Raw genomic sequence first — 135,856 nt, 5'->3', positions numbered from 1 at the left:
AGCCATAGCCCACAGCCCCACAAAAGGTCAGCGCTGTGCTTTGCTTTGGGCTTTGGCCGGCCGCGACGGCCACCGTTATATATACACGCCTACGCCTCACCCCCTTGGACCCTTGTCCTCAAGCCGCCACCACACCACCACCACCACACCGCCGAGTACCCATCTACCAACACGCGCGCGCTGGCTTCTTCTAGCTCGGTTGCTAGCAACAAGACACGGATCATCAGAGATAGAGAGAGAGAGCTCTGCTGATCTGACGGTCCCGCTCTTGTTCTTGTACGGCGCCGGTGGCTAGCAGCTGTAGCCTTTTTGTGTGTTGTTGTTGCCTACCACCACCACCACCACCACCCCGCAGCTCACTAACATCAATCACACACGAGCAAGCTAGCAATAACCTTGCCGCAAGCTAAGGGGAAGGTGAAAAAAGGGCCAGTTGTTTTTGCTCACGGAGATCGATCGAAAGAGGTCCTTGATCGACACCACCATGGTGAGGCCGCCGTGCTGCGACAAGGAGGGCGTCAAGAAGGGCCCCTGGACGCCGGAGGAGGACCTCGTCCTCGTCTCCTACATCCAGGAGCACGGCCCCGGCAACTGGCGCGCCGTCCCGGCCAAAACTGGTATGTTGTGCTAGATCGATGATCTGATCCATCACACACACTTCATTCCATTATTAGTAAAGATTATTAGAGCTAGCTAGAGATCGAGAGCTGATCGGTGGCGGCCGGATCGATTCTTGCGCGCATGCAGGGCTGATGCGGTGCAGCAAGAGCTGCCGGCTGCGGTGGACCAACTACCTCCGGCCGGGCATCAAGCGCGGCAACTTCACGGAGCAGGAGGAGAAGCTCATCATCCACCTCCAGGCCCTCCTTGGCAACAGGTACGGACGGAGATTTATTCATCCGCACATGGTGTTACAGCTGACGACGAGTGTGGCACATGGATGGATGGTGTTATTGACGGCAACCCATGGTGTTGTGTGGTGTAGGTGGGCGGCCATCGCGTCGTACCTGCCGGAGCGGACGGACAACGACATCAAGAACTACTGGAACACGCACCTCAAGCGCAAGCTGCAGAGCGGCGGCGGCGACGGGGCGGCCAAGCCGCCGGCGCACAGGCCGCCGTCGTCGTCCAAGGGCCAGTGGGAGAGGAGGCTGCAGACGGACATCAACCTGGCGCGCCGCGCGCTTCGCGAGGCCCTCACCCCGCTCGACGACCTCAAGCCGCCACAGCTGCAGCGCGACGCCACCGCCGTCGACGCGCCGGGCGCTGGCCTGGGCGTGGGCGGGGGCGACAGCCCGGCGTCGAGCTCGTCGGGCGCGTCGCAGTGCTCCCCGTCGTCGGCGCCTGCCGCTGCCGCCACCGCCGCGGGGCCGTACGTACTGACCACGGAGAACATCTCGCGGATGCTGGACGGCTGGGCTGGCCGGAAGGCCGCCCGCGGCGGCAGTCCGGGCACGCCCGGCGGCGCCGAGAGCGCGTCCACCGGATCCTCGGACGCGTCGGAGGTGTCGTACGGTGGCGGCGCCGCCGTCACGCTGGCGGCAGCTGGCGGGCCGGTTTTCGAGTTCGAGACGAAGCCGACCGTGCCGCCGGCCCAGCAGATGCCGCTGTCGGCGATCGAGTCGTGGCTGTTCGACGACGACAGCCACTTCCACCATGTCCAGAGCGCCGGCGTGCTCGATGCGGCCCCCATGGATTACCCGTTCTAGGCTTCTAGCTAGTGTGTCCAAGTGATCCAGATCAAGCTAATCCCCCGTCAAGCAAGGAGTGTGGTGTGATTACAGCGCGCGCTGTCTCCTAAAGAAAACTACATAGATCCTGCAGTACGTCAGTGACTAATCAATAGTCGGCTAGCTAGCTGTTGTAAATCGGTCACTTGATCAAGTCGTTTACGTAGGATCTGCGTAGTTTTCATTTAGATTCCAAACAACATATACAGAACCACTCCATGCTGCTATGACGGAGTATGTTCTTGGGACTTTCTTCTATTTTTTAGCCTTTTGTCTAAGAAGTAAAACTTGAGTACGTAGATCCCCTTGTGCAAGTTGCATGTTGTGTGGGAAAATAACCAGTAATGAGTAATCCTATGTCAAATACTTATCATAAATTGTCTTCTTGTTCTACAACAACTACTCTTCAGCTAAGAAACCGTATTTTCCTCTCATACCCTTTCAGCATCAACATGAGCCAAAATTCAACGAAACGTATATATAGCTGTCACTAATATAGCAGATATTTTTGAGTTTTCATGTCTCTTGAGTTTTGCATGTATCAATTTCATTTCATCGTATTGAATTTTGTCTTCTTTGCCAGAGTCGACAACTCCTGAAAAGATGCTTATATATATAGCGTTCAAACAAAAAAAAATCAAGAGTATGATTTCACGCGTATTTCATTAAAAAAATACCGAAAGAACAATTTACACAACACAGTTAGGAGAACCTTCAGCATTTTTTTCCCCGAGGAGGTCCTGCGCATATAGTTTTACATACTCTATGCAATACTAGGGAAATATCTAGTGTACTTTAATCACTCGTCGCTCCTTCGTAGTTTTACATTTACAGCAATGTTGGAGAAACATATATTGTGCTTAAATCAAATGTACAAAGCTCTCGAGATCATTTTAGGTATGGGTAGCCTCTGGTAGGCTTGTAGCTAAGAGCTTATGCGCTATGAAGAATGAACATGTAAAAAAAAATGTCATGTCTGGTCTTTAGAATATATAATGTACTCCGTTCGGTATGGAATTGCCGTTTCGGACGCCGTATCGTTTTGGAACATTCCTAGCTAGCCATTTTTCATATGCAAAGTAAACTTTAAACTTCACTATATGGACGCGACGGAATTAGGAATTTTAAGCAGTGACGACGTAACTCTTTAAACTTAAGTACTTAACTATATGGATTACTACAACCGAAACTCAAGTCTTTTTTTTGAAAGTCAGGTTTATTGTGGGAACAACAGAACTAGAACAAAAATCTCGTGTTAGTTGCGCCGTAGCACATTTAGCACACCATATGTTGGCTCAAAAACCACTAATATCTCGTCATTTCGCAGATACTAAAAAAAAGAGCACATGCAGGCATCTTTAAAACATTTTAGATAACAGTACCTGTTGACTGTTACTATAACTGCGCGACCCAATAATCATACTAACTATCCGAAGCAGTACTACCTAGCTGGTACACAGTTTCTTCTCGCTCTAAAAACTGAGCTGTACAAGTGCTACTAAGTCAATGCCATCAATGTCTGTATAGGTATAACATCTTTAAATTTTACATTTGTTTCTTTTTAAACAATCAGAAACTTTGGCAGTCCTTAAATACACGACATGTGTGATGGGCTTGACTCCGAGTCCCAGCGACGACGACGACACCGGCACGCAGCCTCGTCGCCAGCCCATCCATATGCACCCAACGACCACTCACTCAATCATGCACTAGTGCACGCATAATTTCTTTTTCGTCACATTCCCGAGCTGTAAAAATGGTGAAAGGGACTAAAGTGGCATGGCATCCATATCCGTGGGCACCCTGCACTGCATGCACACCCTTGCCAAATGGCCATGTTGCAATGCATGCCATGCCATGCATTCACAGCTCTTTGCATCGCACACAGAAACACAGGCTCTCTTTTCTTGCTGAAACCTGCATGAGCGCCCAGGCAAGAAGCTTTTGCATCAGAGGCCTTGAATTGAATGCTCTGATGAGGATTTGTGAGAAGATGGAGCACATATTCAAGCCAGATGGCCCCCAGTGCGGCCGGCCTTTGAATCTAGACTACAAGGACACTTTCGACGTGAGATTTTTTTTCTCGTACCACCGGCAAAATAAACACAAAATGAGAGTGGTTTCAGCGCCTGGAGATGTGTACGCTAGTACATTACATACTAGTAACAGCATTGTTTTTCCTCTGTTGACAGTGACGCTTGCGGCAAATATAATGCACCGTGCCCTGCGCGTTCATGACAACTAATCCATCTTCAGTTTCTAGCCAATCCATCTTCAGATTCTAGTGGAGGGCGGACGACGCTGCAATTTCCCTTGAGGCCCCATGCTGTTCGAGGCTCGTCAAATAGTGCAACTGATCATAACCATATCAACGGGCATAGACAAATTGGAACCCACCTAATACGGTACCTGAGATGCTAATTACTCCGTGTAATGAACACGATCCTTCGCTCCGTGGTGACATGGTCATATTCGCCCGATCCGATCCTGTCTGTTTATATTTCCTCCAACAGGGAGGACAAGACGTGCATGTCATCATTGTATCAGGGAGAAGAAAAATGCGTCGTGTTACAGCTCATGCCAGTTTAGAGAACGGAGCACACCATATGCTGCAGTTTAGCTTCCCATCTTGTCCCAGCGCTGTAATCGTGCTTGCATTTGTGATCGATTGCAGATCATCAATGCTTTAGCTGACCTAAACAGTGGCTTAACACCTTGGTCGACTCTGGACGTCTGCTATTGTCACACACGCTTTACAGACAGGACAGAGAGACGACTGAGAGCATGCATCCATCCATCCATCCATGTTACCATGTCACAGGTTACGTGCTACTGACAACCCCAACTGCATTTTGCGTCTGTGATCACACGGGTTTAACATAACTGCCCGTGATGGCACAAAATGCCGGTGAGGCAGCCAACGGAAACGGAACCCGATTGCGCGTCACAACACCCGTGGGCCAACGTGGAAAAAGATACTACGACGTGTACGTAGAGAGCGAACAAAAGAAAAGGGAAAAAAAAAGTAGAGTAAAAAAGAAAACCAGGCAGCAAAAGCCGATGGTTGTCGTGAGGCTGAGGCCCACGCGCGTGTATCCTGACCTCCCTGGCTCCCATGGGCGGGCCGCGGGACATGGCAGTTCGGCGAGCTTTTGCTTGGCTTGCCCAGGCTGGCCGACACGGCATGTTTCTCCATTAACTGCTCGCCGAGACCCCCAGCGCGCGAGGATATGCATGCATGCATGCATGCAGTGCAGCACCGGGAGCACGCACGCACTGCGCGTAATGTCTTCCGAGTACCGGCGGTGGTACATCGCATACCGACCGACCAACTTGCTGTCCAGCTTCCGTCCCGAACGTGTGGTACTAGACCGCAGCGCACGTTGCTTCTCTGCTGTGTGTCAGTGCAGGCAGCGAGCGTACCAGGCAGGAGCAGCGCGATGCATGGCTTTGCCGTAGCACCACGCCAACAGCCCCCGGGGATTAGCAGTCGATCCTCCATGCCTATGCAGCGCTCCTGTACTGCTGCTGTTCAGCAACGGAGCAAGAGCAATCATGCACTCGCCCGAGCGTCGGACCAATGAGGCCCGACGGCAGTACGTGTCGACGTACGCGCCAGGTCAAATGGCATTATATATTTATATTAGTCCGAGGCGATGGCGACCCGGCACGCGCGCGACGCGACGCGACGGCCGGCCGGAGGGCCGAACCAAGCCAGCTAGCCTGCCAGGGAGGGACCAGCAGAGTGTCGGGGCGGTCCGTTCCCTCCCGAAGAGGCAAATGCCGTGGACGAGGCGTTTCCTCGGTCGATCGACGCGGTCACGCTGATCGGCGGCCCTCCTGGCGCGCCACCGAACGAACGCGACGAGCCGAACTGGTTGTCGGCACGCGTTCCCATCGGCGAAGGCGATCGCACGAGCTGCCGCGGCGAACTCGCTGGGGGCAGCTGCGGCGTGCTTGCCTGCCACCGCAGCCGCCGCCACCCCAGCCCTGCCGCGCGCGGAAGGCACGCGTGGGGTTGCTACATCTGGCGGGCGGCGCGCGGGCTCCACGACGGCTCCTGCGGTGCCATCCGGTCCGCTCCTCGTCGTGCGTCCGTGATGAGATACCCCGCCCAACGGGGCTTCCAGGTGCAAATGGTTGGTTGAATTCGCGCAGCGGCGGCAGGCAGCAACGACGGTGCGCCGTACCGTACTAGGTGCCTGGCTGGCTCAGCTGTTACTCGTGGGCTCGTGGCCCAGGCAGCCGGCCGGCCGCGGGCCATCGATGCGTGTCGTGGCGTCGCAGGAGTCGGTAAATGGCGCGTGCGTGCGTGCGCGCCAGGGTAAACACGCACGTCCGACGCCAATCCTTTGGTACGGCGCATCTTTCCTGTCAAATCTTAAGGCGGATCTCTTTCCGTGGCCGGACGGTGCTCGGGGGTCCCCGTCAAACCGGTGCACGCCGTTCAGCCGTTGGCTCTAGTTACGGTGAGCTCGGTTGGTTTGCCACCGGGGCACTGCCAGACTCTCGCCAGTGCTAGTAGGCATGCAAGGTGTTCGAAATACGTTTTTCGTAGACGATATGTGCATTTCTGCGAAGGCAACGTGACCTCTCGTCTCGTATGTGCACACACTTGAAACACGCGACTCTTGAAACACAGTCCAATTGTTTAAATTTCTCGATATGTTGGCAAATCATTCTAAAATCTAAGAGTGGTGTGGACGCATCAATCCAAAAAATGAAGATACATAGTAGTAGTATCAACAAGCTATATGCAGTTTCACTAAACTTAACCGTGATGTGTGTGGCATGCCCTAATTTTAAACTAACCATGCACCTCGTCCCTTGAAAGGCATGACATGATTGTGTGAATTTCTAAAATCATTAAAAATTAGTCTAACATTGAAGTGACCAATAATCCAAATAACAAAGTATTCTCTACGTACTTACAAAGAAAGTCGTTTAAGACAGCAACATCGTCTTCAAAGCCTAACTTTGACTCTCTTTTTTTACAAAAATTATTTATCAAAAAGTGGTAGTTTTAAGAGACAAGTCTTTTAACCCTAATTAGTTCATGACTGGAGACTAATTACTATAGCTACAAATGTGTTACAGTATCCAAAAACTTTTCTTTCCACAAATTAAACAAGACCTTATATAAGTAATAGTGAAAAGTTAAAACCACACCATATTTGTTCCCACGTATCAATGAATAGCCAAAAACCCAACTCTATACTCTCCTGGTTCCTAAAACAAGTTTGTTTTGAGGTTATTTTAAGTCAAACATTTTAAACTTTAGCTATAATAAATTATTCCTTCCATAATAGAAAATAAATTCGTTTTAGACAAGGTTTGGATCAAAATATTGAGAATATAAATTATGAATAACTTTTAAGTTATTCAGTTTGGAAATACAAAAACTATATGAATAGATTTGTGTTAAAAATACTTTCATAAATATATAAATAGATCACTTTTTTGATAAATATTTTTAGAAGAATAAAAAGTCAAAGTTATATTTTGAAGACTGTGTCGTTGTTCAAAATGACTTCATTTTTAAGTATGGATGGAGTATTTTGGATTGATTTTGGAAATATAAAAGTGATGTAAGTAGATTCATCTCAAAATATAGTTGCATAAAAATATATATTGACCGTATTTTTTATAAATATCTTATAGAAATAAACAGGGGTCCAAGTCGTTTCTTATAGACCGTGTAGCGGTGTAGGCGTTCAAAACGACTTGCTTTAGTGAACTGGAGGGATTGTGTTATAAGAATCGCTGTAGAGAAGATTTATTTTTCATTCTACCTTTTTTTTACCGATTCAATTCATGTTTGAACTTTTTTTAGGACAACTTTGAACTATATATAAATAATAATCACCTAGAAAAAAATAAACTAGTATGAACTATACAATGCTCTGGGGCTTGTTTAGTTCCAAAAAATATTGCAAAATCGATAATGTTGCATTTTCGTTTGTATTTGACAAAAATTGTCCAATTATAGACTAACTAGGCTCAAAAGATTCGTCTCGTCAATTTCGACTAAACTGTATAATTAGTTTTTATTTTCATCTATATTTAATACTCCATGCATGCATCTAAAGATTCGATGTGATGGAAATCTGAAAAATTTTGCAAAATTTTTTGGAACTAAACAAGGCCCTGATAAGAACAAAGCAGGGCCCAATGGTTCAGCAGTTCAGCACTTCAGCCCATCACATCACGCAACCCCACCCTCCTCTGCAGAGGAAAAATAGAGACCGCACGACATGCTAGGCGCGAAACAATACGATTCCCTCCTCCCGCCATTTCCTCGCCCGCCAAAACGATCCCGAAACCGCCCAAATCGCCACTATTTGTCCGCGCCAAAATGCCCCAATCCACCTCTTTCTCCCCGTCCCCATTCCCAGCACCGATCCGCGCCCCTCTGACGCGCCGGCGGTCATGGACATGTCGGCGATCGCCGCGCGCCTCGGCCTCTCGGGGTCCCGCCCCGTCATCCGCAAGGCCGGCGAGCTCCGCCGCCTCTGCGACGTCAACTTCAACTCCTCTGTCCTCGGCATCGTAAGCGGCCCGGACTGCCCACCCTCTTCCCCGATTTCCCGTTCTTCTTCCGCCGCGCGGACGTGCCTCTGACCTGAGACCTGTGTGCTTTTGCAGGGCGAGGTCTGCAAAGCCATCATCTGCCTGGAGATCGCAGCGTCCAAGTGAGTCCGGGTTTGCTGGTCAACTGTTCGATGAATTGCCCGTGCAGGGAACCTTCTAGGCCCTATATTGACCCGTGTCATTTCGTTTGCTGATTGAGCAGGTTACAGGTGATATTTGACCGGGCGGAGGCTGTGCGTATGAGCGGGATGTCTGAGAAGGCGTACATCAGATCATTCAATGCGCTCCAAAATGGTCTTGGTGTCAAGTATGCTTCTTTTTCCTTTCTGTTTCGCCCGTTCAGAGTATCAAATTCCTACCTTGTGATTATTTAGGTGAAATATGGTCTTGTAGGACGACTTTGGATGTGCGTGAATTGGGCATCCAGTTTGGTTGTGTCAGGCTGATACCTTTTGTTCAGAAGGGTTTGTCACTGTAAGTCTTCTCTCATGGCAGTCCGATTGCACTTGCATCAATATTTGAGGGCCTATTATTGTGAATTTTATCTCGAGACCATGAATTGTATCTCGGGACCATGAATTGTAGACTATGTCACTATGAGGTTCATTGAAAGCATGCTCAAGTTTGCAAGTTGCAACCTGATGTTTCAATGTTATATTGAGGGTAGATTTCAACATTTCAGCTATAAGGAGCGCTTCCTTGCTGCATTGCCACCTTCACGCCGGGCAAGCACTGACTTTGGTCGACCAGTGTTTACTGCAGCAGCATTCTACTTATGTGCGAAGAGGCACAAGGTGCTTGCCTGTTTCAGTAACAGTGTACTTTGTTCTTCTGCAATGCATAGGATTCTTTAGTGCTCAAGCTTTCCTTTTTCTTTCTTGTAGCTCAAGGTTGACAAACTAAAGCTGATAGATCTATGTGGCACATCCAGCTCCGAGTTTACAACGGTACAGTTTATTCATATCCTCTTTGTATGTTTGCGCATAGCTGCACTGTGCACTTGTGCTGTGTGCTCACTTGAATTGTTTACTGTACATATGCTATTTTCTTACTTTCAGTTCTGATTTCAGGTTTCAACATCAATGACAGATCTCTGCTTTGATGTTTTTGGGATAGCCAAGGAGAAGAAGGATCCAAAGTCCATCAAAGGGAACAGAGGTACCTACATACTTATTGTTGATCCATTCCTTACATCATAGAGTTACTCATCCACTTACATAGCAAAAATACATTCTACAAATAAAAATTTGTGTTGCTAACTATCCATTGAACTCCTATGTTTTGTCCTTGTTGCAGAATTGCTGGATGTTTTGCCAAGCAAAAGGAAACATGAAGATGACAGTGATTCATCTGGATCTGATGAATCGTCAGACGACGATCAAGATGAACTAGATGTATGTACCTGAATACTTCTGGTTGCTTTTGGATTACTGATCTCACTTTTTTTTGAATTGCATCTAATAAATATCTTAGTAAGTACTGAGTTTAATTTACATTTTGAATTGCATGTCATGGAACACAACTACTCTGATATGCTTTTCCCTATGAAAAATGGTTTTATATTTAATTTTTATTCCTGTTTGAAATTTTCCTGCATCGTAAAAGTTGCTAGTAGTTCAGTTTCTTGTATATGGCTTTCACCTGCATGAAACCCTGTCCACATCCTTTATTACCAGGAGTATATATAATCCTGGTTTAATGAACTAAATTTTATGAGTAATCAGTCAATATCTTAATCAACTAAGTTTTTTGAGTAATCAATCAGTATCCCCGTGGTTGAATTGAATGTTATCAAATATAGTCTATGTACATGCTAGATGGCTGAAGTCTGAATGAACTAAAAGACACATAAAAGTCAGTACTGAAAGAAGTCATTTCTTCTGCAGCAGTGCAATTTTGATGGTTCTTATTACTATCTAACAGTGAGCAATAGTAGCTGCATCCAATGATCTAATCCTTTCTTCTGTGCCGTGATGTGCTAAAACATGGTCTTGCTGCATGCCTGCATCCACACATTTTTCCCGTTCAGGTTACTTCTGCAATGTCTATACCTTGTTTAGTTCGCAAAAATTTTCATTTTTGGCTACTGTAGTACTTTCGTTTTTATTTGACAAACATTGTCCAAACAAGAAGTAACTAGGCTCAAAAGATTCATCTCACAAATTACAAGTAAACTGTGCAATTAGTTTTTATTTTTATCTATATTTAATGCTCCATGCATACGACCAAAGATTCGATGTGACGGAGAATCTTGAAATTTTTTGCGAACCATTTGAGCTAGCTTTTTACCTGTATTCTTTCGGGTGACTGCCTGACTGCTGTCTGCTTGTTCTGATGTCAGTTACCAACTCACAAGAGGCGCAAGAAGATGGAGAAAGAAGCATACAATGATTGGAAGTCATCTGTTCTCTCCTCGAACAAGAAAACCAAAACAGGTTTGTGGTTTGCCCTGTTCTGCATCCCGACTAATTATTATTTTCCCTAAAAAAAGGGCTATTTATTATTTTTTTCTCAATCCAACCTCATGTCTGACGAGATTAGTTTCCTTCTGTTTCCAGACCCTGCCAAGCCTAGGAGGCAAGCTCAACTTAACTTTAAGAAGCCGGCAGAAGTACCTTCTGCAGCCAACTAGATAAACCTGAGCCCTATTCGCAACAAATGGAATTGCTGGGACTGAAAATGGTCTATGCTTTATCCTGATCGATGTTGCTTATGAACCGCAAAAAAGGGGGAAAAATCAGACGCCTTTGTTCCTTGTTTTTATTTATCTTTGTGACATAACTTATTCATGAAAAATGCTCCTGGGCAACACCCTGGTGTAAATGGCATGTTCATATTCTAGTATTACATGTGAAATGTGTTGATTCTTGAATGACTCGTTGGTTTGTCATTTCATCTGTAGTCTCCTTGAGTCCTTGGTGCCGTCAGTCCAATTGGTGCCAGCTACACCCTGACGCTCTGGCGTTAGGCGTAGCCAGTGTCAACTGTCCGCGTGGGCATCTGGACTCATGGTTCTAAAAAATACGAGATAATACCGAAAATATCTCTTCAAGTGATCAAATCGTCAAGGAACTGAGTCACCCAGATTGAAAAGTACGAGTGAAAGTGCTTCTGACGTCCGTTGCGCTTAACCTAATGCAGGCCTTGTCCTTTAGTCCAAGTTGCGGTACTTTTTAGTAGAGTATATTTCGTAATCGCGAGCTCGTCGTGTTCGTTCGTGATGCGCTGGCCGCTGGGCATGGAAAAACATGGCTCTTGGTGTCGTGCGTGGTCGTGTGGCCGTGTGGGCGTTTCTGTCTGGAGCCCGGAGACCCCAGAGCCCTCGAGTCGAGTCCGCAGGCGCGGGCGAAGGGGCAGAGCGGCACGCGGCCGAGAGCCGCGGGGCACGAGCAATCCTGTGTAAAGATGGCAACGGGGAATTCCCCGTCGGAGAATAAGCCACCATCCCCGTCCCCGCAGAGGGGAATTTTTCCCATCCCCGTCCCCGTGAACAACCACGGGGAGCACTCTGGCACCATCCCCGATCCCCGACGGGGATCCCATCCCCGCATACAAGGTTCACATATTCATCTAGACATATAAATCTAGTAGCAAGGTTCAAAATTCCTAAAAGATATGTTCGCGGCAGTCACGGACACGACCACCACGGCGATGGAATGGGCCATGGCGGAGCTCGTCACGCACCCGCGCGCCATGCAGAGAGCGCAGAACGAGGTCCGCGCGGCAGCGGCCGGCTCCACCAGCGTCAACGAGGACCACATCGCGCAGCTGGACTACCTAAAGGCCGTGGTGAAGGAGACGCTCCGGCTGCACGCGCCGCTGCCGCTGCTGGTGCCCCGGGAGCCGGCGGCGGACACCGAGATCCTGGGGTTCCACGTCCCGGCGCGCATGCACGTGCTGGTCAACGCCTGGGCCATCGGCCAGGACCCCGCGGCATAGGAGCGCGCCAAGGAGTTCGTGCCGGAGAGGTTCTTGGGCGGCACCGCCGCCGCATCGTCGACTTCAGGGGGCAGCACTTCGAGCTGCTGCCGTTCTGCACCGGCAGGAGGATGTGCCTCGGGCTCCGGTTCGTAGAGGCAAGCGGTCGCGCCGACGTCGCTGGGGGTCGACCGGTCGAGCAGTCTCGAGCTCAAGCACTCGGGCTGGGGAACGGGGATGAGCGCGACTCGCACAGCCGTAGAGCCGTCGCGCCGGCGCCGCTGCCACTCACTTCGCTGGGGATGGGGAATGGATTGGAGACTCTCGTGTGGAGTATTGGACTGCGCTGCGGCTGCGGGGGTGGGGAGTGGCCGGGTGGGGGCTGGGATTTAGGGTTAGCAGTTAGCAGCGCATATATATATATTTCGGTGATAATGGGCCTCTTTACATGGGTCTGGCACCCTCGATGGCTCTTCACGGGGCGGGGATGCGGGGATCGGGGTCGGGGACCTGGGAACCATCCCCGTCCCCGCCATCCCCGACGGGGACAACTATTCTACCAGTTTTATCTCCGTGGGGATCAAATCTTCTCCATCCCCATCCTCTAATGGAAGAATTCTCCGCGGAGAAACGGGGATAGGGTCCCCGTTGCCATCTTTAATCCTGTGGATGCTGGGCAAACTACGTCCGGGGCCAGCGGCGCCGCCTGGGCGCGTGTGCCTGCCACGCGCCCCGCACTACCCAGTACCCACCTCCCCGCCCGATGCGATCCCTTGATCCCTTCCCTTCAGCTCTTTTGCTACACTACACTTCACCAACCCCGCGGAAAACGCCAAAACGGTGCCGTGACCTGAGACGGATGGGTTACATGGGTAGTTTGTTTCTATTGTTGACTGCTCGAATTCTTCTGAACGTAACGTGAGCATGCATGGCTGAAATTTATCTCGAGGTTGCCATGACTAAAATGCGCCGTTACTTGCACGGTGCGTGTGCGTATATTCTGCGAATTGTTTAAAACAAAGTATATTACTAGCACTGGCACGGTGAGTATATATTAGCAGAAAAACACTACTCACTCCATCCCAAATTATAAGTCATTTCAAAAATCTTAGATAGTCAAAACATTTCAAGTTTTACCAAATTTATATGATAGCATAATAATATTTATGATACCATCTAAGTATTATTAGGTTCCTCATTAGTTATATTTTCATCATAATATCTACTTGATGTCATAAACCTTTCTATTTTTTCTATAATATTGATCGAATTTGAGATACTTTAATTTTCAAAATTTTTAAAATAACTTATAAACTGAGGTCCTGTTTGGTTCCACCAACTAAATTTTAGCTAGATAAACTTTAGTCACTTTAGTAGCTAAAGTTCCAAACATATTGACTAAAAAGAGCTAAAATAGTTTAGCTCCATTAGTCACCCAAGAATAGCTAAAATAATTTTAGATAGCTAAAATTTAGCAAGGGGAACCAAACTAAGCCCTGAGATAGAGGGAGTACTTGGGTGATAATGTAACCATTTCTTTGGGCCTGGAAAGAAGGGCGGTGCGGCGTGCGGCATTGGCACATGTAGGGCGCTGGTGGTGGCGGTGGCGTGGTGGCGATGTCATGGTCATCCCATCCCATCCGGAGAACGCGCCAGGGCGGAGCAGCGGTGGGTGCCTCCCACACGCCCCGCGCGTGTCGCCGTCTAGCCCACCGGACCTGGCAACTACCCTTTCCTCCGTCACGCGGGCCACGCCACGCCCTGGCCCCAGGGATCAGCGAGACAGGGATCGCAGCTCCTCCCTCCGCTCCGGTTCTTCTTCCTGCCCCGCCGTGGGACCCGCCCTCGTCCCCTTTCTTCTCCCTCTCCTCCTCCTCCTCCTCCCTGCCTATCCATCCTCGTCCTCGGTCCTCCCCAGCAATCGAAGACAAGGGCAGAGCTGAACCGAGCCAGGTCAAATCTGGCCGCACCGCGTAGCTTCTCTCTCATCCTGGCCTCGATTCGTGGTTGTTTTGGGAAGGTGAGGGTCGTTCTACCCTAGTCCTTGCTCTCTCTCTTTTTTTTCTTCGCCCTCGGCGTCGATGACGAACGCGTGGCTGCTTTGTGGTTAGGGTGTTGGGAACTGACGCGGAGCTCTTGATTTGTTGTTGCAGGAGAGGTATCGGATCAGGTCCCTTGATCACTCATGGTGCCCAGGGACAGGGCGCATAGCGCCACAACTGCCACCGCGGCCCCGGCGGAGAACCTCGTTCAAGGGTGAGTCTTCGGTCGCGACTCGTGAATAGTCAAGGAAAAACTAAAAACAGCAGACACATCTGTTGTTTTTCTTTCGCGTTTGATCGCCGTTGGTCTTTGGGCTTTGTAAGGGAAGAGCACTAGCTACACAGCAATCTGTACACCTACTCTTTTATGATCAGTAGTGTTTCTTGTCCATGTCCGCTAGCGTAGTTTAGAATCATGTCTAACGAATCGGTCTAAAGCTCTATTTAATACAAAATGGTCTATAGCTGTTGGAGGGAAAAATTTTATATGAACCACTTGGCTCTGTATGATTTGCACCCTGTATCTGCAAAACTGGTGTAAGCAAATGTGGATGTTTGTCACTGAATAATTGACTAGTGAATTATCAAGCTTTTCTACTACAAGTGCATGACACGATTTATGCTGATGCTGAATACCTGACAGGCCTATCCTGAACAACAAGTGCGAAAAGAAGGCTCCAAAGAAAGTACATAAATCTGAGAGGGAGAAGCGTAAGCGCGACAAGCAGAATGATCTCTTTGGCGAGCTGGGAAACATGCTAGGTATAGTATGTGGTCTGTTACAAATTTAACCTACTTACATGATCTATGGCTGGACAGCATTAGTGTGTTTCTTTCTTAACTCGAAGAATCCATTGTGTTTTGTTTTATAGAGTGCCATACTGTTAATTCCATATCATTTTGTCCAGGTCAATGTAGTTTGCGAATCACCTGTGTGCCTGCTGTTTGTTGATTCTATTTAGTTTTGGATTTCCATGTCCTAACTTTAAGAGTTTAGCATGTTTATGTAGTTATGTGGAATAATATTGAACACACACTTGACATTGTTATACAGACATCTTGCAACAAGTGCTCCATGCATACATGGTTATTGATTATTTGCCTCAACTCTACTTTTGCTCAAAGTTACATTTATATTTTTCCTAAGCAATGTCATCTCTTTTCAGAACCTGATAGGCAGAACAATGGGAAGGCATGCATATTAAGTGACACTACACGGATACTTAAAGATCTACTTTCACAAGTAGAATCTCTTCGAAAGGAGAACAATACGCTGAAGAATGAATCTCATTATGTAAGTGTGCTCCTCCCATTTCTGAAAACCGACCATATCATGACTTGGGGAATTTTAATTAAATTGTCCTTGAATTTGATTAATTTGATGTTCTGTAGACTGTAGGTAGTAATTTATGAACGAGAAAACTCTGTGGGTAGTAAATTTTTGTCCTAAGAAAATATTTTGCAAGTATTAGCAAATAAGTCTTATAGTACCACTTGAAAAGATTTGCTATATCCTAGTCAGTAATTCAATATGTGCTTCCTTCATTTTTCAAAACAGGTTGCCTTGGAGAGAAATGAACTACTGGATGAAACCAATGTGATCCGTGGTGAAATCTCAGAACTTCAAAATGAGCTGAGGATGCGGCTAGAAGGCAACCCTATCTGGAGTCATGACACTTCTAGATCAAATATTACAGCACCTCATCCTGCGACCACAGTATTTACATTGCAACATTCAGCACATCCACAAGTCATTGCAACAATGGCACTTCCTCTGCAACAGCCAGCAGTCGTTGAGCAATCTTATGCTGCCCCACGGCGGGAGCTACAGCTATTCCCTGAAGCTGCACCTACTGAAGATACTGAGCCACCACAAAACCAGGGGATCTCTAATAATGTGATGCGGCCCCAGGCAAGATACCCACCAGTAGTGACAACTTTGCCTGTACATGTATATCCAGTCCTTCCAAGAATGGAAGATGAGCAATGCAGCAGCGGCACTACTAGTAGCAGAGAGGAAGGCGGGGTCGGCAACCGCTAACAGCTCAATTAGAAAACGAGATCTGGTTCACAGCTTGAAAAGTTTTCGTAGTTTCAAGTTTAATGTTTCCGTTATAGCTGATGTGCTAAAGAAACCTTAAAACCTATGCGGCTATGTGCCTCCATGTGTAAATATCATTCCACCCTGTATTACCTTTACCTGAACTTAAATCTTCAACAGTTCGATGGGAGCAATCTATCTTTGTTCGTTCACTTTGAAGTTTATCTGTAGTACTTGTACGGTACTAATATATTCTCTCCGAACAAAAAAACATGTAATTCTAGCACAGTATCATGGTTTAGTTTCTCAAGTTTGATTAGTTATAGATAAAAGAATATCAATATTTATGATATCAAATAAGGGTGTGTTTGGTACTACTTCACAAACTCTCCTCCACGTACTCCATAGTGGAGCAGCTCTATAAAAAACTAGAGTTCATGGAGTACACAACTCTGCCATTTTTCCTCGAACTGAATGCGTTGAGCTAAAACTGTTTGGCTACGCACCGTTTGGCTAAAAACGTGGAGTGAAGAGCAGTCCCACACATCCCCTAAATACCTTACGAAATATATTTCTTGATAAATTAATTTGGAGTGATAAATGTGAATAGCATTAACTAAAAATTTAATTGATTCCTTACGAAATATATTTTCTTGGTAAATTAATTTGGAGTTGTAATATTTTCTTGGTAAATTAATTTGGAGTTGTAAATGTGAATAGTATGCACTAAAAATTTAGTCAAAAGTAAGCTACTTTTGTTAGCACGCAACCTGTAGTTGCATGTTTGTTTTTTTGACAGAGGGAATACTTATTTGGCATACCCGATTCTAACTATATTAAGTCAAAGTATCTTAAGCTTAACTAACTATATATATAAAAAACATTCAATATTTACGATATAAAATAAGTACGTTAGAGATATATATTTATACTAATATACTTATTTGGCATAAAAACATTAATATTTTTACTTGTAGATTTGGTTAAACTTTAAGACACTTCAAAAAAAAAGTATTGAATTGTATTCTTTTCTGGACAAAGGCAGTACTATACTTTTAGAGCTTTGCTACTAGTTGAAGATATAATAATAAAATAAAAAAAATGATCAAAAGTTATGTTTTAGAAACTTCATCCTTACTATCTAAAATAAAATGTCTTATGTGCTATTTGTGTGAGCATCTTTCGTGCTTTTTTGAATGAGGGAATAATTATGAGCATTTAAAAAAACAGGGCGGGGTGTGTATCTTGTGTTGGAAACAGTCTTAGAGAAGCCATCGCAATCGCTAGTAATGTTGTTTTGGTCCTTACTGGCGATGCATGTGGGGCCATGTGCCTCAGCAACATTTTCATGTAGTGATCCACATGGGGGCATATGCCCTTGATGGAATTCTTTTTATTACTCATCGTCAACACTGAAGATCTCACCTGGACGCAATGAAAGTTGTTCAATAACATGGCAAGGAAGCGAGAGCCTCTTTTTATCCCTACTTAGTCCTCGCCATTCACGGTTCTCCCGTGCGGTGAGAGCCTCATTTTAACCCATCAAGTCATTGTCTTTTGCCCACATCCCTTAGCAGCGGGCTACACAGAGGATAACTGTAACACCAAAAGTTACTCCAACAACACGTATAGATATGTCACGTGGAGGCGATCAAGTCCTCACCTCTAAAGCATTCACTTTTGCCGACCAGGAAAAGCAGGTCTCCGTGAGCTTCGGCTGCAGCGCGCTCACCGATGGCAACATTCTTGGTGCCTTCGACATCATGGGGCTGAGTCTAGTGGTTCTATCCATGGTGTCGTTGTTGGCGATACCGAAATTCTCGTATTGTCTTATGCGTTACGCGGACCACAAGAGTAGCCCCGTCTTCTTCTGTGCAATAATGGATCTACAAAGGTACAAGACCACATAAAACAAGAGCAGCCCCTCTTCTTCGGTGCAATGACAGATTTGCAGAGGTACAAGACCAAAGGACCAATCCAAAATGTGTCTTGAGGAACCTAGTAATAGGGAGGACATATTTCTACGACGTCGCACTAGTCAGCCTATCTCCTGAAACTAGAAGCCATGTTGATGTCTACTTTTAAGGTGAAAGATGTCGTAGGTGGCACCATTGTGGACTCCAGGTCTACCATCGCCTACCTCGTGAGCTAAAGTTCAAGTCCCTAAAGGGGCCTATTTGGTTTTCCCCTTACTTTAGCTACTAAACTGCCAAACAAATTGACTAAAATGGGACTAAAGTAGTTTAGTCATATTAGTACCTCAGGAATGACTAAAGTGGGCTAAAGTGCCAAGTGGACAGGGGTTGCCCCTCATTATTGCTAGTCCCCCACCATAGTTTGGTCTTTGTTGAACCGCTTTCTTGGCCTTAAGTAAATTTTAGTCACTAGAACGAAATAGGGGTGACTAAAGTTTAGTCATTGATTTTAATAATTAAGGCCTTGTTTAGTTGGCAAAAATTTTACATTTTGGGAACTGTAGCACTTTCGTTTGTTTGTGGCAAATATTGTCCAATCATAGACTAATTAGCGTTAAAAGATTCATCTCGCGGTTTACAGGTAAACTGTGTAATTAGTTTTTGTTTTCGTCTAAATTTAATACTCCATGTATATGCTGTAAGATTCGATGTGACGGGGAATCTTGAAATTTTTTGGGAACTAAACAAGGCCTAAATTTTAGTCATGGAAAACCAAACATGCCCCAGATGTGCTTTGCGCTTACCAATGATGCATATGGGGCATGTGCCCTTAGCAAAGTGTTTGTGTTGGACATATGTCCTTAAGGATAAAATTTCTGCGTTCGTACACACTCATCATTGACACCAACGACCTCACTTGGACACAATGCAATCTATCCAACAATAGGGCAAAGCAGTGAGAGTCACTTTGACCACGCCTTGTCATCGTTATTCGTCTTCCTCATCTCTTGTACTAGCTCGCAAGAAACTCGTTGCTCCTTATTACATTTTCAAGTTCAATTATTTATAAACCCGATAAGATGTTTAAGTTCAACTAATGGTAGAACTAAATCGACCTACATGCCAAAAATATTCGTATTTTGTTTTGTGGGAATAAAGAGGAAGATAGCTACCTTTCCACTTTCTCCTCTTCAATTGCTCACCAGTTCCACTGTTGTGCCAAATCATCCACACAAAAAAATTATTTTCAGAGGTAACCTAGTGTCCCAAATGTCTTTCATTTTTTGATCAACCACCACTCCAAGGTCATCAACATATATAGAGAGATTTTATGGAGAACTTGCCAGAGGATTCAAGCTTCCATATAACCCAAGCTATTCTCCTCACTAGTCACCTCCACATTTCCAAAGACGCCATTAGTTTCTCCCATTCCTCTACATCTTCATCTCCAAGCTTTTTCATAAACTCCAAGTTCCACTCTTCCTAATACATATCAGCTACTGAACAACTTTGTTGTCTGTTTATCCTAAACAGGCTTTGGGTACACAATCCTTATGGACATTCTATCTCACCCTTTATCTATTTCCAACCTTCGGTCTCTTTTCTTACTACTAGTTGTCAATCTGCAGGTTGCAGGCACAGTTGGACGCCATTGGCTACATATACAAGTTGAACCAAGCAGGAGTTCAAAGTTTACCTGATTCTAGAAAACATTTTAATCACTCTTCTATTTATATTTAGTTCTGTACAAGTTTGGATAACCCCGATCAAAAGCTAGTCTGCCTGGGAATCCCACCTTGAGTTCAGTTGTTAGTTGCTTAAATTCAGCAAGTCTGAATACATCAGCAAGACACAATAATGGAGCTGCAGCCTGTTTCCTTCTCCACAGATATTTTCTGTGCTTCTGAATCCCTCAGCTGAGCTATCTCATCCCACCGGCCTTCCAATGCGTATGCGTTTGACAGCAGAATGGCATCTGAAGGATGGTAGTGGCCAATGGCGTCCAACTGTTCCTGCACCATCCTCCCCAGCTTCACATTGCCATACACTCTGCAGGCGGCAAGCAACGCTCTCCATGCAGTAGCATCACCCTGGGATGACACGCTTTCTATGAGCTCATAGGCTTCGTATAGGCGCCCTGCTCTTCCCAGGAGATCAATGACGCAGCTGTAGTGCTCAGGGCTTGGAGACAATCTGTATCGCCGTGCCATTGTCTCAAGGAATTCTTTCGCTTCCTGCACCAACCCGCCATGGTTACAAGCAGTTAGCAGGGCTAGGAATGTGACGCCATTAGGAAACACACAGTCTTCCTCCATCCTGTAGAACAAGGTGATGGCAGAGCCTGGCTGCCCATTAACTCCGAATCCCATGATCATCGCTGTCCATGCCTTCACGTCCCTATCTCGTATTGCATCGAAGACCGCAGCTGCCTCGCTGGGGCACCCACACTTGAAGTACATGTCCATGAGCGCTGTCCCAAGCGTGCTGTCAATCTCAAGCCGTGCATCTTCAGCAAGCTCATGGACAGAACGACCGGCTGCCAATGCCCCAGATGTTCCACACGCAGAGAGAACACCCACAAGCGTCCCTGAACTAGGTCTCATCCCGTGCTGTCTCATTCCATCAATCAAGTCTATCGCCTCCCGAATCTGCCCTGCCTTTGCATAGCCATCCACCATACAATTACACAGCACCAAGTCTCGTCTAGTGGTCTCATGAAACACCTTGTTTGCACACTCAACGCTGCCCTCCCTCACATACATCCCCACCATTGCTGCTGCAATCTTCACATCGTCACAGAGCCCTGTCTTAACACATAAGCCATGCACTGACTCCCCTTGCCAGCCACACCCAATCAAGGTGATCATCGCTGTCACGTTGGCATCCACTCCAGACCACCTCATCGCAGTGAACATCTGCAAAGCTGTGCCCACATCCCGCACCCTGACATAGCCCCCAATCACCGTGTTCCACGACACAGCGTCCTTCTCAGGCATTTCCTCGAACATCCTCCGCGAGTCCGCCATGTTCCCACTGCTGCAGTAAAAGTGGCACAGCACATTCCGCAGGCTCACAACGTCCAGGAACCCGTACCGCAGCACGAGCGCGTGCACCTGCTTGCCAACCGAAGCTGCCTCGGCGTCACTGGGCATTTTCGCGCAGAGCGCGAGCAGCGGCTGGAACGCGAACTCGTCGAGCTCGGGGAGGCGCGCCCGCGCGGAGGCAAGGACCGAGAGGGACGCGGAAAGGGAGGCCACGGAGGGGCACGAGGAAAGCGCGCGGAGAACAGCGGTGTGGTGGAAAAGCGTGGGCCGCGGGACGGCGGCGAAGAGGGAGAGCGCGTAGGGGAGCGGCGCGAGCGGGGAGGCGAGGAGCCTGGCTGTGGGGAACGCGTGGTGCGGGAAGTGGGAGCATTTCAGCATCAGGGCGTGGAGCTGGAGCAGGTGCCCCGGCCGCGTCGCCGACTTCAGCAGCGCCGTCAGTGGCTTCCGCGGCGGCATCGCTCTCGGTTGGGTTGGGCGGGCGGGAGGGCACGACGTCGGGCTCGCCGGCTCGGTCGCATGAGTTCGTCGAGGAGACGTCGACTGTTCGGCAGGCGGCAGGCGCGCGTGCGCGTGTCGCCAGCGCAAAAAAAAAAAAAAAGTGGGCTGTGAGCCGCGTTCGGGGTGCCCATCTAGCGAAAAAAGCCCATAGCAACACAGACCGGGCCGATGACACCTAAATAAGTGAACAGACAGAATTTATTGAAATCCGGCCCATCTAATCAAAGCTAGGGTTTACATCCCTTATAAGATCTCGTCTTCCATCCACGCCTCCGTCCCTCGCACTTCCTCCGGCGGCGGCAACCCGACGACCAACCGCGCCACCCTGCCGCGGCAGCCATGGTGCATGTTAGCTTCTACCGCAACTGTAAGATCCCCCTCTTCTACTGCATTGTATGCATGTTGCCTTGTGACTTCCATAGACGTACAGTAGATATCTAGGTCGATCCAGCTCGTGCTGTTAGTTCCTTGCGGTTCTCTAGATTGTTCCACCAGTAGTGTTGGGAATGCAGTATATAGAGTGATGAATTTTCCTTTGGGATACACTTAATAGTAGCAATTCGGATGGTCGAACAATACCTTTCGGCTTTGCTTTGATCCGTCAAGTCTAAAGTTTGGTGGATTGCCCTTAAGGTGAGCTGATTGCGCGGATATGCATGTAGGTTGAAATCTGTATATCAGGGTGAAATGGTGCTGGATCATAATTCTAAACGCCAAGCTTTGTACTGGCTTAGTACTCCTTAAAATCAAATAGTATCAGACAATGTCCTTAAAGTATTCTTGCAATTTTTGTTGTTGCTCAACCAGTCAAACGGTTAGCACCATCTAGTATAGGCTCTAGCTGCGTTATCAATACTAGGAAGTAACTGATTGTGACAGTTTAGTTGTTACAGATACCCCTCTCAGTTATTTCCCAAAGCTAATTTTTGTAGTGCAATCAGTAGCTTATGATGTTGTTGCATGTTGCAGATGGGAAGACTTTCAAGAAGCCAAGGCGTCCGTATGAGAAGGAGCGACTAGATGCTGAGCTGAAGCTGGTTGGTGAGTATGGCCTGCGCTGCAAGCGTGAGCTGTGGCGCGTGCAGTATGCCCTGAGCCGTATCAGAAATGCAGCCAGGGAGCTTCTCACTCTGGATGAGAAGAACCCACGCCGTATCTTTGAGGGTGAGGCGCTCCTCCGCCGCATGAACCGATATGGTCTCCTTGGTGAGGGACAGAACAAGCTCGATTACGTGCTTGCCCTTACTGTTGAGAACTTCCTCCAGCGCCGCCTCCAGACCATTGTCTTCAAGAATGGCATGGCCAAGTCCATCCACCATGCTCGTGTCCTGATCAGGCAGCGCCACATCAGGTACGTTTATATGCTCCTGATCCCTCAAATGTGCATCAATTTCAGTTGTATCATAAAATGCTCGCATATAGAGAGTTGGTAATTGCGGGTCTGAGCAGTTCCTACGTTTTCTTTGTATATGTAGATGTCTTCTGTTCCTTAGACTTGTGGCATTCCAGCATTTCCTATGATAGTTATGGGTTTGCAATATATTGTTCCAGTTTGTGCTCAGTTTTCTTTATATTTTGTGGCTGCTGGTTGTATGTTAGTTGTAAAGGCACATTTGATCTTGGATGGGGCATATGATGAAAAACCATGTGCAATTCTCACGACGGTCGTCTGAGACACTTTGTGTGTAATGTTGCAGTCATGTTTCTCTGATGCCCTTGGTTACATTTGATTCCTATACATTTTACCATAATGAATAGTTTTGTATGACCCTTGCCTTTCTCTGTAGTTTTTGTTTACTGTAGTGAGGTACTTGCTCTGTCTTCTCCAGTGTAAAAATGTGTAATCCTGGTGGCACTGCACATTTGGGATGTGTGGTTCAGTATATTGTTTTAACAGCCTCCTTCATTCTGATATCCTAGAAATTTTATTATGTTGACAACTCAGTTCAAGTCCATTAGCTCCCTGTAGTTTTGCAAATCTGGTTTTTTTGTTGCAAATTGCTTTATACCTGCACATCATGCCATGTTCCTTTGAATGTCTGCATATATTTCTATGTTTTGTTGGGCACAATGAGGAGTTAATTTTGCTAATGTATCTCCGAGGCCAGAAGGTCAATGATTCTTATGTCCTTTTCATTCTGAGTGCCCTATTGGAAGTACAAATAACATGTTTCTGTTTTCCTTTTTTCCTTTCAATGTGTGTTTATGTTGTCATATTTCCTTCAGATCCTTTAGTTTCTAATCAATATATGGAATGCCTTGTTCTGGCCATTCTCAAACCTGTCAGACTCAGTCCTGGTTTATGTTGTCAGTGTCGTAACTCTGCCTCATGTTGTTACTTTCAAATTCATTGCTTTACTTGTGTTCTAGTAAAATAGAGTGCTTTGCATGTACCGTCTTAGCACAATGTGATATTTTGTAACATGTATCACTGAATTAATTCTGTGTGCCACATAGATAACAAGCTGGGGTGAAAGAGACCAAATTATTCATGGAGATGCTTATACTTTTAAATCTAAATCCTTGCCATAGTTTGGTAGATTGACAGACAAGTTCAGTTTAGCAACTTGGATTTCTGAGACTTTTGTCTCCTTTATGATTTATGATCTAACATTGTACTTTCACAGGGTGGGAAGGCAGCTCGTCAACATCCCCTCGTTCATGGTCAGGGTCGAATCAGAGAAGCACATTGACTTCTCCCTCACCAGCCCTCTGGGTGGCGGTCCAGCTGGAAGGGTGAAGCGGAAGAACCAGAAGAAGGCCTCAGGCGGTGGCGATGATGGTGAGGACGACGATGAGTAATGCCATGTAGGATCCTGCGACAGCAATTGGTTGAAATGTGAGATGGACACTTTAGGTGTCGTGGCTAAATTTTTGTGGTCTTGAATTCAGAAATCCTACTATGGTAGACAATTTTGCACCGCACTACTGACACTCTTAATTTCAAGCATTGGCATCGTATCTGGACACCATGAATTGTGTATTCTAGTTTCGGTGGCTATTTGCTCGTTTGGCATCCTATGTTTAAAACTGAATGTCTGAATCAAATTGGTATTCCAACTTTTCGTTCTCAGGTGCTGTTCGGTTCATAAATGATACTGTAGACATAAATGGTACTCCATCCGTCTCAAATTATAAGATGTTTGACTTTTTTATCCCAAGACATGACAAAAGAAATGATATTTTGCATACATTTTTGAATAATACAGGTGATTAAACTTGGTGTCAAAAGTTAAACTTCTTATAATTTAGGATGGATTGAGTAAGGATAACCAGTTTTGCATTTACGCCAGATCGTAGATAATCAGTTTGCATGTTGTGTATTTCGTTCAGGTTCGCCTATGGCCCTTGGTCCGTGGAGCTGTGGTAACCGTTAGCGCTGGATTTGCACTAACCTCAGACCTGATTACACGGGGCCTGATTACGCAAGTGCCCAACTGAGCCAAACAAAACTCAGATTACTCTGTGAATGGGTAACATCTCAAAATTACGAAACCAAACGCTACATTATACGACTATATGCTGATTGGATGGCCATGTAGAGCCTCAAAAAATGTTCTCTGTGTACTGCTCCTCTAGGCCTGTTCACGGGTTGGGCTGAAACCAGCTAATGAACCCAATCCGCTCAGGTCTTTGAAACGGGTTGGCCTGATGGCCTCAAAACGGTTTAGAACCAACTACCAAGTAAACGACGGCAAACCGGTCCCAAATCTCTTCTCTGTCCTCGACGCTCGACGGCGATGCAGGCGCCGCCGCGTCGGCAGAGGCTGAATGGAATATCTCAACTCGCTCCGCCACGCCCGCGCGTTCCGTCAGAGGCGCGTGGCGCTCCGCGCTCCCGTCGCCGTTCTCGCGGCTCCGCGCTGTCCTCCCGCGCGACGAGCCTGCTCTGCTCCCTCCACGCGCGGCGGGCGGTGGCGCTAGCCAGGCTCCCTCACGGCGGTCTGCACTCCGTTCCACTAGGATCAGCGCCACAGGTCACCAGTGCGTCGGCGCCTCGCGAGATGGGTGGCTCGCCCTCGTCGTGGGCGACGCCCACACGCGCCGCGGGGCCCCTGCTGTTCAACCCCTTCACCGGTGAGATCCTGCTAGATCCCGAGCTTTACGACATGAGCTCAGCTCGATGGACGGCCAAGTGTCCTGTGCACGTGCTCCACCTCAACCGCCACCGTGCCGCCTGCCGTCGAGTCGGGTGCCACTGCCAAAACTGCCTTGCTGCTGGACTCAGTGGACTGTATCAGTGGCCTGACCATCGTCAGCCATCAGGGCAGTCGGCATGTCGCTCTGGCCTTCTCCGAGGATGGATGCCCCTTGCCTTGCGGCTGCATGCGCTTAGGGCTGTTGCTCGTTCTGACGCGCGCACAAGAATTACAAAGCACCTGTATCAACTCGTCGGAATCGAAACAACCAGCCGTATGTTGGGTTTGGAATCTGAATTGCTGAGCTGAACCCCCAATTGTACAAGGACATGGCAGCACCCCCAATTGCATTTTACTGAATTTTGTGCAAAGGAAAGATAAAAGCGGAACCAGTTCATAGAGCGGCTGGTTGACGGGCCTATACAGTTCCAGAAACCTGGACAGTAATGCATACGAAACTACAGCAATTGCTTGCATTATGCAGCAATTGTTGATAGTATGCAGTATGTAGATACTGAGTGCCTCTGTTTCGGTCTTCAAGTCACTGAAGCCTTGATGGTAGTCATGGTACACAAGCCATTCAACATCAGGATGCCTCTTGCGGTCTTCAGGTCATTGACCAAAGAAAACCATTCCATCGCTTAATTAAAAAAAACACATTCTGATCACATCAGGGCAGGAACCATACCAAATTGGGCCCATGAACATCAAAACATGAATACCTCGGGCTGGCCCTTGCATCGTCTCAGTTCAGGCCGCCTCGGCCTCTCTCCAGGGAAAGACGGTTTGGCAAACAAAAGCCGGAGCCCTGACAGAACGCCAACCCCTGTTTTTCCCTCCCTCGCGACCTCTCAAACCTCACGGGAAAACCCGAAGAAACCCTCCGAAGCCTTCTTCCTCTCCAGCGACCCGAAGCTCTCTTCTCCGGTGAAGATGGCTCGCCCACCTCCGGCCGGTGCCATTTCGGCGCGTGCGCGTCCCGTCATACTCTCTGGCCTGTGGCATTCCAGACAGGTGCTTTCCCCTACCTCCGGTCTTCTTGTTTGCCGTTCTTGCTCTTCTTTTCTCCTGTTGTTTCCTTGCCGGTCGTGTAATCGTGTTCATTGCTCTTTTGGCCGTCGTGTTCTTGCCCGGTGGGAGAGGAATTCGCGATTCCGCGTCGAATTTGTGCCCGTCGTGTTCTTGCCTCGCAAATTGCGGGTGGCGTCCGGTTGTTCTTGCCCTGCTCGCGGAGCAAGAAAGAGAGGGGAGTTCGCACGAATTGCTGTTTCTTCATTCTGTATCAGGCCGTCATGTTCTTGACCCGCAATTGCTGTTGGCTTCCGGAGTTGTTTGTGCACCTGCTCGGTGAGAAAGAAGGGAGGTCAATTCGCGGTGAACTGATGTTCGTTCCATTCTTTTTTGCGCGTCGTGTTCTTGCCTCGCGAATCGCTGTTGCCATCCGGTTGTTCTTGCCCTCCTCGCCGAGAAAGAAAGGGCAAAGGATTCGCGCGGATTGCTGTTTGTTCATTGTGTTTTGCCCGTCGTGTTCTTGACTCGCGAATTGCTGTCGCCTTCCGGTGTTGTCCTTACATTACACATGCTCGGAGCTCGGTGAGAAAGAAGGGAGGTGATGAATTCGCAGTAAACTGGTCTTCGTTCCATTCTGCTTTGCACGTCGTGTTCTTGCCACGCGAATCGCTGTTGCCTTACGGTTGTTCTTTCGTCAGAGGAAGGGAGGAATTTGTCACGGATTGCTGTTCGTTCCATTCTGTCTTGCTCCTCGGTTTTTGCCCCTGTTCGGAGAGAAAAAGAAAGGGAGGTGAATTCGCGGTGAACTCGCTGTTGGCTTTCGGTGATAGGGACAGGAATTTGCGGCGAATTGCTTTTGTTCTGTTTTGCTCCTCGTGTCCTTGCGCGCGGATTAGTGTTGCTCCCGGTGTTGTTGTTGCCCCTGCAAGGCGAGAAAGAATGGAACATGAATTCGCGGCGAATTGTTGTTTGCTATCTTTTCTCCCCGTGTTCTTGGCTTCTTGCCCTGCAAACTGCTGTTGCAGTGTTGTTCTTGCTCCGTGAATTACTTTCTTTTAGCCGACCGAACGACCGTCACTGCAGTTTCGTTCATTCAGTTTTGCTCTACTGACGTTTGTTCACGCGATTGCATTGCAGAGGAAGGGTCGGGCTTTCAGCTACATGAGGAATTTGATCGCGGTCCTGAATACCGTGGCACCACATGTACTGGAGGACCCCCACTTTCTTGAGAGATGTCTACTGCTTGACGGCGTTCCAGCCAGTGTCAGTCCGTGCGACTTGATTCAGAGCATACTGGGTGTGCAGACGGCAGTTTTAGTACGGGACAGCCAGACTGGCTTCAGGATTGGGCTTCTAGTCTTCTTTGATGCTATTGACAGTGCTGCAGCTACGATTCAGACACCACGCGAAGGTCTCTATGCCACCTGCACTCCGGTGAGTCCTCACTGTCATCTTCCCGTGACCCTTTTGTGTGTCTGTCTATCAATTCTGAACGTCACAGTAATGCTGATGCTTAATCCATTCGAAAACTGAAATACTGTCTAATGCACAATCCATTCAAACTGAAATATTGTCTCTGACTCTCACTGAATAGGCTACCTGGCACGACGAGGAGGTCTCACGCTCATACATCCTCGACGGTGTTGCCGACGAGTTCGTGAGGAGATGCACAGCCAGAATGCTCCGGTCGCTTCTACCGTCCCAGTACATTCTTGCTGATGAAGATGGGGAGTTCCACCTGAGATGCGTTCTTATTGGAGCTGGCAGATCCCCGATCAGCGAAGGAGCCTATGGATTATGTGACTTGGCATGGAAGGTGCTTTTTGCTCGGGGGTATGTGGTTGCCGCAATCGTCCACAGGGATCGACAAGCCGGCGTCCTGGTGTACGATGACACCGAGAGCACGGCGCTGGTGGCCCGGAGGGCACCTCATTTGCTGAAAAAGAGGGGACTTCAGCTGTTTGATTCGTCACTCTTTCCATTACTTGCTGATCCTGCTGACCGAGATGCCACCTTGCTCCGGCGGCTGCTGCCACAATGTGTCATAGACGACGACGAGAGTTACAGGCGCCGCGTCCTCCTGTTCACTGGGCTGGATACGCAGAAGCTCGATGCAGCAGACCTTGCACACTTCCTGCGGTTTGAAACCGATCTTGTTCACACAGTTGAGGCCGTGATAATCCACCGGTCAGAGGGACTCATTGTTGTGGTGCTTGGAAGCTCAGAGGACACAATGTGTTTGCTACAAACACCTGAGGAGACATGGATACGTTTCTTTGGACAGAAACCTAGCTTCGCAAGTGCCTTTGGATTTGAGTCAGCATCTTCTGATATCTCTCCTGAGCAGCAGTCCGACAGGATGGAGGCGAGGTACTGGATGGAAACTGCAGCGTTTCAACGCGTGAGAGACTGGATGTCTGATCAAGAGGCGAGACTTAGCGATGGTGACACTATTGGGATCCTCCACTGTCTTATCAGGTCTTGCACTCTGGTATCCCCTGATTCTGTTCTCAGAGGTGACTTTCCGGAGAGATCCTTGCTTCTATCAGGTGTTGTTGAGGGCACTTCATGTTTTGATCTCTCAGTTAGACTTTCTGTGTTTGGTGACCTATACAATGTGGCACTAGACAAGAGTGGATTGGCGTTGGCTGTCTTCAGATGTTGGCACAGTGCAGCCAGGCTATTAAGGGAGCCTCAGAATACCTGGGCAGGTCTTGGGTTCGTGGAGTGTAGTCGAGTGCCTGATGCTCACCACGCTGGGGTCATCGCTCAAGATGTCATGGCCCAGTTGCTGCAGTGAACTGAAGCTCAGCCATCTTTTCCTTTTGTAGTTTTCATACACGTGTATGATAAATGATCTCGTGCGTACTGCCGTACCGTATATTACATTTGAGCTGCCTTTTCTGTCCCTGACAAGATATTGTAGTTTCCCTTGTATGCCTTTGCTAGAATATAGAGAAAATTCTTCTGTTCGATGTGCGTTTGCTAGAATTTATAGTCCTAGTTCACTTCATACACGGGTCCGGGACGTTGGTCGCATTGAAGAGCTTGTAGATGTATGAAGGCGGTTTTTTTTTCTCAATGCATGTTTCATGGGAGTATCATGCACATTAAATAGGGTGCCACATAAGCAAAATTACTGACTTGACAGAGTCATTAAATGAAGGAGTTTCATCAGATGAGAGAGGAGTTTCATCCCCATGAAACTTCTGTGGCACGGTTACCTAGTTTATAGTCTTGGTAACTGTGCCATGAAACTATGCATTGAGCCTAATGGTACATGTCCTCACTCTCTCATCTATTAAATTTGCTTTGAGAAGTGTGCAAACACACATCTTAAAACAGTTTCGCATTGAGATGTGCGTTTGCACACTTCTCAAAGCGAATTCAATGGGTGGGAGAGTGAGGGCACATGTCCGTAAGGCCAGTCTCACTGCATAGTTTCATGGCACAGTTACCAAAACTACAAACTAGGTAATCGAGCCATATGAGTTTTATGCGGATGAAACTCTTCTCTCATCTGATGAAACTTCTTCATTTAATGACCGTGCCAAGTCAGTAATTTTGCTTATGTGGCATCCTATTTAATGTGCATGACACTCTTATAAAACATGCATTGAGACTGGTCTAAGGGCAAAATAAACTTTACCGTAGGCGCTAGACTATGCGCCAAGCGCCATGGGTGCGTCGGGCTTGTTTTAAATTTTGAAACTAGAAAATTTATAAAGATTGTTGTAGTACTATGGTTTTTTAGGATGTTTTATTTTAGAAGAATGACTAAATCATGGATTTTAGAATCTTTATGTAGTATCTTGGATTTTCTAAGACAACTTTAGGGATGGATTTGGATGTCTAAATGTCCAAAAGATCTTATATACATATCAGTCTGAATGTTGATATGGTTATCTGTATTTGTATCCGATTTCAATATGGATACTAGATGGATATATTCAAATATATGTTTTTCATGATTCTTCTCTATCTAGTTCCACATCCATATTTGAAAAATGTAAAATATCCAATGTTATCTATACCATGAAGAACAATGTACCGTGTGAAATTATATTTATGACTAATTCACAATCTAAATGATACTTTTTTTAATATAACTCATTTAAACCTTTTAAAAGTTAGCTATATTGCTAATATGACTAATCATAAATGTTAAGTTTATTTTTTTATAATTTAAAACTTATATTTATGATAATGCAAAACTATTAAAAATAACATCATAGTTTATGATATATAAAGGACAAGTTTAGTTAACTTTAATATGTATAGTCATACTAATTTTAAGTACTTTACTATATTTACATATTCATTATGCATTATTTTTATATATTCAAATTTATTAATTGATTTAAATATTTGTACATGTTGAAATACTTATCCACACTTTTATTGATGTTTTAAATGTTTTGCTATTGAAATATAAACTATATCTTGTTACACCCACCGTATGTAGTCCGTTAGCATGCGAAGTCTATCTGGTTCGGAGTCTGTTTCCGTGTCCGATCCGATGCCATGCCCTCCGCATATACTAGTAGTACTTTTGTATATATACACGCATGCACGCGCGTAACAAAGATCCAGGAACACACAAGGCAACCAGAGTAAGGGCACCCAGCAGAGATCCATCCAAGAAACAAACATGGTGACCCTAGAAAACCTACGGCGCATGTACGGTCACGTCGTGGAGAGGGCGACCCTGGCGCGCGACCTCCTGGCCCCCGCAGCCGCAGCCGCAGGGAGCCAACTCTCCGGGGACCCGGCCAGTTTCCATAGCCGCAGCATCCTCGCCCAGCGTCTCGACTTGTTCTTCCCCGACAATGGCGACGACGACCTGCGCGCCGATCTGGCGCGGTTCGGCGCCATCGAGGCGATCGCCTTGTGCCGACACCTGGGCATGGCGGTGATCGTCTTCAGGGACGAAGCGACCGTCCCGATCGCTTTCTCGAGGCAGGAGGAGGCATCGCACGGGGTGTATAGCGCAGTTCCGCCTCCCCACCTAGCGCTCCCCACTATTTTCATCCATCCGAGCAGTATCAAGGTAGGTACTCGATCGTGCTCTTTTGTTTAATTTGCTTGCCCCCCTCTCACAATGTGTGTACTACTCTGAAAAAAACAATTCAGTATTCTGTGTTATCAATTTGTTATGTTAATTTTTTTTAACAATTATTATAGGTTAATTTGTACCCCTCAGCTGCGTCGACTACGGGAGATTCGGTGTCAGTATCCGCAGAAGGTAGCACAGAGCCAACTGTGGAGGCAACAAGGATCGAAGGTAGCACACAATCAACAACACCACTGTAGATGGAATCTAGGCCAGCGATTGTGTTCCAAAACTACCTCAACGAGGGTCCAGTCACCAGTTCGTTCGTGCCATCAAGAAGGTCACAGATTTACGGGCCAACAATGGATGCAGATGGTCACTTGTGGATGGATGGCACCAGCATCACCAAGTATGGAAAAGCCATAGAAATAAACCGACGAGCATCAGTACGAGTTGTTCAAGTGCCTCAGCTACTGTACCAGTCAGAGGCGGATTTAGCGGCCGGGCACAAACCCCCACCATCACCTCGGATCACAACACTTTGGTCGTCATTTGGCTCCAACTTCATTAGTTAAAAAAAACGTTTGGTAAACACGTTCTACTTTTAAGGTGAAAGATGTCGTAGGTGGCACCATCGTGGACTTCAGTTCTACCATCGCCTACCTCGTGAGCTAAAGTTCAAGTCCCTAAAGTAGGCATTTGTTTAGACTTCGGACCTTCCTCTAGCTAATAGGATCGTAAGGGGCCTATTTGGTTTTCCCCTCACTTCAGCTACTAAACTGCCAAACAAATTGACTAAAATGGGACTAAAGTAGTTTAGTCATATTAGTACATCAGGAATGACTAAAGTGGGCTAAAGTGCCAAGTGGACAGGGGTTGCCCCTCATTATTTCTAGTCCCCCACCATAGTTTGGTCTTTGTTGAACTGATTTCATGGCCTTCAGTAACTTTTAGTCACTGGAACGAAATAGGGGCGACTAAAGTTTTAGTAATTGATTTTAATAGTTAAATTTTAGTCATGAGAAACTAAACATACCCAGATGTGCTTCGTGCTTACCAATGATGCATATGGGGCATGTGCCCTTAGCAAAGTGTTTGTGTTGGTAATGCACATGGGACATATGTCCTTTAAGGATAATTTTTCTGTGTTCGTACACACTCATCATTGACACCAACGACCTCACTTCGACACAATGCAATCTATCCAACAATAGGGTAAAGTAGTGAGAGTCACTTTGACCACACCTTGTCCTCGTTATTCGTCTTCCTCATCTCTTGTAGTAGCACGCAAGAAACTCGTTGCTCCTTATTACATTTTCAAATTCAATTATTTATAAACCCGATAACATTTTTAAGTTTAACTAATGGTAGAACTAAATCGACCTACATGCCAAAAATATTCATATTTTGTTTTGTGGGAATAAAGAGGAAGATAGCTGCCTTTCCACTTTCTCCTCTTCAAATGCTCACCAGTTCCACTTTTATGCCTAAATCATACACACACAAAAAATTTATTTTTAGAGGTAACCTAGTGTCCCAAATGTCTTTCATTTTTTGATCAACCACCACTCCAAGGTCATCAACCTATATAGAGAGATTTTATGGAGAACTTGCCAGTGGATTCAAGCTTATATAACCCCAGCTATTCTCCTCACTAGTCACCTCCACATTTCCAAAGACGCCATTAGTTTCTCCCATTCCTCTACATCATCGTCTCCAAGTTTTTTCATAAACTCCAAGTTCCACTCTTCCTAATACATATCAGCTACTGAACAACTTTGTTGTCTGTTTATCCTAAACAGGCTTTGGGTACACAATCCTTATGGACATTCTATCTCACCTTTTATCTATTTCCAACCTTCGGTCTCTTTTCTTACTACTAGTTGTCAATCTGCAGGTTGCAGGCACAGTTGGACGCCATTGGCTACATATACAAGTTGAACCAAGCAGTTCAAAGTTGACCCGATTCTAGAAAACATTTTAATCACTCTTCTATTTATATTTAGTTCTGTACAAGTTTGGATAACCCCGATCAAAAGCTAGTCTGCCTGGGAATCCCACCTTGAGTTCAGTTGTTAGTTGCTTAAATTCAGCAAGTCTGAATACATCAGCAAGACACAATAATGGAGCTGCAGCCTGTTTCCTTCTCCACAGATATTTTCTGTGCTTCTGAATCCCTCAGCTGAGCTATCTCATCCCACCGGCCTTCCAATGCGTACGCGTTTGACAGCAGAATGGCATCTGAAGGATGGTAGTGGCCAATGGCGTCCAACTATTCCTGCACCATCCTCCCCAGCTTCACATTGCCATACACTCTGCAGGCTGCAAGCAACGCTCTCCATGCAGTAGCATCACCCTGGGATGACACGCTTTGTATGAGCTCATAGGCTTCGTATAGGCGCCCTGCTCTTCCCAGGAGATCAATGACGCAGCTGTAGTGCTCGGGGCTTGGAGACAATCTGTATCGCCGTGCCATTGTCTCAAGGAATTCTTTCGCTTCCTGCACCAACCCGCCATGGTTACAAGCAGTTAGCAGGGCTAGGAAGGTGACGTCATTAGGAAACACACCGTCTTCCTCCATCCTGTAGAACAAGGTGATGGTTGAGCCTGGCTGCCCATTAACTCCGAATCCCATGATCATCGCTGTCCATGCCTTCACGTCCCTATTTCGTATTGCATCGAAGACTGCAGCTGCCTCGCTGGGGCACCCACACTTGAAGTACATGTCCATGAGCGCTGTCCCAAGCGTGCTGTCAATCTCAAGCCGTGCATCTTCAGCAAGCTCATGGACAGAATGACCGGCTGCCAATGCCCCAGATGTTCCACACGCAGAGAGAACACCCACAAGCGTCCCTGAACTAGGTCTCATCCCGTGCTGTCTCATTCCATCAATCAAGTCCATCGCCTCACGAATCTGCCCTGCCTTTGCATAGCCATCCACCATACAATTACACAGCACCAAGTCTCGTCTAGTGGTCTCATGAAACACCTTATTTGCACACTCAACGCTGCCCTCCCTCACATACATCCCCATCATTGCTGCTGCAATCTTCACATCGTCGCAGAGCCCTGTCTTAACACATAAGCCATGCACTGACTCCCCTTGCCAGCCACACCCAATCAAGGTGATCACTGCCGTCACGTTGACATCCACTCCAGACCACCTCATCGCGGTGAACATCTGCAAAGCTGTGCCCACATCCTCTACCCTGACATAGCCCCCAATCACCGTGTTCCACGACACAGCGTCCTTCTCAGGCATTTCCTCGAACATCCTCCGCGAGTCCGCCATGTTCCCACTGCTGCAGTAAAAGTGGCACAGCACATTCCGCAGGCTCACAACGTCCAGGAACCCGTACCGCAGCACGAGCGCGTGCACCTGCTTGCCAACCGAAGCTGCCTCGGCGTCACTGGGCATTTTCGCGCAGAGCGCGAGCAGCGGCTGGAACGCAACTCGTCGAGCTCGGGGAGGCGCGCCCGCGCGGAGGCGAGGACTGAGAGGGACGCGGAAAGGGAGGCCACGGAGGGGCACGAGGAAAGCGCGCGGAGGACGGCAGTGTGGTGGAAGAGCGTGGGCCGCGGGACGGCGGCGAAGAGGGAGAGCGCGTAGGGGAGCGGCGCGAGCGGGGAGGCGAGAAGCCTGGCTGTGGGGAACGCGTGGTGCGGGAAGTGGGAGCATTTCAGCATCAGGGCGTGGAGCTGGAGCAGGTGCACCGGCCGCGTCGCCGACTTCAGCAGCGCCGTCAGTGGCTTCCGCGGCGGCATCGCTCTCGGTTGGGTTGGGCAGGCGGGCGCCGCGGCTCGGTCGCATGAGTTCGTCGAGGAGACGTCGACGACTGTTCGGCAGGCGGCAGGCGCGCGTGCGCGTGTCGCCAGAGCAAAAAAGAACGTGGGCTGTGAGCCGCGTTCGGGGTGCCCATCTAGCGAAAAAAGCCCATAGCAACACAGACCGGGCCGATGACACTTAAATAAGTGAACAGACAGAATTTATTGAAGCCCGGCCCATCTAATCAAAGCTAGGGTTTACATCCCTTATAAGATCTCGTCTTCCATCCCCGCCTCCCGTCTCTCGCACTTCCTCCGGCGGCGGCAACTCGACGACCAACCGCGCCACCCTGCCGCGGCAGCCATGGTGCATGTTAGCTTCTACCGCAACTGTAAGATCCCCTCTTCTACTGCATTATATGCATGTTGCCTTGTGACTTCCATAGACGTACAGTAGATATCTAGGTCGATCCAGCTCGTGCTGTTAGTTCCTTGCGGTTCTCTAGATTGTTCCACCAGTAGTGTTGGGAATGCAGTATATATAGTGATGAATTTTCCTTTGGGATACACTTAATAGTAGCAATTCGGATGGTCGAACAATACCTTTCGGCTTTGCTTTGATCCGTCAAGTCTAAAGTTTGGTGGATTGCCCTTAAGGTGAGCTGATTGCGCGGATATGCATGTAGGTTGAAATCCGTATATCAGGGTGAAATGGTGCTGGATCATAATTCTAAACGCCAAGCTTTGTACTGGCTTAGTACTCCTTAAAATCAAATAGTATCAGACAATGTCCTTAAAGTATTCTTGCAATTTTTGTTGTTGCTCAACCAGTCAAACGGTTAGCACCATCTAGTATAGGCTCTAGCTGCGTTATCAATACTAGGAAGTAACTGATTGTGACAGTTTAGTTGTTACAGATACCCCTCTCAGTTATTTCCCAAAGCTAATTTTTGTAGTGCAATCAGTAGCTTATGATGTTGTTGCATGTTGCAGATGGGAAGACTTTCAAGAAGCCAAGGCGTCCGTATGAGAAGGAGCGACTAGATGCTGAGCTGAAGCTGGTTGGTGAGTATGGCCTGCGCTGCAAGCGTGAGCTGTGGCGCGTGCAGTATGCCCTGAGCCGTATCAGAAATGCAGCCAGGGAGCTTCTCACTCTGGATGAGAAGAACCCACGCCGTATCTTTGAGGGTGAGGCGCTCCTCCGCCGCATGAACCGATATGGTCTCCTGGGTGAGGGACAGAACAAGCTCGATTACGTGCTTGCCCTTACTGTTGAGAACTTCCTCCAGCGCCGCCTCCAGACCATTGTCTTCAAGAATGGCATGGCCAAGTCCATCCACCATGCTCGTGTCCTGATCAGGCAGCGCCACATCAGGTACGTTTATATGTCCTGATCCCTCAAATGTGCATCAATTTCAGTTGTATCATAAAATGCTCACATATAGAGAGTTGGTAATTGCAGGTCTGAGCAGTTCCTACGTTTTCTTTGTATATGTAGATGTAGATGTCTTCTGTTCCTTAGACTTGTGGCATTCCAGCATTTCCTATGATAGTTATGGGTTTGCAATATACTGTTCCAGTTTGTGCTCAGTTTTCTTTATATTTTATGGCTGCTGGTTGTATGTTAGTTGTAAAGGCACATTTGATCTTGGATGGGCCATATGATGAAAAACCATGTGCAATTCTCACGACGGTCGTCTGAGACACTTTGTGTGTAATGTTGCAGTCATGTTTCTCTGATGCCCTTGGTTACATTTGATTCCTATACCTTTTACCATAATGAATAGTTTTGTATGACCCTTGCCTTTCTCTGTGGTTTTTGTTTACTGTAGTGAGGTACGTGCTCTGTCTTCTCCAGTGTAAAAATGTGTAATCCTGGTGGCACTGCACATTTGGGATGTGTGGTTCAGTATATTGTTTTAACAGTCTTTTATCCTTCATTCTTTATTATTATTATTTGTTAATGTAGTTTAATAAGGGTAAGAAATTTTATTATGTTGACAATTCAGTTCAAGTCCATTAGCTCCCTGTACTTTTGCAAATCTGGTTTTTTTGTTGCAAATTGCTTTATACCTGCACATCATGCCATGTTCCTTTGAATGTCTGCATATATTTCTATGTTTTGTTGGGCACAATGAGGAGTTAATTTTGCTAATGTATCTCCGAGGCCAGAAGGTCAATGATTCTTATGTCCTTTTCATTCTGAGTGCCCTATTGGAAGTACAAATAACATGTTTCTGTTTTCCTTTTTTTCCTTTCAATGTGTGATTATGTTGTCATATTTCCTTCAGATCCTTTAGTTTCTAATCAATATATGGAATGCCTTGTTCTGCCCATTCTCAAACCTGTCAGACTCAGTCCTGGTTCATGTTGTCAGTGTCGTAACTCTGCCTCATGTTGTTGCTTTCTAATTCATTGCTTTACTTGTGTTCTAGTAACATAGAGTGCTTTGCATGTACCGTCTTAGCACAGAGTGATATTTTGTAACATGTATCACTGAATTAGTTCTGTGTGCCACATAGATAACAAGCTGGGGTGAAAGAGACCAAATTATTCATGGAGATGCTTATACTTTTAAATCTAAATCCTTGCCATAGTTTGGTAGATTGACAGAAAAGTTCAGTTTAGCAACTTGGATTTTTGAGACTTTTGTCTCCTTTATGATCTAACATTGTACTTTCACAGGGTGGGAAGGCAGCTCGTCAACATCCCCTCGTTCATGGTCAGGGTCGAATCAGAGAAGCACATTGACTTCTCCCTCACCAGCCCTCTAGGTGGCGGTCCAGCTGGAAGGGTGAAGCGGAAGAACCAGAAGAAGGCCTCAGGCGGTGGCGATGATGGTGAGGAGGACGATGAGTAGTGCCGTGTAGGATCCTGCGACAGCAATTGGTTGAAATGTGAGATGGACACTTTAGGTGTCGTGGCTAAATTTTTGTGGTCTTGAATTCAGAAATCCTACGATGGTAGACATTTTTGCACCGCACTACTGACACTCTTAATTTCAAGCATTGGCATCGTATCTGGACACCATGAATTGTGTATTCTAGTTTCTGTGGCTGTTGCTCGTTTGGCATCCTATGTTTCAAACTGAATGTCCAAATTGGTATTCCAATTTTTCGTTCTCAGGTGCTGTTCGGTTCATAAATGATACTGTAGACATAAATGGTACTCCATCCGTCTCAAATTATAAGATGTTTGACTTTTTTATCCCAAGACATGACAAAAGAAATGATATTTTGCACACATTTTTGAATAAGACAGGTGATTAAACTTGGTGATAAAAGTTAAACTTCTTATAATTTAGGATGGATTGAGTATATGAGATGCTTGGGGTGATGATTACAGGATAACAAGTTTTGCATTTTGTTTGGTTCTACGCCAGATCGTAGATAATCAGTTTGCATGTTGTGCCCAAGTGAGCCAAACAATACTCAGATTACTCTGTGAATGGGTAACATCTCAAAATTACGAGACCAAACGCTATATTAGACGACTATGCTGATTGGATGGCCATGTAGAGCATCAGAAAATGTTCTCTGTGTACAGTGTACTGCTCCTCTAAGTAGGCCTGTTCACGGGTTGGGCTGAAACCAGCTAATGAACCCAATCCGCTCAGGTCTTTGAAACGGGTTGGCCTGATGGCCTCAAAACGGTTTAGAACCAACTACCAAGGCCTTGTTTTGTTCACTCCAAAAAGCAAAAAGTTTTCAAGATTCTCTGTCACATCGAATCTTGCGGCAAATGCATAAAGTATTAAATATAGACGAAAGCAAAAACTAATTACACAGTTTAACTGTAAATCGCGAGACGAAACTTTTGATCCTAGTTAGTCCATAATTAGATAATATTTGTCACAAACAAACGAAAGTGCTACAGAAATCCGAAATTTTTTCGGAACTAAACAAGGCCCAAGTAAACGACGGCAAACCGGTCCCAAATCTCTTCTCCGTCCTCGACGCTCGACGGCGATGCAAGCGCCGCCGCGTCGGCAGAGGCTGAATGGAATATCTCAACTCGCTCCGCCACGCCCGCGCGTTCCGTCAGAGGCGCGTGGCGCTCCGCGCTGTCCTCCCGCGCGACGAGCCTGCTCTGCTCCCTCCATGCGCGGCGGGCGGTGGCGCTAGCCAGGCTCCCTCACGGCGGTCTGCACTCCGTTCAACTAGGATCAGGCGCCACAGGTCACCAGTGCGTCGGCGCCTCGCGAGATGGGTGGCTCGCCCTCGTCGTGGGCGACACCCACACGCGCCGCGGGGCCCCTGCTGTTCAACCCCTTCACCGGCGACATCCTGCTAGATCCCGAGCTTTACGAGCCTATCTATGCATGAGCTCAGCTCGGTGGACGGCCAAGTGTCCTGTGCACGTGCTCCACCTCAACCGCCACCGTGCCGCCTGCCGTCGAGTCGGGTGCCACCGCCAAAACTGCCTTGCTGCTGGACTCAGTGGACTGTATCAGTGGCCTGACCATCGTCAGCCCCATCAGGGCAGCCGGCATGTTGCTCTGGCCTTCTCCGAGGATGGATGCCTCTTGCCTTGCGGCTGTATGCGCTTAGGGGAGGGGAGCACGACGATTTGCGGACAATAACAACAAGGCGAGATGCCCGCTATTCCTCGTTCTGACGCGCGCACAAGAATTACAAAGCACCTGTATCAAGTCGTCAGAATCGAAACAACCAGCCGTATGTTGGGTTTGGAATCTGAACTGCTGAGCTGAACCCCCAATTGCACAAGTACATGGCAGCACCCCCAATTGCATTTTACTGAATTTTGTGCAAAGGAAAGATAAAAGCGGAACCAGTCCATACAGCGGCTGGTTGACGGGCCTATACAGTTCCAGTTTCTGGACAGTAATGCATACGAAACTACAGCAATTGCTTACATTAAGCACAATTGTTCATACTGAATGCCTCTGTTTCGGTCTTCAAGTCACTGAAGCCTGATGGTACACAAGCCATTCAACATCAGGATGCCTCTTGCGGTCTTCAGGCCACTAACCAAAGAAAACCATTCCATCGCTTAATCTTTAAAAAAAAACCACATTCCAGTCACATCAGGGCAGGAACCATACCAAATTGGGCCCATGAACATCAGAACATGAATACCTCGGGCTGCTTTCTAGGCCCTTCCATCGTCTCCGTTCAGGCCACCTCGGCCTCTCTCCAGGGAAAGACGGTTTGGCAAACAAAAGCCGGAGCCCAGACAGAACGCCAACCCCTGTTTTTCCCTCTCTCACGACCTCTCAAACCTCACGGGAAAACCCGAAGAAACCCTCCGAAGCCTTCTTCCTCTCCAGCGACCCGAAGCTCTCTTCTCCGGTGAAGATGGCTCGCCCACCTCCGGCCGGTGCCATTTCGGCGCGTGCGCGTCCCGTCATACTCTCTGGCCTGTGGCATTCCAGACAGGTGCTTTCCCCTACCTCCGGTCTTCTTGTTTGCCGTTCTTGCTCTTCTTTTCTCCTGTTGTTTCCTTGCCGGTCGTGTAATCGTGTTCATTGCTCTTTTGGCCGCCGTGTTCTTGCCCGGTGGGAGAGGAATTCGCGATTTCGCGTCGAATTTGTGCCCGTCGTGTTCTTGCCTCGCAAATTGCGGTTGGCGTCCTGTTGTTCTTGCCCTGCTCGCGAAGCAAGAAAGAGAGGGGAGTTCATGAATTGTTGTTTCTTCATTCTGTATCAGACCGTCATGTTCTTGACCCGCAATTGCTGTTGGCTTCCGGTGTTGTTTGTGCACCTTCTCGGTGAGAAAGAAGGAAGGTCAATTCGCGGTGAACTGATGTTCGTTCCATTCTGTTTTGCGCGTCGTGTTCTTGCCTCGCGAATCGCTGTTGCCTTCCGGTTATTCTTGCCCTCCTCGCCAAGAAGGAAAGGGCAAAGGATTCGCGTGGATTGCTGTTTGTTCATTGTGTTTTGCCCGTCGTGTTCTTGACTCGCGAATTTCTGTTGCCTTCCGGTGTTGTCCTTACACATGCTCGGTGAGAAAGAAGGGAGGTGATGAATTCGCGGTAAACTGGTCTTCGTTCCATTCTGCTTTGCACGTCGTGTTCTTGGCACGCGAATCGCTGTTGCCTTACGGTTGTTCGTTCGTCAGAGAAAGGGAGGAATTGGTCACGAATTGTTGTTCGTTCCATTCTGCCTTGCTCCTCGGTTTTTGCCCCTGTTCGGCGAAAAAAAAGAAAGGGAGGTGAATTCGCGGTGAACTGCTCGCGAGTCGCTGTTGGCTTTCGTTCTTCTGCCTCTCCTCGACGAGAAAGATAGGGAGAGAATTTGCCGCGAATTGCTGTTGGTTCCCGGTGTTGTTCTTGCCCCTGCTAGGTGAGAAAGAAAGGAACATGATTTCGCGGCGAATTGCTGTTTGCTATCTTTTCTCCTCGTGTTCTTGGCTTCTTGCCCTGCAAACTGCTGTTGCAGTGTTGTTCTTTTTATTTTTATTTTTTTTAGAGCACGCCAAAGACGTGTATTTCATTAAGCAGATAGTTGCAGTGTTGTTCTTGCTCCGTGAATTACTTTCTTTTAGCCGGTCGGACGACCGTCATTGCAGTTTCGTTCATTCAGTTTTGCTCTACTGACGTTTGTTCGCGCGATTGCATTGCAGAGGAAAGGTCGGGCTTTCAGCTCCACGAGGGATTTGATCGCAGTCCTGAATACCGTGGCACCACAAGTACTGGAGGACCCCCACTTTCTTGAGAGATGTCTACTGCTTGACGGCGTTCCAGCCAGTGTCAGTCCGTGCGACTTGATTCAGAGCATACTGGGTGTGCAGATGGCAGTTTTAGTACGGGACAGCCAGACTGGCTTCAGGATTGGGCTTCTCATCTTCATTGATGCTATTGACAGTGCTGCAGTTACGATTCAGACACCACGCGAAGGTCTCTATGCCACCTGCACTCCTGTGAGTCCTCGCTGTCCTCTTCCCGTGACCCTTTTGTGTGTCTGTCTATCAATTCTGAAAGTCACAATAATGCTGATGCTTAATCCATTCCAAAACTGAAATACTACTGTCTAATGCACAATCCATTCAAAACTAGCCACAGTAATGCTGATGTTTAATTCATTCCAAAACTGAATGGAACATGAATTCGCGGCGAATTGCTGTTTGCTATCTTTTCTCCCCGTGTTCTTGGCTTCTTGCCCTGCAAACTGCTGTTGCAGTGTTGTTCTTGCTCCGTGAATTACTTTCTTTTAGCCGGTCGAACGACCGTCACTGCAGTTTCGTTCATTCAGTTTTGCTCTACTGACGTTTGTTCGCGCGATTGCATTGCAGAGGAAAGGTCGGGCTTTCAGCTACATGAGGGATTTGATCGCAGTCCTGATGAATACCGTGGCACCACAAGTACTGGAGGACCCCCACTTTCTTGAGAGATGTCTACTGCTTGACGGCGTTCCAGCCAGTGTCAGTCCGTGCGACTTGATTCAGAGCATACTGGGTGTGCAGACGGCAGTTTTAGTACGGGACAGCCAGACTGGCTTCAGGATTGGGCTTCTAGTCTTCTTTGATGCTATTGACAGTGCTGCAGCTACGATTCAGACACCACGCGAAGGTCTCTATGCCACCTGCACTCCGGTGAGTCCTCACTGTCATCTTCCCGTGACCCTTTTGTGTGTCTGTCTATCAATTCTGAACGTCACAGTAATGCTGATGCTTAATCCATTCGAAAACTGAAATACTGTCTAATGCACAATCCATTCAAACTGAAATATTGTCTCTGACTCTCACTGAATAGGCTACCTGGCACGACGAGGAGGTCTCACGCTCATACATCCTCGACGGTGTTGCCGACGAGTTCGTGAGGAGATGCACAGCCAGAATGCTCCGGTCGCTTCTACCGTCCCAGTACATTCTTGCTGATGAAGATGGGGAGTTCCACCTGAGATGCGTTCTTATTGGAGCTGGCAGATCCCCGATCAGCGAAGGAGCCTATGGATTATGTGACTTGGCATGGAAGGTGCTTTTTGCTCGGGGGTATGTGGTTGCCGCAATCGTCCACAGGGATCGACAAGCCGGCGTCCTGGTGTACGATGACACCGAGAGCACGGAGCTGGTGGCCCGGAGGGCACCTCATTTGCTGAAAAAGAGGGGACTTCAGCTGTTTGATTCGTCACTCTTTCCATTACTTGCTGATCCTGCTGACCGAGATGCCACCTTGCTCCGGCGGCTCCTGCCACAGTGTGTCATAGACGACGACGAGAGTTACAGGCGCCGCGTGCTCCTGTTCACTGGGCTGGATACGCAGAAGCTCGATGCAGCAGACCTTGCACACTTCCTGCGGTTTGAAACCGATCTTGTTCACACAGTTGAGGCCGTGATAATCCACCGGTCAGAGGGACTCATTGTTGTGGTGCTTGGAAGCTCAGAGGACACAATGTATTTGCTACAAACACCTGAGGAGACATGCATGGATACGTTTCTTTGGACAGAAACCTAGCTTCGCAAGTGTCTTTGGATTTGAGTCAGCATCTTCTGATATCTCTCCTGAGCAGCAGTCCGACAGGATGGAGGCGAGGTACTGGATGGACACTGTAGCGTTTCAACGCGTGAGAGACTGGATGTCTGATCAAGAGGCGAGACTTGGCGATGGTGACACTATTGGGATCCTCCACTGTCTTATCAGGTCTTGCACTCTGGTATCCCCTGATTCTGTTCTCAGAGGTGACTTTCCGGAGAGATCCTTGCTTCTATCAGGTGTTGTTGAGGGCACTTCATGTTTTGATCTCTCAGTTAGACTTTCTGTGTTTGGTGACCTATACAATGTGGCACTAGACAAGAGTGGATTGGCGTTGGCTGTCTTCAGATGTTGGCACAGTGCAGCCAGGCTATTAAGGGAGCCTCAGAATACCTGGGCAGGTCTTGGGTTCGTGGAGTGTAGTCGAGTGCCTGATGCTCACCACGCTGGGGTCATCGCTCAAGATGTCATGGCCCAGTTGCTGCAGTGAACTGAAGCTCAGCCATCTTTTCCTTTTGTAGTTTTCGTACACGTGTATGATAAATGATCTCGTGCGTACTGCCGTACCGTATATTACACTTGAGCTGCCTTTTCTGTCCCTGACAAGATATTGTAGTTTCCCTTGTATGCCTTTGCTAGAATATAGAGAAAATTCTTCTGTTCGATTTCGTTTGCTAGAATTTATAGTCCTAGTTCACTTCATACACGGGTCCGGGACGTTGGTCGCATTGAAGAGCTTGTAGATGTATGAAGGCGGTTTTTTTTTCTCAATGCATGTTTTATGGGAGTGTCATGCACATTAAATAGGGTGCCACATAAACAAAATTGCTGACTTGACAGAGTCATTAAATAAAGGAGTTTCATCAGATGAGAGAGGAGTTTCATCCCCATAAAACTTCTGTGGTACGGTTACCTAGTTTATAGTCTTGGTAACTGTACCATGAAACTATGTATTGAGCCTAAGGGTACATGTCCTCACTCTCTCATCCATTAAATTTGCTTTGAGAAGTGTGCAAACACACATCTTAAAACAGTTTCGCATTGAGATGTGCGTTTGCACACTTCTCAAAGCGAATTCAATGGGTGGGAGAGTGAGGGCACATGTCCGTAAGGCCAGTCTCAATGCATAGTTTCATGGCACAGTTACCAAAACTACAAACTAGGTAATCGAGCCATATGAGTTTTATGCGGATGAAACTCTTCTCATCTGATGAAACTTCTTCATTTAATGACCGTGCCAAGTCAGTAATTTTGCTTATGTGGCATCCTATTTAATGTGCATGACACTCTTATGAAACATGCATTGAGACTGGTCTAAGGGCAAAATAAACTTTACCGTAGGCGCTAGACTATGCGCCAAGCGCCATGGGTGCGTCGGGCTTGTTTTAAATTTTGAAACTAGGAAATTTATAAAGATTGTTGTAGTACTATGGTTTTTTAGGATGTTTTATTTTAGAAGAATGACTAAATCATGGATTTTAGAATCTTTATGTAGCATCTTGGATTTTCTAAGACAACTTTAGGGATGGATTTGGATGTCTAAATGTCCAAAAGATCTTATATACATATCAGTCTGAATGTTGATATGGTTATCTGTATTTGTATCCGATTTCAATATGGATACTAGATGGATATATTCAAATATATGTTTTTCATGATTCTTCTCTATCTAGTTCCACATCCATATTTGAAAAATGTAAAATATCCAATGTTATCTATACCATGAAGAACAATGTACCGTGTGAACCTTATATTTATGACTAATTAACAGTGTAAATGATATTTTTTAATATAACTCATTTAAACCTTTTTAAAAGTTAACTATATTGCTAATATGACTAATCATAAATGTTAAGTTTTTTTTTTTGATAATTTTCAAACCTATATTTATGATAATGCAAAACTATTAAAAATAACATCATAGTTTATGATATATAAAGGACAAGTTTGGTTAACTTTAATATGTATAGTCATACTAATTTTAAGTACTTTACTATATTTACATATTCGTTATGCATTATTTTTATATATTCAAATTTATTAATTGATTTAAATATTTGTACATGTTGAAATACTTATCCACACTCTTATTGATGTTTTAAATGTTTTGCTATTGAAATATAAACTATATCTTGTTACACCCACCGTATGTAGTCCGTTAGCATGCGAGGTTCTCTCTGGTTCGGAGTCTGTTTCCGTGTCCGATCCGATGCCTATGCCCTCCGCATATACTAGTAGTACTTGTGTATATATACACGCATGCACGCGCGTAACACGCAGAGTCGCAGACCCAAGAGTAAGGGCACCCAGCAGAGATCCATCCAAGAAACAAACATGGTGACCCTAGAAAACCTACGGCGCATGTACGGTCACGTCGTGGAGAGGGCGACCCTGGCGCGCGACCTCCTGGCCCCCGCAGCCGCAGCCGCAGGGAGCCAACTCTCCGGGGACCCGGCCAGTTTCCATAGCCGCAGCATCCTCGCCCAGCGTCTCGACTTGTTCTTCCCCGACAATGGCGACGACGACCTGCGCGCCGATCTGGCGCGGTTCGGCGCCATCGAGGCGATCGCCTTGTGCCGACACCTGGGCATGGCGGTGATCGTCTTCAGGGACGAAGCGACCGTCCCGATCGCTTTCTCGAGGCAGGAGGAGGCATCACACGGGGTGTATAGCGCAGTTCCGCCTCCCCACCTAGCGCTCCCCACTATTTTCATCCATCCGAGCAGTATCAAGGTAGGTACTCGATCGTGCTCTTTTGTTTAATTTGCTTGCCCCCCTCTCACAATGTGTGTACTACTCTGAAAAAAACAATTCAGTATTCTGTGTTATCAAATTGTTATATGTTAATCTTTTTTAACAATATTATAGGTTAATTTGTTCCCGCCAGCTGCGTCGACTACGGGAGATTCGGTGTCAGTATCCGCAGAAGGCAGCACAGAGCCAACAAGAACAGAGGCAACAAGGATCGAAGGTAGCACACGGTCAACAACACCGCTGTGGATGGAATCTAGGCCAGCGATTGTGTTCCAAAACTACCTCAGCGAGGGTCCAGTCACCAGTTCGTTCGTGTCATCAAGAAGGTCACAGATTTACGGGCCAACAATGGATGCAGATGGTCACTTGTGGATGGATGGCACCAGCATCACCAAGTATGGAAAAGCCATAGAAATAAACCGACGAGCATCGGTACGAGTTGTTCAAGTGCCTCAGCTACTGTACCAGTCAGAGGCGGATGTAGCGGCCGGGCACAAACCCCCACCATCACCTCGGATCACAACACTTTGGTCGTCATTTGGCTCCAACTTCATTAGTTAAAAAAAATTACGTTTGGTAAGCACGTTCTCTCTGTTTTTTTTGCGATGTGGTAAACACCTTCTCCTTAGGTCAGTCTCAATGCATGTTTCATAAAAGTGTCATGTATATTAAATAGAGTAACATATAAATAAAATTGCTGACTTGACAGGGTCATTAAATGAAGGAGTTTCATAAGATGAGATAGTAGTTTTATCCTCATGAAACTCATATGGCTCAGTTACCTTGTTTATAGTCTTAGTAACTGTGTTACGAAACTATGCATTGAGACTGGCATTATGGTTGAAAGGGTTTTCTTCTTTATTTCTCTTTATTTATTTGTCTTTTAATTCTCCACCTCATCAGCACCGCATGTTAATGGGCCGAGCCACACACGCACGGATGGTACTGGCCTCGATTCTCTCTCCACCTTTGTATCTTTACGGCATCGGCTTGGATGCATCGCTTCTCTTCTCTTTGGTCGCGTTGTGAAGGGTGGCTGTGGCCAGCGCGGGCCAGCATCCTGGACGTGGCCAACCAAAGCTTACGTAAAGACGGGCCACCCTATCTTGTTTGGTTCCCTGGCCCATTCTAACCAGGCCTGATGTAGGATGTGTTTGGTTCTCATCTTGTAGCCCGACCCACAGGCCAACTACCAGATGACATTTGGTGGCGGGCACGGCCAAACGAGGACAAGGAACACTTGAGCAAACCTTCTGAGAGGAAAACAGATTAGAATAGAACCCGAAGCATAATTCCGTTCATCCAATCAAGCCATCTAGTAGGGAACCCTTTATGCTGCATAACTTGAATCATTAGATCATGCTCAACTTTTTTTTCTTGACCGGGTTAGTACTCGTATTTCATTAAGAGGAAATAGAATTTGACAAGACAACAGGTGTTGGGTTGTTAATGGCGAGCAACCACACACATTCCCGACGCTGGCAACGAACGAAGACACACCTAGCTACTGGATTCTAATGAGGCTGTTATTACACCACAAAAATGAAAGTGCGACCAAATGACATAAGCGTCGCAAATAGGAAGAAATCCGACCGCAATCCAATCCTCCGCCTCACGGAGAACTGCCAACACCATGGACTGGAGACTCCCTGAAGCTCTGTTGAACGTTCTGTTGTTGCGTTCCTTCCAAACAGACCAGGTGACCAGGAGCATGATGGCGTCGAAGCTCGGCCTAGAGTCAGTTGTCAACATCCTCTTGCAGCGCAGGCACCAATCGACGAGCGTGTTCTCTTGAGCCGGTGCGAGCGTGTCAAAACCAAGAGCAGAAAGCAGGGCGAACCAAAGTTACTTAGTGACTGCACACCCCAACAAGAGATGATCGGTGGCTTTGAGCTCCTCGCTGCATAGCACACATGAGTCATCATCTTGTAGCCCGTGGCGCTTCCTCTGCTCAGTCGTCCACAAGTGACGATGCAGAGTGAGCCAAAAGAAGAAGTTTACGTGCCGCGGCGCTTTGTAACTTCAGACATGTGCAAGTACTCTCAAGACCAGACATCACAATCTTATATGGTTCTAGATTTGATGAATCCATTATGAGATTGGTAAGAAAAAAATCATGCAATCAACAAAAATCAATTTCCTGTACAGATATGACCTCATAACCATTGATTTATCCAGCGATCCATGTGAGAGAATTATTGAGTCAACAATTTAATTCCAAAAATCCACCTTGAGTACTTGTGATTCAGAATGAAAATAGTATTGATATTTTTCGACCGTATTTGAGATTAAATTCGTTTAGAGAGGTTTATATCTGTCCTATTCGAGTCCGAATATTCAACATGTGATACTGTATCCATATCCGAATACTTAAATCGTATATTTATGATATCGGCATACAATCATATTTTATCCGACAAGATTGACATTATCTGTATTCGAATCCGAATCCAACCAGAAATATAAAAACAAATATGATACCGGGATTCAGGCTATATCCGATCTGTTTTCATCCCTAGATTCAGGCCTTGTTTAGATCTAAAAGCTTTTTGATTTAGAGACTATAGCACTTTCATTTGTATTTGATAATTATTGTCCAACCATGAACTAATTAGACTTAAAAAAATTCGTCTTTGTAAATTATAGATTCTTTTATCTTGAAAAGTTTTTGAACTTTGATGGAACTAAACAAGTCCTAGCACCGTTTCGATGTGATTGCCCACCCAAAGGTCCAAAACTGTCGCTCCTTTTCTCTCTGTATGTATGCACAGGGGACCCACGTGCGAATCCCCCGTGAACGGTGCTCTACTGCTCTGCCTCCGCTGCATTGGCCGCGCGCCGGCGGCGGCCGCGGGACCGGCCAATCATGTCGTCGTCGCCGCGCTCCACAAGAACCACAACCTCTCCCTGGCGCTCGATACGGGCTGGTGTGCACGGGCTGCTAGCACACTGGCCCAGGTGATGACGAGTTGACGAGTCCAACGGTGAACAAGAAAACAAGGAAGAGAGCGAGAGCTCTGGCACGGACGAACAAGAAGGCCCCGACGGCCGTGTCCTTCCTTTCCCTTTCTGGTAGCCAAAATATCAACCCGCCCTCCAAAATATCTGCCGGAACCAGCTGATGTCTCGGTGGACGGTGGGTGCTACACTGCTGCCAACGATCCGGTGCCCGTGACCAACCACGCCCCATCTGGTAGCACGTAGCCATGCACGGCGGTTAGCCAAGATATTTTGTTCGTGCCAGCCTCCGTGTTCCCCTTCTTAAACCCTTGCCGTTAGTGCCACTGCAGCCAGCCACTCTCATTTCCCCTTCCATACCCTGCAGGCAGAAGAAACTTTCAGCCATGGCCACCACCGCGTCCAGCCTCCTCAAGTCCTCCTTCGCGGGCGCCAGGCTCCCGGCGTCCACGCGCACGCCGTCGTCGCCCGCCGTCGTGGCCACCCCGCGCGGCGCCGGGGCGATCCGCGCGTCGTCCATCTCCTCCTCGAACCCGCCCTACGACCTGACGTCCTTCCGGTTCAGCCCCATCAAGGAGTCGGTCGTCTCCCGCGAGATGACCCGGCGGTACATGACGGACATGATCACCTACGCCGACACGGACGTGGTCATCGTGGGCGCCGGCTCCGCGGGGCTCTCCTGCGCGTACGAGCTCTCCAAGGACCCGTCCGTGAGCATCGCCATCGTGGAGCAGTCGGTGTCACCGGGCGGCGGCGCGTGGCTGGGCGGGCAGCTGTTCTCGGCCATGGTGGTGCGCAAGCCGGCGCACCTGTTCCTTGACGAGCTGGGCGTCGCCTACGACGAGGCCGAGGACTACGTGGTCATCAAGCACGCCGCGCTCTTCACGTCCACCGTCATGAGCCGCCTCCTGGCGCGCCCCAACGTGAAGCTGTTCAACGCCGTCGCCGTGGAGGACCTGATCGTCAAGGGAGGGCGCGTCGGCGGCGTCGTCACCAACTGGGCGCTCGTGTCCATGAACCACGACACGCAGTCGTGCATGGACCCAAACGTGATGGAGGCCAAGGTGGTGGTCAGCTCCTGCGGCCACGACGGGCCGTTCGGGGCCACCGGCGTCAAGAGGCTGCAGGACATCGGCATGATCAGCGACGTGCCCGGGATGAAGGCACTCGACATGAACACCGCCGAGGACGAGATCGTGCGCCTCACGCGCGAGGTCGTGCCAGGCATGATCGTCACCGGCATGGAGGTCGCCGAGATTGACGGCGCCCCGAGGATGGTGAGAGGAATTAATTAATACTCTTGGGCTCTTGGGGCGCATTAATTGCGTGTTAGAACCACTCGCTGAACGATCGAGGAACTGATAATCTTTTTGTTGCAGGGCCCGACGTTCGGCGCCATGATGATCTCCGGGCAGAAGGCGGCGCACCTGGCGCTGAAGGCGCTGGGGAGGCCCAACGCCGTGGACGGGACCATCAAGGTGGTGTCGCCGGCGTTGCGTCAGGAGTTCGTGATTGCGTCCAAGGACGATGAGGTCGTGGACGCGTGAGCGCGGGGAGGAGCTTAGCGCGCGCTCTGGCTTCGTTTTTTGGACTTTGCCTTGTTGATGACTTTGTCCGAATGAATTCCCTTTCAGTTAGCGTACATCTCGCTAGCGTCGTGTTAATACCCCAGCACATCATGCCACCCGCATGTTAATAGCGTCGTGTTATTTGTTGGAATAATAAAACCTTGTTGCCTAGCATGCAAGTGCATCTCAATTAATTCCCCAATGGTTTCTGTTCGTTGCCACCCGACTGCCTTCGCTACTAGACGTTTTCTCCGTGTTCTCGAGAACAAAACTGTTAGAACTAGAACGGCCAATACCTGATATAGGCGTGTTGGTTGCCAGCCCAAACACGTCACGCGCTAACTGTGGCTGTCACGGTAAAAAAGTTATTGTTTGGCTCTTGTCTATATTTCGACTGCCACAACTTTTTGTCTAGTCGTTTTGCTCCTTATGTTTGTCATCTAGTGTGTGGCAGAGTGTGGCGGAGCTTTTGGCCACCGCGGCTATGGCAAGTGTGGTTGTGGCGTGGTCAACACTAGCCTGAAACTAAACAACCTCATACTCCAACACTGGGATGTTGCTCCATTCGGTGGTAAGGGTATTATATACAACCTGAAATGCGGCACTCCTCTTTGTGAACTTTACTACGGGCTACGCCCAGCATGTGCAGGTGCACATAACTCCGGCCGCACACCTCATCATCCTTCCACCCGCACACATCCTCTTCTTCCTCCTGCACTCCCCCGTCGCCTCCTCATCTCGCGGGGCTCCAGCAATGTTCATGACGTCTCCACTGTCGTCTTCGATCACAACCAACCCTAATCTAAACCCTATGTTTTAAATATAGCATGAGCGCCCCTTCCTGACCCTCTCCCGTGCTCCGCCAGTGAATTGCCGCCTCCGCCACCACACTAATCTTAGCATATTCTTCTTCTTCTTCTCTGATTGCCGTTGTCGTTGTTGACACCATCCAACCGACATCTCCCATCGCTCAACAAGTGGGAAGTCACGCATGTGCGGAAAGAATCATTTAAGTAATAAAATACATGGAACGACATATTGGGAAAAATTTAGCATTCTACTAGAGTGAAAAAATTGTAAAAACTTTTATAGAAGTTAAAATTAAAATGAACTCTTTATACCATCTTTTCTAGTACCACACAAAGAATTATCTCTTTTTGTTAGGTTCTTAGACGTTCGAGAGACTAGCGCTCTGTACTTAGTGGCGGAACGGGGGAGGGGAGGCACCCCAAAACAGTGAAAGTTCTTTGATATATTATAAAAATTTTAATTATGTAGCACAAAAAAATATCATTTCACCTATTTTGTATGTTAATATTGTGATTTGTGTTATAAATACAAAATACTTTTGTGAAAACATTTAAAAAGATATTGAGACATACACTTGTCATTCATATTTATCGCATTTATGAAGTATTATCATATTATCCGGTCTTTCTTAATGAAAAGTACCCCGCCACTATCTGTACTGTTATTTTACCAACGCTATACGTCTTGAGCCTAGAAGAGCTTGTATGTGCATCTTGACTATACGGATCGGATCTACAAAAGCGCTAGGATATTTAAAAGTCGTGGCCAAAAAAATTGATTTAGCTTAGGCCTAAGTTGCGCACAACACTGTTTCTCTGTCCTCAAAGCAAACGATTTGATCATACGACCGGTCCTACGGTAATTAGTAAAGAAAATAGTTTATCTGTAAGGATTTGTCTAGGATGTGGAAAAGAAAATCCTGTTCCTATATTTTAGTGTGAAATTGGATCCCGTTTGATACCCGGGGATTTTATGGATCCTAATAAAAAAATCTTAGACTCCTAGAATCTCTTCTAAATATCACAAGATTTTAGAAGATTTTTACACAGACACAAAATCCAAAAACATCAGATATTATTTTTTGTCTAAAATAAAATCCGGATTTTATAATCCCAACCAAACATTACCGCGGTTCTTGCAAAAAATCCCAAACGGGCCGGCAGATCCAGGACAAACCGAGGTGGGCCGTAGGGGTTGCAGTGGCCGCCGATTTGCATAGGATACGGTTCGCTGGGTACTTTCGGCACTGACACGATCTGACCCACTGGTGCAGCGGATACAGTGCAGACTTGGGTGTTCGGAGCTGAGACCGGTCCACGGTCGGCGGTCCTCCTCTCCTCCGGCTCCGGTAGGGGCGTCGAGTTCAAAAGAGAGATGGCATGGCACGGCAGGCAGTGGCAGACGCACGCAGCAGCAAGCGCACATGCGCCCCAATTTGTGGGACGGGAATAGGATACCGCTACCGCCCTATCCAAAGCCACTTTGCAGTCGCACTGACGGACATCTGGCTATAGCTTTTTGCCAAGCGGATGATGCTACTGTCCTATAAAACCCAGCAGGGGTACTTTGCTGTTGCGGTCCCATCTCCATTTTTTTTTTCCTGAATTTTTCAACAGGCAGAACAGAATATATGGATGGACAATGTTTCTGCAGCACTCGCTGTTCCGTTCAAGTTATGAAACGGAAATGACAAATGCTGCTTCTTAATGTTGGTTATTGTGGTATTTGTGGCAACTGCCCTTTGACCTTGTAGTGTTTTGTTGCTCAAAAGAGTCGGTTGCATTCGCATTAGTGCAACTACTAGTAATAAGTCACTGAAGCCTGACAGTGACACAGTGATTGGTGACCTCAGTTTCTGGATTAGCCGTTGCAGCACCTTTTGAAATGAGCCTTCTTGAAGCTGAAATGAATGGCTACGATGTCGCAATCACTCACAACGTTGAATTTCACTGACAACTATGCTGGTTAGGTTACCCTACTCTGCTCGGTTCAAACTGCTAATCCTATTTTACCCGCTCAAATTATGGACCATGTTTTTCAAACCATGACATAAAAGGTGCATGGACAATTGGACAGCCGGATTGTTGTGTGGCATCTTACGTCAACGTGCCACTTATACATACTACAGCAAGTAGTCTAGTACTACTCTCGGGTCCATCATAGTTTGACAACACTTCGGGGATGTTTAGAGTTTAACATGTATTATAGCTATTTTGTTTTATTTGATAATTAATATCTAATTATAGATTATTTAGGTTTAAAAATTTCACCCGTAAATTACTTTGTAGCTATGTTTTTAATTTTATAAATAATCTATATTTAGTACTTTATACATGTGTCTCTATTCATTAGAGTATGACAGCAATTAACTATCGAGGACGCCAAAAGTAAACAAATTAAAGAGCCCAGCTAACTGCCTGCTTCGTCCGCCGTTACGATTTCTAAAATTTAGCATCTGTTTGACAGTTTGAGTGAGATAGGACGAGACGATCTTTTGTTTTTAGAGAAAAGAATACAGAATAGAATACAGTTGCAAACTAGCTGGCTGGCGCGATGTAGGAAAAGGACCGGAAGGCCTCTCTCTCTCTCTCTCTCTCTCTCCAAACTCGAATTTTGAATTTCAAGCAAGGCAATTCGCGAGTACAGTATACGATTTTGTGCGCACCGATGAATCATTTTCACAAGTTTCTTATGCTAGGCGGCATGGCCTTTCAGGCTTCAGAGTATCGATCCTTCAAACTGTTGTTCAAACGTAGGATGAGTACTAGCAGCCTAGCAGGAGCGTGGACCATAATATGAGTCACACGAACTCACCGCTCGCATGAAGCATGCATGATGCAATTCATGAATCCCATTCATCGTGAGAAAATTAGGGGGAAAACTCAAATGGACAAAAGCTAGTAGGCACCTTCTCCATCCGGCATCCGGTTCACTCACGCTCTCGCCACCCGTGAAGAGTGAAGAATAATTAGAAGCACGCAAGAAGGTTACAGGGTAACTCTATAAAAAAAATCCTACAGTATTTATGCCCGCCAAAATAGTTTATAGTGAATAGTACTAACATTATATCTTTACTAAGTTTGCTATATACATATAACTCAAAATTATTCTAATAATACTTATTTTATATCATAGATATTAGTACTTTTTTAATATGACTTTGGTCAAATTTTAAATCGATTCACATCTCAAAAGTAATAATTCGATAAGGGACGATTCACATACTAGCTAGTAGTGCAAATAGAGTCCTTATCAATCTAATGAGTTGAATGCTCGAAATTTTTAGTGGTGGTGTTTTGCTTCATGGTTAGGAGAGTTAGGGACACGACAACAATAGTGTCGCCATGAGAATGTCAAAGAATGAGTGAAGACAAAAAAAACTATTAGGGAGAGAAATAAACAATAATGTACTTTTCTGGAATAGGCCTATGGACGGTGGACCAAGCGACTTGTAGTCTGCATTGTGAGTTTTAAAAGTTTAATCTATGTGGCATGTGAATTTGATCTAGGCATGTATTGTATTAGCCTGTATTGGTGAAGCCCTAAGTACCCGTAGGCACATGTGGTTGAGTAGAAATGACAGCCTCAAAGTAGCTTCGTCTATATACACGCCCGCCAAAAGCACGGGTTTAAAGTATATATATATATATATATATATATATATATATATATAACCCATGCGTGTAGGTAGTATGTAATTTTGGCAGCCCATAAAAAAACGTTTACCTTTCGTGAGCCATGACTAAGTTAACCAACCATTATATTACTCTCTTTTGAACTTACAAATATATAGCAGGTCAATGCATGTTTTTTTCACTATCGCAACATGTAAAAGAAATAGCATAAAAAATGATGACATCCCTCGTCTCAAATTGTTTGTCACAAATTGTTGATCCCTCTAGTCTAATAGTCTAGTTCTATCGATTAGGAGTTAACCCTAGCAAGTAGCAACTAATCTACCCCCAGATACCATGGGACGACTCCACTACCACTATGCACCTAATGAAAGAACGCTCGCTACCAGCTAATAAGAAATCGTTAGGTAAAGATATCAAAGAGAATCGTGAATGTGCATCTTGGAGGACTATTCCCCAAAGGCAAAACTCCATCCATCTTTAAATAAAATCAACTTATTGAGTTGTTATATAAGTTAAACTATTATAAGTTTGATTAAATTATAGAACATATATAACATGAATATTTATTATATCAAATTAGTATCACTAGAGATACCATGAAATATATTTTTATAATTTACTTATATTGTATTATAAATGTTGTTTTTCACTACAAAGCTAATCTAATTTATTTTTTGACTTGAGGAAGTACAAAACTTACTAGCTACTTGAGTTGAGATCTGACCGTACAATATATTATGTAGAGACGACTAGAATTTGCATCTATACCACTACTACCTCCATAATATGAAAAAGGATATGGTTCTAGCTCTATCTCTAGTCATGTTTATAAAATTTAATGAAGTTTATGGGAAACATCAATTTTTATAACACAAAATAGGTGTAGTGTGAATGTGTGATAATTGCATCTAATGAAGAATAACTCAAACTTATCAGTAAAGTCTGGAATAAAAATTATGTTCTCCTCTACAAAAAAAATAGTTTCATTAATATTGATACTCTTTAGAACAAATTTGAATAACCTGAGTCGATAATATGGTAGAACTTTTTTTGTTTTGTTTTTGGACCGAAGGGTACTACTCCAGGATTTAAAATTCTAAGGCTCTGTTTAGTTGCCCACCCAAAAATTTTTTAGACACATGTCTGGAACATTAAATGTAGATTAAAAAATAAACTAATTACACAGTTTGGTTAAAAATCACGAGACGAATCTTTTAAGCCTAGTTAGTCTATGATTAGCCTTAAGTGGTACAGTAACCCACATGTGCTAATCACAGATTAATTATGCTTAATAGATTTGTCTTGCAGTTTCAGACGAGCTATGTAATTTGTTTTTTTATTAGTTTCTAAAACCCCTCAACACATTCTTCCGACACATCCGATGTGACACTAAAAAAATTTTCATCACTAATGTATAGGATCTAAGGTTTCCAGAGCAGTTTTTCTCTACTCGTACTTTGCGTCACGTGTTCGAGTGACGACTGATGACTGATCCAGCCTGTACTCCGCACTGCACTCTGCAGCAGTCCAAAGTCCAGAACGCCAGGCAGTCCCACGGTTCCGTTCCGTTCCGTTCCGTTTTGTGGCAGCAGTCGAAGTTCAGTTCCCAACAGTACTTTCCCTCTCATTCACGCCACCGGCCACCTTTTAAAACCCACCACCCCACCCCACTGCAAAAAATTCCTCTCCTCACTTCCTCCTCACTGTCCACAGTTCTCACCCACCAGGCCGGGCGGGCAACCCAATCTGCCAACCATCACGTCGCGTGCCGTGCGTTCTCCCCCGCATCCGCCCCTGCGTTGGCTGCTTCCGGCCCCTCCGGACCCCGAGTTCAAAAATTCCTCCATTGGCGCCCAAACACCAAACCCTAGCCTCGCCCCGGCCCGCCGCCCCCTCCGGCCGGCCGGGCTCGCCAGTCACCGTCGCACGCGGCGGGGGGTCCGCAGGCGGAACATGCGGTGTCCCGAGCCATGGCGACCGGGCCCGATCTGAGCTCCTCCTCCTCCGGCGCCGCCGCGGCCGCGGCCGTACCTGACGCTGCCGCCGCCGCCAGGAAGGACCGCCACATCGTCAGTTGGAGCGCCGAGGTGCGTCAAAGCCCTGTGTTCGTTTCTAGTACTACTGTCTAGCCAGGCGTGTTTGTGTGCTACTGTGCTCCGCAAGTTGCTCAATTCTGCGTGCGTGCCTTTATCCCTGATTTTTTGGTGCCTCGGGTTTGGGATTGGACCCAGGTACGTAGCAATTATTGCGCTTCTTTTTGCTTGAGGAGAGAAGGCGACTTTTTTCGCTTGCTGGGGCTAATCCGTGTAGAAAGGAATTTTCTCTTTGGTTACTGGATTCCGTACCTAATTTTGACTGTTCAATTCAAAAAATTATGCCGTTCCTGATTACCAGTACGCATGTTCAGTCTGAATCCTACTTAACTTTCTATCAACTTGTGAAAACACGTTTTCAATTTTGCACATTTGCTCTCCTCTGATCCTCTTGAGGGCTTCAGGCTACCTTGGGCTGTGTCTGCGGTTTCTCCTCTACGATTGAATTCTTTCTAACGGTTTCACTTTTCTCCCTGTAGGAGGATGGCGTGCTTCGTGCTCAAATCGCACTTCATGGCACTGATAAGTATGTATTCAGTATTCTCTGCAGACTCAAACCGCTCCTTCTAGTTGCTTTGTTTTAAACTTTTAATCACTGTGATTTACTTTCCTTTTGGTAGCTGGACCATTATAGCCGCACAATTCAAGGACAAGACGGCCAGACAGTGCAGGAGAAGGTGTGCACCACTTTCTTCTAATAGAGGAAACATTGGTTAGGATTGTTGCATTCCTAACTTTGTCTGGATGTTTGTTTGATTCCATTTTATTTGTTTGGTTGCTGCTGCAGATGGTACAATTATTTGAACTCAGAGTGCAAGAAAGGTGGGTGGTCCAGGGAAGAGGATATGCTTTTGTGTGAGGTGAGATCTTGACGTTTCTAACTGCAGCTTAATTGCTAGATCTAGGCAGTGAATTTGCTTGAAACTAGACACTGTTGCATCAAATGCTTATGGTTTCCAATTTCCATAGAATTAGATGCTAAGGGGGTGTTTGGAACTGCTCCACAAACTCCATCGTGAAGCAGCTCCACAAAAAACTGGAGTTTGTGGAGTACCTCTTTAGGTGCTCTCACAACTCCACCCCTTTTCCTTGAACAAAGTGTGTAGAGCTGAAACCATTTGGCTAAAAAGCGTGGAGCAGAGCAGTCCCAAACACCCCCTAAGCTTCTCTGTTTTTACTTCTTTAGCGACCTTTGACAGTTCAACACAAATGATTGTGACAGGAGTTCAGAAAAAAATATAGGCTGGACTGCTGGAGCCTATCCTATGTTGCATGATTGCAGATTAATAATAGGTTTGTCTTGTGCTTTACCAGGACACATGACCAATATGCTCTTTAATAGATTAGGGAGCCTAGAAAGGATCATGGTGTCTCTTGAGATTGTGCTCTATATTATGATTTGTGTTGTACCAGTTCTAATCCTTTAGATTGTCTGCACTTATTTTGGTAAATTTTGTGGCGGCACATGGGAATTGGAAACCTCCTATACGGTTTGTTTTGCCGTTATCTTCAAAATTGTTTGTTCTTGCTGTAGAGCTTCTAAACTGTCCAACTGTATATTCTTATCAGCTTGTCACTGTTATGCAGGCTCAAAAAGTTCTTGGAAACAAGTGGACTGAAATTGCAAAAGTTGTCTCTGGAAGGTGTGTTTTTCTTATTGGACTGCTATTTTTTGCAAGGTGAAAAAAGGATAAAAATGAGGATTTGTGAACTAAGGTTTATGGCTTATATTTTGGGGTTTGGTTACAACAGAACTGACAATGCAGTGAAGAATCGCTTTTCTACTCTGTGCAAAAGGAGGGCCAAGGATGAGGAGCTATACCAAGAAAATGGTGTGCCATGTTCCAACACAAATGCAAAGAGGGTTCTCACAGAAACAGGATGCCTGACACCAGGCGGAGCTGCCTCCTTGCTACATATTAAGCAGATGAGGTATATAAAACACAAGCTGAACTTGTTACATTTTCTAAATGATAAGCTTCTTAATGTCTACATATTGTTTGACCTTCTTTTTTATTGATTCTGCTACAAGGTCTTCCAGTTCTGATTTAAAGGAGAACCTGGTACCAAATATGAGATTATTTGAACAAGAAAAGAGCACACAAGATGCCAGGCAACCTCTTGCTACCATTTCTTCGAACAACCAAGATAACGTGAATACAGTTAAATCCCAAAATTGTGAGTCCACTATTCTTGTTCCTGAACATTTTATTTTACTTGTATGTCTTATGTCAGTGATTGAATCATTTCTGTGCTGATAATTTCAGGTGTCAAGCGGGAGGGTAATTTTCTGAACAAGGATGACCCAAAAGTTGCTACTTTATTGCAGCAAGCTGATTTGCTTTGCTCCCTTGCAACAAAAATAAAAAGTGACAATACAAGTCAAAGCATGGATGAAGCATGGCAGGTATGTATGGCTGCACCAACTTCCTGTTACGAAGTTCTCAGCTTAAAACTCTTGTTGCTTTATTGATAGGTAACTGTTTTTACCCCTTACATTTTCAGCAACTGCAAGATCATTTAATGAAAAAAGAGCACAATGAAGTGCCAGAAAATAGTGGGTCTGAAATAGGTTCACTCCTAGAGGAGCTTGATGATTTAATTGTAGACCCCTATGAGAGTAAAGATGAAGATGGACAAAAGTTAAGGTAATTTGTGAATAAATGCTAATTTTTTGGGTCAAATATGTCGCTTCAGTTGTTGACCCATCATTATTTCCTATGCAAAGCGAGCACATTGGACAAACTGATGTGGACAATGATCACTGTAACGGTTCTTCACAAACTAGCATAGAAGTAACATCAAATATGGTCCCAGAGGAAATGATGAAAGATTGCCCAGTAGATAACTGCAAAGAGGATAATAGTCTTTGTAGAAATGTGCTTTCTGGAAGTACAGAACCTTGCCCAGGTAACCTATGCTATCAATTGCAACTTAGGTAGATTATTATCTACATCAAAGAAAGGCTATCTGAATTTTTTGATGACAAAACAGGTGCAATACCAGCATGTGGAAATTCGAGCAAGGACCAGGTTGCTGAAGATAGCAATAGCATGCTTCAACGTGTAGAATCTACATCTCCTGTTATAACAGATATTGATGATTTAATCATAGACCCGTATGAGAGTGAAGAGGAAGATGAAGAAAATTCAGGGTAAATGATGGATATTTTCTCATCCTTTCATTCATAATATTACTTAAGATGTTTATGCATCGTTATTCCAATTAACAGGGAGCAGAATCGACAGATTAATGTTCATGATGAGCAGTGTTTTGGTTCTTCGCAAACTGTCATGGAAGTGATATCAGACATGGCCCCTGATGAAGTGATGAAAACTTGTCCAGCAGGTAACTGCGAAGAACATAATAGCATTTGCCAAAATGTGCTTTCTGGAAGTATGGAACCTTGCCCAGGTAACCTACACTATCTATCATTACTTATCTATATTCTATTTCATCCACATCAGAGAACAAATATTGAAATTTTCGAGGCTCAAACAGGTGCAGAAATACTAGCATCTGAAAAATTGAGTGAGCTTGATGAAGATAGTAGACTTCAATGTATGGAGTTTGCTTCTCCTGTTTTGACAAATTTTGAGAGTAAAGACTGTGGAGAAACACCAGCACCACAAAATCTTAATGAGATTGCTGAAGATAGCAGGCTCCAATGTATTGAATTCACCTCCCCAGCTCACACAGTTCTCCGAGATAAAGCAGGTGTAGAAAACTTTGCATCCCCAAGTTTTGCTGTGGTTGCAAAAGATAGTAAGCCTCCATCTTCGGAATTCACGTCCCCTGCTCACACAGTTGCAACATTCCAACCGTATGCAGACGACATGCCTACCCCCAAATTCACTGCTAGTGTAAGCTTTCGTTTTCCATGACCTGTGCCTGAAATTCATATTTGCAAATATTGTTGTACCTGAATTAAATAACAAATATGTTGTTAAAGCTGCTCACATTTGTATTTTTCAATCTTTTCAGGAGAGGAATTTTCTGCTGTCTGTGATAGAGCTGACCTCACCAGGGTCAAGGCCTGAAACTTCTCAGCATCCATCTTGCAAAAGGGCTCTTCTTAATAGCCTTTGAAATGTGTTTGCATAAAATCCCAAGACCAAGCCTGCTATGCCCCTCAGCATAATTTGGCTACTCCTATATGCATGAAGTGTGCCCACCCGCAAGGGTTTCATAGTTTGTTTTGTTTTGTTTGTTGTGTATATAACGATGCATTGGTGTGGTTGTATTAGCATACAGGAATGAAAGGGTGGTGGTGTAAGTGTTTACAGCTTGTATTCAAAATATAGAATAAGTAATATTCTTTGTGTAATTAACTCTTGTAATTCTTCTCTCGGGTGCGAGCTATCAGATTACTGTGTAGTGTGATGTAATGGCTTTCCTTTGTTGAGCTTTTGAGATGGAAGAACCGACATACAGGGTATGGCTGTATGCTTTATATGGTTGGAAACATGAAATTCTGTTGATAGACTGCGTTTGTCGTAGCTGATCAGGCACTAAGTTTTCTGTCCATTCAGAATTAATCTCATGTATTGTCCAGGCCTCCTGATATGTTCATCTTGTCGTGTGCTTTGTCAACAAAGACCACAGTAATCCGATCTGGCAAACTGGCTGTATCATACTGACAGAGTGACTGTCATAATACTAGTTGGCTGTTAACATTAGCTCTAGTAAATCAAAACACCTTAGTTAAGTAGCTTGAAAGGAGTATTTATAACTAATGAAAAGTTATTAACTGGCTTCCTTCAGGCACCAGCTAATAATTATTAGCTGTCTGGATCCAAACGACGACCAGCATTACCAGATTCATGCCCAAGTGACGCATTTTGATTGATTTGGACTGTTATGTTTGTAGCCCATGTAAAATGAAGTGCAGGCCCAACTGCCCAAGTAACTGCCAAGCCCAAGTAAAAGGAATCCGAGGAGAAGCAGCAAGGGCCACGTGTACTTGACCTGGCCTGCCTCGCTTTCCTTCGCATCCGCCTCGCTTCGTCTTCACTCTCCGAAAACTTCCCGCCCGGCCGAAGCGAACAAGCAGCCGCCACCAATGGCTGCCTGACCTTGCGGGCGAGAGCGGCGGAAAGTAGCTTGGACTGAGGAGGCCTTCCAGAAGCTGCCGGCGATGCAAGGTTAGCGTCAGCCTCGTATCGCCGTCTCAATCCCCATCATGATCTAAAGTTTGGACTTTTTATGTGCCTTTTCATTCATTTGTTTTTTATTAATGCTAATAATAGAACTTCTGGAGCTAGTTCAATCAATGCGCTCTTACCGAGGTTTTCTTGTGGACTGATTCTGTCCATTTTTTTGTTGTTTGTGAATGAGAGATCCAGGTTGCTCCGTTTTTTGATCCGTTCCTGATTTGTTCCTGGACTCGTTTGAATCCATTACATTATTAGATCTTGATCTGCCAGTTTGTGCTGCACAGTTCAAGGGTTTGGACTTCAGGAACTGCTAGCTCGTGCTGCAGTATTTGGAGGATCCGGTCTCGTAGTCCAATGTATGAACTCTTTTTTTTTCCTTCAAAGTTTTATGATTTTTATGATTTTTTTTCGAACCCCTCGAGCCCCGCGAAAGGAATTTGCTCTTGCGAACGCAACCGCGGATTCATCGTGAGTCCCCGCAACTCTCGTTGGCCGCGTGGACGTTTTCGAGGGAGTTTTTTTTTTTCTTTTTTTCTTTCCGGTTCGCAGTCCCGAAATTTCGAAGGAGTCCAATTTTCTTTCAAATTTCAACCCGCATCCGCGAATCTCTCGCTTTCCCAATCTCGCCCCCTCTCCAGGCGTTAACCCTTGCGGCGATTTGGTGCGCAGCTCCGCGTGAGAGCTACGGGCACGCCGCGATGGACTTCGAGTACGTCCCCGCGTCCCCCGGCAGCAGCAGGTGGGCGGGCGAGTCAGCGGCGCGGCGGCGGCAGCGCCGACTCTCTTCGCCGTCGTTGAGGACCTACCTCACGCCGGCCTTTGACGCCGTGGCCGGTGGGGACGGCGGCGTGTCTGGGTACACTTCATCGTCGTCTTCCGGCGGTCTCGAACTCGGGTTCGACGCCTCGCTCCTCCGCTACCGCCGCTCCTGCTTCGCCGCCTCCGCGGACCTCGACAGCCGCGTCCTCCTCTACTCCCCGCAGTCGGCGCCGCCGCCGCCGCAGATGAGGGCGGGGTACCTGGTAGCGGATGATGGGGTTTGGGCACCTGGCGGTGGCCACTACGGCTCCAAACATGAGGTACTTGTGCTGCTCTCCAGATCTAGTTTTATTGGCAATTTGGGGTCTGATTAGTCAATAGCTGAAGCGTAGTGATGATTTGTGATTGGCCCTAGTGGTTGGATCATCAATAGCTGAAGCGTAGTAATGATTTGTGATTGGCCCTAGTGGTTGGATCATAGGCAAGATTAGTTTGGTTGCCATGGTTGCATGATTCCAATGCTTTGCTTCAAGGAATTTCCTGTTAACTATAGTGTGGAATGTAGTTGAACTGAGTCCTTGGAGTTAAGGGTTGCTCAAAGCGGTTTAACACAAGACATAGGTTTCATCAAGCCAACTTATGCACATGTGGACCACATTTTTGCTGAGAGAATACACATGTTCTAATGCAATATCTCAGACAATTTGCTTTTGCACGGACAGTAGCATTTGCTGTGGTTACCTTGATTCTAGTTCTAGATATACAGATTGACAATTTATTAAGATATTATGAGAATTAGTTCATTATCATTATCGTTTACTAACGACTTCAGATTTTAGGGAATGTGTCACACTGAGCATTATTTAATTTTAGTGTGACGTACTCTGTGAATAGTTATGGATTTGCTTTAATGAGCTTCTGGAAAGTACATTGCTTCTATTCTTTCTAATGAAAGAGAAGTTCATGGTGTTATTCTCTTCAGAAAAGGACAGAGTTTAGGATCTGGTTCGGTTATTTGTGGTCCCTTTGTTTCCATAGAGGAAGCCACATCCCCAAAATGTTGCTATCCACCATTTTACAACATTGGAGATCCCATTACATTTCAGACATACATGACTTATGTGTATTCTTGTCATTTAATATTACTATGCGAAGTAGTTAATCCAGTTCTGATGTCAAAGCTCAAGTGTAAATTTCTTCTATATCTTCCTTATCAGGCTATTCATGTTAGGTAATGTCCTTTGAGGGGCATTACCAGACAGATAGGTCCGTTACTGCCTGCTTTAGTTGGAAACAACATCAACACGCTTGGGCGCTTGCAGGCGGTTACTGCCTTGCTGGTTTTCCATGCCCTGATGGACAATGTCTCAACTAGCTTTTGTCGTGGCATCGGCGCATCACTGCTTAAGGGCATGTTCAACGCCGATGCTTGCATGGGTGTTTCCAGGTGGTTTCTGCCTTGCTGGTTTTCCGCGCCCTGGTGCCTAAACTAGCTTTTGCTGTGGCATAGCTGCTTAAGAGCATGCACAACGCCGATGCTTGCTTGGGCGCTTGCAGGCAGTTACTGCCTTACTGGTTTCCGTGCCCTGGTAGACGACACCTTGACGAGCTCTTGTAGTGGCATCAGTGCTAGCTCAAGCACCAATGCATGAGGTCCTTTTTCAGAAAAACAACTAAAATTTGCAGCTTGAAAAAAATGGAGATTGGTGTGAAAATTCAGTTGTTGCCATCGTAAATTAGGACTCGTATGTAGGCGCTTAATTTTTCTGTCTTTAAACATCTATTTAAACATTCCTGCATTGTACATGCCCTAAGTATGCAAGTTGCAATACAAAGAGAGTATGTGGACTACGCATTTTATAAGACCCAATGTCAGCATTTGAACATGCCCTGATGTGCTGAGTTTTTTTTCCCCATTCTTTTAGCTGACCTGTCTGTCTTATCCAATGGTTTAGCATTTTTTTTTTCAGAATCAGTGCATAACTGATAATCAAAGCAACCATAGATAATGCACACTAGCATCATTCTTTTGCCCAATTCCCTTGACTGGAATTTATACTAACATATTTTTACTTGTTTATTTATTATAATATATATGTTGCATAGGCTGGGCGGCTTACTGGCGCACCAGGTTTTCAGGATTCAGAAAACCGCATTTCTTTTGTCTCCGCGCCACAGACAAGTAGCAATCTTCCTACTACAGTTCTCGGCGCCTCCACCTTGGCCAAGCTTCCTGCTGAACTCCAGTTGCCAGAGGGCAGCATCGTAGCGACCAATGCAGAGCTCCCAACGCCAGGACCAGACGCTACGCCTTCAGCTCTCAAGTCATCTGCTGATCCAGAACCTTCAGTGGAGGGCGATGAAATCATTGAAGCTCTCTACGGTGACAGTGGTCGTCGCAGGCTGCCCATTTTCAGGGAGATCTGTCCAGAATGAGTGTCAGCCTCAGCATGCTGAACATTGCTGATGGATGCATTTCGGCTCTAGCTGTATATTCTGTTTATCTATCTTGTACCCATAGTCTTGGTAGCTGGAGGATTATTTCTAGTTTGCTAAAGGAGAATCTCTCTTCTATTGATCTCTTCATTAAGTGAGAAAGCTATGATATACATTACTTGAGTAAGCCGGCAATTGGCCCGTTTTGCTTGCCGTTGGTTGGAGGTGAACCTTAGCATATATATGAATTTAGCCTTTTTTTGGCCCTGTGGAACTGAGATGCAGGTTTTCCATACCCACTCGATGAGTGCCTCGCATCATACGCATACTAGCATGTTAAGTGATGGATGAAATTACCGTTGACTGATTTATTGTGAGAGAAAAACACAACTGACTGGCAAAAAAAATGTACGCTTGATAAGACAAGCGAACAGGCATACCTGAGTGGATATGTGAATCAGCTTATTGAATGAGGGATGGCAGATGTACTAGCTACTAGCGTAAATAAACATTCCAGCAATTGATTTCTGCCAGCCAACAAGTTACATGCAAACTTCATCGGGATAAAATTGGATGTACAATGTTTCCAAAACTATGAAATATGTTCAAAATGGCATTGGGGTTGGAGTGTTTCATTTCATATGACCACATCCAATCCTATGCATTGTAATTAAATGCTATTGGTAGCCTGTAAAACTCCAAAATGAATTGTGCATTATGAAACTCTATTGCATCAACAGTCCCGACCGCTTTAGTTAGTGTGGCTGAAAATTGTAGCATGAAACTTCACAATAATAATGGTCTAAGGACCGAAGCCGAGGCCCCCCTTTTAATAGTAGTGGCTTGAAAAGGTAGAAAATTGCTGTGAAGTTTTAGTCATTACCATCACAAAATTAAGGCAATTCTAAGTGTAAGTTTCATTCTTACTAAATAACATGCCACATAGGCAAAACTGGTGGCATAGCATGAAATTTATGACCGGAGAAAAGAGTTGGGTTTTATTAGGATCGCTATGAATCCAGAATAAAACTTCACTGGGAGCGTTTTGTTTCATCCTCAATCTTTCTCTGATAGCACCATGAAAAATTTAAATGCTTTGGCTTAGCATGTGAAACCGAAATATAAATATGCATTGAGAGATGTTGTTTCGTTCATCAAATTGAATCTTTAAAGAAGAGGCACTTTTGGAAACCACATAATGAAACACTCCACTAGAACCATTGAAGGTGAAGTGGTGCTTTTGAAGGCCGCATAACAAAATATCTACTGGAAATATCCTTATGTAGACGTTTACTAACAGTCCTGCACAGAACGTGTCCCAAGTCTTCAAATTGCAACACAACACTGTGTGGAGTTATGGACTAGGCATTCTATAAGCCAAACCTCGTTTACTTTCAAAAAATTTTTACAAAAAACTCCAGATTCTCGTTTACATCGAATCTTATAGCGCATATATGGAGCATTAGATATAGATAAAAATAATAACTAACTATATGGTTTAAATGTAATTTGCAAAATAAAAATCTTTTAATATAGTTAATCTATAATTAGACAATATTTATCAAATACAAACAAAAATACTACAACATACATTTTGCACTGTCAGTCGGTTCAAAACAACCGAAGAGGCAAACATATGGTTCACTAGCATCATTCTTTTGTCCAAATCCCTTCCTCCAAGATTTTTTTTCCCCTTCTCCACGTCGCCGCCCTGCCGGTGAGCCGCCCCGGCGGCCACCCCGGCCCCGGAGCCGGAGGCCTCCATATTTCCCCTCCCGTCCTCTCCTCCTCCTGCTCCCTCGCGTCCAGCCTGCTGCCCGCGCCGGCCAGTCTCCGCCCGTCATCGACTTCGGCCGCCCTGGTTCACTTGACCTCCTGCGCGGATGGCGCCTCGGGTGATGCGGGGGCCACGGCCACTGCCGACCTGGAGTGGACGCCAACGCAAGGGGGCTCCAAGATGCAGTTCCGGGGGCTCGCCATCGCGGGCTGCCACCTTCGCCGGGGCCGCTGCCGTCGCACCCTCTTCCTGGCAGCCCCACCGTGAGCCCTCGTTCCAATGGCCGGTTGGCCACGATTCATCAGCCGTCGTCGCCAAGGTCGTGGTAGACCACTCTTCGGCCAGCTCCAGTTCCGGGTACTGTTCGCCGCGGGACGAGGTCTCCACCACCTCTCTCCAGCCTCCGTGCATGTCCTCGCCCTCTGGGTGCTCTCCCCAGCAGCCTGGGCTGGCCACTTGTGTGCCTGATGCCGATGGGGCGGATGCAGTTGTCGGCGCTTCTTCGGGTAACCCATCTGCTGCCCTTCCGTCCTCGTTGCCGGAGGAGGAAGAGCCTCTGTCGCCTGCACTTCAAATGGAAGTTGCATTGCCGGAGGAGGAGCCTCTGTTGCCTACACTTCGAATGGAAGTTGCACTGCAAATGGTAGTTGCAAAGTTTATTTTGTTTTATTTAGATGCACATGAGAAGAGAATGCTCTCCACCGATGATGTGAAGTCCCTATCGCCTGCATTTAAAATGGAAGTTGCGATCGAGATTTTGTTTCGTCTTGATTTGGCACGCAAGGAGAGAATACTCTCTGACGATGAGCTTGATCTGATCATTCATCTGAAGTCCCAATTGCCCTGTCTTGAGGCAGAGATTGGAGAAGTTAATGCCCATGGGGCGGATGTTTTTGTTGTTGTTGAGGAGGAGGAGGAGGAGGAGGAGGAGGAGGAGCCCTTATCGCCTTCACTTAAAATGACAGCTGCATTGAAGATTATGTTTCGTCTTGACTTGGCACGCGAGATGAGAATACTCTCCGTCGATGAGCTTGATCTTTATGATGATATGAAGTCCATATTGCCCCGTCTTGAGGCGGAGATTGGAGAGGATAATGCCGATGGGGCGGATGCTGTCAAGGAGGAAGAGGAGGATAATGCCGATGGGGCGCATGCTGTTGAGGAGGAGGAGGAGGTGGTGGTGGAGGAGGAAGAGGAGGAGGAGGAGCCCTTGTCGCCTGCACTTCAAAAGGAAGTTGCAATCGAGATTTTGTTTCATTTTGATTTGGCACGCAAGAAGAGAACACTCTCCGCGGGTGAGCTTGATCTGATCATTTTTCTGAAATCCCAATTGGCCCGTCTTGAGGTGGAGATTGGAGAAGTTAATGATGATGATGAGGAGGAGGAGGATGAGGAGGACGGGGAGGAGGAGGAGCCCTTGTCGCCTGCACTTGAAATGGAATATGCATTGAAGGTTATGTTTCGTCTTGATTTGGCACGCGAGATGAGAACACTATCTGCCGATGAGCTTGATCTTTATGATGATATGAAGTCTCTACTGCCCCGTCTTGAGGCGGAGATTAGAGAGGTCGCCGCTGCTCCTAGCATCGCCTTGGAAGACCCTCCGAGTTGCCAGCCGCATGCACCATCCGTTGCTCTTGCTGGTGCAAATGCGGTGCCGTCGCCTATGGTTCCCGGCGCCTCTACCTCCATCAATCTTTCGGCTGACCTCCAATTGCCAGAGCGCAGCGTAGTAACCAATACAGAGCTCTCAACGCAAGGACCAGAAGCTATGCCTTCAGCTCTCAAGTCATCTGCAGAGCCAGAACCAGCCGTCGAGGACGATGAAATCACTGAAGCTCTTTACGGGCACAGTGCCCGTCGTCGCAGGCTCCCAATTTTCAGGGATATCTGCCCGGAATGAACGACTGTCACAGCCTCATCATTCCCAACGGTCGCTGATCATTTGGTTTCTCTCGCGGTCACTTCTATTTTCTAGTTCCATAATAGGGCAGAATCTAATCTCTCTTGTCTCTTCTCATGATCTATCTCTTCCTGAATCGAGAAAGCTACTTGAGTAAGCCGGCAATTGACCCGTTTTGCTTGCCGTCGGTTGAATGTGAACCTTCCTCGGCTTATGTGTTTGTCTCGTTTTTTGCCCCCAGTTTTACTTAAGAGTTTATTAAAGCCGTGCGAGCTTGGTATGGTATCTCGTCAATGAGCAGTACTCCATGGTACACTGGCGACATTTCATCTGCATCTCTGCATTCTGCATGCCATGGTACAGTACCGGCTCACTGAATTTGCAAGCATCGATCTGCATCGCAATACGTTTACATCTCATAATCGACCTGGTGCAGAACACGTTCACGTCGCAAACTTGCAAAACGTTTTGAACTGACAGTGACAGGTACGTTCTTGACAATTTTACACGCTACTACATGCTAGGACCTCTATAGGCTACAGAGTAAGCTTTTGTGTTCAAAGGTCTCCATCACCATCAGGGCGCCGCGCCGCCGGCGAGCGCGAGCCAGAGACCTTCCTCTTGACCTTCTCGGTGGTCCTCTCCAGGGCCTCCTCGGTGGCCCTGGCCGCCGACTCCGCCGTGTGCTCCACCGTCTCCTTGCCCATCTCCAGCGTCTTCTTCGCCGCCTTCGCCACCGACGCCGGGCTCCGCACCAGATGGTACCTTAATAAACAGATAATTAATAAACAGACTTGTTTATTAATATAAACAGATAATCATCTACCGCGGCTCTGCGTGCCGGATGTTGAAGCACGCGAGCTTGGCCCAGGCGCGGAGCGCGTCCAGCCAGCGCTCGTGCCCGGCGAGGCCGATCGCCAGCTCCACCGGCTCACGGGGCGGGCCGTTCCCAGGTGTCCCCGGCACCCCCGGCGGCGACAGCAGGAACAGCAGAACCGACGCCACGACGAGCAGCGCGACGACGGAGACGATGGCGGCGGCCATGCAGGTCGCCACCGGCCGCGCGGCGGCGTCGCCGTCGGCGCCGGCGCCACCCTTGCCCTTCTTGCCGTTCCTGTTGCCTCTCATTGCCGCGGGCTGCTGCAAGCCGGTGGTGATCGAGAGACGTCTGCCGCGCGCGCGGCTGGAACCGGTGGAGCGAAGCGAGCGAAGTTAGGCGACCCCCCTCTGGACCGGACCCATGGCCATGGATGGACTGGCCGGGAGCTTTCTTCGTGCGGGCGGACACGTCCGGCGACACGTGTTGGGCTCAGGAGCCCCTCGGCGGCCCGGAGCGCGGTGACGTGCCAGCGCACGTGTCAAGCCACGTCGGCTGCTGCTTGGTAAATAAAAAAAAAAAACCAGCAGACGCATGTCACTACTCATTACGAGGCGAGGCGTGGCGGAGGAGTTGATTGCACGCGATCGAGTGCCATACGTCGCCGGGCTGTTGGAGGGCACGACGCAGGTGGCCGATCGACGGCACCTGCGTCGAGAGCCACTGATTCGTGGCGGCCACTGCATGCGCGCCGGTCGCGACGCACGATCCAACGGGACGACGAGGCCTGACCTACCACTACCACTCCACGTCTCTACCAGACCCATGGATCTTGTCACTCAAAGTACGTACTCAATTATACGTGAATGGTGAAAATCCGTTCACCTGACGTGTTTACTTACTCCTGCTGTCATACCTCGATGAGTGATGGCAGGGGAATAAGAATCGGCGTATCATATGTTGGAAATAAAAGCAATTTAGTGATGCATAAATTAATTCTGACAATAAGAAAAAGGCTAACAACATGTATCACAGATATATGAATCGAAACTAGCACTATGGTTTAAACCAAGTTTACAGAATCTAGTGCTAGCAACAGAAATAATATGAAACCGAATAACACGGAAAGGATAGATATGTGGGGTTGTCGGCGCGAAGGAAGAAGAAGAAGACCGTCGATAGAGATCGGCGAACACCGGGCGTAGTGGGAAGAAGACGTCCAGCGAGCAGTCGCGACGGCGCTTCCCAAAAACATGATACGCCCCCTACCCCGTGCAGGGACGCGAGGAGACGTAGGCTTCGGAGCCTGCTCTCCCGACACCGATGGCACGTCGGCGACGGGATGGGGAAGACGGCGGTAGCGCAGTAGTGTGGCGAGGAAGAGATGAATCTCCGGTGTAAAGGACGACGTCTCGCCCCATATTTATACACGCGTCGCACGCAACAAATAGACAAGCAATCAATCACCGTATTATGGAAACTTTACCTGCCGTTTACGCACTTGCCATAATACAAAATAATTGCTTACCAAATAGGCCTGTATTATGGAAACTTTACCTGCCGTTTACGCACTTGCCATAATACAAAATAATTGCTTACCAAATAGGCCTGGGAAATCGCCGGACAATTCACACCGCCCCGCCCGGCAAGGCGAGCGCGCGCGTGTGTGGTTCTTCCTTTTCCTCTCCCCAATTGCTTCAACAAGATGGAGATAGCTCAACTTTTTAAGTTGGCCTCACTCCACTTGAAGTAGTAAGGTGGGACTAAAGTCCCCCACCTTTTCATATATACATACATGTATGAGTGGATTTTTAGAATTTATTTGGAATTGTTTGGCACAAACATCGTACCCGGAAGCTTCGGCCTTGGTTCAGTTCACATGCGACTGCGAGGAACGGAACCTGGGCACCTGCCTAACAACCACGGGCTCTGTTGTCTGCTCGATCTACTCGACGCTAACCATTGAGCTAATCCGGTTTTATAATGGGGCAGGTTTGTTTACACACTTGCTACAAGACAAGGGTGGGAAGGGAAGGTGTGTGTGTGTTAGTGCCGTGCCGGCGGGGGTTTGGAATGTAGTGCGATCGATTGATTAGGCTAGCTACCAGCCTCGACCGGTGTTGAATACCGAACCGTCACTGTATCGTTAACCAACTCACTCATGGAGACACGGGTTAAGATTTGGCATCACAAACTCGTTTACATTTCTTTTCTTATTAAGGCTGTAACACTTTCGTTTGTTGGTGGTAAATATTGTCCAATCATAGACTAAATAGAGTTAAAAAAATCGTCTCGCGATTTACAGACAAACTGTGTAATTAGTTTTTGTTTTCGTCTATATTTAATGTTTCATGCATGTGCCGCAAAATTCGATGTGACGAGAAATCTTAAAAAATTTTAAGAACTAAACAACGCCTAAGAAAAAGTTAAATATGACTGTGGACACGGGTTAAACACTAGTTCGTTTGTCCACTGCAAGGACCATGTAATCTCTCGAATTCAAAATTCAGTGGGACACCACATATTAGCTTTGGACTCCCAATCAAATTCCGCTGAATTCCTTTCCGCAAAAAATTCGCTAAATTCAAAGAAGGTTTTATTTCCTCCAAAAGAAAAAAAAAACTAGTAAAAAGCAGAGACACCCCTCTCCCTGCACCACTGCAACCCAGGCCAGGATCCGAAGCCACCACGGTAGGAAACCCGCCGGCCGCACTGTCCGACCGTTAGTTCCAAACCCTCTCCGGCTTAAAACGCGCCGATCCAAGAAAAGCACACCCCAACCCAAACGCAAACAGGCGCACACAGAAACGAGCAAACGGCTTGCGCGCGCGCGCGCCATGCCCCACCGCCATCATGACGCCGCCGGCGGCGACGAGGCCCCGTCCCCGCGGCCCTCGGCGGTCTGCTGCTACGCGTTCCTGACGCGCTCGCACCGCGCGGGCGCATACCGCCGCCTGGACTCCGCGCCGGCGCTCGAGGCCGAGGCGGCGGCGGCGGAGGTGAGGGTGGAGGTCGGGACGACGGCGAAGGGGAGGGCGAAGAAGAGCGTGTTCCACGTGGACCCCGCTGTGCTGGAGGCCGGGCCGGTGCGCCGGCTGCTGGCGGCCGTGGGGAGGCGGGCCCCCGGCGGAGGCGTCGCCGTCGACGTCGACGCCTTGCTGTTCGAGCACCTGCTGTGGCTGGCCACCAAGGCCCGCGACGGAGTCGGCGGAGACGATGATGACTCCGTCGCTGCCGCTGATGACCTTTCCGACATCGTCGAGTTCTACTCGCAGGACGATGACGAGGAGGAGGACCGCGACCACGGGTTAATAAGCTTGTAATAAATTCCCAAGTACTGTCTCTTCTTAATCTGCGTCATTTAGCTCTTGTCCTTCATGCGTATAATGTAATGCAGTATACATATCAAATATAATCAAGATATTACTAATGTAGCGACAATGGGAACGAATAATCTACGTGCTCTGAATTTGTAAGCATGCATTGTTTATATATATATGAGGGTAAACTTCGTCTCCATGTGCCAATCAAAAATTAACCCTACTGTGTTAAGCTCGGATTCACACTCTGGTTTTCCCAGAAAAGAAAATGTCGATAATTTGTTTTTTTTTTCATACAAGATTTTTGTGGACTTCTCCTGTTACTACTATTCGGGTCATTAGTCAACATCATTTTAGTAATAGCCTGGCGTCGAGTATGGAGAGAACCTTGTCGGGCTCGTTAAAAGCGCGGTTGCTTCAAGCCATGGGCTGACGACGATCCAGGCGACGGCGACGGCGACGATGCGTGTGTGGCGCTGTGAAAGCCTGTGATGTGCAAGATGAAGCGGATAAGCTAGGCAGAGCACACGGGCCGGCTTGCACGACGGACTAGACTGATTCCCGGGAACAGCAGCTAGGTCTCCGGACTCCGGTGATCTGACACTGACAGCGAGAGCAGACGTGGCAGTGCAACAACCAGCGCGCGCGGTGGCACATGCATATATATGCCACCCACGGGCCGGCGTGCGTCGTCGTCCCTGTTGGTCCGGTCCGATCCGATCCGATCGAGCGCTGTTACCGTGAGAGATGACAAGGATAGATTTGACAGGCCGACCGTGACAGCTGAGCGCGCATGTTTATGTTTCAAGGAAGGACACGTACGTTCATCGTTGCGGTGCGAGCCGACGAGCGGAAAAAGAAAAGAAAAAACCCCGAATGTGACAGTCACGGGGCCTCCTCGGCAGTAGGCGCCGGCCGGCAGTGTAAACAACACATGGATCGATCGAAATGGCCAGCTGATCGGGGGTGTGCCGCCGCGCACCATCCGCCCGATTTCATTCCGAAACAAACACCCGCGCGCCTCGCCGCACAGGCACAGCCGCAACGGGTCCTGAGTTCTCTGGTCTGCTTCGGCAGCCAGTCGGACTTGCATTGCCTCCACCCATTATTCCAATGGCTGACGCCAAACCTTGGGGAGTTGCCGAGTTGGCAGGGTTCTGCTGCGCGCCGACAGCCGAGAGCGCGGCCGGGATGTTCCGCATTTCCACCGTGGCATGTTCGGCTGAGTTCCAATCCAACGGCACCACGGCCGAGCGTGTTCGCTTCGGGGCCCATAGCCATAGGTCTACAACCGCAACTAGTCATTTGGTCTTCTGTGAGACAATACAGTACTGTATTTGCTAAGGCCAGTAGCATGACCAAGCATGCATTTCAAAATAATGCTTGCTGAACCAATGATGATGTACGTATCTGCTAGCGAACCTAAATATTCCGGCATTATTTCAGGCTTCAATTATATTCTTTTGCTAGAGATCTGAGAATTTCTGTCTGCTTTCATTCTGATAAATGTGGAAAATAATTTATTTTTCCCATCCCCTCTCTCTAGTCAGTAGTCACCTCCCACTCCCAGGCTCCAGCAGCTTGTTCTTCTAGAGGAAAAGCTTTTAACTCTGCGCACAATTGATCAACAGATGGATCAATGGAGCTATATGTGGGTAATCTCTTCACTAGTAAACAGGCATACAAATATTTATTAGGACAGACCATCAAGATGCAGCAATTCACTTGGATATGGAAAACTGAGTGCCGTGGAAAACACAAATTCTTTTTTTTTTGGCTGCTTGTTTTGGATCGTCTAAACACCAGAAACATACTTAATAGAAAGAATATGCATCTTCCTTCATATTCTTGTATCCTTTGCAATGCCGTGTGTCCTTTCAGCTCTTGGTGGTGCAGGCTGCTCAATATCAATTGGAACCTTGCTGTGCCTATCTTGGATAGGCTTCTTATGGGGAAAAACTGTTTCAGCGAGCCATCTATTTTCATGGAGATCATTATTGTGTCGGCTTGGTGTATCTGGATGACAAGAAATAGGACCATCTTTCATAGCCAATCACTATCTTTGTGGTATTGGAAGAGTTTGCTTCGGGAGGAGCTTTCTTTGACTACTCTTAGGTGCAAGTCCTCTAAGAAGTCTATTCTTAGGGACTGACTTTTTTTTTTCTTTTTAGCTTTTTATATATAGCTCTTTTTTTTTGTCATTTTGTACGACTTAAATCTTTATAAAAATAGGTTCAGTAGGGGTGTTTCCCTCCTGTTTGCCTAAAATATGCCCTAAGTAGGGATGATAATAGATTGGATCAAAGTAGAGCCGATAGTGTGTCACCCATAATTTTTTGCACTTTTCTTTGTTCGATTCGGATTAGAGCGGATAACATACCGATGCAGATGTGAATATGAATTTTTTTTCGATGTACATATTTAGAGAATTATATAATTGATAAGAATTAATAATTTAGTAAAGAACCAATAGCAACTGGTACACAAAAACATCTATTGCAGTATATTTTGTGGCTATTACACCGACAACTAACAGTTACCAAGGTACGAACACTCACAAATGTTAAAGTTATTAGGCAACAAGTTCTTAATTCAAAAAAATTAGCATATAAAACAACAACATTACAAATAAGATTTATCAATTAATAAGCTTTTCTTTATCACGGATTTTTTTGGTTCTAGTCTAGAGAGAAAGTATCGGATATCCTATTTTAAACATCAGATGGCCCGCATAAAATTTATGAATAACATATATCTACTGGATTTTTCTCAATGCCATATCCTACTCCAAATTTGCACACAATAGAATTCAGATTATCACTCTTCATGATGTCCTCAAAATTCAGATTCCGATAGGAACGGAGAATTATCTGAGCAACTTTCACCACTAGCCCAAAGCCATGACTTTTTTTTTTTTGGGAAACACCCAAAGCCATGACTTGATGTTGTGTCTGTAACACTTTTTTGTGGCAATTGTTACAGCCCTCCAGTGCAATACTTCAAGTCAGGAAATATTTCCCATCCATCGAACCATATATTTGTTAAAAGAACCATACTATACAGATCGTCGAGATTATCTGAATTATCACGCAACTGTGTTTCAAGAGGTGAAAGTGAAGGATACATCAGAACAAGTGAAAGTTTACCCGTAGTGGATCTAATACAACTATACAGTCAGTAGTAGCCAAAGATAGCGCCGAAGGTGTCGATCACGACCAGGTTCAATTACACAAATAATTGGGTACATACAGAAGTGTGGATTTTCAAATACACTATCTGCGCAGCAATGTAAATGGCAGCTCTGCACAAAAAAGTAACCATGACAGGTAAAACCATTCGTACAACCAGTTGAACGCGCAGACCATATAGACCGCACTCAAAAGAGCAAGCAATGCATGAGCTTCGACCTCTGCTTAAGTAGCGTGTAGACTCAACCAAGATGTAGACTAAGCCACCAATTGCCAGAACACCTTCATCATCTTGGAAGTAAATTAGATGGCCCCTGTTGGGAGCTCCTAATCATGTGAAAGGGAGGCTAAGCACCGTATTCTGACTCATTCACCGGAGTCTATACACTTCCATGACTTCAAGCTAGTCTCGCAATGGTCTTGCTTCAAATCCACCTTCTTTCCTGCTCACTAAGTCGTATGGCATGTGGGTTCCTAGTATTCTGTCCCAGATTGAGAAGAAGGGCTGGGAGTAGTTGTATTTGGTTCCTTGCAGCTGGTGGTGGATGTCGTGATAGGCAGTATTATTTTGGAACAGGTGCTGGAAGATGTTATATGGTAACCAAAGCCCACAGTGATCATCGACTGTCTTGAGGACGGCGAAACAGAAGAAGAACACAGCAGTCCTTGGCGTCATACCGGAGACCAAGAAGGAGATGGCACCTCCTAAGGTATCCAAAAGTAGGCCCTCCAATGGATGGTTGTACAGAGCTCCAATAGCATAAGGAACAATCAGTCTATGATGTTGCGAGTGGATGTGCCGATATAAGAATTTATTTTGGTGCATGTAGCGGTGCACAAAGTATTGCCATGAGTCCATCACTAGCATTGCAATTAAAAACTGAAAGATCTGGACGACAATAGGTGGCTGAACAACAGTTATTGAGCTATCAGAAGTGACCTGCAAATTATCATGTAGGATGATGTTTAAAAACAAATGACAAATTCATGTATTGAATCTGGAACTCATCATCGTAACAAGACGAAAACAATAATATAAACCTAATTGCACCTTCACCACCCTTGGCTACAAGCAAAATGCATGAGGTGCACAGGTTTTACGAAATTGATGCATAAGAGTAAACAAGTAGCTAAAACTACACAAGCAGGAAGCCAAACTTCTTCACACAAACAAAAAAAGAAGAAAAAACTGTACATCACAAAGAAGCACATACAGAGCATAGTGGCTCTCTAACAATAAACTATATTGACATATTATTAAGCTACTTTTTTTGGAATAGTTGGTAATTTTGCATGGCAAAAGGAAGAGAACACATGCATATTGAAGAATAAAAGGAACCCAAGTATGCAAAGTGAAAAGGTTCAAGCATCAAGGGTGAGCACACATCCTTAGAGCCATTTGCTACAAATATAGAAACCGGCTGCTGCTACAGCTGAGCAGCTATATTGCACTGTAGAATTGTGTTAGCTGCAGCCAGCCACAGCGGCTTTTACCTGCCGCCGAGCAGAGCCAATAATGTGGTATCAGTTCCACAGACGAAAGGAGGTCCATAATTTTCAACGGGTTCAAAAATTCTCTATAATGTACATAATACTGATCTCTAAACTACAATATTAAAATATATGGACTGTAAAGGTACTACAGCGATAGGAATGTGAGCAGGATGCACGAAAATACATGATTTGTTGATTCCTATTGAAGTCACAAGCTGCTGCCCCTTATGTTGCAAGTAACACTGACTTCTATTAGATGGTGATTAATTTTCTTGACTACATTTTTACCGGAAAATTGAAAGGTTATGGATTGTTATTAAAGTTGCAAGTGGATACCCAATGGTGTTTTGTGGGTCAGCTAGCCTAGTTCATCCCTCCCCCTAAATTAATTAGGTGGAAATGACATTTTAGCAAGTTTTGGGTTGACCCAATGACCCCAAAACATGTGGGACTTGCATCCATCCCGTCTTCAGTTAGTTTTCAAGGAGAAAACAAATAGCTTCCCTCATTGATATTTGTTTGACATTATGGGATAATACATTCAAGATCCACAACCCTGATACCATGAAAACTGATGATATTTAACACATTTGACATGTCTGCCCTCCTATCCAATTTGTTAACACAAGATGAGCAATCACAACTAACCAGCAGCAGCACTTGTTCTTTCCTTTTCAAGCCTATATACTACTTAACAGTTATCGTCAAATAGAGTTATCATCAAATAGACTCTACATTCTGAAAGTTTCCTAACACTCTTGAGTTGCTGATCATTTACCATATGTATTCAGACATTAATGGTAGCATGCTGGCAACTATATCTATATATGGTCACTGGCTTAAATGGCAAAAGTACCTGATAATAGCAACAAGGACGGTGAACAATTTTAGCAGAATCCAGCACATACCTAATAATATCAATGCTATATTTATAACATAGTTGATATCGACTGACTGATTCTTAACTCGGTTTTGTTCATCTCAATGGCAGTACCACTAGATGAACTGAACCTCTGAATGCCAATGGATGACCAGAGCTGACTATCTCCTCTGAAAATTAACTAAAATGCCAATGGATGACCAGAGCTGACTATCTCCTTACCATGAACAAGATCATCGCGACGATGGCCTGCACAAGCTGCTGCAGGAGTACGCCGCGGACGACGGTGGGGAGACTGACGAGGTTCTTCTCCTCCTCCTCGGCCCGCGTGTGGAGCCTGTACCGCTCAAGCGGCCGGCGGTGAAGGATAAGCTGGTAGCCGCCGGCATACACCCAGTAGAGCACGATGGGCGCGAAGGTGCCCATCGTCTCGTCGCTGATGTACCCTTCCCACGGCACCATCTCCACTGGTCTTCTCCTCTCCCTAACAACACACGGAGAAGATGATGGCGCACGGCTGCTCCGGCGCCAAGATTGGGTTTTGACGCCGGACTCCTGCGCTTTTCCCAATCAAACAGCGAACCCTTTTGCCGGATTCGGGTGTCTCGCCGCCTCTACGCAGATCTAGGGAATAGGAACCGGTCGTGTTCTTGTTTTGTGACGCCAGAGGCCACTCGGTTGGGGAGAATGGGGATTCGAGTCGGTGGGACGAACAGAGATGGCAAAACAGCACAGCGCATAAAAAGGGTTTCTCTTTTGCTCGGAAATACGACGGAAAGGATCAGCTGATGAGCTGATGATGTGCAGAAGATGAAATCGTTTAAAGAGGAATCAAGAGGAGACCAAATGGAACAGAAGAAAAGCTGGCGCCTTTAAGGGCTTCGTCTCCTCGCTGCTGTCGCCTCGCCCTTATTGATTTGGGAAGGTGCCAGAACAGAAGATTTATTGCATGTGGATCCATCTCTATTGATCAGGGATTTCTTTCCCTAATAAATAAACAAAGTAAGAAACATGAAACAGACCTCGCCAACGACTAGTACAGTGGAGAATTACAAATGGCTTAGTTTTTCCAGTTCTTAGAGCCCCCGCTCCACAGGAGAACCGTGGTCCGTGGGGTGTGTCAAATAGTGGGTGACAGGACCAACGTGTCTCCCGTTTTTTTCCTACTGTTGAGCCAGATGTTGCATGTCAATCGCCGGAGGAACATTCAAAATTCTGTTGTTGTGTTGCTGTCAATTTGCCTCATCGATTTGGTGAAAACATATACAGTACAGGCCATTTGCGGTTTACCCCCAAGCTGTAACATCATCAGAAGTTTGTTTAAAATCCCTTCTTACGAGGCGTCCATATGGTAATTGCTCATGTACTTCAGCTTACATTTTCACTTTCGGAAAAATTATTGTTTTGGTAGTGGACAATTTGCATATCAGATTAGTGATATCTGCCCAATTGGTTCAGGTAGGACCGTAGGAGCTGGAGTACCACATGAAGCCGAGCTACCCTGGCAACCAAACTGAGATCTACACGACTACACGGACTACACCCAGTGTCGCCCGGCACGAGAACCTAATCATTCATGGGGAACATGCTCGAACAACTCGTTTCGCAACCTTCCCGACGCCCACCCAGCTCGAGAGCTTAACCAACCACCGTACCCACCTCGAGAGCTTAACCAACCACCGTCACATGCCAAAGCCTCCGTACAAGCATCTATTTTGTTGCATGCTAGAAACGGAGGTTTCTCCATCACAAAGCAGGGTAAGGGTCAAATGATTTAACATTTCTTAGCACCACGACGATATCCACAAGTAAGCAACGAACAGCTCGACATAAGCGGCAATTATCACCAAATCCAATATTGTTGAGGTAATCATGGCCACGTTGTCCTCACGTTGATCGCCACAAAAAATGATTAGCAATCTATAATAATAGCCGTGTCACGTCCTAATCACTAGAAACGAGCAACCAACTAAGGCAGAACACTTGCAATACAGGAATCACCGAATCTTCTTATCATTATCTTCTAAAGATATGGAGAGCATCTCTCCATGTGTTCAACGGTTGTTGCAGACACTTGGTACATCGGTGACTCCAGTCCATATGGCACCAAGTTAGAGAGAAGAATATCACAGCTACATGACTTGTATAAGGAAATGTCAACTAACATTGTCTTTATATCAAAGCAAATTTTCTGCGAACAAGGAACATTACATATGAGCATCACCAACAAGCAAAGGCCGAGTTCAAGCTCTTCTGACGAGGCTACTACTCAAAATCCTCATTGCTCCTTCCAGTTTTGCAGAAAAGCAGGTTTTGTTCCACCATATGATATGCCTATATTTTCTTAATGATCTGGACAACGTCCTCATCCTCAAGTTCATGCTCCTGCACGAATGCACAATGAATCAGTCCAAGGAACCTAACACCCAGTGAGTGTGTGAGAATGTAATATCATGCTGGTCTAATGCATACCTTGCCAACTCTCTGTGGCTTATGCTTGACGCTGGAACCCCATACTAGAGCGCTGCAATTTTTGGACCAGTTAGCAACAAGGACCGAAAGTAAAATAATTATCTTACAAATAGCCAATCAAAAGATAAGATGATTATCTGGCACTCACTATTTAAATTGTTTGACCATGTCCTTGTGGATTCTGTTGCAGAAATCTTCCACAGTTTTCTTCTTAGATGATACGATAACAGGATCCTCATAATCTGGGTTCAGCCCTTTAGGTTTTGTGTATATCCTAACCAAATCCAAGTATTCCCATACCTTCTCCAGAAGTCCATCAAGATTCCATTCAAGATGAGCACTGCAATAACATTTTTTAAATAAAATAAAGTGCTTTAGCTATTATATGGAAATCAAGAGAATCAAATACAGCAAGATACTACAGTACATGCTCACCTAACCGGGCAGTAATGGGGAAGTTTGTCCAAGATTTCCAGCTCTTCAAGTGTTATCTGATCAATCTTGTTAACAACATATATGCAAGGAGTGTAAATCCGGCTTCCTTCAATAACATCTATGAGATCATCTGCTGTAGCATCATATCTCAGAGAGACATCAGCATTATGTATCCTGTACTCGCTGCATATTGCTTTTACTGTATCAAGGTCCAAATGTGTGTTTGTAACTGTTGATGTGAAGTTGATTCCGCCCTTGTCCTTTCTTCTGAAAGTCAAATTGGGTGGTGTCTTGTTCAACCTACCAAGAACAGAAGGAGCAAAGATCTTAAAACTTTTTTTAACAGGGAGGGGAAAAAACCTCAAAATGAATGGAACTAGTTGTAAGGAAACAAAGGAGACCCAAGCCAGAATAGAAAATAGAACGTTGTATTAAAAAAGAGCATGGTAACACAGACGATATAGAATTCAGCATGATTCAATATGAATAAATGAGTGCAACATCCAAGAAATGAATTGGGCCATGGAGGTAACTGATAATAGTTAAATGTTCTCTTCCAGATTGGGAGCAAAGAAAAGATCACATGAGGATTTGATGGCCTGTGTTCGAGTTCGATACATGAACGCCTGCAAAAGTACGGATGTAAAAAGACTGACCTAATGCCAAATCCTTCAAGCTCCTTCTCGATAAGACGCTTGTGAGTTATTGGTTTTATAGCATCAAGAACAATCAAAATAACATTGCATGTCCTAGCTGTGCTGATGACCTGTTAAGTCACAACCATAGAAACTGGTAAGCCATGATGAAATGGACCTGAACACTAAGTACAGGGAATAACACAAGAAAATCCAAGACTGAAGTGTTATGAGCAGCTATTTGATTTGCAGAAAAACTACTGGGTGTGAACTGCAAGGACAGGCAGACAGCTAAAAGCCTAAAACAAGTACAGATCATAGAACTGTCTCTTAGTGAAGCATATTAGCATAAAAGGGTAAATAATACCAGATGTTGTAACCTTAACAGTCAACAAATTAGCTTTATTCTCATCTATGATACAAAAAAATGCTTAAATTGTATACAAGAATATTCAAGACTAACAACTCATTGAGCCTCTAGTACATTCAAGAACATAACAAGTAACTTGCCCAGTTTCCCTACATATTATTTAGTAAAGGTGTGCACTCTTAGCTACAAAGTGGGGAATTATTTATAAAGTAAAAAATTCTGAAGTAAGAAGTGTTGATCAATGTTTGTGTAAAAACTATAGCTATGGATGATTTTACAATAGGTGAGTGCTCAGAAGATTTCCAGAATCTGTGAAAGGACATTGGCCATAGAATAACACGAATCCTACAAAGATAGGACAGTTCCTGCATACTATGCAATGGTCCAATTATGCTAAGTCAGGCATTTTTCTGTCAATGCAAAAGAAAATTTTCTTGTTGAAAACTTGAAATCAAGTCGATTTCAATTTCAACGCAGAAATTACTGTCAGGAAACTTTTGGAGCTTGAAATTACCTGTCTTCCTCTGCCCTTTCCATCTTTAGCACCTTCAATGATCCCTGGGAGATCTAGAAGCTGAAATGAAAGCCAGATATCAATCAAGATCAAACCTGCTCAGGAAAAAAAAAATTGTAGCTTTCTGAATGCAAATAGTTACCTGGATTTTAGCACCCTTATACATGATAACTCCAGGGATACATGTTAAAGTTGTAAACTCGTAGGCAGCAACCTTCGAAACAGAAAGGAACAAAAACAGCGCTTAGTAATTTAATATACATAAATCGGAGTAACAATAATAACGGTAAGAAAATATTCATCCATAGGAAGGCACAAAGAGCAATCAATCTGAAAAGACTTCTTTTCTAATAATTCCAATTTCAAGAATCCCAGGCATAACCACTGAATCAGAACCTGCAACCATCACTGAAACCAAAATCTAACTAGGCTGCTACTCAAGCTAATATGTATGTGTAGTCCTTCCTTCAGAGCATACCCATAGGATTAGACAACATATAATTTTAAAATACTGTGCAAGATAGAAACATGAGGTTTTCCCTAATACAATAAAGATGATGAGCAGCTAAATCTGGACAAAGCTTTATTAATTACTAAACATAAGCAAAGAGCATTGATGCGGCAAACCTCTGAAAATGTCCCCGTCAGCTTGTTCAACAATGTTGATTTTCCGACCGAAGGAAAGCCAACTAAACCAACACGTGCATCTCCACTCTTCGTCACATCAAATCCTTCACCAGCACCACCACCACCACCTTTGGATGTCGGAGTGAGCAACTCCCGCCGCAGTTTTGCAAGTTTAGCCTAGCCAGACAAACAATTAAAAAGATATAACCCCTACAGTCTCATAATAAATATCAAAGTGAAGCGTAATATGGAAACTGTTTCATAACAAAACATGGCAGCATTGATAATTCAATAGTAGGAAACAGCTTAACTGTCCAAACTTTCTTAGGAGTTACTACCTCCAGCCGCAAATATAAGTCCATTTAGGTTTGCCTCAAACAACTTTATCTTCAGTTATCAATATCTAAAAATCGTATAGACTAGCAATACAAGGTATTGATAGATTCATAATGAAACATACTTTCATTATATGTAACCTTTTTTTCCTATTTGGAATAATATATTTACTTAGAGATTTCTAGTTAAAGTGTTACATAGAAATGCCGCGCAGATGTCCTAATGAACTAATTTTTCTGATCAGAGTGGTAGGAATCTTAGACTCATTAAAGTGGATGACATAAATTAATCATTGGAAAGTGTTCTGAGACAAAGAGATGAGTACAACTCAAATTACCTTCAGAAGACCAAGATGGTGAGCAGTGGCTTTATTCTTCTGTGTCCTTGCCATCTGCATAGTCAAGAAATTCTCTGATCAAACATTCATGTCATCAGCAATAAGGCCATAAGCCCATAACTAAAAAACAACTCAGTTTTCCAGTACTTAAGTTGTAGCAATAGGAGCTCAGAAGATATATGAGAACAAATTTCTAGTTCCACAGTCTAAATATTACAAAAAGAACTGTGATACCATCAGTTCATCACCATGGATTGCAGCCAGATACTAGGCAGTTTACATGTTAGCACTGACCTAAAACCTACACCTGTTGATTACAGTAATGGAAGGGCAGGCCTGGCGATTCCACTTGTGGCCTAGAGGTCCAGGCTTTGAATCAGCCTACTACAGAATTTTGCAGGGGTAACACTGTCTAGAAATTCCATTCCCCCGACCCGACATTGTGTGAGAGTTTCCAACGATGGGTATTCCCCTTTACGGAAAAGCGAGCAAATCCAACCATGTGACCAGAGGCACAGAACATATAGTATTGTAGATTAGCATTGAAGTCCCAACAAGTCCACAATTCAGGATCCCAGACATATTGATGTGATAAACTCATCAACTGACAAAACAATCCCTCTGATCCAAATAGTACAGTTTCTTCCACGGGGCTGGAAGCATTTAAACCTCCTAACAAAGCAGGAAAACCCCCATACAGACTAAACGGTCACACAAACCTCAGTAGACACTTCAGTACAGGACCTAGGGTTAACATCTCTTCTCTCAAATAATAACTGCTACGACAATCCCAATCTCACAGCCGCATTAACACAACATCAGGACACATACAGAAACGCGGCCAAACTAATAATACTTCGAAACTAGACTGAAGAGGTTAAAACCCTATAGTATTTTCGGCATCCCAAACTATGAACTGTCTAAGCAACTCAGCATCAAAAACCATTTCAATTCGAAGCTCCCACTAAGCTCGTAACCGCTGGGAGCACAAATCTACCGAAACGTCGGGGACGGCTGGATGGGAACCTAGCGCGCGAACTTGCGATGCACTAGCCGGGGCTGGGGTCGTTAATCGTTACCTCGTCCTCGATGTCCTTGATCTTCTGCATGACGGTCGCCATGGCTGCCGCTCGAAGAGGGAGAGGAGACGCTTCGAGGTCGGGAAGGCGCGTCTGCTCCTCGCTCGCGCGGCTTCGTTCGTGCGGATGCGAAGGGGGAGGGAAGTGAGGTTGCGGGTGGAGAAAGGAGAAGGTTCGAGAAGCGTGGTGAGGGTTTCCCTTAGGTTTGGGGGCGAGACAAAAGCAGGCAGGGAGGCAGGTTTATGGGCCGGTAGGCTGGGCCGTAGAATGGTTCATTTTGTGGAGGAAAAATGGTGAGGGAAAAACAAGAGGAAAAAAAATAAGGCAAAAAATAAAAAAGAATCCGGTTTGTTCGGGGGTTTGAACCCGACGTGAATCGAACACGCAACCTTCTGATCTGGAGTCAGACGCGCTACCATTGCGCCACGGATCCGGACGGTGATAGCATGGATTAGATCCTTTATAAGTACTACTATAATAAGATCATAAGCGCTGATCTCGCTGTCACCGGAGCCGAAGACGGCCACGACAGGCGGCGGCCAAACGGTGCAAAGACAAATCTAACGAAACTGAATCGGTGTGCATTCGGTCTGAACTCTGAAGGAAAAAAAACAGAGACTGGTGAGGGCACGAGTTTGCCGCCTTGGCGGCGCCCAACAAGATCGATCGTGTACATAATTTGAGTTGCACTAGCTAGTTTTTCATAGCTAACACAGCTAGTAATATATTTTTTTTATATGAACACAGCTATCCAAACGAGGCCCAAGTCAGCAGAAGGAAACAGATCCAAACTGGTAAACGCTTGTTGCGAAGTGGGGGGAAACTTGTATAGGCCCGCACATAAAGGAAATTGTTAAAAAATGGGAATACACAGTACAATACTTCGTGTTCAGGCCTCAACCTGCAGTGCAAGACCTTCATATTCAAGCACGCAAGTTTCTAGCCAACCAGAACACAAAACGTTTGTGCGGGACCGAGTACCATGGTCCCATAGAACTTGGCAGCCAAACCGCTCACATTTGGTTGCCTATTTTATTAAAGGGACTTCGGGGACTTCACTGCCGATTGTACAGCGCAAGCAGCTCCTTCAGCTTTGCCGCTTCAGGGCTGAGACTGTCGAAGCCAACTGAGCCTGGCATCCTCCACCTCCAATTTCCTTTCTGTTGGGAAAGTAGAAAATAATTAGATTTCACGACACTATCGTTTCAGAAGATTTGGTTTATACAAATAGAATGTTAGTCAAGCGGACAACCTGGGTAGCTGGCGTATTCATTCGAGCAGAACTGTCGAGGCCAAGAATGTCCTGCATGGTTACCATGGAAGTCCTCGCAACAGAAGAGAGGGCAGCCGTAATCAGTGTCCATGATATGTCAGTATTCTCGGCTTCTGGTAGATACTTGATCACCTGAAATCAATTAAGATTATGAACAACTGTGCTGTCAATATTCTACTTCAAGATAAATTGGAGATACTGACAATTTTCTTCTCTTCCTCTGGCAAATTTTGCCACCAGCCAAGAACCTGTCAAAGAAATAATTAACTCTGTAAAGATACCACATTTAATTGCTTAATTAATAGTCCTCCAAAACTTTTTAAAAGAAAAGCAGTTGAAGAAAAAAGTTGGAACTAACTGTATCGTTATCATGTGTTCCAGTGTACACAACTTGATCCATTTCATGGTTATGGGGCAAGTGAGGGTTGTCAGAACCACCTCCAAAAGCTATTCCACATATACAAATAGAATTAGAGAAACAAACATTTTAGCAATAAGGAAAGAAGTATACTCTCAGTGCTGCCCTAGCAATATTACCAAACTGGAGAACTGCCATCCCAGGGGCCCCAATGGATTTCCTTAGCTGAACAACATCTTCAGTAATTACCCCCTACAAGTAGCAATTGCAAAGAAGGAATTTAATGCTCTATCTGGCAACTCAATTAACTTTGCTAGGAACTCCCAGTTCAAATTACACTTCAATTTCACAGCTAATTCCATGTATGTGTATTAGTAATGTTATTCAGTGGAAAACGTGTAAAATTTTGCACATTTACTTAGCTGAGGATGTTACAAATCATGAGAAAGTCTTTTTATTTTCTACACCCATATTGTTTCTCAGATATACTCTATTTTTTTCCCTTAATACAAAGATACAAAGCTTTCCGGCATGTCTAAGAGAAAAAGCCCACCAAAAGACCTAGCATCTGATACTTTTCTCTACTCTCTAGTAGATTAAATAAAAGGACTTGGATGGTCGGATGCATACCAGGTCTTCTGCTATTATATTTATTCTACCAACAGCTTTGAAGAGCGCGTCAAAAAAGCTATTCCTTGGTCCAGCCTACTGCCAAAGAAAACAAGAAAAACATATTAGCATGGAAGATTTTGCTGAAAAAGAAAAATGTAATACCATGTTCATCAATTCAATGCTCACCCTCCAGCTTCCAACCAGTGCTACTTTTGCATCTACACTATGCACAAATACTAAGTTAGAAAAAGGAAATCCATGTTCACATAAAACAGATTCATTTACAGTACAGATATATGCGGGGATGCAGTGCCCCCATGTATTCTGCTTACCAGAAGGGACTGCCCAAAAACCTGCAAGACCCCGGAAATGGTCAATACGGAACTCATCATACAAATCAAGGGCACGTTTAATCCTCTTTGTCCACCATGAAAAGCCATCTGCTTCCATAGCTTTCCAGTCGTACAATGGACTGCAGAATTATAATCGATAAGAGATGCCCTGTGGCTGTGATACAGGATAAAATACACAGAATATGGAGTTGGCAAAAATATTGATACCTGTTCCATAGTTGACCCGTTTCGCTAAATGCATCAGGTGGAACACCACTAACGAAAGTGGGGAAACCATTCTTGTCCTTTATAACCAGAAAGAACAGTAAAGAACCATAACAGAATTATTACAAGTTCTCAAACAATAAATGTAAGATTGCTTTGAGAAAATAATTGAGGTATACCAGCAAAAATGATTTCCTGTTCGCCCAAACATCTGCACTATGGTAGCCAACATATATAGGCATGTCACCCATGATGCTGATACCCAGCTTTTGTGCATATTTACGAACCCGCTGCCATTGCCTTTGAAATAAGAACTGCTGAGCCATAAATGTCTCTATCTGCATAGCACACAAAGCTACTAAATCTACTGACACTTTTACTTTAAAGAAGTCATTACCAAACAAGTACTATAGTTTCAAATGCTTACAAAGTCCTTCTGTTTTTGATATATATCTTCCAAGGCTCCAAGATGGCGATTTTTCAGAGGTTCAGGCCACTCGTACCAAGAGAATGCACCAATGCTTTTGTCAATAGCAGCAAAAAGAGCTGCATCTTCAAGCCAACCTGTAGGTAAAAGAGACACTAAACCATTATACAGGTATATAAATTGGGTCTTTGCTACTTCCCCTTCGAGAGGAAAAGGAATGCATATGTAAAAATATGTCCCATGACTCGAGGCTGTTAAATAATTGATAATTAATTAGTACTTCTTTGATATCCAGTTACATATTGCTTTAGTTTGTAACAAAGCAAGATCTAGTGTTAGCTCTGCTCTTATAGTTGGAAAGAGTCTTACATGTAACAGTTTTGCTCTTTTTCTTTTGGGCGTGCCGCCTTGTACCCTTGGGCATTTTCCTTTGTAACTATTCTTTTATTTAATGGAAAAAAAAGGGGTGGGGAGCTCCCCCACCGTTTCATCAAAAAAGATATCCAGTTACATATGAGTACAGCAGTTTTCTCCTAGATGCATTTTAGTACTTATGAAAGCATTGATTTTCCTTAATACCCTTATTTTTGTGCTAATTTAATGGTTCATGTTGTCATTCAAAATTACCTTATGTTGACACTGTGTATATATGCTATTCACAATAAGAAAACAATATGAAAGGCTAATAAACATTGTTTGAAAGTTTATGCATAAAAAATTCTTGCCTGATATATTTGGATTTTTCTTGAAGCAGTCATATTGCGTTCTGAGCTCTCCATGGCTTAGTAGGAGCCTCTCTGCTGCCTAGAAGATAAAGATTTATCTATGATTTTTAATGAAGCCAATCATCAAGCAGAGGATTCATTTTCATTAAGTAATTTGTACTAATAACCTTACTACAACATAAGCTGCACCTATGCTCAGTTTTGTCACAATTTTAGCCAAAACAAACGAATACCTCAACTTTATTGACACAAAGAGTTGGGTTACATGAATGGAGAGCAGTTGTGAATCATAAGTAACTAGAAGCATGCATATCTTCCACATACCATAGCACTTATGAAATCTAAGCCCGTATAAAAAAACTTAAACAAAGGCTTAAAAAGGGAAAGATTAATGACTAACCTTTGCAATAAGTGGTTCTTTCAGATTTGCAACAGTGTCAAATTCAACATACTCTGTATCCCTGTCATTAATTAAAAAAATAAGTTTAAACGTTAAACTCCATCCACACCCAAGTACCCAACCTGAGGAAAGGAACATACTTATAAATGAACATGGAAGTGATCAAGGAATTTAAACTCACACAGGATCAGGAAGTTCATCTGACATCAATAGACCATCTTTTACAAGCTCCTCAAGAGATAGCAAAAGGGTATTGCCACAGTTGGCATCCTGCAAATGCAAACCAATCCAAGTTCCATAAACATTCAATCCTAACTGCGCACGAAATTAACTCCAAAACAAAGGAAGTCAATTCGATTTGCATGCAGCATTACCTGTCCAGAATAAGGAGATCCCTCCTCCCCAGCCGTCCTACCTGGAGGGACAAGTGGTAGAACCTGCAAATACAGACCGAACAAACAATTAACTTCCAGAAACTCGACTCAGTTGATCATGCATAATAACTAGGACTGTCAGTGGGGGGTGAAGTAATAAATATCAATGGTCCAACTCAACTATATCCTAAAGCATCAGTACTATTATTCTTCTGCATGGACCTAAACTGTGCACCATCAACACTCTTGGCAGTAAAGGATCTCGAAATAAACCTCTTATTATTACAATGTGCCTTGCATTGAAGTAAGGGAAAACAACAAAACATAAAGTTTTGCCTCAGCGGCAAACATGCCAAGACAACCCCAGGCCCCTGAGAGAGACAATCTGCAAAGAAACATAAACAAAATGCACATGAAGGCCTCCAAAACTAGTTTTGAAATGCACATTGTCGTTGTTCAAAGTCCTCTTTTGTATGTAGCACAATCGATAGCAGCATGGAGCCATCATTTTTTAACTCTTTGTAATCTTTGGTATGAATGAACATGGAATGCTTCCTTCCCACCATATCGACATTTGCGGACAGCAGACTGACCTTTCAACCAACTTGCACTACCATCCCAGAATAAAATTACGAGTTTCACAGTAACTAGGCAAAAAATGGACAACAACACTGATGTACAACATGGGCCCAACACATCCCACTTGCGGGAGCCCATATTCGTCTAGTTCCCAAGCCCACAGTGAAGAACAGCCCACCTCTGCAGGTGCTGGTGTGGCCGGCAACTGCAATGCAGAAGGGGGTCACATGATCCTAAGCCCCGCAAAATCGTGGTTAAGTTCGCTTAATAACTTACTTCAAAAAAAAGTTCGCTTAATAACGCTCTAATCGCAGCATGACTAGCTAGCAAAATCAGGCAATCAGTGAACCGTGGAAGCAATGTGCGAGGCACGAGTCGCCTCACCTGCCAGAGCGTGCAGCCGGCGTCGCGGAGCCAATGCAGGAAGGCAAGCGCCTCGTCCCCGAGGTCGCCGATGCCGTGCGGTCCCCGCAACGACGTCGGATGCAGCAGCACCCCCGCGCGCCGCCGCCGCGACGGCTCCACGGTGGGCATCATCTGATCGTACCCCTCCGGCAGCTCATCCCCGACGCCCACGGCCGCGACCTCTGCGGGGCTCGGAGCGACCGGGGGCGGGTCCACAGAAACCGCCGCCATGGCGTTCGCTGCACGGCAGGCGGCGGCCCGCACGGTGCGCACACGCGCAGGCGCCGGCGACGCCTGAGGCGGCAGGAGTAAGCGGCGGTGGGGCGCGGACGACGGGGCGGGCAGCGGGAGCGTGAGGACTCGCGCGAGAACCATTTGCGACCAACGGACGGGACAGGCGCGCGGGGCGGGGAGGGGAAGGGGCCGAGGCGGAGAGGGGGAGATATGGGCGGTGGGGAATGACACGTGAGCCCCGCATGTCGGGCGAGGCGCGCGGAGAGTGCGGAACTGCGGACGGGTCCCGTGAGCCGAGGTGTCGTCGGATCACGAGAAGTGGTGGCCCCGCTAGCACGTGGACGGTGCCGTGCGCTTGTAGGGTCCCGGCTGGCCTGACCGCCCATGACACATGGATCCCAGCTAGTACGGTTCTGGCCTCTGGGATACGTGCTGCTAGAAATACGTTTCTTCCTCAAATGTCCTTCATATTCATTCATCGCTTGCGTACACCAAACACTTTGCACACTGTTATACGTGTAGGCGTACGTATACGTATGACGTATACCCAAAAACAGCTTGAAGCAGCCAATTTGGCTGATACTGAATTGTTACAGCTGACAGCATGTTACAACCGGGCAGAAAACAGAAAATTTGTTCACTGTTGACGCTACACAGCGGGGAGGAACAAAAAGAAGACTAGAGCTCTGATCAATATAAAGCATCTAGTTCTTTTATTTTGGCTAATTACAGAAGGTAGATGTTGATCTCTCACCCCTTTTTTCTGTTTCATATCTCATATTTACACAATCGTGGAATCAACCTACAACCTACAAAAATTGTGATTCCATGGATCCTTTCGGTGGTACTGGCTTCCCACCGTGTACAGAAACCTCCTTCTGCAGTAATTGTTATTGAATCCTTTCTACTATTACCTGACCTTTACATACAAGGAAAAAGAAGAACCGTTTCTGACCTATGTGCACAAAGGTAATGCGGTCTTCCTCGAAAAGCAATGGAAAGAACTCCGAGCCGCCAGCGCCTCAGCCCTCAGGTCAAGCAAAATAGATAGACAAATCAGTGGTGCGATCTTCCTCCGGATCACGATACAGAAGGGGACCGTGAGTAGAGTAGTGCATCGCTCACGAATCGGCTACCCTAGTAACTGATGTTACCACTGCATTGCAGAAGAAGCACCTCTGGTTGTTCAGGAGATGCCTGCTTATGCAGCCAAAACAGGACCGGTGATGACATGGCTGGAATGTTGCATCAGAATCACAGTTGTAGCAAATGCAACAGGTGTCATCTTCTTCTTCATCAACCATGTTTAGGCTATGGTCGTCTTCACCATCCACAGACACTGTAATGCGTCGGAAGTAATGGGAGAACTCTTCAAGTTGTGCTAGCTTTGCAAGGGAGGAATCCCCTCGAAGAACATTGCTCTACAGAAATACATGAATAAAATAGAACAGTGTCAACAAAATAGCAAACGAAATAACATAAAAACTAAACATCAAACAGATCAAGGAAATAATATACAAAATAGAGAATGAGAAAGAGAATAAACCCAGTTGTAGCTCAGTAGGTACTGCAGCCCAAAATGGATTGTGGCAGGGCAATCCATGCTGGCAAACACTGCAATCACATCATTTAGCTCCCTTTGTTCTGATGTGCTGCTACATTCCATAAGACTGAGGATAATGCCGACAAGAGGAGCCAAGATCATAGTGCGATTTGTTTTCTCTTGATGCTGCCCTGGCCGTCTCAGTGTCCTGCATCCACAAGCTTCCTACTGGTTAAAAACATAGGCCCACCTACTTTCTTGTTGCATAAGCAAGAGAAATCCTATATCATAAAACACAAAAATAGACCTACCAAGATGGAAGCATAATTAATTGACTCAGAATCAGCTTCAATTAATAAGCTCAAAGGAATCGCGTTAGCAATAGGTAATGAACACAATGTAGCTTTCAATGATTGTACACCAACCAGACTTTCAGTAAGAACATTCTACCCTCTGGAAAAAAAATCAGAAACTCAGATTAAGATGTTCACTTACATGTCAAAGAACTCTGCATCAGCTGCTGATATGATGTGGTTGAGAATAAAGACAACCAATTCAGCCAACCTCCGCAAATTCATATCTGGTCCCATGAGAAATGCACATGGAATCTCTCGGGTACAGAATTCCAAGATTCGCGCAAGACAGCATGATATATCAAAAATGACACTGCACTTCCTCTGCTGCAAATCAGCAACCTGGAAATAACAGATGCTTGATCATATTTTTCATAATTGCAGGGTCACACCACAGGAACAAAGGAACACATTGGTACTCTCATGATAAATCATATTGGCTGGAGCAACCAAATCCCACAACGATTATATTAACTATATTTATACAGCTGCATCATAGAGAAGAGGTTAAAGGATATGACTCCTGCAGGCTACGACCAACCAGCAGACAGGTATAAAAAAAAAGATAGTCCACCTGGTTTTTATCTTGCATCTCCCGGATGGACATAGAGAACTCAGTCATTGTCCAGCTGAGTGTATTGAAAAGTCGATTGAGAAAGGAAAAGAACAGCTCTTGTTCATGAATACATGTCTCCCTCAGTAGAACCTTCAGAGGAAACCAGATGATCAAATTATTAGTTTGCATAATAACAATCAAATTGAGCAAAAATAGGAGCAAATTAAATCAAAAGTAACAATATTTAAAAATACCTGGAAAGTTGCAGATGATAAGGATTCACCATTCTTAGAGGAAGCAAATCCTGAGCCTTTGCAGAACCGGGAAAGTATGTTCGTAACAGGAATCCATGATCTGTTGTTAAAAGCTGATAAAAGTGATCTAGGCATCTTATTTATAGCCTCCCGATTGTTCTCGAAAACAAGCATGAATTCTTTGTATTGTACAAGGACTGATATGGATTGAAGAAGAAGATCTTTCAAGTCAGGATTCACTATCCTCGTATCATCGAAGTGCTTGACAACCAGAGTGACCTATTATTAATAAAACAGAAACCTTAGATAACTTTGAAGCACTGAAGAGTATGCTGAAACCTATCAAGAAATTAATCATGATTTGGTTCAACCGAACTATATAATTTAAAGTTTAAAATAGGCTGTTTATCTCTATAAGCTAAAAGACATGACTATAGCTACTATTGACTGCAAACGTTCGATAACTAATACTATTAATGTCAAGAATAAAGGTGCAATTAGATTTCAAAGAACAAATAATGAACTAAGAAGCATCAAGATGATTCAGTACATACAAATGGGGCCAGCCCTTGCATGAGAAATAATGCAGGGGAAACAAAAGGAGGATCGCTCCTTCGCAGTGCATGGAAACAATCCACCTGCAAAGGTAATAAGAAGAAAACTCTCTTGGGTAAATAGATTCATTGTGAATGAAGAAAAAACAATGGAAAAAGGAAACAATAAAACTACCAGTGATTCCACATAGAACTCAGGAACATAGTGGAAAATGTTATTTGAGTTACTAAGGACCAAAAGAAGCTCCACGACCCACATGCAAGTTGCGTACATTCCCCTTTGCTTCCACTGGGAGAAAAGGGCGGCCCGGTACCTGAATGCACCATAAGAAAAAAAAAACGGCAGATTAACTCAGTGGCCTAAAAAACTATCATAACAGAAGTTCTCATGACGCTACATGCATATCCATACCATAGCAAATCAAAAGAACATAAATCAATGAACATCTCCATAAGTCATTTAGCTGCAGGGGATCTCTAAACTTGAAGGGAATGCTTTCCATCTGTCTCTAGAGTACACTAACCAGTTGAATCTATTGTGAATAAGTTTACGAACATCCCAGATCAAAACTAAATCCGAAAATCACGTCTGCATTACAGTTCTAAACATTGCTATCATATGCGAAAAAAAATATCATTTGCCCATGGTAGTAAGAAAGTACAAAAGATTTATCATTTCAGAAAATCATACCAAACACAATGGCGTACACAATCCACCAAATCCTCATGATAGCTATTCCGGGCTTCTTTCAAACGCCTTACTTGCTCTGAGCATGATTTTTCTCGTATCTGCCTGTCAGTTTCTTCTAGTAAAGAAATGGACTGCGACTGCTGAGACATGAAATAAAACGCCTGTACAGAACTAACTTAAATCAGTACTATCATTTGAATTAAAATCAACATATTACTAATATATCCTAGTAAACTGAGTATCAATGGATAATGAATGTATCATTGACTGACTAGGGTGGTGTGGTCCATATTATGTGAAACAGTGAAAGGATGACAAAGTCAATGAACAAGTAGATACTGCCCATTTGCAAAAACACAAGGTGTATTTATTTTGGGAAACTTTTTATGTTCTGACCAATACTTATTCAACCTAAAGTATTTTTGATAGTGCATAAAAAATACACAACCAGATATACTATGAAATGCTTTCAAAACCTATTGGTTTTGTTGATAAAATAATATATACTGTGAGAAAACAATGGTAAGAGATTAACTTTGAAGAGTAGGTCAAAATATGCTTTGTATTCTTGGATGGATTTCTTTATAGTTACATGAGGACGCAATGTTCAATAGTTCATCAGAAAGTGAAGTCATCTAGAAAAATTTCCAGGTGTTGGCCGATGAACATGACACATATTTTCAAGAAAATTCCCTCACTGCCACTCAAATTTATAACTATCCCTTCACTGCCATCCAAAATTATAAGTTCTCCTCACTGCCATCCATTTAGAATTTTTTATCCCTTCATTGCTATTGCATGTACATACCTTATTCCCCTAGCTGCCATACATATAGATAATTTGTTCCCCTCAATGCCATTGTGTAGGCAGCTGTCGAGGCACGGAGAAGTGCAATAGGGGCATGCCCCATGATGGGACAGATGATGCAGGTGGACTAAGCCTCCACCACGCCTCATGGATGGACAGCAAGCTGCTGTGAGCGGTGCAGATGGAGCAGGAGAAAAAGGGCATGGCCACCGCCTAAGACAGCCCCATCAACCATGTCAAGCACCCAGAAGCCACGGTGCATGGACACATCGCGCTCGTTGAGGCACACGCCATAGCTCTTGAAGATGGCGCACGCCAAGCAGCAGTCTCGACATGGTGCAATGATGTTCCTTTCCCTCCATGACATTGAAGGGAACATAGTATCTATATGGATGGCAGCTAATGAAACAAGATCTATCTAAGCAATGGTAATGGCAATGAGGGGATCAAAAATTCCAAATTGATGGAAGTGAAGGGAACCTATAATTTTCGATGGCAATGAAGGGGTGGTTATAGAATTCAACGGCAATGAAGGATTTTCTCCAGGCAAAACGCATGCATGCACAAACTAGTACACCTAAGGTGATTGAATACATGCAGTTTGTAGGTGACTGAACATACACAGAACTAAGACAACTTATTCCATGGCTAGTTGGGAACTGCGTGTGGTTAAGTTTGTAGGTCATGAATATCTCCATTGAAACAAAGATATGAATCCTTCCTGCAGAATATATGTGTTTGTATGCTTAAAAAAAAATATCACTTGCCTGCCTAAAATTTGGTGAGATGCCCAGATGATATAACAACAACATAACATCAAGCAGCTCTTCTTCTTTAAGTGCTTCCGACGAAGATTGAGTTGCCATTGGCATGTTTTCAAGACTATGCAGTGCCTGGTATCCATATTCAATTTCTGATTGAGCACTAGTGCTAGGTTTGTCTTCGATCTCATCACTCAGACCTCTACCATTGCACTCAGCAGCAACATGAGCAGACCTTTCAGGCATAGCCTTACATGGGCCTTTTGAAGTTGATGGCACATACTTAGCAGTTTCTTTGTATCTTACACCAACAGCAACATCTGTCACTGAGCAGCAACAAGGCTTCTGTACTGTAGTGTGTGTAACACGTGTCTCTTCATCATTCATGCAGCCTTCGTCCCACTGTACTTCATTTTCCACAGCATCAAATTTGTGATGCATCAAAATACTTGGTGGTCCACCGATTCTAGGAATTACACTGTAATAGGCATCATTTCTAAAAAGCAATTGTGTCGGGAACTTGCGCTTTCCACCTTTGTGAAGAAATCCAACACCATTCCCACAGTTTGCTTTAGAGGATGATGCAGATCCAGCAGAATCCATAGAAAATCCTTCAGACAACAAATGTAGGATTACTGTGTACAATGAAACAAGCACAGTGTTGTTGAAAGTCCCATTGACAACCATCCTATGCTCTCCACCTCTAGCTTTAAGCACCAAACTTTGTACAAAGGACCTAAATACAGAGCCTGGTGGCTGAGGCTGAGACATTGGTGGAATAAAGCGTATTACTAAGCTGCAAAGCTCACAATGCATCTCCTCAATCTGCAAAGAAAAATAGCAGCCTGTGAGTATATGACAAGACAGAAGGGAGTGAGAGCGCTTTAGGTATCTAGAAGCAATAGTGTGTTAAAGTATTCTATTAAGCAAATGACAGTTAAATCGCAGAAACTGACAACAAAAAATCGTGCTTTGTCAAGCCTCGTATGGGTGCCATGCAATAATGCCTTGCAAAGGACATGGACAAAGGGGGTATTGAAAGGTCAACCCCAAAAGCACAAAGCATGAAAATCAGGCAGCATACAAGTATAGAAAATAAAAAGATACCAGAATGCATAAGTTCACTAATGCAATAATATCCAATCACAACAGTGCAATTTACTTAGAGAAATGAAGAACTCTAAACTAGGTCAACTACAAACACCATGCTATCAAACTAATGAATAGTGTAGGCATGTAGCATTGATGTCCACATGTCAAGTGCAACCAAATAATTGGAGAACATGATTCAAGTGAGGGTGAATATAGATCATCAACCTGAAACATTATTATTTGATGGTAGGATAGAGGATAAGTTCACAGAACAGTAAAAGCTGGAGCTTCTTGTTGCTGTGGAAACATTATGTAAGAAGTGAACAGGAAAAAAAATGTAAACATGCTTCTTCTCTGCAAAACTCTTGCTGCTGTGTTAACATCATGTAAGAAATCAATAGGATGAAACAAATACATACTTATTCTTTGTGCAACACGGAATTCCTAATTATCAGGAGAAGAAATGACTGCTTACAGCAAAATCTGCTGAGATGAAAGAAATTTACCTTTTTGATTGCATCTGAGAGTGTTGTCATCGTCAGTGTCATGCTAACTTCATCCTCAGAAGACCCAGGCCACCAAACAGATGGTACAAGGCACTGTAGATCCTGCTTATTTGGAATCTTCCTTGTAAGGAACCCTTCAAACGAGAAAGCAAAATCTTCTGCTTTCCACCATAAACACATTACATCTTTATGCCTAAGAAGGTGGCAAACCAGCGCTAAAAATGGGTATGACCCAGAATATGGGCATTCTGTCAACACAAGTGGTGCAGCTTTGCACATGCAAGAAAGAGCCACAATGAGCTCCTGAAATAATGAAGTGCAACCTGGGAACCGGAGGAAAAGGTCAAGAACCTGATCAAGGCATGAGAAATCATGTGGCTCACGAGTTCTGAAAACATCTAAGAGTAGAGTGGTCAACGAGCCCCAGGCAATATACTCAAGACACCCCTGGCTCACTTCAATAGCACTGAAAAGTTCTGCACATATCCCTTCTGAGATTGGTCGAAAGAGTTCTTGTAGTGGTGCGAATTTTTTGACCCTCCTCAGTTTCTCAAAGTATGCTGATTCAGATTTCTCCAGGTTGTGGACTTCTAGCAGTCTGAACAGACATCTAAGAAGATATGTCACAAATGACCAAGAGCGTGGTGGCACCTCCAATGGATCAAACCCATCAACAGGATACCTGAATGGATGTGAACCAAAGTTCAGATGACAACGCTCTCCTTCCGAGAGGGAGATTGCAGCATAATATCCCTTCTTAGGTTCCACATTGCGAATTCCATCAAAAGCAACACCAAGAGAAGTCCCATTCCTGTAAAAGGAGATTTCTCCTGCATCCAAGTTGATGCAGCAACCGATCACGTCACCTACTGCCCATGGCTGGCCATATGGCTTAGGGTCATTGTTCCACTTAGTCACCCTCCGGCCATCAAAGGAATATGAATCATCAGCATCCCCAACACCTTTCTGATCAGTAAAAGGGCAAGAGAGTGTAGCCCATCCAAGCTGCTGAACTCCAGATGTCTCCAGGGTCACCTCATACATCCATTTTCCTTTCCACACACAGGCATTAGCCCTGGCACTGCTGAACGGGGCGGAGCTCTCAACAAGTAAAGGTCCCCTGATATTCCGGAAGCTACCGCAAATGCTCGAATCATCAAGAACCACCTTGCTCTGCCCAGCACCTTTGTCCACAATCAAGACGCTGCCCTGGTATCCATGGATGCATTTTTCCCAGTCAATATCAAATTTTCTAGCTTGATTCCTCAACACTGAGCGCACGAAGCCCGTATCAATTGGTCCAGGAGGCCGGACCACTGACTTGTGAGGGAGATCAAAAATGTGCTCTATCGTCCTCTCAACAGCCTGGTGCCCAATTTCGTCATGATAGGACACCAAGTGCGACTTCTGGGGGCTAATCTTAGCTTCGTCACCAGACAATAACACAGCCAGCCCAGGGGAGAATGCACTCCTCCTATGGCTACTGCTTCCTTCCGCCATCAAGCTCAACGGTGGCCTTAACGTGGAGCATCTGATTCAGTTGAACCCCATGCACGACGGAGAAAAGGAAGGATTGATCTTGCACGGTGGAGTAAAAGAAAAACCTGATCAAACCATGGACGGATGGGTTAGACTAAAGTGACTAAACTGGATGTGCTATATTAAATTATCAAGCTACTTGAGTAACAAACAAGACAAAGAGATTTGGGCCCTGTTTGGGACCGCTTGTAGGAGAAACAATTTCAATCTGATCAAGATTTTCTAAGAAGTTGCAGTCTAAAGAATCTATAGTCTGAAAAATCTGGGTGTTCGGCAATCCTCATTATTGCGTATAGATTCTGTATTGTGTAAAATGACTTGGAATTGCTCATTTGTTGACTGAATACAAGCTGAAATCAATAATGATTATGATAATTTAGTTTGTTCCAATAACAAGATCATCAATCAAATGGAGCATTTCATTCTCTAAATTTTAAAGAAATCAATATGGATAGAACAATTAATCACTCATAGTGTGGCCAATTCAATTTTTCACCCAACAATTAATCTCCTGTTCTCTACAAAAAATGAATAACCGACCAATTTGAAGCATGGATCTGGATGAGCCTGACAATAGAAGAGAGGGACCAAATTCAATTTTCACGGCTCTAAGTATGAACATACTTTATCTTGTGATGAGGATCACCAATCAAATTTATCTTGTGATGACGATCACCAATCAAAGTAGCCTTTCCCCCCTGTTTAGGCCACAGGAATTCACCAGACGCATGGCAGATCAGGAGCAGCACTGCAGCAGTGCAGGAAGCCGCCTGACGGACCAAGCACGGTGGTGATGGATCTAACGGGGCCGCAGCGTGGGGGACGGGCCAACGAGCTGGGGAGGCGGGGAGCGGCGCAGCGATGCACGGCAGGACGGAGAGGAGGGGTGAGCGGGGGAGGGGCGACGGGAGGAATAAAGCTCGCTGTGGAGGAAACGCGGGCGTGAGCTCGCGGTATGGAGAACGCGGACTACTACTAATACCCAGATTACTTTCACCGCTGCGGTTCAAATAATCGAGCAATAATCTACGCGTTTCGGTGGGATTTTCGCTTATTTTCATCTAGACGAATCCGATTAATCAGAAACAAACAGGACCAGCAAAACAGATTACTTACTGGCAAGAGATCGGTCAAGCAATCTCCACGCCACGCCACGCCACTTCAACGTAATAAGAGGAGGGAACGAGGACTTCGGCGACGCCTCCCATCGCCGACGGTGATGTCGCTGCTGATGCACACCGATTGGGGAGGCGGCAAAACAGGGCAAGGGGGAGAGAGAGAGACGAAACTCTCAATCGAGAGGCCCCGGATATGAACGGGCTCTCCTGTTGACCTGTGGCCGGCGATAGTCGGCGGCGATGGCGCGAAAGTTGGGGAGCAGCTAGGGTTTCACCTTGGAGAAGTCACGAGGAAGACGACGAGATAGAAAGAGAACAAAAAAAAATGAGACTATTTTTCAGATTAGACCTTTCCTTTCACGGAAAATACGGTTCTATTGTGGGCATGCTGCCAGTATACTCTGCTGTATACGTTTCTAAACTGTTCTATACTCTTCTGTATCTCCGTCCGAAAAAATGCTGCTTTTTTCTCTGCGACTGCGAGAGTGAACTCCCTTTGCATGTCTCTGTACTTGTGGCTTTTACTTGATTTTTCCATACTCACCTAGTTCTGAGACAAGAGGATATCGACCTTTATCTGTTTTTATTTTGGTAAATAAAAGTAAAGTATTTATATATGTTGATGTTTTTTCTTTCAAACTAAATTGTAAGATTAGCCTTTCGTTGGCTTTAAGTGTTATTAGGGCCAACCGCTCGAGCAAGTGCATCGAGTTTATTTAGTCAGTAGCAAACAATTTATACGTAGTCTCAACTTTGCAAACATTCACTAGGCAGTGTAGGATGTCATCCTTAATCATTTACTATTAGCTTCCTAGATTATTGGAAGAAGAATTACAAGGACAACATTTGTCAGTCACTTATGTCTCATGTTCGCTTGAACTTATCTGTCGAATCTGTCAGTCGTTCAGCCATATTTCTTCTCACAATAAATCAGCAAATAGTATTTTCAAACTTGACTTTTTAGACAAACGAACAGGCTCAAGAATAATTGAATTTTAGCATGTGCATTTTATCTATCTATTGTATTGTTGTGACACTGAAACTGTTGTGTGCGTAGAGACGATATAGGTCATCTCTTTGGTAAGAAGATGACTATATCTTTTCAAAATATGTGCAAGACCCAATTAGATAACTCCGAGTGAAAATAGGAAAAAAAACTAATATGTTGTATTAGACGCATCATGTAATAAACAAAATAATTATGCAAATTCTTACATAGAGATTGGTAGGCGATTTAACTTGTTTACAACACGTATTACCTTGTTCCTAATAAAGGTTTCTTCTTCATTATTCACCAATGTGAATGTTTTATTTTTCTAATTGATTCATGTGCAGCATTATAATATTATCAAACCACATAAGAGATGATGGTGCCTTATTGTTTACTCCTCCGCCCATGTAAGAATGCAATTCTAACTTTTACATTTAGCCTTTCTTTAAATCTCATTATTTTCCCATATTCTATTGTGAGCAACTACAATACTGTAAAAATCATTCCATAGCAATGTTTGCAAAAAAACAGTCTTTTATCACGTTTGTTAAATATTAATTAAATATTAATTTAATTGGTAATTCTAAGAATGATCGATTCTACCGTGTACATCTAGGAAACACTGATTCCCCATGATTTTTAAAGTGTTTTGCATAGCCAACCAAACAAAATCTGATAACCTTAACAAATGGTGATATCTCTAAACTCTCTCTCTCTCTCTCCAAACACATGTATATAAAATCTTATTGAGCACCTTCAAAAGACTGAGCCAACAACTCATGGGATCCATGAAGTCACCATAGCCACCTTGCTATCGACGGAGACATCACCTACCGCTAAAATTATAGGCCGTTAAATCATGAAATAATCCATAAAAATACGAGCACCCGTACCAAATCGATGATTTGAATCACGTGAGTAGATTCTACCACAAAGAATCTAACTAGATGATCTTTATCTTTTACGTGGCACCAACCGATGCATTGTTTAATCACATGTCCAAACTGCTGGCTCTAAGACACAATTTACTTTTCTAATTGATCTTTTCAGAGAAAAAAAAACATGATACATTTTCGCTGGAAGAAGCATACAAGACTAGGTAAATTTTACTGACGGTTCTTGTGCTTGTTGTGAGTTCTTATTCAGGTTTTGATAACTGCAAAATTACACATTGGACGGCATATACTTGTCCTGAATTTAATTTACAAGTACCAGAATCAACATAAGAACTCAAGATTAGTTTAGAAAGGTATAAGTGTGTAATATGCGGATAGTCGGATTTTGGATGAGCCAGGACTTGGGGAAAGTCTAAGGGCTTGTACAACGCTGGGCGCTTATGATCAGGTATTGGCCGTTAAATAGCTTTTTTGCCACGGTGGAGTCTTGAGCGGGCGCTTAAAAATATATTCGCCGCTCCGTAAAGCATCGACGCCTGGACCGGCTCCTTGCTTGATACTGGTGTTTGCATGCGACGGAACTTAAGCGCCTTCAAATACGTGTTGCATTGTAGATTATAAGGTTATAAAGAGACGCTTAGATACAAAAGTATTTTCTCTTTCCATCTAAGCGTCTTTTGCATTGTACGTGCTCTAACAAGCGCTAGTGAGATTTACTTAAACAAATTCCAAAGGAGTGCTAGGGGTTCTACGGAAAAGCGTCGTGAGAACAGCAAGGAAGAGAAACCAGAAACCCCTTTTCCCTCCTACTGCACGTGCACGGGCAAGGCCGCAAGGGGCAACTGCGCCCACCCATGTCCGAAAGCGCCCGAGCGTAGATCCACCGTTGACGTTGCCCCATGCGACGTATCACAACCGCAACCACTACTCCGTCCGTCCGTCGCCGCAGCCGCCGCTCTTGCTACGATCCTACAGCGGCGAATGCTTTGGCAGGCAGCACAACAAGTTGGGCTCGACCGGAGCTTTCACCTCTGGACTGCTACGGTACTCGGTAGCATAGATATTTTTTGTCATTATTATAAAACAAGATGAGAAGCTCTCAAGCCTCTGTACTGCCCAGCGGACTCTGGACTCTTGGCTCTTTGTCGAGCTCGACGTGTGGCGCCGGTGTCTGGAGCCGATCGGCAAGTGGTGGCTATAGCAAACGAACAAATACGCAGAAAACCTCGGTCCCCGGCTGGCATATTCCGGACTGGAAAGACGAAAGATGCTTTGTTTTGTAGCCGTCCCGTCGAGAAAGACGTAGCCTACCAGCACAAGATTCGTCGATCACTACGCGCGCACCGTGGAGGAGCGGGCGGATTACTTTATTCGGCACGTGAATCCTTCTCGTCCCGCCCCGGGCAATCTCTATCCTTGCCATCTGTCGCGAAGCCTTGTTTCTTTTCCTTTTTTTTTTGATTTGGTTGAAAATTCTTTTCCTTTTTTTTTTGATTTGGTTGAAAAATTAATCCGATCGATGGAGAGGGTCGGTCCGAGGCGGAAGGCTTGCAGCCTGCTTCACCAGCTTGATTAAATTTTAGCCGGCGAGTACGTGGAGCGGGAAGGACCACGTGTGGTCGTGTCGTGCGTGCAGCCGTGAGCGGCCACGAAAGCGAACGAGACGATGGCGCCGTTCTGTCGTTCGTCTCGTCCCGTCCCGGAGGAGCCCAGAGAGGACAGGAGACCGGGGCGGTCCGAGAGCGACGGCGCGGGATCTGCTCGCGTCAGCTTTTGTAGTGACAGTAACCCCGAGGCGTGTGGCACGGGGGGCAATGCCGTCGTCGGCCGTTGGAGCGCGCGCGCGCGGCCGGTGGCGGACGGCACGGCCCCGATCCGCGGACGACGGGCCGGTGGCGTGCGGCGACCGCGTGACCGTGCCCCGCTCCCGTGTGGCCGCGTCACTGTCTCCCGCGTTTTTAGTAAGAGAAGCACGTTGGCGCGAGCGGCCCCGCGCCTCTTGCAGGGACGTGCTGACTCGCCAACCCATCGTGTTGCGCACGGCGCGGCTGTCGGCCACCGGCCGCTTCCTGTTCCGGATCGGAGCGGGAGCATTGCAGCAGTGTGGCGCTGGAGCGAGTGGCGCCCCTGTTCTCTGGTCTACTCCGCGTGCCATGCCGCTCTTGGAGGACTTTTTTTTTTGACCAGACGCTCTTGGAGGAGATGAGACCAGCGTTCAGGTTTAGGAGATGTTTAGTTAAATCGTTAAAATTTCACAAATATAGTAGTATTTTATTTTATTTTATTTAATAGTAATTAGTGTTTAATTATAGATTAATTAAATTTAAAAGATTTACCTTTTAAATTACTCTTCAGCCATGTTTTAGTTTTGTAAATAGTCTACATTTAGCCTTTTATGCATGTGTAAACATTCGACAACCGTAAATTGGCATTCGACAACCCTAAACTAGTCTTTAGGAGTGTTTGGTTTGGGATGTTAAAGTTTAATAGTATCGTAGCTGTTTCATATTATTTGCAATTATTATCTAATTATAGATTAATTAGGTTTAAAAATTTGATCTCTCAAATTATTCTACAGCTATGTTTTTTGTTTTATAAATAGTCTATATTTAATATTATATATATATATCTTAATATTTTATTTTATGTTTTTAGTTTTATAAATAGTCTATATTTAGTATTATATATATATATATCTAAATATATATGTCTAAATATTTGATGTGACCAGCAGTAAATTTTAATAGGACAAACAAAACGGAACCTTAAGCCTAGTTTGTTTTTGGTATGATAGTATTTTCGTTTTTATTTGATAAATATTATCCAATCATAGATCAACTAAACTTAAAAAAAATATATCATAATTTATAGATAAACGGTAGAATTAGTTTTTGTTTTCGTCTATATTTAATACACGATGCATATATAATATTTTTTTATTTTTATCTATATTTAATACTATATGCATGTACAACAAATTTTGAGAATCCTTAAAGAAAAAAAATTGGTTTTTGGGTGAACTAAACGCTTGTTGCTGGCGAAGAGATGCAGTGGCAGTAGCCAGTAGGCACCTAGCAGTAGATTCATGTTGTCTTTTATGCCACGATCATCATGTACCGCACGAGTAGAGTGGGCCGGGCACCAAATCATGCAAGCAGAGTGGGCCGGGCAACAAAACGTAACATACGCACCGATGGCCCATGCTTTAACTAGTTCATTCAGCGGATGGGACGAAAAAACAGAGCAGGAAAATTTCGTCTCCGGCACTCTACCGGTCATTTGATCCTCGTCACCCCATGTGAAGCTTTAAACTTGTGCAAGAAAGGACTATGCAGCAAACTAATAAACAGTAAACACTACAAGCAGTCGGTCCAGTACAGGAACAGACACCTATAAGCAGCGTGCTAGCAAACCAAAACACTTGGCTACGACCTAGGAACGCTGTACAACGGCATCAGATGAGCGGATCAGTCGTCGTTTAGTCCCAGCTCCCGCTCAGCAGCGGCTTCACGTCGGCCACCTCGCCAAACATCTTCACCAGATCCGAGCAGCTCGCCGCGGCCTGCTGAGTCTCACCCTCGCCGTCCTCCACATCCACTTCCCCCTCCAGCTGCAGCCCGAGCTCCTCCTCGACGTCGTCCGACGCCGCGATCAGCAGCAGCTCGCAGCCCTCGTAGTTGAGCAGGTCCGGCGGATCCGCCGGCGCGTACCGCCGGCTCCCGAACGCTCCCTGCAGGTGCGCGGGGAACGCCGCCCGACGCTTGTTCTGCAGCCCGCGGAACCCGCCGTCGTCGCGGCCGCCGCCGGAGGGCGGGTCGGGGTTCTTGACCTGCACGAGGAACGACGCCTCCGGCTCCACGTTCATTGCCTCCTGCGGTTCCCCGGCGCCGCGGGTGGGGAGCTCCAGCTTGTACACGAGGTGGGTGTGCGACTGCGGGCTCCGCCGCCGCCCGCCGGACGACTCGTGCTTCAGGATGCGGTACACGCCCTCCCCCAGCGCCCGCGCCGCCGGCCTGTGACGCTTACCTCGCGTCGCCGTGCTGTACTCCTCTGCAGCGAATATGAGCAAAGAAAAAGTTAAAACTCTGCTGAGCGCATGCATGCTGCTCAGCAGTCAGCACACCGCATACTGTACCTTCCTTGAGCGCGTCCTTGATGTCCTCGACCTTGGTGGTGACGAGCTCGACGTAACCCCAGTACGGGCGGCTGTGCTTCGCTGGGTCCGGCAAGCTCTTCTTCCCCATCACGACCAGTCGGAGCAACGGCTGCTCCTCGATGTTCACCTCCTGCGCAATCACGTAACGTAAAGTAAATATGAGTGTAAGACGAAATGAAACAATGCAACTTTTGATATATGCATGTGTACCTCCTTGCCGTGGCCGCCTTCCGCGCCTTTCTGCTCGCTTCCTTCCTGGCCGGCGGCGTCGCCTTGTTGGTGGCGCTTGCGGCCCTCCTTGCCGGAGTCCGACGCCTGCTTCTCCTCGACGCCGCGGCCGCCGGTGGACTCGGGGCGCAGGACGATGTACATGCGCTGCACGTCGTCGGGGCTGTGCGCCTCGTCCTTGTCCACCTTGGGGCGGTAGAAGAAGAAGATCTCGCCCTTCTCCTGGATCTCCACCTTGGGGTCTGGTCTCGTCTTCGCCTCCTTGCCGTGCCCCATGGCGGCGATCAGCTGATGGACTGAGTTTGAAAACGATCGAACGAGTTGCTTGTTGCTCGTGCCAGCGAAGGGGACGACGGGAGCGAAGGTGAGAGTGGAGAGCGGCGAGTGGCGGCGCTGTGACTCGGTGGCGGTAAAAAAGCACGCAAGCGGACGGACAGGTGTGCTCGACGAGCGTCTGGCTAGCTTACACGTGCGCACGTACGTGTCCCCGGTGCTGGCTAGAAGCGTCCAGCCCGGTAGGAGATTCTTCATTTTCCCCCCTATGTTCCACCTCGTATCTGACGTTACGATCGAACGATCTGCAAGCTCGTGTCCGCGAGGGCGAATTCGGGCGAGCGATGGCCGATGGCGCGGTAGAGAAGGTGTGCGAGTGGCGGCGCTGTGAATCGGCGGCGGTAAAAAAGCGCGGAAGCGGACGGACAGGTGTGCTTGACGAGCTTCTGGCTAGCTTACATGTGTGCGCGTACGTGGCCCCGGCGCCGGCTAGATGCGTCGAGTCTGTAGGCCCTTTCTTTTCTACACCTATATGCATGTGTTCCACTTCGTATCTGATATGAGACGGGACACGTGTGGTACCGGCGGTGGGCGGTCTACGGTTAACTGTATGCAGTGCTTGGCACGTGTGGACGACGTGCCCATGCTGCACGTTTGAGCTAGGATCACGAGGGCCATTCGAGACAAAAGAACAAAAACAACAGCTTGATGTGCCTACCATCGCCGTTCGCCGGCGCCGCTGCCGCGGGCGTGGCCTGTGTGGCGCGACGGCGCGGACGATCGAAGGAGCGGGCGTGCTTTGGCCGCGCCCGCGTGTTGCGCCGTGTCGTTCTCGCTGCGCACTTCGACGCACCTCTTTGAGGGGATCGGACTCAGGTGCTGACTCGCCAGCCGTGGCCTGTACTGTCCTGCCGTTCTCGAACATAGGGACACAGCAATTCAGCATTCAGGCAACGCTGGCGAAGAAATGCTTCATGGAGTGCTGGAACAGATAAACTTGAACGCTTGATTGGGGAATCTTGAGCAGCAATTGCTAATTTTCGTTTAGTACTTCTGCAGTCCATAAAAATTACAACTAGCGTATCCATATCGGTTAATCGAGATCCAGTTTGAACAAGTTTTATAGTGAACAATAATATTATCATTTATGTCTCTAAAGAAAGTTATTATCAAAATATATTATACATCTAATTTATTTTGTATGACGAATGTTTGAACTTTTTATATAACTTTAGTTAAATTTCAAACCGTTTATTTTTTTCAAAAAACAAAAATTGCATCCTATGTGGAGTGGACGGAGGGAGTAATCTTTTGCCCTCCTCTCAAATCTGGTATGCCAAGACCCTTGCCTGCTGCAGTTCATCGCAAAAGGCATAAGCAGTTCAGCTGTGCCTTTCCCTTGTGCTGATGTCCAGTATTATCAGAGAGGATAACGCGGGCACGACCACTCTCTCTCCCTGGACCTAGCCTATGCACACCCCGTCACATCTCACCCCACGGGCAGTACCTCAGATAGGGTCTCCACACAAATACCAAGTCCATGCACTAATCCACCATATCCACAAGTTCATGGACGAGCTCCCAGTAGACCAACCAATCAGACAAACCGCCCGGGCAGCCTCTTCCCGCCGCTAGTCGCTGCAAGCCTGCAAGCGCAACGCCCATGCACGTCCCCGCGCCCCACCTCCTCCCCGCGCCGCCCAAGCCTCACTACCATGCCGCGCTCCGCTTCACCGTGTCCGCGTCCGCCGCGCCGGCGAGCCCCGCGGCCGCCCGCAAGGCCGTCATTGTCGGCGGCGGGCTCGCGGGCCTCGCCGCGGCGACGCACCTGACGTCGCTCTCCGTGCCGTTCACGCTCGTCGAGGCCTCGGACCGCCTCGGCGGCCGCGTCGCCACCGACGTGGTGGACGGGTACCGCCTGGACAGGGGCTTCCAGATCTTCCTCACCGCGTACCCGGAGTGCCGGCGCCTCCTCGACTTCCCCGCGCTCAGGCTCCGGCCGTTCTACCCCGGCGCGCTCGTCTTCGTCGGCGCCGGGGAGCCGTTCTACCTGCTCTCCGACCCGTTCCGCCTCCCACTGCGTTCCCTCTCCGCGGTGTTCTCCCCCGTGGGCACCCTCTCCGACAAGGTCCTCGTCGGGCTCACGCGCCTCCGCGCGGCCGCCACACCGGACGACGTCATTCTCTCGGCGCCGGAGACGACCACGGGGGAGCACTTGGCGGAGCTCGGGTTCTCGTCCTCCATCGTGGAGCGGTTTCTGCGGCCGTTCCTCGCCGGGATATTCTTCGACCCGGCGCTCGACACGTCGTCCCGCCTCTTCGAGCTCGTGTTCAAGCGCCTCGCTCTGGGCGACAACGCCCTGCCGGAGGACGGCATCGGCGCCATCGCGGCGCAGCTCGCGGCTCGCCTGCCTGCGGGCTCCGTCCGCCTCAACACCCGAGCCGTCGCCATCGACCAGTCCGGAGTGACGCTGGACACCGGCGAAACCATCCCCGGCGACCTCGGCGTCATCGTCGCTGTCGAGCAGCCACAGGCCGAGAAGCTGCTGCCGCAGCTACCAACTCAAGAAAAGGCCAAGAAATCGGAGAGGAGCACCGTGTGCGTCTACTTCTCCACCGACCGGGCGCCGGTCCAGGATCCCATCCTGCTGCTCAACGGGTCGGGCAAGGGGATCGTGAACAACATGTTCTTCGCCACCAACGTGGCGCCGTCGTACGCGCCGGCGGGCAAGGTGCTGGTGTCCGTGTCCCTCGTCGGCTCGTTCGCCGACAGGGAGGACGCCGATCTGGCCGACGAAGTGGTCCGTGAGCTCGGCGGGTGGTTCAGCCCCGCAGAGGTCGCGTCGTGGACGCACTTGAGGACGTATCGCATCGGGTTCGCGCAGCCGGACCAGACGCCGCCCACGACGCCGGCGGGGAGGGACCCGAGAGTGGGTGACGGATTGTACGTGTGCGGTGACCACTGGTGCTCCGCCACGTTCGACGGCGCGCTGGTGTCCGGAAGGAGGGCGGCCGAGGCTCTGGCCATGGACAGGGGACTATTCTCCTCTTCCTAGTATGAGATCAGCCTATGTTTGAGCTGGTTTGTGCTGCACTTAAGGACGGGGTTGGTGCTCCCGCGGTTTTTCTCTAATCTATTTAGTTTATTAAGACTAGAGAAGAACCACAAGTACCTGAGTACCATCTCCATTCTTAACTGCACTGCAGTGGAAAGAAAATTCATCTGGCACGATGCGTGACGGTTTTTTCGAGTGACAAGTACATGTACATCTTCAAATCAACGGCTAAATTTCACCTTGTAAATTCCTCTTCCTATTCTGATTCGGGTTTACTCATTTAATTCACATGTTTTGTGCACCATAGTACCATTAGTGGCGTGCAGAAAATGGATGGTTCACAATACATTTCTACTCCTTTGGAACGTAGGAGTTTATCAGAAATTGTACAGAAATTCCATAGGTATCAATTCATTTTCATAGGAAACACACAGGAAATAAGAAAAATTCCTACAATCCGAAGGGGCCTAAATTGCCAGGTATGTAGTATCAGTGACTACTGAGAACCTTTTATAGCATGGAACGGCTTCAGGTCCTAAACGTCGTTCACAGGAACTCAAGAAACAATGATAACAAAAAATGATAATACATCTTCCTAGGAGAAAAAGGTTACATCATACATTGTTGTATACTCCTACGAATGAGGAATGAATCAATGAAATACTCCGTACTCCGGTTCAGGTCACTGAACAATGCCCATGACCTGAGCTCCGTTATTTCAAAATCCAGAAGAAGAAAAAAAAGGGAGGAAATGTCATCGCTATAGCTTTGATCAATCAATTAAACTGGGCCGACGTGGCGCAAGTTAGCCCACACACAGAGCTTCTTACGTCTGGGTCCCACAGCTCATCCGGAGTTCCGGACCAGCACAGTCCAGAAGGCCGAAGGCCCCAAACTGTCCACGGCCCAACCCCGAAACGCTCACATCGGATCCGCTCCGGCTCTGACGACGAGATGGGCTCCATGGAAGCGTCGACCGCACCGGAGAATGGCTCCGCCGCCGGTGGCGGAGCCGGGGGCACGGCGTGCAACGGGGCCGGCGCCTCGTCGAACGGAGGAGGCATGGAGAGGAGGCTGAGGTCCTCGGCTGCGTCGGCGTCGTGGGCGGCGCACCTTCCCCTGGAGGTGGGCACGCGCGTGATGTGCCGGTGGCGCGACCAGAAGCTCCACCCGGTCAAGGTCATCGAGCGCCGCAAGGGCTCCGCTTCCTCTTCCCCCGCCGACTACGAGTACTACGTCCACTACACCGAGTGTAAGGAGCCTCCCTGTCTCGCGTCTTGTCAGGATGCTTGTTTTCTAGGGTTAGGTTTTTTGCTCCTTGGCTTTGGGGAATTTTGGCCTTGTCATGTAACTGGATGAGTGGCTGTAGAATACATTTAATTGGAAAGGATTTTGTGATGAATTGAGCTTTCTGTTTCATACCTTTGCACATTTCACCAATGATCGTTCTGGTAGTAGAGAATTTTAGTAGTCACAAACTTCATTCGACAATTTTAGTTGGAGTTAAGGCCGGCCTCTTGTATTAACTGCAGTCTGTTCTGGTAATTGTCAACTGATATATCTTAAATGATTTAAACTCGCAGTCAATAGAAGACTCGATGAGTGGGTTAAGCTTGAGCAGCTTGATCTTGATACTGTCGAGACCGATGTGGATGAGAAAGTAGAAGATAAGGTAAATGGAAATGCAAGCTGTTATGTTGCTATTAGATGTTAACAATAGTTGTACCATTTTCTTCACATCTAGTCAGTGGCAACACCATTTGATTGGCAACATTTTGGTGAAGCAATGTCTATAACTTTTATTGACAACACCACTTTTGCAAGATGAATGCTTGATATGATTATCTTTTTTATGTTTACCAGGCAACAAGCTTAAAGATGACACGGCACCAGAAACGTAAAATTGATGAAACACATGTGGAGGTATGCTGCAGATTCTTATTGCTCATGGCACATTTACTATTTTCACTTAAAACTTTATGTGAAGATTTATTATCTGAATGCTAGTTGAGGCATTAGCTCTCTATGCATTCAGTGCAAAAAGTATTTCTTGCTCATTTGACCTCAATCGTTTTGGTAGCAAGGACATGAGGAGCTTGATGCAGCCAGCTTGCGGGAACATGAAGAATTCACAAAGGTGAAAAATATTGCAAAGATTGAACTTGGGAGATATGAGATAGATACATGGTATTTCTCTCCTTTTCCACCAGAGTACAATGACTGCCCGAAGCTGTTTTTCTGTGAATTTTGCCTCAACTTCATGAAGCGCAAAGAACAACTTCAGAGGCACATGGTGAGCTATATTTGTTTGTGCTTTATACCTTGCCTATTTGTTCAACATGTGCTACTACTATGAGATAAAAAAAATCTGGTATTAGTTAGCTCCCTTCTTGTTTTGTCTAAACTTATCTATCATCAATTTCTGTTTAGTTTTAACGTAGGTGCTAGACTGGCCACCCAGAGACTAGGAAGCAGGAACTAGTAGACTATCATAACAGCAACTAGAAGTTCTAGATGGTATTATATTTAAGCAAACAAATAACCATATGAAATTAGTCATACAGTAGGCAGTTTGGCATGTCTTGCTATTAATCAATAAGTAATCATACGGTACTTAATGTTAATCCCTGAGCAACTAGCCAACTACATCGCACGCACAAAAACACCCTAAAATAGTGGATGGTTGCTTGAAGTGGTTCTTAATATCATTTTCTTTGATTTTATAGAAGAAGTGTGATCTTAAGCACCCCCCAGGTGATGAAATCTATAGAAGTGGAACTCTGTCTATGTTCGAGGTAAGTTTTGTATCAATCTAGCTTCTTCCATAAGTATTTTCCATTCGGACATATTAATTCTTGATCCTGTTGGTTTTATTGACATCTTGTTGATTGGGTACCAAATTTGTACTTCTGCTGCTTTTGAGCAATAGCAAAGATTTTGAGAAGGTGGCTCAAGCTACAGTTCTGCGAATAGTTACTTATATACATACTGGAGCAGTAGTTAACTAGTTATAGCTCATGCATTAAGCCATTAACTAACAACAAAGCCTTTTCATCCCAAGCAAGTTTGGGTAGGCTAGAATGTCTTAAGAGTTTCTAGCAAAATGTGAAATAAGTCCATGCATTCACTTTGTTAGCAAGTATTTCTGATTCTGGAAAATTATGGTACCAAAATGTTTTGTTCAGTTGTAGTTGGTCAATTAAAAGATCTTTCCAAACACATGGCTGTAATGTTTAGGAATGTGATCATAGACACGTATTATTCAAGAACATGTAGAAGTTAGGATCCACAATTGCTGGCATTCAGCAGTTTTCTTATGAATGATGAAATTCTGTTGTCAAGCTGCTTGATTTTACTCTGGAGGGTAGTAATTGGAATAATGCTTGTACAATGACAGGTTGATGGGAAGAAGAACAAGGTTTATGGACAGAATCTTTGTTATCTGGCCAAGCTTTTTCTTGATCACAAGACATTGTACTATGATGTTGATTTGTTCTTGTTTTATGTCCTCTGTGAATGTGATGATCGGGGATGTCATATGGTGGGATATTTCTCTAAGGTAAGCTCACAACAATATGAATCTACTATATATTTTGTTAAGCCACTTCAGTAGTTTCTATACAAGATATGATATGTTTCATGCCAGTGGAGTGGATCATTTAATGCTAGAGAACATATACCTGCATTCTGTTGAATGTTTTTTCCCCTTTGCAGGAAAAACACTCTGAAGAATCTTATAATTTAGCTTGCATTCTTACTCTCCCCCCATACCAAAGAAAAGGATATGGGAAGTTCCTGATTGCTTTCTGTAAGTGTGGCCTCTGATGTTGTATATTCCATTATATGAACACTAAATTTTGAATATCTTGTGGGGAAAAAAATAGTACTTTAGGCATTTTGTTCACTGAAGAACTGTTTTTTCTCTGTTGTAGCATATGAACTTTCCAAGAAGGAAGGTAAAGTTGGGACACCGGAGCGCCCTCTTTCTGACCTTGGTCTGCTCAGCTATAGAGGTTATTGGACTAGAGTGCTTCTAGAAATTCTAAAGAAACATAAGGGCAACATATCTATAAAGGTAACACCCTTCCATCCAGATATACCTTTTTTTTGTTGTACAAATTTCAAAAGCTGATTGAATTATGATACATCAGTTCTAGAAAGAAACTTTCTCTTGGCCATAATTCCTCGAACTACCCTACCTAGGTCTATGACAAAAAAGGGTTACCCCTGTGTTTCATAGATTACACTTCAATAAGCAGGTGGATTTTCTGTGCTGCAATCGTGCGATTGACAAACATTCCCTAAATAAGGACATTTAGTACTATTCTACAACTTAATGTATGCTAAGGGTCTTTTTGGATGAGAAAGATCACCTGAGGAATGTTTGGGGTTTAGTCCAGATCCAAGATCCTCTTTCCAAGTGGAGTCAGCTGTATATTCCTCCGTGTTGTTATCTTGTATAAAAACTGGCTTTTCACCTTAGTCATCCTGCACATCTTGCCTGGGCCCTGAAACTTTTGGGTGCATGTGAAGCGACTAATTCGGTGGTACATATCATCTGGATTTTTCTGGATATTTATGGGATTGTAGTTGTTAGCACAGTGTACTGTGTCGCTGCCATAGTGTCATTCAGGGTGGCAGTATATATGGGTGGGATTTTAGCTCTTCAATCAGTAGAAGAAAAACTGCTAGATGGAGCAGTTAGCCAATGCTTTTTTTTTCACTCCTAGAAGAATCATGTTTGTTACTGAAACCACTATAGTATCATAGAAGACAAAACTTGTGAATAGTAACATATATTATAGGCAGCTGTAACTTTTAACATCAGATGTGCAAGGATTGGAGCAAACAATATGCTAGATTCAGATTCTTCAAGCCGAGTAAGAAGCGTACTGAATAGCTTTAAATTCTATAACTGTAAAACCCAGTATATGTTGACAGAGCCACGTGCACCCAGTGAAATATGCAGAAACTTCCTCCATGAAGGACATTTGATCCATGTGCTCTCTGGGCCTTCTGCCTGTGTCTTCCTGTTCTTGTTGCTGCAGCTCTTGAAAACATTTGGACATATGCAAAGCAGATCATCTGATGAGAGTACATGGAACAATTGTATTCTGATCGTCAATTGTTGTTGCCTTCTTGTCCCTGACCTGTACCACAGTGTTTGATGGTAGAGTGCACATGGTCGTAGCAGACCTTAGTAGTTCACTTTTTCCATGAAGAGTTATATACATATTTGTAGCTGTGTTCCTTCATAGCTGTTTCTGAATCCAAATGGTAGCATAACACTACCATGTCATGTAGGAGTAATCATCAATTTGAACCAGATGGTTCGGACATGCAATCTCTAACATGCTGTTGTACTTGCATGCAGGAACTGAGCGACATGACGGCGATAAAAGCAGATGACATCTTGAGCACGCTGCAGAGCCTCGACCTAATCCAGTACCGCAAAGGGCAGCACGTCATCTGTGCTGACCCGAAGGTCCTCGACCGCCACCTCAAGGCGGCAGGCCGGGGCGGCCTGGACGTCGACGTTAGCAAGCTGATCTGGACTCCCTACAAGGAGCAAGGCTAATACTGAGCAGCTGCCCCCAGCCCCAGATTAGACGCCCTGACCGATGCAGTCCCTGTACATAACATTTGCTACTAGGATCTCCCCTCATCTCACTAAACTTGTGTACCGTCAAACCGTACTAGTATGTGACTTGTAACTTCCACATTGTTGTGTTTGTGCTGCGCTAGTCTCTGAAAGCGAAAGAACCATAACCCAACTCTTGATTCCCCTTGCATCAATAATGCCATCTTTTTTTTTTCTTTGATATCCGTATCAGGTTTGGAAGTGGAACCAGCAGCGAAGTGAGACTGGTCTCCGTCCCCATGATTGAAGGGAGACACAGCTGTGCGGCTGATCTGCTGACTGTGCCGCCCGAGTGGCCATTGCCAGATACGGATCCTGCCCAGCCACTCACTCGGAAAGGGTGCCTGGCCCCGTGCCATGCCAGGTTCGTTCATGCGTGCATTTTTGTTTGCCGATTGCCGTCGTTGTGTTGCACGTTGGGCGTGGCCGTTGTTGCAGATTGGGCGGGCCGGCATGCACCTGTGCGCCCATATAGGGTGGGCCGGCCGGCCGGCCGGGGCGTGGGCACGCACGCGTGTAGCCGTGTAGGAGTAGTACGTGCATGCGGCGTGTCCGCCCATGAGCCCGGTGACCCGTGAGAGGCATGAATGGGAGGGGGACAAAAACAAACTGGGGGGCAAGGACTGGGTGGAAGACGACAGATGCGGTTGCGTAATCAGCCTTCAGACGGGGGATGCCGACGGAGACGAGACGAGATCCGTCGTGGCGTGGGGGCCGAACGCTCAGCTCTCATTCAGGCGGCCGCGTTGGTGCTGTGCTGGCGCGTGCGTTCCACCCACCTGGCACCGGCGGTCCACGAGGGAGGCTCCCGCGGGGCGGCAGAGCAGGCCACCCGTCCGCGGGCCCTATTTATTTAAAGATAGAGCGCGAGAGCGAGAGCGTGACCATCCTACATTCCTACTCCTACTGTCGCAGCGTCAACTCGCAGCTCCGTGCATGTACGCGTGACTCGCTCGTTTGGCTTTGCTGGCTGAACGTGTAGCGTACGTACTGTGTATGTGCTTTTGGAGCTTTCATGGTGGAAGAAGCCGTTGAGTAAACAACTCTGTTTCCATCCTATGTCCCTCCTTCACAAAAAGGCACCAAGACACCAAAAGCACCAAGTTTGGGATAGATAGATGGCGAGTGTACACGTACACCCAGCCACAGGCACGCATGATTGGGACCGGTGAGGTGCGGTGCCTATCCTAGTAGTCCACAGCCGCTTTACGCTAATACCGATGCGCCCGCTTTCTCACGAGGCCCTATAATCATGCGCGCACAGCCGCTGTCTCTCGGGTGGTTAGCCTAATCCTATTCCTCGGGGGGCTCCTTGAGCGGCGAGGGCGAGGCGGACGGCATCTTTCCGCTTGCGGACTGAGCGGACGGGCGGGTGATGGATCCGCAGGCTGGACTGGATGCCTCTGCCCAGCTTCTCTCCGCTTGTCCGTTCCCCACATGCTCCCTGGCATCGCGGTGATGGGGTGCCCAGCCCTTAATCCGAATTTGTTTAGCCGGCCACGTCTCTGCCGCCCCTCGTTGAACCTGCAGTACCTACCATGCTAGTATCATGTAGTACCATTCCCTGCGGCCCGTGCCTGCCCGTTCCGACATCCCTCGTCTTTTCCCCCTCGGCCCCTCCTGCAACAGGATTTTTTTTGGTTCCAAAAATGAAGGGGAAAAACATCAGGGGGTACTGTATTACTTTATTTATTAATTAATCCACTATTATATCAGCTCAAGACAGAGTGATCATTACCGTATCTGAAACCCCTCGAGACAGCGATGGCCGGTGGCACCGAACAATTGACGCGACGGTTGGAGAAAGCGGCGCAGGGCCCCCGGTGCGCGCAGCGTTGGTGCACTGCAGCCTGCAGGCTGCAGCATGCATGTCGCGTCGAGCGCGAGCGGACGAAGAAAGCGAGGGCGAACGGAGACGCGCTCGGGCGTGGCGGTGGCGGTGGCGGTGGTTCGCTGCATAACTGTAACCCGCGGGGATTACCCCTGTAAAGCACACGCGGTGGCGCGGATGCCGCCACGGAACGGAATGGAACGCGGCCGGGCCGGGGGGCGGTGCTCTGCTCGCGCGTCGCTCGCTTCCAGATATTCCTGTCGCCGCGCCAACTTCTTCTTTTATCTCAAAACTCTCGCTCTCACGCTGTGTGTCTGCGTGCCTGTTCTGTCTCTGGAAGACTAGGACCTTTTTGGAAAAAAGGAAATTTCCTGCATACTACAGTCTTGTTTATCTTGTGAATTTTTTTGAATTCGTGTAATGTAATATTTTTGTTTTATTTAATAATTACTATTTAATTATAAATTAATTAGATTTTAAAAAATCTTCTTATAAATTATATGTAATTTATGTAATTAGTTATTTTTTATGTATTCAAATGATGTCATAGGATGAAGAAAAGAAAAGAAAAACTAAACGGCAACAGAGGATCGGGAGAGCCGGAGGCGGCGTGAGTCTCCCTGGCACTGGGCCAGAATTATCCTTCTGCCATGCCTGGCCCACCTTTCGTTTAGCCTTTACCTTGTGGACACAACGGACTGTCAGACTCTGGACCCACCCTGTCCACTGCTAAGTTTTTTTTTTTTTAAAAAAAAAATACAAGACTGATATACTCTACATTGTTTGTCCGTCATCGATGTGTTACTGCTCTTGCCGATCGAGTAAGATTAACAACCTACCGCCATGATGCATGCCTTGCCTTGCCTGGCTCATCAAGTTATTTACCAAACGGACCCTAATGCAAGTTAGCTGCAACAGACACTCAGACAGACGCGTGTAAAAAACATCATCTCGCTGATGCAGTGGCGAATTACTTTATCAGATGATTCAGACCGACGCAAAGCTCCAATCCCTGCCCATCGATGGCAGCTTTGCTGAGTGCCCTGCTGCTTAATCCCCGCCCTTTGGGGTTGTGGTACTACTGAGGCCTTGTTTAGTTTGGGAAAATTTTTAGATTTCGCTACTATAGCACTTTCGTTTGTTTATGATAAATATTATCCAATCATAGACTAACTAGGATCAAAAGATTCGTCTCGTGATTTACAGGTAAACTGCGTAATTAATTTTTGTTTTCGTCTATATTTAATGCTTCATGCATGTGCCGCAAGATTCGATATGATGGAAAATCTTGAAAAATTTTGGGAACTAAACAAGGCCTAACTGCGCGCGCACACAATATCTTTGCTGTCCTTTCTCATCTGCCACAATGATCACCCTTCTCTGGTCTCAAACCCTTTTCATTTGCATTTTCTAATTCACCGACCTTGGCTAGTGTATTTATTTTGTTGGTGGTCATCTAACATTCTGACCGTGGAGTAGTACTAGCCAAATGCATTTCTTTTTTGTCCTGCCTGTGATGTGAGCGCCATTCTACTTCTACACGTTTTTGGTTTGGTCACGTACGGTACCAGCTCATGTGCATTGTCCTATTGGGTTGGTAGTCCCAACCATTTCCCACTACGCATTCTTGGGTTTCAGTACCGTGTGAAACGTCACTCGGTTACCGACTCCCTGCATAAACTACTGTACTAGTACGTGCCAAATCAGCTGAATACCAGTATGCATGCATGTCTTCTCGGAATTTGCTCCCGAGAATCGAGATTCATAACAACACGGCATGATTATAGTATTGTACCACATACGTATATACAAACTTATGTACCAATCAAGCGTTTAGAAACTTCCTCACCACTTCACCGAGATTATATTATGCTTAGGTGCTACGATTATCTTTTTTTATGATTGGTCATATGCATGCTGCATAATATGACAATGGACTCATCATCAACAAAAAGAAATACAACAAACAAACAGCTTCTTCTAACACATGGCTGTGTTTCTAAATAAACGCACTAGAATTCAAGCTCGGTCCTCACACCAGAACCAGACCACCAGTAGGCATCTCGCTGCGTCCAGCTCAGGTCTCTCTTGTTCTGGATGCCTGCATCCTACTACTATTCTACAAGCACGAAATCAAGGGAGGAAATTAGGAGGAATATTTGACTTGTGCACCGCCAATCCAATCCCAATCCCAATCAATCATGCCGTGGCCGCCCTTTTTAAAAACAAACAGGAACGGACGGAAAATACTACTACTACTAGTACCAAATATGTTTCCTGTCCTGGTCTAGCTAGCGCGCGCTTTACAACCCTGATTAAGCTTCATGTTCTTTTTCCGCGTCCCTGCTAATGATTTGATTTCTTCCTATCCCATATCCCATGGCCATGGCTGGCCGGCGGCTGGGCACCACTGCTCACTCACTCGTGTCCCCGTCACGACAGCTCCCGCCCCGGGCGTTAAAGAGCCCATCGCGCTCGCCGGCCGGATCGATGGACACGAGACACGCGGTCATTTTCAGCGCATATTGTTCCTCCTAACAGCAAGCATCACAGATTAGGAATTTGGGATATCTTCCATCCAGTACCACTTTTTAAGTACTAGTACTACTTGAACATTATTATTATTATTATAAAATAAAATCTGCCATGAACTCTTCTCGCCATCTCTTCTGCTCATCATCCATAAATACACCCTTAGGGAAATCAGAAAATGTACTACTTAGGAAATTAAGGGCAAATTAGGTGGAGCGAATGAGCAACCAGTGTGTGTTTGACCTGCGAATTTCAAGTTTCGTGGATGGAGGATAAACCATTGTGCCTCCCGTGATCTACATCTACCTGATACAGAAATCTCCGGTGGCTGGACTCGGACGTGTCTCCTGAATCTAAGGCCCCAATGTCTCTCTGAAACGGGCTCCGTGTCCGTGAGCTGCTGTTGAAATTAGTCCCCTCGCTAAGCAACCCTCCAATTTTTTTTATCACGTCAACACGTCCTCATCACCAAATATGTGAATTTGATACGCGTTGATTTTTTCCCACACTAGTATAGTTCGCTTCTGAATTTCTTGACGTGGGCAGCTGGCTGGCCTGTTGAGTGGTCTGAAGAAAGAAAGCATACATATGGAGAGAGAGAGCGAGAGAGAGAGAGAGAGAGAGAGAGAGAGAGAGAGGTGACGAAAAGGGCAGAGGCACAGGCAGCTCACCTGAGCTGGAGGGGAAAGGGGTCAAAAGACTGAAACAGCCAAGGGGCATGTGGGGGGCTCTTGCTTTCCTACCGGTACCCAGTGCCTGCACACACACATCATTTTGGCAGATTCTTTTGTGTTTTCTTTTGCCCTCCCTTTTTTTGATTAAGATGGATGACAGGATGAGAGAGCAATCTCTGCCTTCTTGGTTGCTCAAATTTTTGTTTTTTACTGTACTTGATATGTTCACCAAGCACAGGCTAATGCTGGATGCACAGCTAATAGTTATCAAAATTTATTGTGTTATTAGAATAAAAAAACCCCTCATTTCTGGACAGAGAAACAGGTAAAAAATACTATCAGACTAAGATGATAAAGCAAGAATGTCACTACGACATACAAAGAACCAAAACAAGAAATAAATGAGTAGGAAAATGCCGGACACAAGAATCACATTTTGCTGCAGAGATGTGTCGTAAGCAGACCAAAACCATGGCCTTGTTTAGTTGACCCCAAAAAGCAAAAGTTTTCAAGATTCCCCGTCACATCGAATCTTACGGCACATGCATGAAACATTAAATATAGACAAAAGCAAAAACTAATTACACAGTTTAGCTGAAAATCGCGAGACGAATCTTTTGATCCTAGTTAGTCTATAATTGAATAATATTTGTCACAAACAAACGAAAATGCTACAGTACCGAAATCCGAAATCTTTTCGGAACTAAACAAGGCCCATGTACCCACTCCACAGACCACAGTAACACCAGTCCAAAGCAAAGCAAAGCACCCAGGTCACTCACAGCAGTCTCACAGCTAAGCATTCCAAAACTGCTAAGCACACCACTCTCGCTACCCCCTACTACTCCTCTCTCTCTCTCTCTCTCACACAACACAACCACCTGTGTGTGACTTTCCAGTCTGTACTCTCTCCCTCTCTCTCTCTCTCTCTCTCCTGTTATTACTCACCCATCCCCTCCCGTTTCCAAAAATTTGGCCTTTCTCTCGCACATCTCCCATCTCACTACCACCACCTCACCTCTCTCTCTCTCCAACTCCAATGGCGGCCGCCACCGGCACCTCCGCTTCCTCCTCCTCCGCCTCCAGCAAGCCCTAACCCTAGGTAGGTCGCTCCACTTCTCCCCAACCCCCCACTTCTATGGCTGCCCTCCTCGCGCTCGTTGTCCTGCTGCTTTCCGGGGGCGGCGCCGCCGGCGACGACGTGGCGGCGCTGCTCGAGTTCAAGAAGGGCATCGCGGACCGGGACCGGGACCGGGTGCTGGGGTCCTGGTCCCCGCCGGCGACGACCGAGTCCGGCAGCGGCGGCGGCGGCTGCCCCGCCTCGTGGCGCGGCGTCGTGTGCGATGGCGACGCGGTGGTCGGCGTCGCGCTCGACGGCCTCGGCCTCGCCGGGGAACTCAAGCTGGGGACGCTCTCCGGCATGCGCGCGCTCCAGAACCTCTCCCTCGCTGGGAACGCCTTCTCCGGCCGCCTGCCCCCCGGCATCGGCTCCCTCTCCTCGCTGCGCCACCTCGACCTCTCCGGGAACCGCTTCTACGGGCCCATCCCGGGCCGCCTCGCCAACCTCTCCAGCCTCGTCCACCTCAACCTCTCCCACAACAACTTCACCTCCGGCTTCCCCACCGACGGGATCCAGCAGCTGCAGAACCTGCGCCGCATCGACGTCCGCAACAACAACTTCTGGGGCAATGCCACCGATCTGCTCGCCAAGCTCCGCAATGCCGAGCACATCGATCTCAGCGACAACCTCTTCACCGGGACCATCGATTTGGACATCCAAAGCCTCTCCAGCATTGGGAACACGGTCAAGTATCTCAACCTGAGCCACAACAAGCTGGACGGCGGCTTCTTCCGGAATGAGACGGTGGGGGCCTTCAAGAACTTGGCGGTCCTTGATTTGAGCAACAACGGGCTTGCTGGGACAGTGCCCAGGCTCGATGCGTGGTTCTCACTGGAGATTTTCAGTGTCGCCGGGAATGGGCTATTTGGGATGATGCCTGAGACACTCCTCCACAATTCCATGCGCCTTGTCGAGGTTGATCTCAGCAGGAACGGCTTCTCAGGTAATCTTGTTGAATTTGTGATCTATCACTATCAGAGTAGGAATCCCACTATAAGTTGAATGGTGGTGATCTATTTTAATGTTTCTTGTGTTTTTTAATTCGCTTGACATTGCGAATGGCCAGTGCTTCCACTGCCATAGTGCTTAAATTGCAAGCTGCGAATCATATTTTGGGAATTGGTAAACATGCATGTCTCTGATGGCGATGGATTCCTTATGATGGCATTTCAAAAATGATTACTGCATCTTGAATCTGGGAAACTCCATTTGTTTAGAAGATTTGATGAGCGTACACGACGACAGACTCTTGCATGAATAGCATGCATTTCGTGGTTTAGACGGTGTGCCGTTAGTTTAGATCGATATCGTCAGCAATCTTGTAATTGCATGCATGCTGGCTTACAGTTCATTTTGGACTATTTTCCGCCCTTGTTTAAGCTGTACGTATTGCTTTTACAGCATTTGTGATGTTAGCAGCAATTTGTTATGTAACTAAGCAAACTATTACGCATCAGCCAACAATTTTCTGATAGCTGGCAATTGATATTTCCCCCTATTATTAAACCAACCATCATGTTGATTCCTGGATTGTAAAAATTTAGGCCTTTTTTCTGGATCTGTGCCCGCTAACATCAGTTTTTTTTTTCACATTGGATTTCTTCAATCAAGAAATTGACATACTATTTCAATGCTTTGGCATGGGATTGACTATTGTGAATGTATATCTATATTGATGTTTGAACATGTAATGTTTTAGTAATATGACGACTTACCATGTATCTTATCTTACCTACTGCCCTTCACAGATACTGTTGTCATTGACATCTCTCTTAAATTGTAAATGACATGTGCGTACTTCAATTTTTCAGGGTCAGTGCCAATTGTGAATTCTACGACTTTGAAGGTGTTGAATCTCTCTTCCAATGTTCTATCAGGATCATTACCAGCCACCATGGGCAAATGTACCTCAGTTGATCTGAGCGGGAACCTGTTTTCTGGGGAATTAGCTATATTGCGTTCCTGGGATGGGATTGTTGAGGTCATTGACTTGAGCTCAAACAAACTGGTGGGAAGCTACCCAAATGATGCCTCCCAGTTTCAGAACTTAGCGTCCCTGAAACTACGGAACAATTCATTGTCAGGATCTCTCCCTTCGGTGTTGGGCACCTATCAGAAGTTATCTGTCCTTGATCTGAGTCAGAACACACTCGAGGGATCTGTGTTGCCTACTTTCTTCATGTCACCAACTTTGACTGTGTTAAATCTTTCTGGGAATAAATTTTCTGGAACTATTCCATTTCAGAGCACCCATTCAACGGAATCAATACTTCTTTCATCTCAACCGGCTCTCAGGATTGTTGATCTGTCCAGCAATTCTTTGACTGGACCATTGCCACCAGATATCTCTAACCTGCAAAAACTTGAGTTCCTTATTCTTATGATGAATGAGTTGTCTGGGGAGATTCCCAGTGAGATAAGCAAGCTCCAAGCACTGGAGTATCTTGACTTGTCACACAACCACCTCACAGGCAGAATTCCGGATATGCCTCAAAATGGCCTGAAGATGTTCAACGTATCTTACAATAATCTACAAGGAACTGTTCCTAAAAGTGTTGAAAAGTTTCCTTTATCTTGCTTCCGGCCTGGAAATGACATGTTAGTTTTCCCGGATGGCCTTCCTGCTTCTGGAAATGATGATTACACCGGAGTTGGTCAGGGCCAAACATCTCATGGACATAAGGCTGGTGTTCGAGTTGCTCTTATTATTGGCTGCATTGGAGCTGTCTTGCTAGTTATCTTCATAGCCCTAGCATTCTATGTGGTCAGATCTCAAGAGCTTTGCGGAAGAAATGGATTTAGAAATCAGATTACTATCAGGGATCTGAAGGGGAGAATAAGCCGTCCAAATCTGTTCAAGTCCCCCAAAGATAATGTTATACCAAGTAAAACAAGTTTCTCGAATGATCATCTCTTAACAGCCGCAGCTAGATCGATGTCAGCTCAGAAAGAGTTATTGGCTGAAGCCTCTGTTGAATATGGCTACACTGATCCAAAGGAAGTTGCTGAGTCCACAAGTTTAGGTGTGACTGAGACTTCTGCAATCCAGGCTCAGGAGCCTTCTCCACGGTCTGCATTGCCAACATCACCACATTTTGCTGACCCTAGATTCCTTGAGGAACCTGTAGCCTTTGAAGTGTACTCTCCAGACCGGCTGGTTGGAGAATTGATTTTCATGGACAGCACTTTGGTTTTCACAGCTGAAGATCTTTCACGTGCACCAGCGGAAGTTCTTGGAAGGAGCAGCCATGGAACAACGTATAAAGCTGTTCTACAAAGTGGGCATGTCCTGACAGTGAAATGGCTGCGTGTTGGTCTTGTGAAGCATAAAAAGGAATTTACAAAGGAGATAAAGAGGATTGGCAGTATCAGGCATCCAAATATAGTTTCATGGAGAGCCTTTTATTGGGGCCCTAAGGAGCAAGAGAGATTAATTATTTCTGACTATGTCAATGGTGATAGCTTGGCACTTTACCTTTATGGTAAGCATCTCAGGGCTCATGGTCATCTTCATTTTAATCATCTTATTCTTTTAGCTTGTTACATAATTCTTTGATGAATGCTGTTGCTGTCATACTGTGTATAAATCTGATAAGTTGCATAATTTTATAGAGGTTTCTGACCAGACTTAAGGTTTACTTCAAGTCACTGATTATAAAATATTTGCTGACTGATGCAGAGTCGACTCCAAGAAGATACTCCCGCCTGTCAGTTTCTCAACGTCTCAGAATTGCCATCGACCTAGCTCGCTGCCTCCAGTTCCTACACCATGAGAAGGGCTTACCTCACGGCAACTTGAAGCCAACTAATATATTCTTGACTGGTCCTGATCTCTCTCCAAAGCTGGTGGATTATGGCCTGCATAGGTTCATGACTCCAGGAGGCACTGCCGAGCAAATACTGAATTTAGGAGCACTAGGGTACCGAGCCCCGGAACTGGCGAACACAGCCAAGCCTGCACCCACGTTCAAGTCCGATGTGTATGCATTTGGGGTGATTGTCATGGAGATGTTGACGCGGAAGAGTGCTGGAGACATCATCTCAGGCCAGTCCGGCGCGGTCGATCTAACTGACTGGGTTCAGATGTGCAACAGGGAAGGGCGGGGAACCGACTGCTTTGACCGAGACATCACCGGCTTGGAAGAGTCCCCAAGGATAATGGACGAGCTGCTGGCGATCTCGCTTAGGTGTATCCTTCCTGTAAATGAGAGGCCTAACATGAAGACAGTCTGCGATGACCTGTGTTCCATAACAGCGTGAGTTTCCCCTTTGGTTTCCCTTTCCCAGTGTACATGTAACCGATCGATTTTCCGTCCGTTGGTCCCGATTTTTTCCGTGGGTTTTCCAGAGCCTTGTAGCCAGGGTTTGTTTGATTGGTAACTGCTAGTGTAAAGAGGATTCGATCCACCCATTGATTGATTGATATCAACCATTGCCGTCTTTCTTCATGAGTTGGAATGGCTGTTCACTGGTCAAGTTCTTCTCTTCGCACTGAACATTTCCCAGTGAATTTGTGCTGCGTACTCTTGTCCCTCCCTGCTGCCTGATACTGTAGCTGCAACACCAAACATGCTATCCTGCAGCTGATCTGCTGGCCGTGTGAAATTACTGGCCTCACATGCGGTTCTGGAGCCGCTGCAGCAGCATGTGTTGGGGTAGGGAGCAGCTGCAGCATGTGTTGGTTGTCCAGTGCCCCCAGTAGCAACCATCCTGGCACAAGGATTTATTGAGCGAAACACATGATGGGTCGTTACTGAAACCGGTCCATGCTGCATCCTTCAATTTTCGCTGTGGAAATAGGAGCTTGGCAGAAGGGCACCACACCACACCACACGTCCACACCATGTTCTCCTGGTCAGAAATTCTCCCATTCCACCTCTGAATCCGATCATCTTCATCTCAGCCACACAATGCCGGATCCACGGTCTCGATGTCGCCAGTTGGCATAGGACGGCCGCTGGACAGCGCACCGAGACTGGCCAGGTGGGCCTGCCGTGGTGAGTCCTTTGGTTGCAGGCAGCCTTGCCCTTGCAGGAGACACATGGGGGGTTCTTGGACTCATGGGCCGCCGCAAACTGTGCTGTGGGGTGTCTATGTATGGTCCTTGGCTGCAACAGTCATCGTATTGGCACTCTTGTCAGCGGCAGCGGAGCGGACCATCAATTCGCAAATGCACTTGTCCTTGTCCATGATTACCGCTGATTCTGAGCATCTTTTGAATCTGCCGGATCAATGCGAGGTGCAGCCTTTGGGACGCCTTCCAAGGGCAGCAACTTAACTTGTGCTAGTGGTATGTATATATATTTTCTTAGGAGCCAAGCAAGGTGGTCATGATCCAAGTATCCAAATCCAGCCATTTAGTTGTCACGGCACCCCCTGTCGTATGGCCAAATGCCATGGTTCAGGCCCCGCTGATGGCTTTGGTCGGTAAAGCCTGTAGATGACGATGAAAACTGCTGCATGGGCCCCAGAATGAATTAGCACCGTATGTCCTTGAACTTTCTGTGGATTCCTGTCTGGGTCCTTAAACTAAAAATATTACCATCTGCATCCTCAATCTATCAGTTCCGCGCACCAACGGTCCATAACACGCCACGCATGCGCCAGAAACTGACGTGGACATACCACCGTGGAGCCCAAGGTCAAGGCTTTTGCAGCGCTGCTGCTTGAGGACCTGCAGAATGTGTTCCGCCGGGGACCTGTGCAGGACGTGTTCCGCGGCTTCGTGGCTCTGTGCTATGTGCGGCTTTGGCATGGCGCCGGCGCGCCGCTGCTGTAGAGGGCCAAGCGCCTGCTCAACATCGGGTCCAAGAGGGAGCTCAGGGAGTCCATCAAGCTCGTCGTCGACGCGTCCGCGTGGACGCAGGTGGAGCAGCTGAACGTGTCCGCGTCGGGGCACTCAGGCCCGCATGTAGATCATGTACAGCGGCAAGGCTGGGACTCGTGTACGCCTGGGCCTCGCGGTCGCCGGTGCCGACGAGGTCGAGGTCGTCATCGACAATCCGAGCGACTTCGAGAAGGGCCAGCAACACCTGCCGTGGCTCGCGCGCTCAGGTACCGGAGGCCTACATGGTCCGCGAGTTCACCAAGAGGTGGCGTACGCGCCTATGTGTGCAAGCATGATACGTACTATATATCCCGGTGAACATGGACTATGCTAGCTGGGCGTGTGAGGTAGGCAGCTCGGCGTAGTGCGGAACATTGTAGAAGCGTGTTCACGACATGCTAAATGGAAGAAGCAAGCAAGTGCAGCATTCATGCACATGTATACGACATGAGCTGGTTGCGGTGTATATATATATGTACGTGCGCCCAGTTCTATCGAAGCCGGAAGAGCCACGCACATCGCCGGAGAGAGTAAGTCGCGCGAAGCCAGAGGAGCCGCCGCCGCCGCCGCCGGAGAGTCACACGTACGGAGTCGGAGGAGGACGTCGGTGCGGAATGAACTATAGAAGCTCGTGATGGAGGATTTGCTAACCCATGCCGGTGCGTTAACGCCGCGATTGGAGATCGATTGATGTACCCGTCGCCGGTTGCGGAGTAGAAGATGCAAGGCGAAGACGAAGGCGAGAGCATGGCTGCCGTCATGTACACGTGTGCGTGGACGACTTGAGGCAGGCGCACGTACACATGAAGACCGGACGTCGGATCAACTTGGCTCCGGACGTGGCCGCTGTACGCGCGCAAAGACCGGAGGCCGAGCCTGCAATGTGGCTCCTGGCATGCGCGTGAAGATCCGAAGCCGACGTGCATGCACCTGTGCTCAGCACGCGTGCATGTGTATCCATGCAAGGATGATCCACGATGGCAAAATGTCCACGTCAGCTCCTGATGCGCACGTGGCGTGTTTTGGACCATTGGTGATAGATTCAGGAATCAGGACCCAAGTGGTAACATTTTTAGTTTGAGGACCTAGATGGAAGTCCATCAAAAGTTTAAGGACCACGATGCAATTTACTCAATTAGGTAGGCTGCAATGCAAAGCCTTAATAACACTGAAAACACCTGCTCGCACATGCGGAAAACAACGTTAAAGACAATCGCATTGCGTCGCCAAAGCGAAATGGATTAATAAGCAAATAGTGTACTCCTAACTCCTAAGTACCATCCGTCAGAGCTCGTACAGTCACTAACGAACAGGCCAACTGGTGCTGTACTACACACCACATATAGTATCGGGTAGTAAATTAGTAGCGGTGAGACAGAAGTCGTAACGCAATGCAAAGCTGCGGCCCAGAAGTCCACGCGGGCCTTGAGAAAGCGTGAAGGCCCATTTGAGTCGGAGGAGCAAGCAATACACGTAAACCCTCCGTTTTAAAAATAAAGTTTCTCGAAGAGTCATTAAAAAAAAGATTTACTATGAATATAAAGAAATATTATCAACACTTGTATCTCTAAATAATTTTATGATAAATGTATATTACATGCTTAATCTAATAATACTACTTTTGTTTTAAATTATAAGACATTTTGACATTTCTAGATATATTTTTGCTATACATCTAGACATAGTGTATATCTAGATATCCTGAAAAGCCAAAAATATATCTATCATAGAGTGCATGGAATATCTATGCACACTAGAGAATATAAGTACCTAATGAATTTGGTTCACTAATGGTAGCTCCAAATATCAAATGGTTCATATCCTTTTTTATTGAAAAATGTCTAAATTACTCCCTCCAAGTTTGGACTATATTTAGATAATCCTCTAAACTAACATTTGGTTCAATTTACTCCATCCAACTATTTAAGTACAAACTGTTTGCCCACAATTTTTTTTCTTTTTTGTTTCTCTATGTACAAAATGTGTTTTAGTTTCAAATTTTTATGAGGCAATAAATGGCATTATATTTTGTGTTAGAAAAATACATTATAGTTTTACCATCTTTATGTTTTTTGTATGATATTTATATATCTCTAGTGTTAATCTATTTTTAAATTTCCTAAGCCATCAAAATAGTGGCAAAAGTTAAGATATATTTTTTCTAACATAACTTATGATGTGCTCTATTAGGACACAAAAATTGATTTTAAAATGAAACTTATTCATGGAGAAACAAAAATAACAAATCGTGTTAAAGGCATAAACTAGACCAACTGAAGTAGTTGGAGAGAGTAAATTGAATCAAGTATTAGTTTAGGGGGTTATGCGAACATAGGCTAAACTTGGGAGGAGCAACTTAAACTTTTTCTATTCAAGTAATACGGTAATATCTAAATGCTCTTGATGAATGTGTTGGGTTTCTCACATGAAGTCCTTTATTTTCTAACTTACTCATGGATCCAATTTATTACTTCGATCTCTTGAGAAAAACATAGAAAATATTTGGTAAACTTTTATTTTTTTTAATAAGCTCTTTTACCAAACCAATGAAGAAGATTTTTTCCTTTTCACTAAAAAAATAGAATAGAGAGTTATTTTACAAAACTCCTGCAAATGCTCTTATATATAAGTAAATAAGGTAAAAAAAAATCATAATTGGACTCCAAAACAGGAGTCAAAATACAGAGTCCCAAAGCATAAAGAATGGGTATGAGAGCGCAATCACCGACGGTCGTCATATCAAGTGTATTTGCAGCAGACCAAGGGTATGTCCCCGAACATGTTACTGACGTCCACATCAGCTTGTGGCTGCTCTATGTCGTTCTGGTACGGCGCGTACGCCATCGGGCACCTGTTCTTCATGTCCACCGTGATGGTCCAATGCATCGTATCAGTAAAGGACTCTCGCACCACAAAGTGAAGGACATCAGCCTCCTGCATATCGACGATAGGAAACCTTGGCACACAGCGTGGCAGCGGCGACCGTCGATACTTCCAGTGCGCCCAAAGGTCGCTAAGGCAGAGCGTGTGCTCCTTCACCCACTCCAACTCCGGCGTCCTCAGCGTCCAAGTAGTGACGGTGCAGGTGGCGGGAAAGGTAGACGAGGTCCGGAAGCGGCCGTCGTCGACGTCGACGAACCAGAGGCGGCCATGGCTCACGGCCACGGTCCTGTACTCTTCTGGCACACCACGGCCGTTACTGAAGTCATCACGGGTTTCAATCCCGGGAAACCTGACGAAGCGAAGCTCCGGGTGGTCGGCTGCGACGTCGCAGAACAGGATCCCCTGGTGGTAGTCCGCCCAGCACACGAGCCCTCTGAACGCGAACACGGCGTCTCCTTCCCAGCACAGCGGGTCGAGGCCGACGCCGAGCTCGGCGGGCATGTCGAGCCGGGTGAGGTCCCACTGCCTGGTGGCAGAAGAGTACCTCAAGAGCTCAGCCACGACGACTTCTTCGCCCGTGCCGGTGCCGGTGCATGGCAGAAGATCCGCCACGAAGAAATCATCCTCTGTGCCGCAGCGGGCGATGCCCGTCTGATGGCTCACGCACAGCCGGTCGCCGAGGGACCCTCAAGCCACGGCCGCTCGGGGTCGACCTTGCAGACGAACAAGTTCTCCGGGGACTGACACGAGGTAGCGCCTTCGGCGTCATTGACTAACATGTTGATGAGGAGAAGGTCGCCGTCGGCGGCAACGACCATGGGATCCTGACGGTAGGCGCAGTCGTCGGTGTCGAGGTGAACGTAGGAGGCCGCCGGTGGGGACGCGAAGCGGAGAGCGACGCGTACTTCTCGCCCGTTGATTGTCTCGGAGATGGCGGTCGTAGAGGAGGGGGGCACGTCTCCCAGTATCACGCACGGGTCGAACGACGCCCAGCCGACGCCGACGGCCGGCGAATCGGGGACGCCCACGCCCAGCAGCGAATCATCGCATACTACGGTGGCCATGTCGGCGGATCTTCTAGTTTTTGATTAGAGATCCGAAGATTTGAGGAAAGTATAGGAGGACTTTCGGCTTCAACTTGGATTTATTTATTGGTGGCGGCGGCCGCTCTAATTTATTTCGATCTATAGTCGTGTTACAACTGGTGATTTTTTTTATTTCTAACACTTTTTTAATATTATTTTTAAATCTAACATCGCCAAACTTTCTTTTTTAACTAATCATTTTGGCCACACCATGCATGATGTCACGGCAAAATAACACTATCGTGCCATGTATGATGGCGCGACACTACCATGTGGTAGTCAACCGAGCATCGACTAGCTAACGTTACGTAACTTAGAAAAATTATATTATCCATACAATCTCAGATAAAGATGATCTTTATATAAAAATTGTAGATCTTGATGAGATATACAACTTTGTAGTTTCGAGTTTTTTCATTTGTGGATGTCAAGATGTTTAAAAGAATAATATAAAGTTTCAGCATCTTATTAATCACGTACAATCGTTTGTCGCTTTAGAAAAATCATATCTTTCTTATATATTGCCAAATGGAGATACTTTCTATACGAATGTTGTACATCTACAAATCTATAGTTTTGAGTTTTTGGATTTGAGATCAATATAAGACGCTAAAAAATATAAATGCTTGTACGCGATTAATACGATCCTAGAACTTTATATTATTTTTTGAGCATTTTAATGATCTTATAAATGAAAAAACTTAAAACTATAAATTTATAGATCTATTGAGATCTAAAACTTTCGTATAGAAAGTATCTCTATTTAGCATCATATAGGAACGATATGATTTTTCAATAAGTGTCTGTACGCAATTAATATTATATTGAAACTTTATATTAATTTTTTGAGCATTTTAAGGACTTTAAATGGAAAAACTTAAAACTACAAAGTTGTAGATTTCATCGAGAGCTATAATCATATAAAGACCATCTTCATCCGAGATCGTATGAAAAAATATAATTTTTCTGAGTTATGCCACGTCAGTAAGCCAGTGCTCGGTTGACTGCCATATGGTAGGCATGGCAAAAAAGATTAGTTTTAGAAAGAAAAGTTAGGTGGTGTTAGATTTTAAAATAGTATTAAAAAACGTTAGAAATAAAAAAAATTCCAATGGGTTTAGCCCCAAGTACGGAACAGAGGGTCTAGCTAATTGGTTTGCGACCAAATTTACTATGTCATGAATTTAGTAAGGCAAAATTAAAATGAAAATTTTGCTTTGAATTTAACAAGTCAAATGTAAGAACGTAGCAAGTTTTGGTAGTAAACCAAGCAATAGCCAAAATCATATCTTGTCAAATCCTTGGCATGATAAATTTTGGCTGCAAAACAATCAGGCCTAGACTCTTATTCATCTGGTATACTGTCATATAAACAATATATATCTACTATAATTTAATAATACTAGCAGACGTGCGTTGCAACAGAACCCAATAAATAAAAATTAGACTATGTATCATTGCTATGCACAAGTTGTTTTAACTCATATGAACGTATGTCGTGAGTCAGATATGAAATGCGGATGATGTGATCCAATAGATTAAAAATCAGATCATGTATCTATTACCTGCTAGATGCAAGTTGTTATAACTTGTGTGAGTATGGATCATAAGTGTGGACCTTCAAGTACAAAAAGAGACTTAAAAAAATCTCGGCTGTCCAGATAGATAGAGGAGGTGGACGAAAAAATTGAATAAAATTTGTGGCTCTTTAATATTAGAAATATGCTCATGCGATACACATGTTTACAAAATGTATTTCAAATGCAATGTGAATATCAATTGAATTCTCATTCGAATACATCATAGACAATTCTTTAAATTAGAAATATAATATCTTTATAGATGGGTTTAGACTCAATGATAGGGCCACACACATGCTCCTACTGAGCAACTATCAAGTCCAAACATGTTACAAATTAATACCTTTTTACATCTAGTTCAAACATGTTAATATTTTTGGCTTGTAATAATACATTTTGCATTAATATTTTGACTCGTATGGGCGTCAGAGTTCTTTTTGGCTTGTATTGGCGTTAGGCGAGAGCATCTCCAAGAGTTTGCTAAATTATACTTGGTAAATTTTGTGATTTGCCAACTCTCAAAAACATATGCCAAGTAAAAAATTAGCTCATCTCTAAGAGTTTGGTATTTTTTACTTGGCAAAATTAAAAAAGAAGGCTCATAAACTATTTTCTTTGCACAAGTATCATTGAGTTTCATTTGTATTTGCCAATACTGTCCAATCATGAACTAACTAGGCTTAAAAGATTCATCTCGCAAATTACAAATAAACTGTATAATTAGTTATTTTTTATCTATAAAATCTAAAAATTTAAATTTTTTAAACTAAACAAGGCCTATTTATTCACGAGGAGCAGGAATTTTTCATGTGGACTAGCAGAGGTGAG

General features: G+C 45.9%; 20 protein-coding genes and 1 non-coding gene across 23 annotated transcripts; 12 read left to right on the top strand and 9 right to left on the bottom strand.

The window, feature by feature from the left end:
• Positions 101–2,107, top strand: LOC8063514 (myb-related protein 306). The gene is made up of 3 exons (XM_002463187.2): positions 101–617; positions 748–877; positions 986–2,107. Exons 1-3 carry the CDS (start codon positions 485–487, stop codon positions 1,707–1,709), a joined length of 987 nt encoding a protein of 328 aa, XP_002463232.1. The 5' UTR covers positions 101–484; the 3' UTR covers positions 1,710–2,107.
• LOC8063513 (origin of replication complex subunit 6) lies at positions 8,121–11,189 on the top strand. The gene is made up of 10 exons (XM_002463186.2): positions 8,121–8,279; positions 8,376–8,422; positions 8,524–8,628; positions 8,715–8,795; positions 9,004–9,115; positions 9,206–9,268; positions 9,392–9,479; positions 9,618–9,715; positions 10,663–10,756; positions 10,880–11,189. The coding sequence occupies exons 1-10, from the start codon at positions 8,160–8,162 to the stop codon at positions 10,951–10,953; spliced, it is 882 nt and encodes a 293-aa protein (XP_002463231.1). The 5' UTR covers positions 8,121–8,159; the 3' UTR covers positions 10,954–11,189.
• Positions 13,971–16,534, top strand: LOC8079362 (transcription factor bHLH47). The gene is made up of 5 exons (XM_002463185.2): positions 13,971–14,259; positions 14,393–14,495; positions 14,925–15,043; positions 15,448–15,575; positions 15,840–16,534. Exons 2-5 carry the CDS (start codon positions 14,425–14,427, stop codon positions 16,320–16,322), a joined length of 801 nt encoding a protein of 266 aa, XP_002463230.1. The 5' UTR covers positions 13,971–14,259; positions 14,393–14,424; the 3' UTR covers positions 16,323–16,534.
• On the bottom strand, positions 19,941–21,755 carry LOC8063512 (pentatricopeptide repeat-containing protein At1g26900, mitochondrial). Its single transcript, XM_002461024.2, has one exon. The coding sequence runs from the start codon at positions 21,736–21,738 to the stop codon at positions 20,080–20,082; it is 1,659 nt and encodes a 552-aa protein (XP_002461069.1). The 5' UTR covers positions 21,739–21,755; the 3' UTR covers positions 19,941–20,079.
• On the top strand, positions 21,989–24,853 carry LOC8063511 (40S ribosomal protein S9-2). Its single transcript, XM_002463184.2, has 3 exons — positions 21,989–22,147; positions 22,750–23,131; positions 24,408–24,853. The coding sequence occupies exons 1-3, from the start codon at positions 22,120–22,122 to the stop codon at positions 24,580–24,582; spliced, it is 585 nt and encodes a 194-aa protein (XP_002463229.1). The 5' UTR covers positions 21,989–22,119; the 3' UTR covers positions 24,583–24,853.
• Positions 34,256–35,748, bottom strand: LOC8063508 (pentatricopeptide repeat-containing protein At1g26900, mitochondrial). The gene is made up of 2 exons (XM_021453623.1): positions 35,489–35,748; positions 34,256–35,393 (listed from the first exon to the last, which is right to left on the bottom strand). The coding sequence occupies exons 1-2, from the start codon at positions 35,746–35,748 to the stop codon at positions 34,256–34,258; spliced, it is 1,398 nt and encodes a 465-aa protein (XP_021309298.1).
• Positions 35,986–38,873, top strand: LOC8063507 (40S ribosomal protein S9-2). Its single transcript, XM_002463180.2, has 3 exons — positions 35,986–36,140; positions 36,742–37,123; positions 38,434–38,873. Exons 1-3 carry the CDS (start codon positions 36,113–36,115, stop codon positions 38,606–38,608), a joined length of 585 nt encoding a protein of 194 aa, XP_002463225.1. The 5' UTR covers positions 35,986–36,112; the 3' UTR covers positions 38,609–38,873.
• LOC8063505 lies at positions 46,534–47,518 on the top strand. The gene is made up of 2 exons (XM_002463178.2): positions 46,534–46,914; positions 47,050–47,518. Exons 1-2 carry the CDS (start codon positions 46,543–46,545, stop codon positions 47,494–47,496), a joined length of 819 nt encoding a protein of 272 aa, XP_002463223.2. The 5' UTR covers positions 46,534–46,542; the 3' UTR covers positions 47,497–47,518.
• Positions 50,210–51,655, top strand: LOC8063504 (thiamine thiazole synthase 2, chloroplastic). The gene is made up of 2 exons (XM_002463177.2): positions 50,210–51,170; positions 51,273–51,655. Exons 1-2 carry the CDS (start codon positions 50,280–50,282, stop codon positions 51,438–51,440), a joined length of 1,059 nt encoding a protein of 352 aa, XP_002463222.1. The 5' UTR covers positions 50,210–50,279; the 3' UTR covers positions 51,441–51,655.
• LOC8063503 (transcription factor MYB124) lies at positions 57,589–62,485 on the top strand. 2 transcript variants are annotated; one of them, XM_021452142.1, is made up of 14 exons: positions 57,589–57,996; positions 58,482–58,528; positions 58,623–58,679; positions 58,790–58,862; positions 59,590–59,645; positions 59,755–59,934; positions 60,044–60,180; positions 60,270–60,409; positions 60,508–60,650; positions 60,731–60,912; positions 60,997–61,156; positions 61,235–61,416; positions 61,504–61,865; positions 61,987–62,485. In XM_021452142.1, the coding sequence occupies exons 1-14, from the start codon at positions 57,880–57,882 to the stop codon at positions 62,089–62,091; spliced, it is 1,941 nt and encodes a 646-aa protein (XP_021307817.1). In that variant the 5' UTR covers positions 57,589–57,879; the 3' UTR covers positions 62,092–62,485. The 2 variants fall into 2 exon arrangements, with proteins under 2 accessions (XP_021307817.1, XP_021307816.1); XM_021452141.1 differs by having other exon boundaries at positions 57,590–57,996; positions 60,035–60,180.
• On the top strand, positions 62,990–66,627 carry LOC8079360. 2 transcript variants are annotated; one of them, XM_021452186.1, is made up of 3 exons: positions 62,990–63,146; positions 63,828–64,237; positions 66,024–66,627. In XM_021452186.1, exons 1-3 carry the CDS (start codon positions 63,140–63,142, stop codon positions 66,351–66,353), a joined length of 747 nt encoding a protein of 248 aa, XP_021307861.1. In that variant the 5' UTR covers positions 62,990–63,139; the 3' UTR covers positions 66,354–66,627. The 2 variants fall into 2 exon arrangements, with proteins under 2 accessions (XP_021307861.1, XP_002463220.2); XM_002463175.2 differs by lacking the exon at positions 62,990–63,146 and adding an exon at positions 63,191–63,514.
• Positions 70,407–71,381, bottom strand: LOC8063502. The gene is made up of 2 exons (XM_002461022.2): positions 70,860–71,381; positions 70,407–70,798 (listed from the first exon to the last, which is right to left on the bottom strand). Exons 1-2 carry the CDS (start codon positions 71,159–71,161, stop codon positions 70,591–70,593), a joined length of 510 nt encoding a protein of 169 aa, XP_002461067.2. The 5' UTR covers positions 71,162–71,381; the 3' UTR covers positions 70,407–70,590.
• LOC8079358 (sphinganine C4-monooxygenase 1) lies at positions 77,185–80,844 on the bottom strand. The gene is made up of 2 exons (XM_002461021.2): positions 79,955–80,844; positions 77,185–78,298 (listed from the first exon to the last, which is right to left on the bottom strand). The coding sequence occupies exons 1-2, from the start codon at positions 80,192–80,194 to the stop codon at positions 77,762–77,764; spliced, it is 777 nt and encodes a 258-aa protein (XP_002461066.1). The 5' UTR covers positions 80,195–80,844; the 3' UTR covers positions 77,185–77,761.
• On the bottom strand, positions 81,716–86,776 carry LOC8079357 (developmentally-regulated G-protein 3). The gene is made up of 10 exons (XM_002461020.2): positions 86,538–86,776; positions 85,459–85,512; positions 84,786–84,962; positions 84,301–84,372; positions 84,159–84,218; positions 83,296–83,405; positions 82,640–82,939; positions 82,353–82,544; positions 82,205–82,256; positions 81,716–82,117 (listed from the first exon to the last, which is right to left on the bottom strand). Exons 1-10 carry the CDS (start codon positions 86,577–86,579, stop codon positions 82,067–82,069), a joined length of 1,110 nt encoding a protein of 369 aa, XP_002461065.1. The 5' UTR covers positions 86,580–86,776; the 3' UTR covers positions 81,716–82,066.
• Positions 86,899–86,970, bottom strand: TRNAW-CCA. The gene has a single exon. It is a non-coding gene; the product is annotated as a tRNA-Trp (tRNA).
• On the bottom strand, positions 87,216–92,667 carry LOC8079356 (4-alpha-glucanotransferase DPE1, chloroplastic/amyloplastic). Its single transcript, XM_002461019.2, has 16 exons — positions 92,227–92,667; positions 91,264–91,326; positions 91,071–91,159; positions 90,890–90,950; positions 90,490–90,568; positions 89,765–89,901; positions 89,517–89,675; positions 89,341–89,417; positions 89,113–89,252; positions 88,967–88,998; positions 88,799–88,873; positions 88,348–88,420; positions 88,169–88,257; positions 88,014–88,058; positions 87,790–87,942; positions 87,216–87,697 (listed from the first exon to the last, which is right to left on the bottom strand). Exons 1-16 carry the CDS (start codon positions 92,620–92,622, stop codon positions 87,593–87,595), a joined length of 1,773 nt encoding a protein of 590 aa, XP_002461064.2. The 5' UTR covers positions 92,623–92,667; the 3' UTR covers positions 87,216–87,592.
• On the bottom strand, positions 93,007–102,609 carry LOC8079354 (E3 ubiquitin-protein ligase RKP). The gene is made up of 11 exons (XM_021454792.1): positions 102,255–102,609; positions 99,600–101,203; positions 98,008–98,826; positions 96,433–96,593; positions 95,917–96,055; positions 95,742–95,825; positions 95,188–95,466; positions 94,952–95,083; positions 94,520–94,719; positions 94,028–94,232; positions 93,007–93,902 (listed from the first exon to the last, which is right to left on the bottom strand). Exons 2-11 carry the CDS (start codon positions 101,097–101,099, stop codon positions 93,603–93,605), a joined length of 3,819 nt encoding a protein of 1,272 aa, XP_021310467.1. The 5' UTR covers positions 101,100–101,203; positions 102,255–102,609; the 3' UTR covers positions 93,007–93,602.
• Positions 107,385–109,156, bottom strand: LOC8063501. Its single transcript, XM_002461015.2, has 3 exons — positions 108,510–109,156; positions 108,279–108,429; positions 107,385–108,193 (listed from the first exon to the last, which is right to left on the bottom strand). Exons 1-3 carry the CDS (start codon positions 109,056–109,058, stop codon positions 107,622–107,624), a joined length of 1,272 nt encoding a protein of 423 aa, XP_002461060.2. The 5' UTR covers positions 109,059–109,156; the 3' UTR covers positions 107,385–107,621.
• LOC8063500 (protoporphyrinogen oxidase) lies at positions 110,124–112,143 on the top strand. The gene is made up of 2 exons (XM_002463173.2): positions 110,124–111,875; positions 111,994–112,143. Exon 1 carries the CDS (start codon positions 110,464–110,466, stop codon positions 111,853–111,855), a length of 1,392 nt encoding a protein of 463 aa, XP_002463218.1. The 5' UTR covers positions 110,124–110,463; the 3' UTR covers positions 111,856–111,875; positions 111,994–112,143.
• Positions 112,722–117,674, top strand: LOC8063499 (putative MYST-like histone acetyltransferase 1). Its single transcript, XM_002463172.2, has 9 exons — positions 112,722–113,107; positions 113,439–113,527; positions 113,719–113,778; positions 113,936–114,148; positions 114,582–114,650; positions 115,253–115,414; positions 115,570–115,663; positions 115,788–115,930; positions 117,230–117,674. The coding sequence occupies exons 1-9, from the start codon at positions 112,810–112,812 to the stop codon at positions 117,431–117,433; spliced, it is 1,332 nt and encodes a 443-aa protein (XP_002463217.1). The 5' UTR covers positions 112,722–112,809; the 3' UTR covers positions 117,434–117,674.
• LOC8079352 (probable inactive receptor kinase At5g10020) lies at positions 123,442–128,104 on the top strand. Its single transcript, XM_002463171.2, has 3 exons — positions 123,442–124,596; positions 125,465–127,135; positions 127,333–128,104. Exons 1-3 carry the CDS (start codon positions 123,672–123,674, stop codon positions 127,911–127,913), a joined length of 3,177 nt encoding a protein of 1,058 aa, XP_002463216.2. The 5' UTR covers positions 123,442–123,671; the 3' UTR covers positions 127,914–128,104.

Source organism: Sorghum bicolor, chromosome 2 (assembly GCF_000003195.3).
Source record: "Sorghum bicolor cultivar BTx623 chromosome 2, Sorghum_bicolor_NCBIv3, whole genome shotgun sequence".
NCBI lineage: Eukaryota > Viridiplantae > Streptophyta > Magnoliopsida > Poales > Poaceae > Sorghum > Sorghum bicolor.
The sequence above is the reverse complement of the archived record's forward strand: the minus strand, read 5'-3'. Positions and strand labels throughout refer to the sequence as shown.

What these genes read in the sequence shown, in the direction of transcription:
- LOC8063502 (XM_002461022.2), bottom strand. Translation starts at nt 71,161, where the DNA reads ATGAGAGGCAACAGGAACGGCAAGAAGGGCAAGGGTGGCGCCGGCGCC. An exon ending in ATCCGGCACGCAGAGCCGCG is followed by an intron (nt 70,799 to 70,859) that starts GTAGATGATTAT and finishes CTGTTTATTAAG; the next exon opens with GTACCATCTGGTGCGGAGCC.
- LOC8063501 (XM_002461015.2), bottom strand. Translation starts at nt 109,058, where the DNA reads ATGAAGAATCTCCTACCGGGCTGGACGCTTCTAGCCAGCACCGGGGAC. An exon ending in AAGGCGGCCACGGCAAGGAG is followed by an intron (nt 108,430 to 108,509) that starts GTACACATGCAT and finishes GTGATTGCGCAG; the next exon opens with GAGGTGAACATCGAGGAGCA. An exon ending in CAAGGACGCGCTCAAGGAAG is followed by an intron (nt 108,194 to 108,278) that starts GTACAGTATGCG and finishes TATTCGCTGCAG; the next exon opens with AGGAGTACAGCACGGCGACG.
- LOC8079360 (XM_021452186.1), top strand. An exon ending in ACTACGGCTCCAAACATGAG is followed by an intron (nt 64,238 to 66,023) that starts GTACTTGTGCTG and finishes TATGTTGCATAG; the next exon opens with GCTGGGCGGCTTACTGGCGC.
- LOC8063503 (XM_021452141.1), top strand. Translation starts at nt 57,880, where the DNA reads ATGGCGACCGGGCCCGATCTGAGCTCCTCCTCCTCCGGCGCCGCCGCG. An exon ending in CTACATATTAAGCAGATGAG is followed by an intron (nt 59,935 to 60,034) that starts GTATATAAAACA and finishes TTCTGCTACAAG; the next exon opens with GTCTTCCAGTTCTGATTTAA. An exon ending in CCCCCAAATTCACTGCTAGT is followed by an intron (nt 61,866 to 61,986) that starts GTAAGCTTTCGT and finishes CAATCTTTTCAG; the next exon opens with GAGAGGAATTTTCTGCTGTC.
- LOC8063512 (XM_002461024.2), bottom strand. Translation starts at nt 21,738, where the DNA reads ATGCCGCCGCGGAAGCCACTGACGGCGCTGCTGAAGTCGGCGACGCGG.
- LOC8063513 (XM_002463186.2), top strand. Translation starts at nt 8,160, where the DNA reads ATGGACATGTCGGCGATCGCCGCGCGCCTCGGCCTCTCGGGGTCCCGC. An exon ending in TATGTGCGAAGAGGCACAAG is followed by an intron (nt 9,116 to 9,205) that starts GTGCTTGCCTGT and finishes TCTTTCTTGTAG; the next exon opens with CTCAAGGTTGACAAACTAAA. An exon ending in CCAGCTCCGAGTTTACAACG is followed by an intron (nt 9,269 to 9,391) that starts GTACAGTTTATT and finishes TTCTGATTTCAG; the next exon opens with GTTTCAACATCAATGACAGA.
- LOC8079362 (XM_002463185.2), top strand. Translation starts at nt 14,425, where the DNA reads ATGGTGCCCAGGGACAGGGCGCATAGCGCCACAACTGCCACCGCGGCC. An exon ending in GCGGAGAACCTCGTTCAAGG is followed by an intron (nt 14,496 to 14,924) that starts GTGAGTCTTCGG and finishes AATACCTGACAG; the next exon opens with GCCTATCCTGAACAACAAGT. An exon ending in TGAAGAATGAATCTCATTAT is followed by an intron (nt 15,576 to 15,839) that starts GTAAGTGTGCTC and finishes TTTTCAAAACAG; the next exon opens with GTTGCCTTGGAGAGAAATGA.
- LOC8063504 (XM_002463177.2), top strand. Translation starts at nt 50,280, where the DNA reads ATGGCCACCACCGCGTCCAGCCTCCTCAAGTCCTCCTTCGCGGGCGCC. An exon ending in TTGACGGCGCCCCGAGGATG is followed by an intron (nt 51,171 to 51,272) that starts GTGAGAGGAATT and finishes TTTTTGTTGCAG; the next exon opens with GGCCCGACGTTCGGCGCCAT.
- LOC8063500 (XM_002463173.2), top strand. Translation starts at nt 110,464, where the DNA reads ATGCACGTCCCCGCGCCCCACCTCCTCCCCGCGCCGCCCAAGCCTCAC.
- LOC8079354 (XM_021454792.1), bottom strand. Translation starts at nt 101,099, where the DNA reads ATGGCGGAAGGAAGCAGTAGCCATAGGAGGAGTGCATTCTCCCCTGGG. An exon ending in TGCAAGGGCTGGCCCCATTT is followed by an intron (nt 95,467 to 95,741) that starts GTATGTACTGAA and finishes TATTAATAATAG; the next exon opens with GTCACTCTGGTTGTCAAGCA. An exon ending in ACCTACTGAGCTACAACTGG is followed by an intron (nt 93,903 to 94,027) that starts GTTTATTCTCTT and finishes GTATTTCTGTAG; the next exon opens with AGCAATGTTCTTCGAGGGGA.
- LOC8063511 (XM_002463184.2), top strand. Translation starts at nt 22,120, where the DNA reads ATGGTGCATGTTAGCTTCTACCGCAACT. An exon ending in TGTTAGCTTCTACCGCAACT is followed by an intron (nt 22,148 to 22,749) that starts GTAAGATCCCCC and finishes TGCATGTTGCAG; the next exon opens with ATGGGAAGACTTTCAAGAAG. An exon ending in ATCAGGCAGCGCCACATCAG is followed by an intron (nt 23,132 to 24,407) that starts GTACGTTTATAT and finishes GTACTTTCACAG; the next exon opens with GGTGGGAAGGCAGCTCGTCA.
- LOC8063499 (XM_002463172.2), top strand. Translation starts at nt 112,810, where the DNA reads ATGGGCTCCATGGAAGCGTCGACCGCACCGGAGAATGGCTCCGCCGCC. An exon ending in CTACGTCCACTACACCGAGT is followed by an intron (nt 113,108 to 113,438) that starts GTAAGGAGCCTC and finishes TTAAACTCGCAG; the next exon opens with TCAATAGAAGACTCGATGAG. An exon ending in GAAGTTCCTGATTGCTTTCT is followed by an intron (nt 115,664 to 115,787) that starts GTAAGTGTGGCC and finishes TCTCTGTTGTAG; the next exon opens with CATATGAACTTTCCAAGAAG.
- LOC8079356 (XM_002461019.2), bottom strand. Translation starts at nt 92,622, where the DNA reads ATGGTTCTCGCGCGAGTCCTCACGCTCCCGCTGCCCGCCCCGTCGTCC. An exon ending in CCGGCTGCACGCTCTGGCAG is followed by an intron (nt 91,327 to 92,226) that starts GTGAGGCGACTC and finishes CTGTATTTGCAG; the next exon opens with GTTCTACCACTTGTCCCTCC. An exon ending in ATATAATAGCAGAAGACCTG is followed by an intron (nt 88,421 to 88,798) that starts GTATGCATCCGA and finishes TGCTACTTGTAG; the next exon opens with GGGGTAATTACTGAAGATGT.
- LOC8063514 (XM_002463187.2), top strand. Translation starts at nt 485, where the DNA reads ATGGTGAGGCCGCCGTGCTGCGACAAGGAGGGCGTCAAGAAGGGCCCC. An exon ending in CGCCGTCCCGGCCAAAACTG is followed by an intron (nt 618 to 747) that starts GTATGTTGTGCT and finishes GCGCGCATGCAG; the next exon opens with GGCTGATGCGGTGCAGCAAG. An exon ending in CAGGCCCTCCTTGGCAACAG is followed by an intron (nt 878 to 985) that starts GTACGGACGGAG and finishes TGTGTGGTGTAG; the next exon opens with GTGGGCGGCCATCGCGTCGT.
- LOC8079357 (XM_002461020.2), bottom strand. Translation starts at nt 86,579, where the DNA reads ATGGCGACCGTCATGCAGAAGATCAAGGACATCGAGGACGAG. An exon ending in TGACGGGGACATTTTCAGAG is followed by an intron (nt 84,373 to 84,785) that starts GTTTGCCGCATC and finishes TCTGTTTCGAAG; the next exon opens with GTTGCTGCCTACGAGTTTAC. An exon ending in ATAAGGGTGCTAAAATCCAG is followed by an intron (nt 84,219 to 84,300) that starts GTAACTATTTGC and finishes CTTTCATTTCAG; the next exon opens with CTTCTAGATCTCCCAGGGAT.
- LOC8079358 (XM_002461021.2), bottom strand. Translation starts at nt 80,194, where the DNA reads ATGGTGCCGTGGGAAGGGTACATCAGCGACGAGACGATGGGCACCTTC. An exon ending in TCGCGATGATCTTGTTCATG is followed by an intron (nt 78,299 to 79,954) that starts GTAAGGAGATAG and finishes GATAATTTGCAG; the next exon opens with GTCACTTCTGATAGCTCAAT.
- LOC8063508 (XM_021453623.1), bottom strand. Translation starts at nt 35,748, where the DNA reads ATGCCGCCGCGGAAGCCACTGACGGCGCTGCTGAAGTCGGCGACGCGG. An exon ending in TCCGTGGCCTCCCTTTCCGC is followed by an intron (nt 35,394 to 35,488) that starts GTCCCTCTCAGT and finishes GAAAATGCCCAG; the next exon opens with TGACGCCGAGGCAGCTTCGG.
- LOC8063507 (XM_002463180.2), top strand. Translation starts at nt 36,113, where the DNA reads ATGGTGCATGTTAGCTTCTACCGCAACT. An exon ending in TGTTAGCTTCTACCGCAACT is followed by an intron (nt 36,141 to 36,741) that starts GTAAGATCCCCT and finishes TGCATGTTGCAG; the next exon opens with ATGGGAAGACTTTCAAGAAG. An exon ending in ATCAGGCAGCGCCACATCAG is followed by an intron (nt 37,124 to 38,433) that starts GTACGTTTATAT and finishes GTACTTTCACAG; the next exon opens with GGTGGGAAGGCAGCTCGTCA.
- LOC8063505 (XM_002463178.2), top strand. Translation starts at nt 46,543, where the DNA reads ATGTACGGTCACGTCGTGGAGAGGGCGACCCTGGCGCGCGACCTCCTG. An exon ending in TCCATCCGAGCAGTATCAAG is followed by an intron (nt 46,915 to 47,049) that starts GTAGGTACTCGA and finishes ACAATATTATAG; the next exon opens with GTTAATTTGTTCCCGCCAGC.
- LOC8079352 (XM_002463171.2), top strand. Translation starts at nt 123,672, where the DNA reads ATGGCTGCCCTCCTCGCGCTCGTTGTCCTGCTGCTTTCCGGGGGCGGC. An exon ending in CAGCAGGAACGGCTTCTCAG is followed by an intron (nt 124,597 to 125,464) that starts GTAATCTTGTTG and finishes TCAATTTTTCAG; the next exon opens with GGTCAGTGCCAATTGTGAAT. An exon ending in CTTGGCACTTTACCTTTATG is followed by an intron (nt 127,136 to 127,332) that starts GTAAGCATCTCA and finishes TGACTGATGCAG; the next exon opens with AGTCGACTCCAAGAAGATAC.